Raw genomic sequence first — 141,525 nt, 5'->3', positions numbered from 1 at the left:
GCCCGTGTAACAAAAGGAGCAGAGATCTGCATGATGGCCAGGGAAGGCCAGGAATTGCCAGCCACCACCAAAACCCAGGAGGAGGCAAGGAAGACTCATCCCTAGATCCTCCAGAGGGAACATGGCCCTGCCAATACTTTCATATCAGACTTGTGAAATCAAGACTTTTGGTCTCCAGAACAGTGGCAGAGTACATTTCTGTTGTTTGAAGCTATCTAATTGTGGAGCTCATCCCAGGCAACCCTGGGAACCTAATACGCCCACTTAACCAAGTAGCCTAAATGTTTTTCCATCAGTTTCTGTATTATTGTGAAATAATTTTAAGTCACTAAACAATATTATGTTTTACGGATCTACCATCAGTTATTTAAGGAACTATTATTAAACACTACGTTGTGCCACTCTAGCTATTGGAAGCATTTTACTTAAACACCCATACATACTTTCATGTCTTCTATAGAATGTAATTTGTATATACAACTTTATATCCTTTTTAATCTAACACTACATTATAAACATTGTTGCATACCCACTAAAACCCATTCACAAACATTGCTTTAGCGGCTTCATAATACACTACATTTATGATATAAACTATAATATCATTTTGAATACATCATAAGAATACCCATGTGGTCAAGCATTATGTGGTTTACCACTTTTCAATATTGCAAATAATACTGAGATGATTTTATTTAAGCATAGAGAGCTACTTTTTTTTTCTTTTATTTTGTCTTTGATAATGTGTCATTTTTTTTTTCTTTTTTCAAATACTGCATTCTTGTTTATTCTTTAATTATTTTTGTTTTTAGACAAGGTCTCACTCTGTCACCTAGGCTAGACTGCAGTGGTGTGATCGTGACTCACTGCAGCCTTGACCTCTTAAGCTCAAGTGATCCTCCCAACTCACCCTCCCAAGAAGCTGGGACTACAGGCATAAGCCACCACACCCAGCTCAGTTTTGCATTTTTAGTAGCGATAGGGTTTCACCATGTTGCCCAAGCTGGTCTAACAATCCTGAACTCATGCAATCCACCTTCCTCAGCCTCCCAAAATGCTGGCATTACAGGTTTTAACCACTGCTCCCAGCTTGAAATTATACCTTAATTCGATTCTTTAGCTCTTTTAATTATATGTCAAAAATTGCTCACTTTAAAATTACTGATAGAGTTAAATTAGTTTCCAGAGTTATACCAATTTACAATCCCGGCTGTTGTGTCGGAGATGGCTTATTTCATCACACCTTCAACAACATTGCTTATTATCATTTTCATGAATGTGGTATATTTGGGTACAAAATTGATAAATCTGCCTATATCTAAGAATTTGCAAAATGTTCTCTGTCGATTGCAGCCCTTGATCCACAAAACCCTATGAAGGACAATGTGTCCTTAAGGTTGCAAGGGCTGTTTTCCCCTTGGGTAGGAATGTCACATTGTCACGTAATGGTCTCATGTAAGTTATCTTGGACATCAACCACATTACTAGAGGCATAATTAGCAATGTGGAATGAGGATGAGCAGCAGAAAATGTGCCCTCTATTAAAACCACCCCAGAAGTTAGTGACTTCAAATAAGAACAAACATTTATTTTGGAATCTTGGCAGGGCTCAGTGGTGATGGCTGTCCTGCTTCACACAGAATCAGCTTGAACAGATCAGCTGGGGCTATAGGATTCATTTCCAGGGTGGCTCATTCACAAGGCTGGAAAGTCAGTCCTGACCATTGACTAGGAGCTTAGTTGTGGCTGGGCTGAGGGTCTTATTCTATTTGACATGAACTGCTCTGTGGGGCTGCTTGGGCTTCCTCACAGCATGGCTGCTGGATTCCAGGAGCAACTGCCCCAAGAAACAAATAAAACATACAAGTCTTTTGCAGGCTGGACCTAGAATTGAGCACAATGTTACTGTATTAGTTTTCCATCAGCAAATAACAAACTATTACAAATTCCATGCCTTAAAAGTATACCTATTACTATCTCTCAGTTCTGTAAAAGCGTGGCAAGGTTTGACTGGGTTCTCTTCTTAGGTAGGGTCTCATAAGGTCAACATCAGGGTATTAGCCAGAAGAGTCCTTTTCTGGAGGCTCTGAGAACAATTCCACTTTCAAGGTCATTCAATTTGTGAGCTGAATTCACTTAGGGGCTGCTCTCAGCTTCTAAAACTACTTGCACTTTAGGTTGGCACATGGCCCCTCCATTTTCAAAGGCAGCAACAATGTGCCCTAATATCTTCCTGCTTCAAATCTCAGACTTCCTTGTCTGCTGCTAGCTGGAGAAAAACTCTGCTTTTAAAAAGTTCATGTGATTAGGCCCACTCAAATCATCCCCCTTTCACCCTAAATCACAAGAGTGACAGCGCTGCATTCCAGACTCTCCCAGACTCCGAGGGAAGGGGATATGGGAGGACATGCATCCTCAGGACATATACAACAGCCACACCCAAGGTGCTCTATCAGCCACGCAGTCACAGAGTTCAGATTCAGCGAGAGGGGACTTGGACCTCTTAAGAGATCTGAAAATAAGCTGCAATAAACAGACCTCTCAACAGAGGAGTTTGCAAGAATTGGGGGATCCTCTTGGATTATCTTATAACACCACCACATCTTTAAATTGCTGTAACTATAGGGGAGTGGGAGAGGATGGCCCGTGTTTCCAGGGACATCCCAGGCAAGCAATCTCCCAGGCCTCCCAGTCCAATAAATAACAGCTACACGTCTTTTACAGCCTGGACCTCCAAATGTAACCTTGGGGTGGTTTAAATAGAAAGCAAATTTTCTGCTGCTCATCCTCATTCCAAAATTGCTAATTACGCCTCTAGTAATGTGGTTGATGTCCAAGATAACTTAAATGAAACCATTACGTGACAATGTGACATTCCTACCCAAGGGGGAAAACAGCCCTTGCAACCTTAAGGACACATTGTTCTAACCTGCTTTCTTCCTAGGATTTTGGTGAATCAAGGACTGCAATGGTATCAACTGTCCAGGGGACAGGAGACCTTGTCAGGACACTGATTTGTTCATTGACAAACAGTGGTGTTTGCTGATGGGAGAGAGGGCTTTAAAACGTGCACAGTCTTTTAAAGCACTCATTTTGGGGACCTTCTGTGGGTTTCTTGGTTCTAAGCCAGGAGTTCCCGCTTAGTGACTAACCCATGCATTGCACGCTAATTGTTGGGCAAAAAGCAAACTAAAAGGGGCCTTGAGCATGAACTTGGATTTTCGAAAACAAATGAAATATGTTTTGAAAATGAATCCTGAAGCACAGAAAAGCATAAATTGCCTTCGGAACATTATACTCTAATTTACTCTATTTTATTTTTACTGGGGAATTCTCATTTTTGGCATGTCAAAATGGCTTGCCCATCACAGGTGTGCGTGGCCGACGAACGACCACGCTGGCCTTTTTTGGCCACTGTTGTTGTGCAAAGGGCTGGTCATTGCTCAGGAAACGAACTGCTTGGATATTATTGTTGGCTTTAGCAGTGGAATCTTTTTTGCTTCTGAGGATGAGAATCAAATTTTCTCTGACTTCAGCTAGAATATCCATCGAGCAAGCTGGTGTGGGTTGAGTTGTGACCCCCAAAAAGACATGCTGAACTCCTAACCCACAGTTCCTCAGCATGTGGCCTTATTTGGAGATTCTCAGGGTCTCGATAGAGTAATCAAGTTAAAACAAGGTCTTTATAGTGGGCCCTAATCCAACGTGACTGGTGTCCTTATAAAAAGGGGAAATTTGGATTCAGAGGTAGAGGCACAGAGAGAAAAGGCAATACAAAGAGACACAGGAAAAAAATACCATGTTAAGACAGAGGCAGAGGCCAGAATTATGCTGCCACTAGCCCAGGAACATCAGGGTATAGCAGAAGCAGGAAGAAGCTGAGAAGGATGCTTCCCTCCTAGGTTTCAGAGGGGTCGTGACCCTGCCACACTCAGTTTATAACCTACAGTTTCCAGAACTGCAAACGAATGTCTTTCCACTGTTCTAAGCCACCAGGTTGTGGTGCTTTGTTACAGCAGCCTAGGAAACTGATCCACAGCATTGGCCGAGCTCACGCCTCCTCCAATTACTCTGCACAAGTCCTTGAAAGGCTGGTGTCCCATTCACCTTTGCTGGTCTCCTTTCTCTCATGTCACACTGCTTTATTCAACTGGTGTATTTCCTTCAAAATTCGAAAGCAGGCTCAGTGGTCACTGGGATCTTTCTGTAGTATCCCAAGCCTTCAAAGGACTCCTTTTTAGGAGATCTGTATTTCAAGTCTTGAACAGTCTTAATATTACTTTCCCTTCCCCTCTTCACTTACTTATTTGTTTATTCTGTGTATGCTCCTGGCCAAGACCTGCTGTCCGATCACACTTGGATATCTGTGCTCTGCCTTTCGTGGTATTCTCCTCACTCTGTAGACCAAGTGGCAATCTCCACCTGCAAGGAAACTGCACCTCTGCCGTCTGCTTCTCCTGAATTCAGAGACTACAACGTGCTCCTCTTCATGTTCTGCATAATGCTGGATGCACTGTCAAAGGCAGAGGGAGCCCTATGAGCGCCAGCTGCCATGCCCCCATATCCACATTCCTCGGTTGCTATGGCAACTGAATCCCTACATTTTAGCTGGGCACAGGATGCAGACTGCATTTCCCAGCCCTTCCCCTCACCCCACCCTTTGAATCTAGGCATGGTCATGGCGGAAATTCTGATCACTGGGATGTAAGGAGATCCTGCAATGAAACAGAATTCTGTTCTTCTCTTTCACTTTTCTCACCTTTCTACTGGCTGAAGACAGGAAGTGGCGTTAAGCCACCAAAAACAACACCTGGCAGAGCAAGTAGACAGAAGGAATATGAGCCCTCGTGGCCCTGAGGAGCAGGGCTGCCCCATATGTAGCTTTCTGTAAAGAGAAAGAAACTTTCATCTTGTTTAAGTCGCTCATATTTTGGTCTTTGTCACAGCAACCAAGCCTAGATATCAACCAATAGGTGGATACATGGAGAAAACTGGAGCCTATAGAGAAAGTAATTATCGGGCAAAGACTGGGACCTGGTATTTACAAAGAATGTCGATTTGGGATCACAATAGTGCAACCTCCATCAGACTCAGTTTCTCTTCTGTAAATTAGAGATAACAGCAGCTGCCACATGGGATTATACTAGATTAGATGTGGTAGTTTGTAAAGTGCCAGGCACACAACAGGCGGTCAAAGAATGGTGAATGTGATTATGAGTAACTGTATCTCCCAGAAAAGAGTTCATTCAAAAACTGAAGTCTCATTTAGGGAGCAGTGTATCCCGCTTCGCACAGCGTAGGGGTTAATCTAGCTTGGGTTTCTAATAAAGAAAACTCTGAAAACATGGATTGTGAGCTGGCAGTTTATTGGAGAGGTGACGCCAGGGAGCATGAGAGAGGAAGCAGAAAGTGAATGTGTCATCTCCTGAGACTGCCATGACCACCACTGGGCAGGTCAAACAACAGAAACCCGTCCCCTCGCATTTCTGGAGGCTGGGAGTCCAAGATCAAGATGTGTTTCTCCCTCTGAAAACCACAGAATGGAGCCCTCCCTGGCCTCTCCCAGGCTTCAGGTATTCGCTGTCAACCTTGGCGCTCCTTGGCTTGAGGCTGCACGGCTCTGATCTCCATCTCTGTCTCTGTCTCACCATCACACAGCACTCTCCCCACGTGTCTTCACATTGTCTCTGTAGAAGGACACCAGTCACACTGCATGAAGGGCCCACCCTAGTCCAGCCTAACCTCATCTTAACTTGATTACATCGGCAGAGATCCTAATTGCAAATAAGGTTGTATTCACAGATACCCAGGGCGAGGCCTTGGACATATCTTTTCACTGACACAGTTCAACCTGTAACAGTGAGACTGGGGAGGAAAAAGCAACAATATTGCCAAGGAAACTGCTGTGAACAGTGGGTGCTCTGTTCTGCTTAGACAGCCTGAGACGTGCGCAGAAGGCTCTAGAACAGTGCCCCCAAAACACAGGAGGTATAAGCCTTTCCTCACCAGCATTTTTATCTAGGAGTACCAACTTCCAGAGTTTTGAGCTTTCCCCATTCATGGCATGAGACGTTGGTCACCGCCTGCAGAGGTCTGTCCTGTAGACAGTGACTCAACCACAGGTGAATGAATGCACTCACACCCAGTACAGTGAGTTCAACTGGGCTAGAGCTGCTCGTCGACGGCTTTCACAAGACAATTGCAGCTAACCGATCGACTCCCTGTACCTCCTCACATTTATTCAGTATAGATTTAATGACAGAGGTTCTACGTCAACATGCATGTGGATAATCAATGTGGTTAAAAGAGTGGTTTCATGAATGATCAAAGATCTTGGTTCCAGGCCCCAGAGTAAACACCATTAACAGATAATTCCCCTTTGACAAAGTTCACATGAGTAAACAGAGACAAAGGAAGGTGGGGTAGACAGACTTAACTGGGGAAGCTTTTATTGTCCCTAAATCTTCACCCTATGACTTAATACTCTAACTTAAGAACTGCCTGCCTTCAGCCTTTCTATTAAAACCTTTTGGTCTTCCAAAAGGTTTGAGACTATAATCTTCTAACTTTCCCTAACATTTCCCTAATATTTTGCCAGCCATCCCGACTGAATCTCAACAATGGCATGAGAGGAATCTAAAGTAAAACCTTGCACCCCATGCTTGAGGTAAGCTGCTATGAGCGTGCAGTGTCTTAAACACGAACAGAAACACACCCCAATTCCTGCTGAAATTAGAGGTTAGACTGAGGGCAGGAGTCAGCACCACACGGGTCTGCAGCAGTCCACCCCTCTTTCTTCTCAGATTGTTCTGTCACTAAGCCTGCAAGATCATGGCCAGCCACCATTTCCAAACGATTCCATAGAGAAGGCATGGTGGGCACGCCGCCTGCAGGTAACCAGGGATGTGTCATCTCCCTCCTCCACCGCCCGTCCTAGACTTCTCTCTGTCAGCGCTTATGCTGGTCTGGGCCACCTGCCTGAGCACTGGCTGGCCCTTCACCTCTGAGGGTCTGAGCTCTTGGTCGCCTTGTGTCTATCAGGCCCTGCTGGCATTGCCCAGTCATCATCAACCCCAGAGTTGCAAGCACCAGAGGAAGCCACCAACAATCTCCTTGGTCTCAGCTGTGTTTTGGTCCCCTGGCAGCAACCATATCCCCACTGAGAACTGGAATCACCTGCTCCCAGACAATGGAGTAACTTCTTTCTTTGCCTGTTCGTCCTTAGCAGGCACAAAGGGACCCAGCAATAGTCATATTCAGGTTCAACAGAACCTTGACTGTGGACCTCAGCAGAAGCTACCCTGCTTCGTCCCGGGAACCAGGATCTCCAGTCCTGTGGAACTTGAGTTCTCAGGGACAGGAAGCAAAATTCTACTACTGAGTCACTAGGAGTTACGAGGAGAGCAGCCAATCCTACTTCCAAGATTTGGTTTCCAGACCCGTGTGTCCTGACAATTGGTGTCAAAGCACCGTATGTGGCCGTAGGTTCGGCACCATATTGGCCATTGTTATGGCCCTGTGGCCACCCTGGAGGCCAACTCCAGGGAGGATCAGCCCTGAGCTGGCACCTTTGCTAAGCCATCAAAGCCTTTTCATTGCTCATGTAAGCTGGCAGCTTCCAAGTCATCCAGATGTGGTCGAAGCGGTGGGTCCCACAGGCATGCATTCATGGCACACCTCTCTGACGATAAAATGGGTCCTTGGTTTGGGCCGATGTTTGCAGATTTCCATTTGAGATGTCATTCCTCCTGGAGGCCCTCAGGTGGGGGTGCTAGCAGGAGAACAGGCAGAAAAGGCAAATCTGTATTAGGAGCAGGTATCAAGTCCAGTAAGGGAAAATTACCTCCAGCTGCAGTCGAAGGGGCCAGATGTAGTGAGCTTGCTACCAAGTGACTGCTGGTCCCCCAGGGCTGGCAACATAGGGTAGACACAGCATTCAGCAGAGGCAGGAGCTGCATCAGCCTCGTTGAGGGGGCCATGCCCACCCCTGCCATCTTGGCTCCTCCACCCACAGCCACCGCCTGAGCACTGGTGACTGAAGACAAAGACCGGCTAGCACTACTGGACCAGCACCCGGAGGCCCTGGTGGGCCCCAGCGTGAGACAGAGGCCTGTGTGACTTCTGTGCATTCCAAGCAGCCCGTCCACACGCCACTATCCCAGCCTTTGTAGACTCTGATCTTCCAGTCCTTCTTCTCCCGGGCCTCCACTAGAGGTCTCCATCTAATTTCTGAATTTAGCTTTTCCAAATGCTGCAATCCACAGGCAAAATGATGGAGAAATCGCTCTCAAAGTCCACACGTAGGAATCAAGGTCTGGCTTCATGGTCTCTCCTCCTACCCTAGAGAGTTCTGTCACCCTGCCCATGAGAGCTGAACACACATAGATACATACACAGTTAAAACTGACAGTAACGAGAGGAGGTTAGAAACTGGACAACGTACAATGGAGGAAAATCACAAAGCCCACCTCTTGTTATTCAGATGGGTGGAGGGACACTTCACTCACCAATCACTCCCTGGGACCCTCCATGACTTCTTCCCTCCATTGGGAGCGGCAGGTGGCTGGATCCCAGGTTCCTGAGGCCATGCTGTGTGCCACCTCACCCCAATCTCATCTTCCAGTCTAGGCTTCGAAACGTCCATCAGTCACCCACAGCCAAGATTTACTGAGGATTATTCTTTCACGTGATCTCCTGCTTAAACAGAATTAACGACTGTTAATAGCCCACAATTAACTGACTGTTAGGCCTCCTCCTAAACAGTAAAAGCTGTGTAATTATGAGCAAGATGTGCTAGTTATGTTTATTCCAGATCCATGTTAAAATGAAATCCTAATGAATAAGATCAAAATCAGGTGTTTGTGTTTCCTAGAAGTACTGGTGCACCACCCGTGGGAAAAGTCGTCATCTGCTTCGAAGTCAGGTTTCACAGATGGAACCCTGTTTTGTCTCTGAAGGAGGAAACCTGTCGTCATTCGAATTTGCCAAAGAGTTTAAAAACCTGGGGTTTGGATTCACATTTCAAGACTGTCCGTAACCCTTTTATTTTAACCAAATCCAAAAAGAAAGAGGCCCTGATGCTTTCAAATACTGAAAACCACTCTGGGGTGTCTATTATGTTGGAGAGAAAAAAATGGGCTTCACTTTACACAGAAAAAAGAAAAATATCTCAGTGCCATTTACATAAGTCTGGTGACATCTGAAGCAAAGAACACTATGTAGTGTTTATGAACTGCTACTGTTTCCTATATTAGCCATGTTTCACAACTTTCCAAAAAATATCTAAAATACGTTGAAACATCTTGGCACTCCTACAAATAGCAGAGTTTTACATTTCAGGGTTTTACATGCCAGATGGGCAAGGCAGACTTTTTAGAACAGCCATGGGGCAAGGGAATCCTGATCTCTTTATTCAGAATGGCGGGAAATCACAATAGATAAATCACTCACATTTAGCAGAGAAGAGAATAGCATCTGTCTGAGTTTTATTGAACACTGTGTGTCATTTGCCAGCCTGATGAGATGGCAAATAGGTTCTTTAGCACAGCTCTCTAGGGTGTAAATAGTTTCTATTGTATCCAGATTTATTTCAGCCACAGACAATTCAAATGCTGAATTCTATAAAAGAAACCTCAAATAACAGATTCACACGTGTAAGGCTTTACTCTCTTGCACAAAGAAGTTGGGAGATACAGTCCTAGACCACCTCACAATGTCTTCAGGCCCAGATTCCTCTCATCTTTCTCCTCAGATGCCATCCTCAGCATAAAAATTTGTTCTCAATATCCTCTCACTGCCCAGCTGGTGCCTGCAGCAAGAAGAATGAAATCTACAAAGAATGTGATGGCCAACTCATCACCCAGTGTATTAGTCCATGTTCATGCTGCTGATAAAAGACATACCCGAGACTGAGCAATCTACAAAAGAAAGAAGTTTGTTGGACTTCCAGCTCCATGTGGGTAGGGAAGCCTCACAATCAAGGCAGAAGGCAAGCAGAAGAAAGTCACATCTTACATAGATGGCGGCAGGCAAAGAGAGAGAGCTTGTGCAGGGAAACTCCCCATTTTAAAACCATCAGATCTCTCCCCATCAGGCTACCATTGACTTTCTTCACAGAACTGGAAAAAACCACCTTGAACTTCATATGAAACCAAAAGAGAGCCCGCATAGCCAAGTCAATTCTAAGCAAAAAGAACACAGCGGGGGGCATCACACTACCGGATTTCAAACTATACTATAAGGCTACAGTAATCAAAACAGCATGGTACTGGTACCAAAACAGAGATATAGATCAATGGAACAGAACAGAGGCATCAGAGGCAACACAACATAGCTACAACCATACAATCTTTGATAAACCTGACAAAAACAAGCAATGGGGAAAGGATTCCCTGTTCAACAAATGGTGCTGGGAAAACTGGCTAGCCAAGTGCAGAAAGCAGAAACTGGACCCCTTCCTGACACCTTACACCAAAATTAACTCCAGATGGATTAAAGACTTAAACATAAGACCTGGCACCATAAAAACCCTAGAAGGAAATCTAGGGAAAACCATCCAGGACATAGGAGTAGGCAAGGACTTCATGAACAAAACACCAAAAGCATTGGCAACAAAAGCCAAAATAGACAAATGGGACCTAATCAAACTCCACAGCTTCTGCACAGCAAAAGAAACAGTCTCTAGTGTGAATCGGCAACCAACAGAATGGGAAAAAATTTTTGCAGTTTACCCATCTGACAAAGGGCTGATATCCAGAATCTACAAAGAACTCAAACGGATTTACAGGAAAAAAACAAACAAGCCCATTCAAAAGTGGGCAAAGGATATGAACAGACACTTTACGAAAGAAGACATATATGAGGCCAACAATCATATGAAAAAATGCTCATCGTCACTGGTCATCAGAGAGATGCAAATCAAAACCACATTGAGATACCATCTCACGCCAGTTAGAAGGGCGATCATTAAAAAATCTGGAGACAACAGATGCTGGAGAGGATGTGGAGAAAAAGGAACACTCTTACACTGTTGGTGGAAGTATAAATTAGTCCAACCATTGTGGAAGACGGTGTGGCAATTCCTCAAGGCCTTAGAAGTAGAAATCCCATTTGACCCAGCAATCCCATTACTGGGTATATATCCAAAGGTCTATAAATCGTTCTACTACAAGGACACATGCACACGAATGTTCATTGCAGCACTGTTTACAATAGCAAAGACCTGGAATCAACCCAAATGCCCATCGATGATAGACTGGATTGGGAAAATGTGGCACATATACACCATGGAATATTATGCAGCAATCAGAAATGATGAGTTTGTGTTGTTTGTAGGGACATGGATGAATCTGGAGAACATCATTCTCAGCAAACTGACACAAGAACAGAAAATGAAACACTGCATATTCTCACTCATAGGCGGGTGATGAAAAATGAGAACACATGAACACAGAGAGGGGAGTACTAAACACTGGGGTCTATAGGGGGGAAAGGCGAGGGCCAGTGGGAGGGGGAGGTGGGGAGGGATAGCCAGGGGAGAAATACCAAATATGGGTGAAGGGGAGAAAGCAAACAAAACACACTGCAATGTGTGTACCTATGCAACTGTATTGCATGCTCTGCACATGTACCCCAAAACCTAAAATGCAATAAAAAAAAAAAAAACCATCAGATCTCATGAGACATATTCACTATCCCGAGAACTGGCTGGGAAAGACCTGCCCCCATGATTCAGTTACCTCCCACTGAGTCCCTCCTACAACACATGGAAATTCAAGATGAGATTTGCGTGGGGACACAGCCAAACCATATCAACTATAAGGAATCTTCCAAGAAGCCCACATAACAAAGTGGCTAGAATTTCGTCAAATGTCTACCCCTCCTGCAAAGGAAGATGAGAAATGTATTCTTTTTTTTTTTTTTTTTTTTTTTTTGAGATGGAGTTTTACTCTTGTTGCCCAAGCTGGAGTGCAATGGCACAATCTCAGCTCACTGCACCTCCACCTCCTAGGTTCAAGTGATTCTCCTGCCCCAGCCTCACAACTAGCTGGAATTACAGACATGCACCACCCCACCCAGCTAATTTTGTATTTTTAGTGGAGATGGGATTTCTCCATGTTGGTAAGGCTGGTCTTGAACTTCTGACCTCAAATGATCCACCCACCTTGGCCTCTCAAAGTGCTGGGATTACAGGCATGAGCCACCATGCCAGGCCCAAAGTTTTTTTTATATCCAAGCAATTTGTTTAATAATTTCATGCAATCAACAGCTAATTTCTTAAAGATTCATTTCTGATTTCATATTTTTTTTTCACAAAGAAGATGTGTGTCAGTCAGGATCCTGATTCTGGTGCTAATTGGGACAAAATTAATACTTGTGTCTTGCTTTAGGGAATACATTCTACCCCTATAGTTATGTCAGGTCTCAGTGAGATCAGGGTGACACAGTCTTCACCACTGACCCACTATGTGACCTTTCTGAATTCCAAGTTCCTTGTTGCAGGCAAACTCTCAGGGGGTCTTAGTAACCCCTGCCGCCAGTAATCATACTCTGTGTAATGTTCCTTGCTTTGAATTGCTTCTCTTCTCTTGCTTCTAACTCACAGATTATAGAAAAGTGGTAGCATGCCATTTCTGTGATTCCATGAATCTCTCTATATATAGCAGAATCTCTCTATTCCCTTCTCAGCAGGTGCACTTGGATGGTGCAGGTAGCCATGTTGGAGAAGTCCACATGGCAAGGAATCAAGACTGAAGGCAGACTCTCCTGAACAACCAGCTAGAAACTTCATCCCTCAGTCCAACAACCTGCGAGAAATAAAAGATGGATGGGTGGATGAATGGAAGGATGTATGGAAAGAAGAAAGGATGGATGGAAAAACAGAAGGAAGGGAAGGGAAGGGAAGGGAAGGGAAGAAGGGAAGGGAAGGGAAGGGAAGGGAAGGGAAGGGAAGGGAAGGGAAGGGAAGGGAGGAAAGATGGATGGAGAGACAGATGGTCAGTTTTCTGTGTCATTATGGCCAGGCTCTAGTCCCCAATTATTAAATCAAACACTAATAAGGGTGTTTCTGGGAAGGCATTCTATAGATGTGATTAACATTCATTTGAAGTAAAGGAGATTATCCAGATAGTCTGAGTGGGCTTGATTCAATCAGTTGAAAGGCTTTAAGAGCAGAAAGGAGGCTTCCCAGAAAAAGCAGGACTTACACCTAAACTTGCACTGGTGCCCAGAGTCCCAGCTGCCCTTCTTGGTTTTCTGTCTTACAGATTTCAGAATTGCCTAAGTGGAACGATTGCTTTCCTGTGCCAGGAACTTCGTAGGGGGCTGTACCTGTAGTCTCATTCAATCAGCCTCACAAAGGTGAGAAGTGGGTATTATACTCACTTTAAAGGGACTAAACAGAGGCTCTAAATATCTCATGATATTTCCAAGAGTCATGCCATTGGAAGGCCAAGAGTTTTGTCTCTAACATTGATGTCAGAATCTCCCTGTATTCTTCTCACTGTACTGTGCCGTCTTTTAATTCAGATATTTATGATAAAGTTTGTAAGATGCTTCACTAATCTAATCTCCCATTTGGAAAACTTTTCTTTCAATGGAAGATATGGTTTAAAATGTCTCTTTCTATAGGTTAAGTTATTCCACCTGCAGTTCAATCCACCAGACACAAAACATAAGGCTCTGTTCACTTCAGGTGGCTGTGGTTGGTTTTGTTTGTTTTGTTTTGAAGTATCTGATTTTCTGTTGTTGTTCAATGAAATTATTTTAAAGTAGTTTTAGATTCACAGAAAAATTAATATGATCATACAGAGAATTCCCATGTACCTCTCCCATCAGTTCCCCTGTTATTAACTCTCCAACTTACGCTGCTATAGTTGAGCATTTCTAAATCCCTGCATTCATTTTTCCTGGGTCTTGATGGAATGTGGTTTATTTTGTTGCAAGAGTGAATTTGAACTATTCTAATAAATGACTATTTTGCCCGGTGACATTAAGATCGTCATACATTTATAATAAATCAAATTTATCAAAGATTGACTCTCATTCACGTTTTGATATAAAGGGTGGGTAGAAGGCTGGCAGATTGCAGTTTCGTAGGGTTTGTTCCTGAATTCCCATTATTTTGAAACTCCTAATCCTTTTATTAATAATGTAAAAATAAGTTCCCCTGTTATTAACATCTTACCTTAGCATGTTAAACATGGCACAACTGGTGAAAACCAATAGTGACAAGTGAATGTTAACTAAAGTCCATGCCTTACTCAGATGTATTTCCTGAGTTTTTCCCCAGTGCCTCTTTCCTGTCTTGAATTCCATCCAGGACACCACATTACATTCAGTCATCATGTCTTTGTTGGCGCCACTTGACTGTAACGGCTTCTCTGGCCTTTCTGGACACTGAGACAGTTTTGAGCAGTACTGGTCAAGTATTCTGTCGAATGTTTCTCAATTGAGATTTGTCTGATGTTTTTCATGTACCATACTTATGTAAGATGTTAATTATAGGGGAAACTGGGTATGGATGACATGGAACCTTCTATTCCAGGAGTCCCCAACCCTTGGGCCATGGACTGGTTGGTTCTGGTCTGTGGCTTGTTAGAAACTGGGCTTCACAGCAGATGAGTGGCAGGTGAGTGAGCGAAGCCTCATCTCTACTTACAGCCACTCCCCTTTGTTCACCTGAGCTCAGCCTCCTCTCAGATCCGTGGTGGCATCAGATTCTCATAGAAATGTGAACCCTATTGTGAACTGTTCATATGAGAGATCTAGGTTGTATGCTTCTTCTGAGAATCTAATGCCTGATGATCTGAGGTGGAACAGTTTTATCCTGAAACCATCCCCCTCACCTCAGGTCCGTGGAAAAACTGTCTTCCATGAAAACGATCCCTGGTACCAGAAAGGTTGGGGACTGCTGATCCATACTACATTCACAATTTTTCTGTACATATAAAACTATTCTAAAGCATAAAGGTTATTTTTGAAAAGGCTAAGATTTAAAAAGTTCAATCAAAAGCTAAATCATGAAGATACTGTTTCCCCATGTTGAATTGCCAAGGATTGCTTTGTGACTATGAGAATAATGCTTGGCCTGGGGGTTTGCCAGTGGAAATGACTCCCCTGTGGGCCCCACTAGCCTCAGCGGCTGCAGCACACTACAGAGTAAACGTACAGCCTACAAAATGGGAGGAACTATCTGCAAACTATGCATCTGACAAAGGTCTGATATCCAGCATCTGTAAGGCACTTAAACAAATTTACAAGAGAAAAACAACTCCAATAAAAAGTGGGCTTCTCAATAGAAGAAATACATGCAGCTAAGAAGCATTTGAAAAAGAGCTCAATATCACTGATCATGAGAGAAATACAAATCAAAACCACAGTGAGATACCATCTCACACAAGTCAGGATGGCTATTATTAAAAAGTCAAAAATAATAGATATTGGCAAGGTTGCAAAGAAAAGGAAATCCTTATACACTGTTGGTGGGAGTGTAAATTACCTCAACCATTGCGACAAGCAGTAAGATGATTCCTCAAAGAGCTAAAAGCAGAACTACCATTCGACCCAGCAATCCCATTACTGGGTCTACACCCAGAGAAATATAAAGCATTCTACCATAAAGACACATGCACACAGATGTTCACTGCAGCACTGTTCACCATAGCAAATACATAGAATTGGCCTAAATGCCCATCGGCAACAGACTGGATAAAGACACATGCACACAAATGTTCACTGCAATAGCAAATACACAATTCGCAATAGCAAATACATAGAATTGGCCTAAATGCCCATCGGCAACAGACTGGATAAAGACACATGCACACAAATGTTCACTGCAATAGCAAATACACAATTCGCAATAGCAAATACATAGAATCAGCCTAAATGCCCACTGGCGACAGACTGGATAAAGACACATGCACACAAATGTTCACTGCAGCACTGTTCACCATAGCAAATACATAGAATCGGCCTAAATGCCCATCGGCGACAGACTGGATAAAGACACATGCACACAAATGTTCACTGCAATAGCAAATACACAATTCGCAATAGCAAATACATAGAATCAGCCTAAATGCCCACTGGCGACAGACTGGATAAAGACACATGCACACAAATGTTCACTGCAATAGCAAATACACAATTTGCAACAGCGAATACATAGAATCGGCCTAAATGCCCATCGGCGACAGACTGGATAAAGAAAACGTGGTACTTATACACCATGGAATATTACGTAACCATAAAGAAGAACAAGATCATGTCTTTTGCTGGAACATGGGTGGAGCTGGAGGCTGTCATCCTTAGCAAACTAATGCAGGAACAGGAAACCAAACACCACATTTCCTCACTTATAAGCGGAAGCTTAATGATAAGAACTTATGAACACAAAGAAGGAAACAGCAGACACTGGGGTCTATTTGAGTGGAGAGGGTAGGAGGAAGGAGAGAAGCAGAAAAGATGTTGGGTACTGGACTAAATGCCTAGGTCATATAAAAAAGGTACAACAAACCCCTTATGATGCATGCTTATCTATGTAAAAAACCTTCACATGTACCCCCAAACCTAAAATTTAAAAAAAAATTAAAGAAAAAAAGTCTCCTCACGCCTGTAATCCCAGCACTTTGGGAGGCCAAGGTAGGTGGATCACTTGAGGTCAGGAGTTCGAGACCAGCCTGGCCAACATGGTGAAACCCTGTCTCTACTAAAAATACAAAAATTAGCCGGGCATGGTGGTGCACGCCTGTAATCCCAGCTACTTGGGAGGCTGAGGCAGGAGGATCGCCTGAACCCGGGAAGCAGAGGTTGTAGTGAGCTGAGATCTCATCACTGCACTCCAGCCTGGGTGACAGAGCAGGACTTAGTTACAAAAATAAAAGATAGAAAGAAATGAAAAAATTCTCATTTTTAGAGTGGCTAGTAACAAAGTAAAGATAAAATAAAATACAAAAACTAATGAGTCTAAGCTGTGGTAAGGGGTGGGGACTCGTGGTTGGACCCCACCTGTGCGGTGTTTGTTTTAGGGGACGGTTGAGTCATGAGGCAGGGGACGTTCAGGCTGGATGGTGCCTCCCCAGGGGTTGAACTGAGCACTGAGACAGGTGCTCACTGGGGACTCTAGTGCACGACCCTCCTGATACCCTGTACACAGGAGCCCACGCAGTTCCAGGTTCCTACAATTATCAGTATGGGTTGACATGTTTTCCTTCATTCTAACCGCTAGATGGCACTGCAAGGTGATGTACTGAGTGAGAAAGACTTGAACATAAAATTTTACTTTACTTATTTTTTTTTTTTTTTTTTTTTTTTTTTTTGAGACGGAGTTTCGCTCCTGTTACCCAGGCTGGAGTGCAATGGTGCGATCTCGGCTCACCGCAACCTCCGCCTCCTGGGTTCAGGCAATTCTCCTGCCTCAGCCTCCCGAGTAGCTGGGATTACAGGCACGCGCCACCATGCCCAGGTCATTTTTTTAATATTTTTAGTAGAGATGGGGTTTCACCATGTTGACCAGGATGGTCTCGATCTTTTGACCTCGTGATCCACCCGCCTCGGCCTCCCAAAGTGCTGGGATTACAGGCGTGAGCCACAGCGCCCGACCCCAAAATTTTACTTTAACAACATGCCTGGGTTGGTTCTCCCCTCAGCCACCAGCTCCCCGACTCCCCCGCCCCCCCTCCACACACACACACACTTCATTTGATTTAGTGAGGTTGGGTGACGCAGTAATCCTGTGAATTCTCATTCTAAAGTTGGAAGAAGACTGTAAATTATACTATAAAGCCCATGAATGATCATCCTCCAGCCATATTTTCCTCTTGAATAAAATGAAGCTGTTTATACTTTCATAATCCAAGCTAAAATTAGCCATAACACTCCGTGTGCTATACAAGAGCCAGGGCCTATTTTCTTATTTGTTTACCGTGTATCCTCGGAATCTAGGACATTGCCTGTCATGGATAAGCACTCAATGGAAAATGAATGGATGGATGAATGAATGAGTGCTGATGATGACTATTAAGAAAATAAATACTTGGACATCCATAACTTGAACTAAAACTTTCCAGAAGTTGGAATGATATGGTCCAGATGAAAACAAAAGCATGTATTTACACTTAGAAAGAGGCCTTTATGCCATTAGAAACTATGAGCTGGGCGGGGCATGGTGGCTTACACCCGTAATGCCGTCACTTGGGAGCTTGAAACAGGAGGGTCACTTGAGCTCAAGAGTCCAAGACCAGCCTGGGAAATGTGGTAAAACCCTATCTCTACTAAAAATACAAAAAATTAGCCGGGCACAGTGGTATGCACCTGTAGTCCCAGCGAAATGCAAGGCTGAGGTGAGAGGATCACCTGAGCAAGGGAGGCAGAGTTTGCAGTGAGCTGAGCTCACGGCACTGCATTCCAGCCTGGCTGACAGAGGGAGACCTCATATCAAAAGAAGAAAAGAAAAGGAGAGAAAGAAAAGAAATGAAAGGGAGGGAGGAAGGAAGGAGAAAGAGAGAGAGAAAGAGAGGAAGGGAAGGAGAGAGAGAGGGGGGAAGGAGGAGGGGAGGAAGGGAGGAAAGGAGGAGGGAAGGAGAGAAGGAGGAAAGGAGGGAAGGGAAGGGAGGAAAGGAAAGGAAGGAAGACTGATTATCCCTTGATGACAGTGTGGCCCTAAATTTGGACAGGGTGGTGTTATTTTCTGTACCTTGCAAGTTCTGGGTTTTTTGTTTAAAAAAAAAAAGAAATCATTTTTCTGGTACTCTTCTTGTTCTTTTGTGACACAGCTCATCTTGAATGAGAAATGAATTTGGTATTTGAATTTTAGGATCATGTCCTCTAAAAACTATCAAAGAAACAGAGGGACAAAAGAATTTCACTAGAAGAACATGGGGAAGACTATGCTTACCCCCCTCAGCTGATTCCGAAGCTGGTAGGAATTTTCTTTCCCCTGAAAGTGTGCCCCCAACACACACACTTTTCATTTTAACAATTTGGGATAAAAGATATTTGTTGCAAGTGGCAGAAACCTAATTAAGGATCATTTATAACAGAAAATTACCTTGTCGAAAGGATACTAGTGGAGTTCAAAGATCTGGAAGAACTAGAGAACCTGGACTGCTCTGGGGACCTCAGTGCTGGGGTCCCTCCTCTGCCATCACCCAAACCTCTCGTCTCCCTGCTTGGTGTCCTTCTCTCCTCCTCCTGAGAGGCCTTCTCCAAATGCAAGGACTACGGGGGAAAGCAGCTGGCCCCCACTCTTGTAGCTCCCCAAGAGACACATGGGGGGCCTCCTGAGATTCTGCTAAGAACAGCCTAAAAGAAGAACTCTAATCTGGGCTTGCATGAAGCTGCCACCCATGAACAATTCTGAGGTGGGGAGGAATGAGACACTCTGATTGGCCAACACTAGATCACGTTGTCAAAAGAGGTGAGCATTTGTTACCTGAGAAGCAGGAAGGGAGGAGACTATGGCCAAGCCGGAGCCAGCTGCTGTACTACCAAGCGCAGGCTCCTCCGGAATACTGGAGGAAATCACAATTCTGTGCTGTTTTTGATGTTCTGATAATTAAAAGACAATGGCACCAAAATGATTTTATCCAGAAAATCTTTTCTGTGCACCCGTGGTACGTCAAGTACCGTTCAAAGCGTGGTTCTGCAGGGTGGAACAAACGCGTGAGACGAGAACCCTGTCCTCAAGCTGCTGTACTCTCCTGGCAGGAAGCACCAACATTCCCTGAGACTATTGGGGGAGACACTCTCTCTGCGGGACACATCACCCTCCTCTTCCATACAGCTGCTGCTGCCTGCACCGGGTGAGCGGTGGGGAAGCAGCCCGCCAGGTGGAAAATTGCTCCATTTATGTTTTTGTTACTTTCCTTTTTATATCTCTCTAGATAAATATTTCTCTAAGACTAAGTACAGGGCTTATTATGTTGGTGAGGTTGGCCTTGGAATGACAAGCAAACTGTAGTTTATCGTATTAGAGTCTGTCACCAAAAAAATCCACAAAGCATGTCTCTCTCCTCTCCTTGATGTGACTCATCTTAAGAAATGGCATTCTATCTACTCACTGCGGTGATATTTAAAACAATATTTTCCCCCAAGTGCTTTGGGAGGTTGAGGTGGGAGGATCATTTGAGCCCAGAAATCTGAGGGTACGGTGAGCTATGACGATGCCACTGCACCCAGCCTGGGTGACAGAGCAAGACCGTGTCTCTAAATAAATAAATAATTTTTAATAAAACAAAATTTTTCTTCTGTACTATACAAAAAATACAGCCTTACTATATGGATAGGAAATTTAAATAAACACAAAGAAAACCACGATGCTTCGCCAAGATTCTGGCAGCTGGGCTAGATGCATTGCAGACAGTTTTCTGCTCAACCAGAGTAAATTAAAGAATAAAGACATTCTCATTTCTGATAATTGCTCATGAACTAAAGCTGCACTGGCCAATATGGTGGCCACAGCCAAATGTGGCTGTGTAAATTTTAAAATCAAAACTTCAACTCATCAGGTGTGCTAGCTGCATTTTCCATGCTCAACAGCCATAGAAGGCAGCGGCTACCATATTGGAAAGCTTGAATACAGAACATTTCCATCCCTACAGAACATACTGTTGAACAACATTGGACTAAACTGTTGAGATAAATCATCTTCTGGAAATAATTTTAAATGCTAATCTTTTTTTTTTTACATTTTCTTATATGCTTTGAAAGGTTGACAACATAGTGATGAATGACCAAACCAAGACCTGGAGGAAAAAGCAAGACCCCAGCGAAGGCAACGAAATGTTTGATCCCCTTTACCTTCAGCCATTCCAGATTGCAGGTACTTTCCACAGTTTTGATAGATCCACGGGGTCGGGAGGAACAGAAATGAGCACGCAGGGCTGCCAAAGTTTGTGAGTCTATTAGGATCCTAGCACATTCCTTGCAACCATACACCGCTCCACAGTTAGGGTTGGGGTGAGCCTGCTTCTTTCCTCTCACCCACAAGCAGCTGTGATGAATGTTGCCTTTGGTGCTTAGTGCAAGATTAAAAAAAAAAAGAAGAAAGAAGAAAAAGGAGAAAATATGTCCGAAAGTGGGCAGGTGCTTGGCAGATCTGAAGCCCAGATCTACCACACTGGAGCATTCCAAGAAACCTCAAGCTGTGAAGTTTGAATTGTACCAAAAGGTAGTGCAGCTACGTGCCCAGGGAGCAAACCTCAGGGCTAAAGGCAGGCACTTTCATCCTAGGCCTCAGGGAATCCCACAGATAATTTTCAGAGCAATGATCAGCGTCCAGTGAAAGGAAGTCAACCACACAGGGACACAAGGCACTGTGGAGAAGAACAAATGGCAAAACAGCCTTGCAAGACTTCAGACACAGATTCCAAGACACCCACGCTCCCTGAGTTCAAATCATAAAAGACAGCCTTAGAAATATCAGCAATTCAAGAAGTCCAATGATTCCCACAAAGAGTAGATAAAAATAAATCCATGTCTATAGTGAAAATGCAGACTATCAGACAAGGAAAACAAATCTTAACAAAGAAATAACAATTAGACCATTGCTTCTGCTGGTTCCTCAGCAGCAACAATGGAAGCCAAAGGGTGGTTGGAATGAAATCTTCAATGTCCTAAAAGAAAACAACTGCTAAATTCTACTTCTGTTTGAATTTTCAAGGAGGTACTTTCCACAGAAGGAAAACAATCCCAGATGGAAGGTCTGAGATGGGCAAAGATAAGTAAACATTACCTATAAAATAATAATGACAATTAGTGCGATTAAAGTGAGAGAATTTTAATATACGACAACATTAACTCATGTCAGGAGGAGAATAATTATAATTGCCATGTTTAATCTCTGAGAAGAGGATGAGGATAAAGCATTGATTAACTCTAGATTTTTATCAAAAAAGTATGTGTGTGTGGTTTCAGGGTGATCACTAAAGCAACAGAACCAGAATTCACAATTTCCAAACTATTAGAGGGAAAAAATAATTAGCTAAACTCAAAATAAATCAAGATGGGAGAAAAAAAGGGAACAGAACAGGTAATATAAATACAAAGCTCAAAATAATGTGAAAACCAAATAAGTCGATAATTGTATTAAATGTAAACAAATTAAATGCTTCAGTTAAAAGGTATAAAAACTATTGGATTAGAAAACAAAATCTCACTGTATGCTATTTACAAAAGATGCATGTCCATTATAGGAATATACTAAGGTTGAACACTGGAGGATGAGAAAAATACAGCATGCAAAAAGTAAGAAAGGTAAAGCTGATACATTAAAATCAACAAGAGTGGAAGGCACAAAACACTGCTTGCATTAAAATGGGTCACTCACGGTGATACAATGCTCAGTCAGCTAGCGTGATATAACTTTTTAATTAATATATATCCAATAACTTGGCTTCAAACTATATGAAGCAAAATCCACAATACTTGTGGGAGAATTTTAACATTTTTCTATCAGTAATTGATAGAATAGGCAGATAGAAAAATAGTAAAAATAAATATCTTGAATAAACAAATGTGGTGTAATGCACATAGCTGAGAAATCCTCATTAGTTTGATAATCAACATTACCTAAATGAAAGTTTATGGAAATACTACATATCAAAACTTGTGGGCTGCAGTTAAAACTGTGCATAGGAAGAAACACATAGCCCTGAATACACAGATAGAAACGAAGAAGGGTGGCCGGGTGCAGTTGCTCACGCATGTAATCCCAGCACTTGGGAGGACAAGGAGGGTGCATCACCTGAGGTCAGGAGTTAGAGACAAGCCTGGCCAACATGGTGAAACCCCATCTCCACTAAAAACACAAAAATCAGCCAGGCATGGTGGTGGGCACCTGTAATCCCAGCCACTTGGGAGACTGAGACAGGAGGATCACTTGAACCCGGGAGGCAGAGGCTGCAGTGAGCTGAGATCTTGCCATAGCACTCCAGCCTGGGAAACAAAGAGCAAAACTCTGTCTCAAAAAAAAGAAAAGAAAAGAAAGGAAGGAAGATGGGCTGAAGATGAATGGGTTGAGTAAGAAAAGGAGCACCAAATAAAACCTACGAAATAGATGGTGAGCCAAGGGGACGTAACATGGTGCAACAAAGGCATTTGCTGCGTATTCTTAGTCTCTTTATTAATCGAGGAAACTCAAATTATAACAAGGAAACACTATTCCCCACCCGCCATACTGGTAAACGCTGCAGCACTGGAAATGCCAAGTGCTTGGAGTATTTAAAGCAATGAGACCTGTCATATACTGTTTGTGGGCCTAAGTTATTATAATCAATCTGGAACTTCATTTATGTTTTGTATTCAAGTTGAAAATATGCACACCCAGCAATGCCACACTACCAACATATGCTCTAAGGAAATTAGTGTATTTGGGCACTGGTTGTGTCACCAAGACTGAAGCATATCGTTCGTAACAGCCAATAGATGCAAACGACGAAAACGTCCATCAACAAGAGAGAGGGTCAGTCATGCTATATTCATGCAATGGAACATCCTACAGCGATGTGTAAACTACAGCTACAAAGCCAAACAATTTTTAAATACAAGCAAACAACTGGATTGTTTAGGAATACATGCATAGGCAGAACTACAAAGGCAAGAAATTGATTATCAAAAGAGTCAAAGTTATTTTTCAGGCAAGGCACAAAAGAAGCTTCTAAGTGCTGGTTGATCAGGTTATGGTTTCCTGTGCTCACCTTATCGTGATTCATTAAACTGTACGGATGTTTCAAGTTTCGTGTATATTTCATTGTTCAATGTGAAAAAGTAGATGAGAGACAAATAATGCCAAAACCACAACACGAATTAAGTCTGGAGAGCATTTAGCATGCATTCTTTTTTAAGTAGGAATTCAATCCAACAATGACTAAACACTGCTGGTGGGGATGTAAATTATCTAAGCCATTGTGGAAAGCAATGTGGTGACTTCTCAAAGAACTTAAAACAGAATTACCATTCGGCCCAGCAATGCCATTACTGGGTATCTACCCAAAGGAATATAAATCCTTCTACCATAAAGACACATGCACACATGTGATCACTGAAGCACTATTCACAACAGCAAAGACATGGAATCACTCTAGATGCCCATGAATCACAGACTGAACAAATAAAATATGGGACATATACACCATGGAATACTATATAGCCTTAAAAAGAATGGAATCATGTCCTTTGCAGTGACACAGATGGAGCTGGAGGCCATTATCCTAAGCAAACTAACACAGGAACAGAAAAACCAAATACCATGTGTTCTCACTTATAAGTATAGTACACATGGACACAAAGAAGGGAACAACAGACAATGGGCCCTACTTGAGAGTGGAGGGTAGGAGGAGGGTAAGAATCGAAAAACTACCTATGCTGTATCATTCTTATTACCTAGATGATGAAGTCATCTTTACAGCAACCCCCTATAACAAGCAACTTACCTCTATAGCAAACCTGCACATGTACCCCTGAACCTAAAATAAAAGTTAAAAAAATCTAACAAATAGTAAATAAATAGCTAATACTACCACACACTTATGAGAAAGGTCAAAATCCATAACAATGGCAACACCAAATGCTGGTGGGAAAGTGGAGCAATGAGAACGTTTATTCATTGCTGATGGGAATGCAAAATGGTGCCACTACCTTGGAAGACAGCTTGGCAGTTTTGCACAAAACTAAACGCACATTTACCGTATGATCCAGCAATCACACTCCTTGCTGTCTTTCCAAAAGAACTGAAAACAGGTCCCCAGAAAAACTGCACACAGATGTTTATAGCCAGCAGCTTTATTCATAATCGTCAAGACTTAGAAGCAATAGGTGAATGGACAAACTGTGGTACATCAAGACAACAGGATATTACTGAGCACTGAAAAGAAAAGAAATGAGATAACAAGCCACAAAAACATGGGGAGGAAATATAAATGTACATTTCTACGTGGGGAAAAAAAAGCCAATCTGAAAAGGCCACATATAGTATGATTCCAATCATATGACATTCTGGAAAAGGCAAACTATGGAAACTATTTAAAAAATCAGTTGTTACTAGGGGCCAGAAGAGAGTGAGGGATACATAGGCAGATCACAGAAGATGTTTAGGCAGTGAAACTATTCTGTATGATGTGATAAGGTGCATCCATGTCGTTATACATTTGTCCAAACGCATAGAATTTATGAAGCACCAAGAGTGAACCTAATGTTAACTATGGACTCTGGGTGATAGTGATGTGTCTATGTAGGTTCATTGATTATAACAAATGCACCACCACTTTGCTGGGGACTATCAATAGTAGAGGAGGCTATCCATGGAGGGGGAGAAGGAGTATATGGGACATCTCTGTACCTTCTCAATTTTGCTGTGAACTAAAACTCCTCCAAAAAATTAAGTCTATTAAATGGGAGAAAAACTAATGGAAAATCTGTTTTGCTGAATAAATAAGCGTATGAAGACAGGAGTGTCTATGATCCATAATAAATAAAAAATGACCTCTTTCATTTTCCATCTCTAGGGGTCGGTATCCTCCCTAGAGCAGTGCTTCTCAGGCCTGGCAGCATTAGAATCACCTGGAGGGCTTTTAACACTTCTAATGCTCAAGATGTAACCACACCAATTAAATCAAACTCTCTCAAGACAGACCCAAGCATCGGTATATTTCAAGGTCCTTGGTTGGTTACAATCTTCAGCGTGAGCTGAGAAGCACTCTCTAGATTAAGAACCACTGTCTCTCTCTAGACTATGGGAATTTACCTTTTGTCAACATTTTAAATTATTTTATGTTTGTGTCCACTGAAGGCTCCTCCTTGGCCATTTCCCCCCACAATTATTTGGAAAAGCAGGATGGATTCACAAAGATTATCTGTATAATTAAAAAGGCTCTTGGACTGACCATGGCAGGGAGTAGGATGGATGGATAGATAGATAGATAGATAGATAGATAGATAGATAGATAGATGATAGACAGACAGATAGATTAGGTAAACAGACAGACAGGATAAAATTGATAGATTGCTGGATAGATGTTTTTAAATGTTTAATGCCTAAGGACAAGCCTGAGAGCTTTTTATAATAAGAAACATATCACATTAAAAACGTGATATTATATACGATGAAATACCATGTGGCCATAAAAAAGAATTAAACTATGTCATTTATAATAACACGGAGGAAACCAAAAGTCATTATGTTAAGTGAAATAAGCCAGGCACAGAAAGACAAATACCACCTGTTCTCACTCAAACGTGGGAGCTAAAAAGGTTGATGGAGGTAGAGAGTGGAATGATGGATACCAGAGGCTAGGAAGGGTTGTACGGGTGGGAGGGGGATGGAGAGAGGTTGGTTAGTGGATAAAAACATACAGTTACATAGAAGGAAAAAGTTCTAATGTTCGACAGGAGAGTAGGAAGACTATAATTAGCAACAATGTACTGTATATTTCAAAGTAGCTAGAAGAGAGGCCTTGAAATCTTCCCAACACAGAAATGATAAATCCTCAAGGTGACAGATACCCCAAATACCCTGATTTGATAATTACACAGTCTATTCATGCAACAAAATATCCCATAAACACATAAAATACTATGTAACAACAAAAAGAGCATTTCACAGAAAATACAGGTTGAACCACATCCCTCCCATATGTTCATTTAACTCTGAGTTCTGTGTAACATGATGTAACTGTTACAGGTAGGCCCTTAGCCAAATTCAGCTTTCTTGTTTTCCATTATCCACTGAGATGCCTACCTTTCTGCAGAGTTGCTATTTAGTTGAAATAGGAAAGTCCAAGAAAGGCCACTTAAAGCAACCTGGTTTCTGTGGAAATGGTTTGGGGTGGCATTGTTAGAAAAAGCAAGGGCAATAGTAACAGTAAAGGCAGAAAGAATTTCAGAATACAGGAAGACTGCTGGAGACAAATTTACTTCCATCTTTGATGCCCAAACTTTGGTTTACATGTGCTCCTTTTCCCTAAAATTTCCAAATCTCCATTAATTTTGTGGCTCTGAGATAATATTTTTTCATGATTTCTGTTTCTAATGTCGTTTTAAGCATCATAAAGCAGAGTCTACAAATGGTTTCTGAAAGTTGAATAGTACAAAAAGTTATGTGGTGAAGTAAGTCTCACCCCATCCCTAACCTGCTTTCCTCCTCAAGGGCAACCACTCCCAGAGGTGGACTGGGAAGGAAATTATTTTCACCTCCATTTCCAAATCCAAACTATCAAACTATCCACAGCAATATGAGCAAACATTTTCACAGAAGCAAGATATCAAAAGTTTTACCTTCACGCACCTTTTCTCCAGAAACTCCAAAAGGATGTGCTCCACTCACAAAAGAGTCTAACCCAAAAAGAAGAAAGACATGGACTCCAGGACACGGGATCTGAGATGGCAGCTGGGGAGCGACCCAGCCAGACCTGACCATGGGAGGAAGAGCAAGTGCCATGAGCAATGATCCATGACCTTTGGCCATGAGGAAACTGGAATTGACAAGCACTTGAATGAGGAGGGAAGCATTGCTGATGGCCACCTACACAAACTATAAAAATTAAAGAGAAACTTTCACAGAAAAAAAATACGTAATCATAGCACACTCTTTCTCCTAGCAGTGAGCAACATTTTCGTGGTTATAAATAATTAATAGAAAATTCAGATTTGTAAAAAATTGTGATATAATGAGAAGATGGGGGAGGCGCAGTGGTGGTGAGGGGGACAAGGTGGCTGAATTCCCATCTGCAGTAGTAGAAAGCCAACGGAAAGTGTCTGAAACAATAGACCAAGAACAGCAGGATACATGTATTATTTAGAAATATAGACCTAAATGCCAGAGGAAATGGCAGAAAGGAATCAGACCCGGGAGGAAGGGCTCGGCAGAGAGCTGCTGCTGTCAGTACTCATAAGCCTGATAGCACCAGTGACATTTTACACTATGTAAATGTGTGATTTTAATAAAAAGAATTATTTTTTAAAATTCTGCCTGTGGAAAAACTCATGTAAAGTTAAAAGCACAAATGATACTGATCGTGTTCTGGAGTACTTCAGCATTTCAATTTCAGCCACCAATTTTTAAGGATTCTTAGAAACACCTCTTAATGACACACTTAGAAGGGCTGGAGAGTAAGTAATTTTATTCATCAGGATAGGGTATGTTATGGTGAAACCACAAAATAAAGCCTGAAATGTCAGTGGCTTCACACAGGAAAGGCTAATTTTTTACTGCTAAGGTCGATGGAGGTCGTGGGTTACACGGTTAACTGGAATACACAGCCTCCAAGGTCAGCTCAGTGGGGAGAAGGATGGACAGGGCACAGTGGCTCTTACTTGCCTTCTCTCTTAAGTCAATGGCCAGTAGGAGTTGGTCCCAAACTAATTGCAAGGGCAGCTGGGAAACTGACAGGAGTTTATGAGTTATGAACTGAGCTTAACACACTCTCTGTAAGTGGAGAGACAAGGAGAAGAGAACGGAGTGCCAAGTAAAGCCAGGAAGGTGAGGGTGAATCCTATGCACCCTCCCAGGAAATGGGAGTTTAACCTCTCAGCCCACTTCTCAGAGTCATCCTGAGGCACAGAAAGAAAATGTGCTTTGTAAATCATTAACAGTACACAAACGTAAGATGCTAGATTATTTACTCTGTCGGTTTATTGCACTGTTGCTGGGAGAAATTTTTCTTACCATTTATTTTGTTTTTAAAGGTCTTAACCCAAGGGTTGTAAATTGAATGGCTGACTGAGCAGAGGTTCCCCAGACTGACACAGTCAAAGCGCTGCAGGTCACCTGGCTCACCTTGTGCCCTCTGTCCCTGGCTGCGGTGGAAAGCCATCCTGCCATCCACAGTCAGAATGGGGCTACCTGCATCTCACCAATCTCGCTGCAATAAGCAGAGCATGCTTTCTTTAGGCGTAATTGCCCATGACAGGGCAAACCTCTAACACACACTCTTATCTTTCTAATCCAGTTATATTGTTATTTATTTCTAATCCAGTTATATTATCCCGTCTTTATGATTCTCACAAGCTACAAATATTGCTTAGCCTCTATTTATTTTCATCTTTGCCAAGCAATATTTTTTCTTTAATGACAATAAGAGTCCTTAATAGGAAAGTAAGATATATTGATGTCAGATTGTAGAGCAAAGAAATATGAACTTGGTACACACCCCTGCTCATTGCGAGAATCTCAAATTTTGTAGAAGAAACACACAATGTTTCATAATCGGTTAACTCTCTTTATGGTGTTAATATCTCTGATACTGGCGTTAAATAGTACTTCAGTGGTTCACTGAGACCTAAGCCACTTCCAACCTGGGGCCCTACCATGTCAACAAGTGGCCTCAAAACTTACCACTAAGGGCAGAAAAAAAAAAAAAAAAGCATGGAGAATTCACAGGTGCTCTTCTATGTTTGAATCTGAAAGCCACACCCAACACTCTGCTTATAGGCTGTTGGTTAGAACTGGTCACATGGCCTCAGCTAAATTTGGGCATCACTGGGAAATACCATCTTCTGTTGTACAAGGAAAAAGAAACTTAAATGGGATTTAGTGACACTGTTTCTATTTTAGTTGGGAAATAAGCTGCACTGGGCGTTCGCAATCAGAGTTCATAGGTTGATGCAGGAGCTGAGCAGAGAGGGCTGCAGGGAAGAAATCCCAACATCGGTGACCATTAAACAGATACCTTAAATTTTATACCTGTTGTATCTAGTGTTTACAGAAAACAATATGGATTTACACTCATCTTTTTCTTAATAAACAGAGTGTTCCAAACACATCCCAGCATTTCTCTGGTGTTTGCCAAGGCAATTTGGTGCAGGGAAATCAAAAGATCTGGGTCCCATTCCTCGTCTTGCCAGTTAACCAAGAAAAGTTAAAACAAGTCATTACTTCCAGAGTCTCAATTAAGTTCTTCAACTGCAAAATGAAAAAAGCACACATATCCTGCCCAAGAGAAAGGTGGTTGCGAGGTCGAATGAGAATCAGTAGAAATGTTTTATAACAGTAAAGTGCTATTTTCAATTGATTTTTTTCTTTTTTTTTTTTTTAGACGGAGTTTTGCTCTTGTTACCCAGGCTGGAGTGCAATGGCGCGATCTCGGCTCACTGCAACCTCCACCTCCTGGGTTCAGGCAATTCTCCTGCCTCAGCCTCCTGAGTAGCTGGGACTACAGGCACGCGCCACCATGCCCAGCTAATTTTTTGTATTTTTAGTAGAGACGGGGTTTCACCATGTTGACCGGGATGGTCTCGATCTCTTGACCTCGTGATCCACCCGCCTCGGCCTCCCAAAGTGCTGGGATTACAGGCTTGAGCCACCGTGCCCGGCCTCGGTTTCTTTTTATATAACTCACCACCGCATTACAGTTTTGCTTTGAAAACAAGATAATAAATTGGGCAAACTAAATTTTACTTGTAGCATCACCCTGTAATGGATCCTCTTCTCTATTCAATGCTTTAGATGCAATCTACATAGTGATGAGATTACAACATGTGCATTTTCCTCCTGGTGTCATATACAGGGCACAGCTCTTCACTACCACGGACCTTGTTCAACTGAAATTTTTGTTTTTGCGCTAAGCTAAATTGGTTGTGCAGCCCATTTATAAACACCGTCGAAAGAAAACAATGAAGGGTATGCTTTTCCTCAGGTAACTTGTTTATTTTCTACATTCTATTGTGACAAATGTCTAACATAAAACGTGGAAGGCAGAACAATTCCATCCTCCAGAGATATCTACATCCTAATTCCTAGACTTTGTGAGTATGCTAGATTACATGGCAAAGGGGAATTAAGGTTGCTAGTCAGCTGACCTTGAGATGGGGAGATTATCCTGGACTAACCGGTGAGTCCAATATAGCCACATAAGGTTTTTAAAGCAGAGGCTATTTCATGGCTGGTGAGAACCCAAAGAGATGGTAGCATGAACAGGACTCAACCTGCCCTTGAAGGTTTGAAGGTCAAGGAAGGGGGCCACAAGTTTAGGAATATGCAACCCCTAAAAGCTGGAAAAGGCAGGAAAACATTCTCCTCAGGGCTTCCAGAAAGGAATGCAGTGCTGCCCACTGCTATGGCTAGACTATGTCCCCCAAGAGGCATGTGTTGGAAACTTAATCCCCAACGCAACAGTGTTAAGAGGTGGGCCTTAAGTGCTTAGGTAAAGAGGACTCCACCCTCATGAACGGATTAATGTTGATTATAAAAGGGTTTGAAGCTTTGCATTTGATCTCTTGTTCTCTGTCACCCTTTCTTGCTCTTCCAACTTCTGTTATGGGATGACACAGCAGATGCCATCCCATGATGGCTCACCAGATGCCAGCCCCTTGACCTTGGACTTCACAGTCTCTAAAACTATTAGAAGTAGGCTTCTGTTCATTATACATTACCCAGCCTCAGGTATTGTTACAGCAGCACAGAACAGACTAAGACACCCACTGACATCATGATTTTAGCCCCATGAGACTCACCTTGGACTTCTAATCTACAGAACTGTAAGATAAATTTAACCTTGTTTTAAGTAATGAAGTTTCTGGTTATTTCTTACAACAGCCACAGAAAACTAGTACATATATAAATGTAGAGAAAATAGTAGGACAACCCTACACATAACTATTAGCCATCTTCAGTATTATCAACTAATCTTGCTTCATTGACACACCCACACACTTCCTTCCAATTATGCCACATTATTTGGAAGCAAATACCAGACATTTTATTGTTCATAAATATTCCAGTATGCATCTGTAAGAGATAAGAACTCTTTCAAACACAACCATAACACAACTATCACGGCTCAAATTTAACAGTAATTCCATGATATTATCAAATATCTAGAATGTGTTTCATTTCTCCACTTATAAATGTTTTATCAGAGTATTTGTGTTGTAATCAAAAGAAACAGCCAGAGATGAACTGAAGGACATAGAGACATGAAAAACCCTTCAAAAAATCAATAAATCCAAGAGCTGGTTTTTTGAAAAGATCAACAAAATAGACAAACCACTAGCCAGACTGACAAAAAAGAAAAGAGAGAACAACCAAATAGATGCAATAAAAAATGATAAAGGGGAAATCACCACAGATTCCACAGAAATTCAATCCATCATCAGAGAATATTACAAACACCTCTATGCACATAAACTAGTAAACATGGAAGAAATGGATAAATTCCTGGACTCCTGTGTCCTCCCAAGCCTAAACCAGGAGGAAGCTGAAACTATGAATAGACTAATAACAAGGTCAGAAGTCGAGGCAGCAATTAAGAGCCTACCACACAAAAAAAGCCCAGGTCCAGATGGGTTCCCAGCCGAATTCTACCAGACACACAAAGAGGAGCTGGTACCATTTCTTCTGAAACTATTCCAAATAATCCAAAAAGAGGGAATCCTTCCCAAATCATTTTATGAGACCAATATCATCCTGATACCAAAACCCGGCAGAGACCCAACGAGAAAAGAAAACTTCAGGCCAATATCCATGATGAACATAGATGCAAAAATCTTCAATAAAATATTGGCAAGCCGATTGCAACAGCAAATCAAAAATCTTATCCATCATGATCAAGTAGGATTCATCCCGGGGATGCAAGGCTGGTTCAACATACGCAAGTCTATAAACGTAATTCACCACATAAACAGAACCAAAAACAAAAACCACATGATTATCTCAATTGACGCAGAGAAGGCATTCAACAAAATTCAACAGCCCTTTATGCTAAAAACCCTCAATAAATTCGGTATCGATGGAACGTATCTCAAAGTAATAAAAGCTATTTATGACAAACCAACAGCCAATATCATACTGAATGGGCAAAAACTGGAAGGATTCCCTTTGAAAACCGGCACTAGACAAGGATGCCCTCTTTCACCACTCCTATTCAATATAGTACTGGAAGTTCTAGCTAGAGCAATCAGGCAAGAAAAAGAAATAAAGGGTATTCAAATAGGAAAGGTGGAAGCCAAATTGTCTCTATTTGCAGACGACATGATAGTATACCTAGAAGACCCCATCGCCTCAGCTCAAAAACTCCTGAAACTGATAAGCAACTTCAGCAAAGTCTCAGGATATAAAATCAATGTGCAAAAATCACAAGCATTCCTCTACACCAATAACAGACTTAAAGAAAGCCAAATCAAGAACGAACTGCCATTCACAATTGCTACAAAAAGAATAAAATACCTTGGAATACAACTCACAAGGAACATAAGGGACCTCTTCAAGGAGAACTACAAACCACTGCTCAACGAAATAAGAGAGGACACAAACACATGGAGAAACATTCCATGTTCATGGTTAGGAAGAATTAATATCGTAAAAATGGCTATACTGCCCAAAGTAATTTACAGAATCAACGCTATCCCCATCAAGATACCATTGACTTTCTTCACAGAACTGGAAAAAACCACCATGCACTTCATATGGAACCAGAAGAGAGCCCGCATACCCAAGTCAATTCTAAGCAAAAAGAACACAGCAGGGGGCATCACACTACCTGATTTCAAACTATACTACAAGGCTACAGTAATCAAAACAGCATGGTACTGGTACCAAAACAGAGATATAGACCAATGGAACAAAACAGAGGCGTCAGAGGCAACACAACATATCTACAACGACACAATCTTTGATAAACCTGACAAAAACAAGCAATGGGGAAAGGATTCCCTGTTTAATAAATGGTGTTGGGAAAACTGGCTAGCCATGTGCAGAAAGCAGAAACTGGACCCCTTCCTGACACCTTATACTAAAATTAACTCCAGATGGATTAAAGACTTAAACATAAGACCTGGCACCATAAAAACCCTAGAAGGAAATCTAGGGAAAACCATCCAGGACATAGGAGTAGGCAAGGACTTCATGAACAAAACACCAAAAGCATTGGCAACAAAGGCCAAAATAGACAAATGGGACCTACTCAAACTCCACAGCTTCTGCACGGCAAAAGAAACAGTCACTAGAGTGAATCAGCAACCAACAGAATGGGAAAACATTTTTGCAGTTTACCCATCTGACAAAGGGCTGATATCCAGAATTTATAAAGAACTCAAACAGATTTACAGGAAAAAAACAAACAAGCCCATTCAAAAATGGGCAAAGGATATGAACAGACACTTTACGAAAGAAGACATATATGAGGCCAACAATCATATGAAAAAATGCTCATCATCACTGTTCATTAGAGAGATGCAAATCAAAACCACATTGAGATACCATCTCACGCCAGTTAGAATGGCGATCATTAAAAAATCTGGAGACAACAGATGCTGGAGAGGATGTGGAGAAAAAGGAACACTTTTACACTGTTGGTGGGAGTGTAAATTAGTTCAACCATTGTGGAAGACAGTGTGGCAATTCCTCAAGGCCTTAGAAATTTGACCCAGCAATCCCATTACTGGGTATATATCCAAAGGACTATAAATCGTTCTACTATAAGGACACATGCACACGAATGTTCATTGCAGCACTGTTTACAATAGCAAAGACCTGGAACCAACCCAAATGCCCATTAATGATAGACTGGATTGGGAAAATGTGGCACATATACACCATGGAATATTGTGCAGCAATCAGAAATGATGAGTTCGTGTCATTTGTAGGGACATGGATGAACCTGGAAACCATCATTCTCAGCAAACTGACACAAGAACAGAAAATGAAATACCGCATATTCTCACTCATAGGTGGGTGATGAAAAATGAGAACACATGGACACAGGGAGGGGAGTACTAAACACTGGGTTCTATTGGGGGGAAAAGGGGAGGGCCAGCGTGGGGGGAGCTGGGGAGGGATAGCCTGGGGAGAAATACCAAATGTGGGTGAAGGGGAGAAAGGAAGCAAAACACACTGCCATGTGTGTACCTATGCAACTGTCTTGCATGTTCTGCACATGTACCCCAAAACCTAAAATGCAATAAAAAATTTAAAAAAAAAGAAACAGTCATAAATTGCATTGCTCACAATGTCACTTTCTTTCTCTCTTAATCCACAAGAGCCATCCCCACATCCCACCACTGCGTTCTCTTTCCCTTACAATATATTTGTGGAAGAAACCAAGTTGTTTGTCCTGTAGTTTCCCACCGTCTGGGACTCTGCTGATTGCCTGACCGTGTTGTTAGTCAAGAGATTCTTCTGTCCCCTATATTTCCTGTAGATTGATAGTTAGATATGGAAGTCTGACTTTTTTTTTTTTTTTGCAAGAATGCTTCATAAGTGCTGATATGCTTTGGCTGTGTCCCCACCCAAATCTCATCTTGAATTCCCATGTATTGTGGGAGGGATCTGGTGGGAGGTCATTGAATCATGGAGGCAGGTCTTTCCTGTGCTGTTATGATAGTGAATAAACCTCATGAGATCTGATGGTTATATAAGGGGGAGTTCCCCAGAACAAGCTCTCTCTTTGCCTACTGCCGTCTATGTAAGACGTGACTTGCTCCTCCTTGCCTTCTACCATGATTGTGAGGTTTCCTCAGCCACGTGGAACTGTAAGCCCAATTAAACCTCTTTCTTTTGTAAATTGCCTGGCTTCAGGTATGTCTTTATCAGCAGTATGAAAACAGACTACTACTATCATGTAATTCTATCAGAAAGCCTTTAGTATTTAGTTGTCTCTCTTTTCAATATTAGCAACCATTTATAATTATTAATTTGTTCCCCTATTTGTATTGAGTTGGAAGATGGCAATATTCTATCACTCCCTTTTTATTTATCTTTAATACAGCTATTAAAAGATAGCTCCCTTTATATCAAAATATCTCATGTGCCCCATAAATATATATACCTACTATGAACCAGCAAAAATTAAAAATAAAAATTATTTTTTGTAAAAGGAAAGCTCCCCTGGTCAAATATATAGATACCCTAGGGCAGGATTCAACCTACAATGGGGCCCAATGGTAAATATTTTTGGCTCTGTGGGCCATATGGTCTTTGTGGCAACTACTGCCATAGTGTGAGAGAGGCCACAGACAAATCCACCGTGTTCCAATAAAACTTTATTCACAAAAACAGAGCAGCAGGCCCAATATGACTCTCAAGCTCTGGTTCTCCAATCCCTGATGTATAGTATACTTTATAAAGGAAAATCAGGATAAATGTTATACCCTTTCTTTTTGTTTATACTTTAAAAAATAGTGAATTGGGGCCAGGCACAGTGGCTCATGCCTGTAATCCCAGCACTTTGGCAAGCCTAGGCGGGTGGATCACGAGGTCAAGAGATCGAGACCATCCTGGTCAACGTGGTGAAACCCTTTCTCTATTAAAAATACAAAATATTAGCTGGGCACGGTGGCATGTGCCTGTAATCCCAGCTACTCAGGAGGCTGAGGCAGGAGAATTGCCTGAACCCAGGAGGCAGAGGTTGCGGTGAGCCAAGATCGCACCATTGCACTCCAGCCTGGGTAACAAGAGTGAAACTCCATCTCAAAAAAAAAAAATAGTGAATTGGTCCCCTGATATTTTCTAAATATGTCTGGGTGTGTGTGTGTGTGTGTGTGTTAGTAACATTAAACAACTAATGGATTTCAATGCAGTGACTATTGTTTGTTTGTCTGTTTTTGAGACAGGGTCTTGCTCTGCTGCACAGCATACAGTGCAGTGGTATAATCATGCCTCACTGCAGCCTTGAACTCTCAGGCTCAAGTGAGCCTCCTGTGTCAGTCTTTCAAGTAGTGGGGACCACAGGTGCGTGCCACCATACCAGGCTAAGTATTTTTATTTTTATAGAATTGGGGTCTCATTACGTTACCCAGGCTGGTCTTGAACTCCTGGGCTCAAGTGATCCTCCTGCCTTGGCTTCCCAAAGCTTTGGGATTACAGGCATGAGCCACTGCACGTGGCATGATTATTCATATTACCACTTATTATAATAAGACTACAGGCTTATTATATAGACTGCAGGCTCCTGAGTCTTTGTGACATGATCCCATAGTATTTGCTGGCTTGCCTGCTTTCGGGTAGGATAACACATTTCAGGCTCATCTTCTTCAATTTCTACCTCAGATCTGAAATCAGCCATTTCTTCAAGGATCTCTAGGTTGTATGTTTTGTTTTTTGGGTTTTTTTGTGTTTGTTTTTGTTTTGGGGGATTTGGTTTTTTTGTTTGTTTGTTTGTTTTAGAGATCACAATATGCACAGTGAGTCTTTGTTGCTGAAGGATTATTCATTGTCTCTAGCCTGTAGCCTAGACCAAAATCAGGAAATATTTCTACGACAGAAAGAAATTCCATCATGAGTGGAGCCTGACACTGCCAAATCAGAAACTCAGAGCAACAAAGTGTTTATTTAAAATAAAAAAAAAATGTGAAGCCCATCATGTTGAACAACTTTGTAAACCAAAGCACAATAAAATGCTATGTAGGAAAAAAGTGTCTATTTAACCTCATAGATCTTACATTCGCATCTCCTCTCAGCAACGCTGAACATTCTTGTTCTCAGCCCAATTACTCACTCACTTCACTTCACATTAAAGACCAATAGTCTAGGAAAGATCACAGCAACTCTGCCACACCAGATAAGATCCCTGAAAGGAGTTGTACATATTTTTTGCCATTCTTTTTGTTTTTAGGGTTTATATTGCTAAGGAGAGGCAAGGTACCGTGTTTTAAAGTCACTTTAAATGCTGTGAAACAGTGTGGTACTATGCTACAAAGCCAATCAATACATAGTGAAGTTCATTTGTTTTATTTTTCTTTTTTCTATAAACTTTGGAAATTACTTTTTTATTTTGATGTATAATCGTAAAAATACTCATGTTGTTACAAAGTCAAATTTTCAAGACAAGATGTTCTCCGTGAGGTTTAGATTCTAACTCCTCTATCCACCTCGCTCCTTTGCGCCATCTATGCGCAGTCATTGTTGACTTACACAATTACTACTATTATCTCACAGGCAAGTGCGCTACAAATGCGTTTCTCACGGTACAGACAAAATACTTCTAAAGCACTGTCACTGTGCCGCATTTTAAATCCAGTCATGTTCATAACCACTGGGACATGCTCTAAGAAATGTGTTCTTAGGCCATTTCGTTGTGAGAACATCATAGAGTGTACTTACGCTTAGCCTATCCCAAGTTTATAAAAAACATTTTTCTTTCTTCAATAATAAACTAACCTCAGCTTGCTGTAACCTTTTTACTTCATAAGATTTTTGATTTTTTTAACTTTTTAATTCATTTGTAATAACGCTTTTCTTAAAACATAAACACATATACAAAAATGCAAAAATATATTTTCTTTATATCTTTGTTCTATAAGCTTTCCACATTTTTAATTTTACTTTTTTACTTTTTAAATTTTTTTGTTAAAAACTAAGACACGAACATACACATTAGCCTAGGCCTACACAGGGTCAGAATCATCCATATCACTGTCATTCACCTGGACATCTTGTCCCACTGGAAGATCTTCAGAGGCCATAACATGCATGGAGCTGTCATCTTCTATGACAACAATGCCTTCTTCTGGACACCCCCTGAAGGACCTGCCTGAGGCTACTTTATAGTTACCTTTCTTAATATAAGTAAAAGAGTACACTCTGAGAGATAAAAAGTATAGAATAGTCAATATATAAACCGCTAACCGTTGTTTATTATTTCAACTATTATATATTGCACATAATTGTGTGTGCTAGACTTTTACACAACCAGCAGCCCTGAAGGTTACACCAGCATCACCACAAACGCATTAAGCTACAATATTACAATGGCTATGACATCACCAGTAAGTTCGTGACAGCAGGAGCTGTGGTGCATGATAAGCATCCAGCCAAAATGTGTTGCTGAGTGCCAGGCAAGCGCCAGTCGGTACATGCCTGGAAGTCTGGACACAGCATCACAGCATGCTTCCTTTCAGATGTACTCCCTTGGGTCTAGTTTTGAATTCTAGGCTTTAATGAAGTAAAGTTGAAGTTAAAACTCTAGGGTCAATTTCTAGCTGTGTCACTTGGGCAAAAATGTAAACTTTCTGAGCTTCTGAATGGAAAGGTTTTCTCTTCTCTTACATACAGTCTTACCTATGGTCTCCTCTGACATATGGCAGGATCAGCAAATAACACAGAAAGGCCTTTTTAATTGTTTGTTTTTTTGAGATGGAGTCTTGCTCTGTGGCCCAGGCTGGAGTGCAGTGGCATGATCTCAGCTCACAGCAGCCTCCACCTCCCGGATCCAAGCATTCTCCTGCCTCAGCCTCCCGAGTAGCTGAGATCGCAGTCATGCACCACCACACCCAGCTCATTTTCGTATTTTTAGTAGAGACAGGGTTTCACCATGTTAGCCAGACTGGTCTCGAACTCCTTACTTCAGATGATCCGCCCGCCCTGGCCTCCCAAGTGCTGGGATTACAGGAGTGAGCCACCACGCCCAGTCAAGGTTTTGTGTTTCAACATAACATCTTACCTGCTATGATTTATTGTGGCATTCAATATCCAGAAACAGCTCAAATTACAGAGACATGATTAGGAAGGCCTTGTTCCCAACGCTGTCTCCTGTGGAAAAGGCAGCTGGGAGTGCCTTTTGTCCTCTGTACAATAGGGAGGTTGGGCCAGGGGTGCTCCAGAGTCTCTCCCCTGTCTGATGCTCTTGCTTCTTACCTGAGATGAGCAGGCATTACGCAAAGCATCACTGCTAAAAGCACTGATAGAAATACTCTCTTCACTGAGGTGCAGCCAGGTTCTCATCACTGAAGGGAATCTAATTTGTTGAGCTCCAGTCTCCATCTGCACTGACAAAGAACTGTGCCCCCGAAAAAGCCTGCGGGCCGCAGCACTGTTCAAACAACCAGAGAATAAACAGATGCATCTGTCATCGAGAGCTGGGAGAGGCCTGCCCGAGACAATGTTCCTGGCCAGGATGCCTGATGAAAAGAACGTTTTGTCGTGGTTCAGAGGCACTGGCCGTAAGTCTGAACATGCAAACTGCAATTACCTACAATCCTAAAGACAGTCTTCGATGTGTTGTTTGTGTGGTTTTCTGCAGAAGTAATTCCTTCCTCTACCAACCTGATGGTCCTGCTTCACAGGACAGTACAACTGAATAAGGACCACGTGGCAATGACAGGGCATTTCTTTGTCCAATCATTGCTCTGTGTGGCTAGAGGACATCAGGCCATGTAAAGGGAATGGTTAATGTCACGGTTTATTTCTCCTTTGTCTTTCTTTCTTTCTGTAATTGATTTTGAGACGGAGTCTCGCTCTGTTGCCCAGGCTGGAGTGCAGCGGTGCAATCTAGGTTCACCACAACCTCCGCCTCCTGGGTTCAAGCGAAGCTCCTGCCTCAGCCTCCTGAGTGGCTGGGATTACAGGCACGCACCACCATGCCTGGCTAATTTTTTTATTTTTAGTAGAGACAGAGTTTCGCTATGTTGATCAGGCTGGTCTTGAACTCCTGACCTCGTGATTCCCCCCCCCGCCTCGGCCTCCCAAAGTACTGGGATTACAGGCATGAGCCACCGCACCCAGCCTCTCCTTTGACTTTTTAAACAATCGAATGCAGGCCACTCGTGTCTGTTGTGAAGTGGGGGATAATTCTAGAAGCTATTCAAATAGCATGAAATATGTGCCCACATTCATTCTTCCAAGACACAGCGTGGTGGGAGGCAGGCACTGCTGCTGTCTTTCCTCACACCCTCCTGGCTGGGCCCCACTCAGCAGCCCCCCAGCCAGGCAGACGATCGGTACCGTCACAGGCCCACCCTCCAGTTCCTAAAGTCAAACATTCTCTGGCTCAAGTCCTTCAAACCACAGGCTCATCATTTGCTCAAAAAAATGGATTGCTGGGTGGGAGGGACTGCTGTGAACGCTGTGTAAATGCCATGGAGCTTGGGCAGGAAGGCACTGTTTGCACTCATGGAGCTTACCGTTTGTGGGGTAAGACAGGAGATGTGTAAGTGCCCAGTAAAACGTGGGCAGGGATGAATGCCATGAAGAAAACAGAGCACACTGAAGGAACACGGGGAGGGCGCAAGAAGCACTCACAGAGGAGGGGGGCTGTTGGGGAGAACTGCATCCCACCATATGTTGAAGTCCTGATCCCAGTACCTCAGCATGTGACTGAATTTGGACATAGGGCATTTAAAGAAGTAATTGGCCAGGTGCGGTGGCTCATGCCTGTAATCCCAGCACTTTGGGAGGCTGAGGCAGGTGGATCATGAGGTCAAGAGTTTGAGACCAGCCTGACCAACATAGTGAAACCCTGTTTCTACTAAAAATACAATTAGCTGGGCACAGTGGTGGGTGCCTGTAATCCCAGCTACTTGGGAGGCTGAGGCAGGAGAATCACTTGAACCCGGGGAGGCGGAGGTTGCAGTGAGCCAAGATCACACCACTGCACTCCAGCCTAAGCAACAGTGCAAGACTCCGCCTCAAAAAAAGAATTAATCAAGGTAAAATGAGGTCGTCAGGGTGGGCCCTGACCCTATCAGACAGGTGTCCTTGTAAGGAGAGGAGATGAGGACACAGACACAGACCATCGTTTCCCTACGGCCCCGCAAGGGCATAGGGAAAAGATGCCATCTGCAGGCCCAGGAGAGAGGCCTCAGGAGGAACCAGCCCTGCAGCGGCTTGACCATGGACTCCAGCCTCCAGAACCGTGAGAGAACAGAGGTCTGTGGCTGACATTGCCTGTCTGTGGTGCCCTGTTATGGCATGGGAGGCACCCATGGGAAGGTCCTGGGGAAGCAGGTGACAGTGCCTGGGCCAGAGGGGCTGGGGTGGCTGGAGGAAGGCACGAGGGCCATGGTGTGCTGGCTCAGGGGTGAAAGGCAGGTGTGGTGGGGAATTGCAAGAGCATTAGGGGCCAGAGGCAGTAGGGTCTTGGGAGTCACGGTAAGGACCTCATAGTCACATTGAAGGTAAATAAAAAAAACTTTTAGGACGAGCAGCAGTGGTCCATGATCCGATTCATGCATTTCAGGACCACTCTGTGCAGATCAGTCCACACACAATCCCGAGAATGCACAGGGAGACCCCCCGCAGAAGTGCAGGTGAGGGATGACGGCCGCCTGGGTGGGGGGTGGGGGCAGTGGAAGTGGCCCAATTTAGGCTCTTCTCCAAGGAGGAGGCTCGGGACCTGCTGCTGCAGGACCTGGAGGCAAGATAGGGCCACGGAGGACTCCTGAGCAGAAGGCATTGGCAGCAGAAATAATCGAGGTGGCAGAGAGACCGGTCTGACAGGGAAACATGAGAGTTCCGCTTTGTCCAATTTACATCAAAATTATGTTGCTGAACAAGAAGTGCGATATCTGGGTTTGGGCCTCAGTGAAAGGTCAGAAGTTGTGACCCATGTTTAGGAGCCATCAACACAGAGATGGAACTGAAACCCATGATGTTACAGGTTGAATTGTGACCCCTGTCAAAATAATTCATCTGCTGATGTTCCAACATCCTGAAGCCTGACACAGGGTCCCTACAAAGTTAAAATGATGTCAATCAGGTGGGCCCAGATCCAGTGTGGCTGGTGTCCTTATAAACATAAAAGGAAACGAAGACAGACACACACAAAGGCAAGGCCAGGTGCAGAGACAGGAGGAAGGTGCCGTCCACACCCCAAGGGGAGAGGCGTCAGGAGGAGCCAGTACTGCCGATACCTTGATCTTGGACATCCGGTCTCCAGGACTATGGGAGGACAAATCCCTGCTGAGTCTCTTTTCAGCTACACGGTGAAGCCCCCCAGCCTGTGATGTTGTTTCCACAGCCCTAAAACAAAAAGAATGTGAAGAGGCAGGTGCTCCAACTGGGAGGCAGTGCTGGCAGCGGGGAGGCCTGTAGTCTCAGCTGGGGCCTCCGCCATGGCAGGGCCAGAGGAGGAGGTGGAATGAGCCAAAAAGAGCAGAGGGAGCTGCTGACGGGGCGGAGGGGTGGGAAGGCCACAGGTTGAGATGTCGTGGAGCCAGGAGGGTGTGGGAGGGAACAGGGCAGGCTCCAGTGCCAGGCGCTGCCAAGGCCTAGCCAGGCAAGCGCCCAGGGTAACATGGTGCCCACCCCACACAAGTGCGGGTGCGGCCCCCAGAGCTATTCAGGGCCATGGTGGGGGAGAGGAAAAGGGAGCAGCAGAGGGGAGGCCGCTCTTGGGAGGAGCTTTAGCCTTAAGGGAAAAAAGAGAGAGAGAGGCACTACTAGAAAAGAGGGAAGTCCAGCAAGTCATCTGTGAGTGGGCAGTGAGAGCAGGCTTGTGTGCTGTGGAAGTTTCTAGAAGGGAGGAGTGGCCACTAGGGGAGAGGAGATGATGGTGGGCATGGAGTCCCAGAGGAAGGAGCAGTCAGTGAGAAGGGATCAGCCTCCCAGGGACAGGGACAGCCCCTACCTTGCCACAGTAGCTGGCAAGGCCGGCTGATGGGGAGAGAGCTGGAGGGACCCTCATTGTCCCTGAAGGCACACCACCACCACCCACCTCCAGGATCCACCACTTCCCCACACACAGCGCTGCACCCCTCCCTCCCCTGCCACCTCCAACTCCGGATTCATTTCTGAGCAGGCCCTGGATGCAGCTGCCAGGAGCCTCCGTGGGCAGAGATTTCCAGGCCCGCAGTATTGCAGGAACCGTGACACATGCATGATGAAGTCAGAAATACACACCTGCTTCAGACTTTTATTTCCATTTAAATGACACTTTGAAAGATCCAGGAGCCAGTTTGTACCACAAAGACACGTTATCCTCAAAGACTCTGGAAGTACCATCGTGTCAATTCACAAGACTTGATTTCTTAAACTTAAATGGTGGCCTGTAGTTAAAACAGACCTGAGAAGAACAGCTCCAAAGGGTGCCTGCCCTGTAAATCCACCCTGGACCTGTCATTCCCGACAGGACACCTCAGTGGACACTGCCCCACCCCACAAGACTGAAGTGTAGGGTCCCACTGCTTTGCTTCCGAAATCCAAGGGGATCACGAAGTACCCATCTCTTAAAAAAATAAGCATGTCAACATTGTTCAATATATTTTTCTACACATATAAAATCAAAATAAATTTTAAAAAAGTATTTTTCCAGATACAAAATAAATATAGAAAACATCAATGTAAAAACAAAAGGACCCTCCGGAGTAGACCACACCTTGCCAGACTTTCAGGGAGAGTGAATGATCACATCAGTCTGCAACCCAGAACTCACTCAGTTAAGTGCATTATTTTCATAATTTAATTTTTATTAAAAATAAATATGATTAACTGATAATAAGTACATATACCCATCTCCAAAATATGATGGCATAACAGTCCAGCACAGCCCCCTAAAATACAAGGAAATGACACTTCCAAATATCATCCAGTGACATGTAAATTTAATTTCATGTCTTTTAGGAAAAGCAATATTTCACCACAAAGTCTCCTCCAGTAGCATTAAGCAATTTCCAGTCATGGTAGATTTTACTGATGTCTTATTTGAGCAGGTGAAACAAGTCACCTATTTCCCATCTGATACTTTCTGGAGCAGCATTGAACTGAGAGTATCACTGTGTCTTTGGCTTACCTCTTCGGGGACTAAAGGACTGGACCCCTGAGCCAACAGGCCTAACGCCGGCTTTGCTGGCGGGAGGTTCTGAGCCTGGCTGGGTCCATGCCACACTGGCCAACTCAACTCTGCACTTCTTTGACCAGCGAATGGAGGTAGAAGAGATGACGTGAAGGGTATGACACAACACATACATTTGGCTGCGGAGTTCATTCTTCTGCTCGTATTGAAAAGTGACTGTGTCTGATAAGTAGGAAGATCATTTTGTAAATTAATTAAACACTGATGTTTTTTGTGCGTCAGTCTTCCGAGTGGCAGGTGCCAGGATGCACTCCAGCTTCCTCCTCTGGGCGTGGCTCTTTCTCCTGTGCAGAGCGTGGACAGGTTCCCTTCAGCTCCAAGCCCAATCTGAGAGCAAGAGCTCCATTCCTAGCATTGTATTTCAACAGCAGGAAAACAAACAGAAACTCATGCCTTGCCTCTGCATTCCCAGGGCCACACACTGCAAATCCTTCTCTCCACATTCCCCACAGAGAATGCAAGCACCTTTCATATCCCAGAGACACAGCTGAGAGTTTACTTCAGATACACCTCAGCCCATGATAAAGCTTCCTAGTGTTCACATAGAGATTTGGGGTCATGTAGAATGAAACAGAAATAAAAACAAGTCCCAACAATAATGAATGAAAGAGGCTTCAGGAATTGGTGTTTGAAGGAACCTTATGGGTCACTCCCAGGCCACCATTCTTTCTTGTGATGAGAGCTGCCTTGGGGGTGTCTGAATACTACCTTTGGGAGATCCTCTTAGGACCCTATAGATAATTATCAAGTATCTACTCTCCAGCAGGTACCATGCCAGAGACCCTAACAGGGGAGGAGTCAGGCTGGGGGAACTTTAAAATATGCCAGGAGAGGCACAGCCATGGAAATTGCTATAATGTCCATTCTGATGTAACAAACGCTGAAAATAAATTCTTTTTTTTTTTTTTGAGACAGAGTTTCGCTCTTGTTACCCAGGCTGGAGTGCAATGGCGCGATCTCGGCTCACCACAACCTCCGCCTCCTGGGTACAGGCAATTCTCCTGCCTCGGCCTCCTGAGTAGCTGGGATTACAGGCACACGCCACCATGCCCAGCTAATTTTTTATATTTTTAGTAGAGACGGGGTTTCACCATGTTGACCAGGATGGTCTCGATCTCTTGACCTTGTGATCCACCCGCCTCGGCCTGAAAATAAATTCTTTATAAAAATGTTACGAGAAAGCAAATACTTACTGCTACAGTTTGAATGTGTCCCCCACAGTGCATGTGTAGAAAGAAACTTAATCCCAATGCAACAGTGTTGAGAGGTGGGACCTTTTGAGAGGTGACTGGTCAGGAGGGTTCTGTTGTCATGAATGATTTAATGTTATTATCAGAGGAGCATCAGTCATTGCTAGAATGATTTCATCAAAGCAAGTCTGGCTCTTGTGCCCTCCCGCCCACCATGACACAACACACCAGAGGCCAGTGCCACGCTCTTGGACTACCTAGCCTCTAGAGCCATGAGCCAGACTAATTTATATTGTCTATAAATTGCCCAGTCTGTAGTATTCTGTTACAGCAACACAAAGCAAACTAAGACACTTCCAAATGGGGAACGTGGAGAAAATGTAAACACTGTCTCATCTATTTTTAAAATGAGGGTGTATGGCAGCTGTTATATTAAATCAGGCTTGTTAATTATTTACTCTATCACAGAGCCATAGACTCTTGGCATGCAGGGCACATGGGAGTCACCAAAGCCTGGATTTTTCTCTTTGGGAACTGTGTATCAAGGATTCTAAATAATATTGCCCCCCGTCCCTGGTTCTTGCTTGTAAAAAATGCATTCGCTACTCAATAGGCTGGTTGATCTGTTTCACTTTATTTCACTCTTTCTGAGTGCTCCACCTGAAAGTTGGAGTCACATCCTTCAGAGGTGTTCAGTCATCTCTGAAGGATGTGACTGTGGACCACGCCTGCAGCTGGCTTCCACGTTACTCAACAGGGGTTCAGGGCACATGGCTGTCATATAACAAATGTGAGACTGATGGTGCAAAGGTGAGAACAAGTGAGGCCCTCAACTCCACCCTGCCACCCCAACAGCTGAGGCAGTGAGGCTGACTGCTGTTTTGCATCCTAGGTAATTAAACTGCCCCTCGCTCTTTCACTGCCCTTCAGGGACACGTGTGGGGCAGGTGACATTGATCAGAACCCGCTTCCACTGAACATGGTATCTCTAATTAGAACCTTGGATATGTCTGTCTGTCTGTCTCTCTCACACACACACACACACTCGGATCTGTCTCTCTCTCTGTCACACACACACATACACACACACTTGGATCCTTCTGTCTCCATCTACCTCTCACTCACACACACACACACACACTTACACTTGGATCTCTCTCTCACACACACTCGGATCTGTCTCTGTCACATACACACACTTGGATCCTTCTGTCTCCATCTACCTTTCACACACACACACACACACACACACTTGGATCTCTCATACACAGTCGGATCTCACACACACACACACACTCGGATCTGTCTCTCTCTCTGTCATACACACACACACACACACTTGGATCCTTCTGTCTCCATCTACCTTTCACTCACACACACACACACACTTGGATCTCTCTCACACACACTCAGATCTGTCTCTGTCACATACACACACTTGGATCCTTCTGTCTCCATCTACCTTTCACACACACACACACACTTGGATCTCTCATACACAGTTGGATCTCACACACACACACACACTCGGATCTGTCTCTCTGTCACACACACACACACTTGGATCCTTCGTCTCCATCTACCTTTCACTCACACACACACACTTGGCTCTCTCACACACACATGCACACTCGGATCTGTCTCTCTGTCACACACACACACTTGGATCTGTCTGTCTCCATCTATCTTTCACACACACACACACGGATCTCTCACACACACACAGACACTTGGATCTCACACACATACTCTTGGATCTCTCTGTCACACACACTTGGATCTCTCTAACACACTCTTGGATCTCTCTCTGTCACACACACTTGGATCTCTCACACACACTTGGATCTCTCTCTGTCACACACACTTGGATCTCTCACACACACTTGGATCTCTCTCTGTCACACACAATTGGATCACACACACACACACTCGGATCTGTCTGTCACACACACACACACACACTTGGATCTGCCTGTCTCCATCTACCTTTCACTCACACACACACACAAACACACTTGGATCTCTCACACACACACAGACACTTGAATCTCTCACACACACACACTCTTGGATCTCTCTGTCACATACACTTGGATCTCTCACACACACACTCGGATCTGTCTCACACATACACACACACACACACTTGGATCTGTCTCCATCTACCTTTCACTCACACACACAGACACACACACACGGATCTCTCTCACACACACACAGACACTTGGCTCTCACACACACACTTGGATCTCTGTCACACACACTTGGATCTCTCTCACACACTTTCTTGGATCTCTCTCTGTCACGCACTTGGATCTCTCACACACACACTCTTGGATCTCTCTGTCACACACACTTGGATCTCTCTCACACACACTCTTGGATCTGTCACACACACTTGGATCTCACACACACACACTCGGATCTCACACACACACATACTTGGATCTGTCTCACACACACACTCAGATCTGTCTCTTTCTCTGTCACACACACACACACACTTGGATCTGTCTGTCTCCATCTACCTTTCACTCACACACACACTCTTGGATCTCTCTCACACACACACACACACTCAGATCTGTCTCCGTCTGTCACACACACACTTGGATCTGTGTCTCCATCTACCTTTTACACACACACACACACACACACACACACACACGGTATGAATGTTGAGCCCCCAGGCTTGTTTTGCAAGGGCTTTCCATAAGGAGATGGAGAAAGTGGGCTGGACTTAAGAGTTCATTTTCTGAAGCCAGATGTTTTTGGGGCTGCCACCTGGAAACTTGAATGACCTCAAGACAGGGTTGGCCAGGACAGGACAGGTGAGGGGACCCAACTAAAGGGGAGGTTCTTTCTTCTCACTCATGCTTTCACATCGTTTCTCACTCTCACATCCAGACAGGACAGCACCATGAAACCCACGCTGAGCTGGAACCTGCCTTCTACAACCAACTAGCTGGGAAGTCCTGGGCAAATTGGTAGGTCTCTCTGGGCCTCGTCTGCATCCCACATGAAACAGGTGGCAGGACCGAATGAACTCTAAGTTTCCTTCAAGTTCTCGAGTCATGAAACAATGTTTTCCTAAAAAAAAGAACTATTTATTATATAAAGAAATAAACACCTGTAACCCCAACTATACACTGGCTGAGGCAGGAGGCTCGTTTGAGGCTGCAGCAAGATCAGACCAGTATGCTCCAGCCTGGGTGACAAGGTGAGACCCTGTCTCAGAAAAGAGGAGGGGAGGGGAGGGGAGGGGAGGGGAGGGGAGGGGAGGGGAGGGGAGGGGAGGGGAGGGGAGGGGAGGGGAGGGGAGGGGGAGGAAGAAAAACAATGGGTTTCAAAGAAAATCCTTTAAGAACACACAGAAGCCGTAGGGAGGACCCACGCCTGTCCTCACTTGTCCCTGGAGCTGGGAGCCGTGGGCTTATGCGGTGAAGGCCAGACCCAGAGCCAACCACACAGAGGTGGACCAGCCTCACCCACTGAGACCAGTGGCCACACAGACACACACCTAACAAGGTAGACCACGAAACCCAGACCCAACCCTACCGCCAAACAGACTTCTTCCCCCTCAAAGCACAGTCATCTTCAGAATGAGAGGGAGCCCATCCTTTGGAACCGAGAGGCATGGCTCCTGAATCTGGGCTTTGAAAGACAAGCTCAGTCCCTGATTTTTTCCACCTGAGAAGGAGGCTTTTCTGAACATGACCCAGTGTGTTCAGAGCAGCCAGGATGAGGAAACACATCTGCAAAGAAGCAGCTTAATCCAGACACAAGAAATGGTATGCAAAATAGGACGTCAGACCTACTTTTGCAATGGAACATGGTCAAAACTACTTTGCAGCAAGTAACTTTTCCTGAGTTCAAGTAAGAGTTTAGTCCAACATTTATATGTGACACAGCCATGTGAGGCCTCTTCTCTGAGTACAAAATAATGTCTGGTAAAGTAAAAAATAAAAAAATAAAACAATCATTTCTATAATGAGCAGCAAGATTGCTTTGCATGTCACGTGACCGTGGCTGCATGGGCAAAACCTCTTGCAAAGAAGTGCCTTGGTTTCACACAACCCTGCAGGACAGGCCTGCACGAACCTCTGGGCGGGAGGCAGCGGAGTAAACTGCAGGCTAAACACCAAACCGCAAAGTTCAGTTGTTCCTTGGCCAAACGAGAAACTCAGTGAAGATGAGCTTGGGTCAGGCCTGGGAAGCGGACACAGGACCACCCTGCTTCACCAGGGCCCTCTTTGGGGCTTTGTGTCCGAAGGGTCCTTGAGAGCATCTTGACATAAATCCAACTGAATTCCCAGAAGGCTCCCAGAGTCCCTCATGAACCATGTCTGAGTCCAACTGCCCTTCAGTTTGAACTGAGAGCCCTACAGTGTTCCTGGGGGCAGCAGATGGCTCAGAAGAGACATCCTGCTCGCTAAGAAGGTCAGCAGTGTGGGCAGTCTTTACAGCAGGCCAGACTGCAGTGGTTTTGAGGCTAATTTATACATTTTCAGGAACGCTGTAATGCCCAGAACTTGGCGTTCCTCAGTGTGTGAGCTGCATCCACTATTGGGACATTTCCTGGGATGAAATTTGGGTTGCGTTGAGTACTGAGCCCATAACATGGACTTGGTGCCCAAAACATCCAGCCCCATGAATGAGGGAGCTGGGATGAGTCTCATCATCCCAGGCTTAGCTCTAAAAAGCACAAGGATTGGGAGCTGAGGTACAGGGGACTCTGGACAGGGACAGAAGGATGATGGCTCAGAGGTCTCATCGTTACTATCCCTCCTAAGGGAGGCAGCATGTAGGAATGGTCCAAGTCAGATTCCAGCAGTGCTCGATTTTCATTCTTGCTCTTATGTTTGCTGTCTGTGAGCTTTGGGACAAGTTTCTGTACCTCTCAGCAGCTGTTTCCCTACCTGTAAAATTCGGATGGTAACATCTATCATGTCCTAGGATACTGGCCCCTGAAATGCAGAAATGCAGGTGTATGTCAAACAGTATGTAGCGTGTGCACGCCCAAGAGACAGGGTCTATTATTGCCTGGGACACCAAGTGGGAACCACACAGTGGCTTCATGAACACCGACATTCTGGCGTGGATTTCAGCACTAAAAATCAGCACCCTCTGTTCCACTCCTTCTTCCAAAATCTTGCAAAAACTATCCCACAGGTTATCTGAAACTTGTCCAGAAGTGCCTCTGGGCTCACCTCAGACAGCCGGACAATCTTCCTCCCGGGAATTCTCTAGGGCCTGCCAGTGGTCCAGGAGATTCTGGGGCTTGATGAAGTGGCAGGCCACGATTCTCCGGAAGTGGCACACGGAGAAGCGCAAGCCCTCTGGGAAAAAGGTCTGCTGGGAGTGGAGCTCCTCCAGTCTGATGTTCAGCCTTTCCAGGCAGAGCCCCACAAACACGTCTTCCAGTTTAATGAACGGGACGCTCTCAGAGACATTGTACACCTGACTCGCCACATCTCCAGACAACACGTAGCCCGTGCCAGAGCAGAATGGCGGGTACCTGTCCCATGGATATTCAGATTTACTGACAAACCACTTACTGAATGGCGTCCTGATGGGAAGCTCATTGAGTTTCAAGTAGCCAGTGAAAAACCTGGTTGTTCTGTTTTTCTTCAGAAGCAGTTCGATCAGATAGTAGACATTGATGAACATGTCTGAGTCTGTTTTCATCACAAACGCCGTCTGAGGACAAAAGTGATACACCCATTCCATGCCCATCATGGTCTTCAGGGTCAAGTTGTAATAGACATCTATGAAGTCCTTCTGGATAATGTCCCCATGTCGCTGGCTCTCCTGGTCCACCTCTTTCATTTCCACCACACTGCTGGTGGTCCCCAGGAGGAAGAATGTCTTCACCTGCCTTCCTTTCACCATCCTCTCTTTCCCCCACGTCTGCCGGATGGCCATGCGCGCAGCCAACTGTCTGTGAGATGAGGTCACCAGCAGGACAAGGAAGGGGGGTGTCTGCCTGCAGTCTGTATCTGGGAGCTTCAGGAAGTTACCGTACTCTTTCTTGTAAACAAAGGGATGCTCTTTGAAAGGATTCAGATTGTACATGCTAAAATACAAACAAAGAGTCCCCAGAACCAGAAGGCAAACATACATCAATCTCATCTTCGGGTAAGCCATCTGAAAGGAACAAAATCCAATGAATAGACCTCTAAAGCATGAGGATGTGTCTAGTTTTATGCTAGGAAGCTGAGATGGGAGAGGAGACCCGTGTTTTGGAAACTCTAGAACCTTGCTGAATACGGAAGTCCAGGGCCGTGCTTAAACAGTTAAGCCCAGAGGTGTGACATCTGCTAGCACCTGTCACTTTGTGGTGTAAGATAAAAAGCTCAGAGATTCTGGGCATTGGTCCTGGCTCTGCAGCCAGCAGCTGTTGGTGTATGGGGGTCTCGGATTTCCTGTCTGTAAGGAGATGGGACCAGGCCCCTCACCGGGTCCTCCAGCTCTGCCCTTCTATGACTCCATGACGAAGTGCAAATAGACAGGCTGCGAGTCTGGAAAGCACACGTTGTGGACTAAACGCACGGGCTGCCTGCATTCTTCCCTGATCTAATGAAGCGGCATTCCCTTCCCAAAAAGAAGCAAGTCTAGTGTTCCGATTTGCACAAGTACCTTCGAATTCCGTCTCTGCCAGAATTATTATGTTTTTAACGTGACTTTTTACAGTCTCCGATCTGATTCTTTCCTCTTCTGCCCACCCGTCTCTGCTATCCTCCACGAGTTCGGGATCATCCATGGTAACGTTATAACATTAAGAAAGCGTATAACTCACTTTTTGCTGGCTAAGAGGAAGCTCTGGTTTGAAAGTTGAAGCCACAGTGTAAATGCCAAGAGGAAATTTGTTTCAAGGAACTGTCAGCATAGGATGGTCCACACTTATCAGGTTCTGGGCTTGGTTTGTTTACCAAAAATGATGATTCTGTCAGGAATCACTAGGAAAAAAAAAAAAGAAGAAAAAAAAGAGTATCATTCAAATCACTCGTGCCTTACCAGCAGGCCTTCAGAGTTTACTGCGTCTATCGTGTCACCTTCCCACCTACTTATGTGACTTGGAGCATGCATTTGAGCCCCAACCCCAGCCTTACTTTTTTCATCTGTAAAATGGGTATGATCAAGGCAAACAAAGTCCAAAACAGTAACAATATGCCAACCCCCAGAATCCTTCAAGTCTAACGAGTTAGGATAGCACCTAGTAGCTTTTTAAAGAGACACAGTAAACTCATAGATTAGAATCTAACTTCTCACCCTGATAATTTATCTTATTTACATGATGGAGTCTACAGTTAATGCTGAGAGAATTTAACACAGAGAATAAATCCAATTCTTAACTCAATAGCGACACCTTAGAAATGTTATCCTGGGTGAGAGGACAGAAAGGACAGAGTGAAAACAGGGTTGGTTTGGGTTTTTTAATTTTACTTTTATTTCAGAGACCTGATGTCATTCTGTCTTCTAGGCTGGAGCACAGTAGCACAATCATAGCTCACTACAGCCTTGAACTCCTGTGCTCAGTGATCCTCCCGCCTCAGCCTCCCAAGTAGCTGTGACCACCGAAACATGCCACCACACTCTTCTAATTTTGTATTTTTTGTAGAGATGGAGTCTCACTATGTTGCCTAGGCTGGTCTCAAACTCCTGGGCTCAAGCAGCGCCCTGCCTTGGCCTCCCAAAGCACTGGGATTACAAGGCCAAGCTGCCGTGCCCAGCCAAGACCTGGTTATTTTGATGGCCAAAAGAGCACCTCAAAATTTCATTGCCAAAATTCTGTCCTAAATACGTTCACCAAAAGCAACATGAAATGAAAATGGAGCTTTCTAGAACCAGCTCACTCTCTGCCGGGGTGGTAGAAGTAAGACACGGTGAGCTGCACATTTTTACCTTTTTTTTTTTTTTTGAAAATACATGTTTTAATCTTATTTTAAAACGATGAAAGTAGCTGACAATTTTTAAATTTTTTCTACTAAGCAAAATAAATTGTCAAGTCTATTTCCACCACTCCCCCATCTAACTGATATTTGAACCATCCCTCGGCATCCTGCGGCCGCTCGCCCAGAACCATGGGAGAGGGCCCCTGGCTCAGCTGGGACACTTGCTGGTCACCAGCAAGCCAGGCACTGGCATATGCACACAGGTGTGAACAGGGTGCCCGTGGCCTCCCCTTAGCTAGAAGGGAATTTCAAGCATCCCCACCCAGGGAGGAATAGTTTCTCTCTCAGCCTTTCCCATCTGCTCATGGCAGCTCAACCAAGAACTGTGGACAAAAGTCTCATTCATCGTCCCCTTTCAAGCTCACAGTTGCTGCTGCTGCAGCCACAGGAAGCTCCATGAGGCATTGCCCTGGCCACACAGCCTCGGGAGCAGCCTGTGTGCACCTTTTGCAGCTGACCGGTGAAGGCAGGAACCTGCCCCATTGGAAGGACTTTCATGTCACCTGCATTCTGAGATAGTGCAGGTTAGGGCTTTAACAGGAATTTCTGAGGAGGGAGCCCTGACCCACAGTAGTGGCACTTGTGACTTGGCTACCAAGAGAAATCACTTGCATTTGTTCTATTTTGTCCCTCAGTTGAGGAACAGAGCCCTGCACCTTCAGCCCAGGCCTTTCCACTGCCTCGGGAAGCCTCTTCCAACTACCTCCCCTGGGGCAGGAGGGTCCAGGTGCTAGGGGGTTCCATGAGGAAGACGACAAATCTTTGCGGGGTTCAGGGTTCACAGCATGAGCCAAGCAGTAACTGGGGCCCGACATAGCAGGGTGGTGTGTGAGGTCTGATGGAGACTCCAGGAGGGTAGCTCTGGATCCTCGTCCCAACCAGGCCTTCACCTTTGCATCTCCATGTCTGTTTCTGCACTGCCCAGTTTTAGGCAGGAATCCTGCAAAGTTGGCTTGGCCAGGATCCCCCACCGTCACTGTCCGATCGGTTCCTCATCCTCTACCCTCGGTGTCTGGCCACCCTGGTCTGCCTTCAGATCCCCACCGTCACTATCTGATCAGTTTCTCATCTTCCATCCTTGGTATCTGGCCACCCTGGTCTGGCTCCTGCAAGGTGGGTTTAGCCAGAATCCCCCCTCAGAATCCCTGGGATCTCCTCTTAGAAACTTTCCACCTGCCAAGCCTTGCGCCTGCTTCTGGGCTGCACACCCCCACTTGTCCATGCTGTATTCAGAATTCAGCCCGGCTCTATACTGAGGTCTCTTTCCCCTACTGCAATAGTTCCTGAATAGAATCTGTCTTCACCCTCTACCTCCTGTCCAGCTCTGGCTTTTCTTTAACAGGTCAGGGGAGAGAACAGAGGTCCCACCGGTGGATATTCAGGGAGACCTGCTCCAGGGAGGGTGGCAGGCAGAGGCAGGGAATCCAGAAGGGCCCTGTGGGTTCCAGAAACAGCACAGTGTGCAGAGGGAAAGCTGGGAAAGGAGGCTGGAGACAGGCAGGGCAGCTCAGAGCGGCCTAGAGGAGCATGTGAGCAGTGTGGACTCTGGCAGAGGACGTCAAGGGGTCCACGGTCCTTGTGAGGGTTTTGTGGACCCATGAGTCTGGAGTCCGACAAGGCCTCTCTGTCCCATTCATCGATACAACAGAGAAGCCTCCAATCAAACTAAGTGACGAGGAGGGAAAGCAACAGGGATTTGTACACGTGATCACTGGTCTCAGAACTAGAGTTTAGACCTGGAAGGCATTTTCAGAATTGCTTCAGTCACTACAGGCTGCCACCACAAAATACCACACACTGGGTGGCTTACATATCAGAAATGTATTTTTTCACAGCACTGGAGACTGGAGTCTGAGATCAGGGTGCTAGCAGAGCGCACAGCTGGTGCTGGCGAGTGCCTCTCCTGGCTTCCTGCAGATGTGTTCTCACAATGGCAGAGAGACAGCCCTGGTTCCTCTCCCTACAGGGACTCTCATCCCATCACAAGGGCTCCACCCTCAGGACCTCACTGGGCCCACTCACCTCCTAAAGTCCTCATCACCAATCACCATCCCTTTGGGAGTCAGGGCTTCAACGTAGGAATTTTAAGGTGACACTATTCAGTCCACAGCAAAGATCATCTCCCAGCATTTATTGAGCAGTTGCCGTGTACGGTATGGCACTGGTCATGGAGAGTGTCCATGGAGGTTTCCCTCAACTATATGGAGGGCCAGACTTGCCCCCCCCAGAACTCACCACAAGAGGGAAGTGCTGTGCTCTTCCAACCTATCCACTGCGCTTCATGCTAGGAAGATACACTTAACCTCCTAGGCTCTTTTTTTTTTTTTCTTGAGATGGAGTTTCACTCTGTCACCCACGCTGGAGTGCAGTGGCACGATCTTGGCTCACTGCAACCTTTGCCTCCTGGGTTCCAGCAATTCTCCTACCTCAGTCACCTAAGTAGCTGGGACTACAGGCACCTGCCACCATGCCCAGCTAATTTTTGTATTTTTAGTAGAGATGGAGTTTAACCATATTGGTCAGGCTGGTCTCGAACTCCTGACCTTGCGATCCACCCACTTCAGCCTCCTGAAGTGCTGGGATCACAGGCGTGAGCCACCACGCCCAGCCACCTCCTAGACGCTTACTCTCCCCTGACATGGAGAAGACTACCTCACCCAGCCTTGGGACTCAGATTCAGACAATAAGAAAGAGAAGGCAGACATGCTAGGAGGGTCTGGCCCCATTCAGGCTCTGCCCCCCACCTCACTCTACAATCTACCCCTGCTGAAGCTCTAGTTTATTTTTTTTTAACTTAAGTACATTTACTTGCAGCTCCCAATCTCTGAGCAGCCAAAAGCACAGTCAATAGTTTTAAAACCCAAGGCATTTACATCTCTGATGCATTCTTTTCTGCTTAATAACTCAAATAAGACTGAACGATTTTATTGAACCACTTGCTGACAGTGCCAAAATAGGGTGCTCATAGATTTAAGAAGGCCAGTCTACAATGGGCTTTTTTTTTTAAAGTAAGCCTTTGATTGCCCAATAAACTAAGAATCAAAACACTGAGGTCTTTCTTCTAATCCAAAACTAAACAAAACAAATGAATACCACAGCAAAAGAGGATCACCAGAACATCATTAATAGGGCTGCCGATTATTCTGTGCAAGCAGCACAGAATAAAAATTCTGTAAAACCTTTGTAACTGTCTATATCTAGTGAAATAGAAGGAAGATGGTACCTTTAACCCCACATAAAACACCTTGGAAACAAAGACGAGCACTTTCTCCCAAAGAACATCTTCTCCCAGATTATTCCAGAAGCTTGTGGCCCTACTGGTAGACCCCTAGGCTCTAGGCTGCTTCAGTAAGGTATCCATGAAGAATTTGAGAGTGACAGGAATTCAGCATGCAAACCACAGGCAAAGGGTTGGGGGAAGAAGAGGAAGATTTTAAACAAGAGGCTGGGCATGATGACTCATGCCCGTAATCCCACCACTTGGGAGGCTGAGGTCAGTGGATTACTTGAGCTCAGGAGCTCAAAATCAGCCTGGCCAACACAGCGAAACACTGTCTCTACAAAAAATACAAAAATTACCCGGGCGTGGAGGCACACACCTGTAATCCAGCCACTCGGGAGACTGAGGCCCTAGAACCAAATATTTAATTAATTAATTAAAACAAGGGAGTCTGATCATTCTAGAAACTGGCCTGCTGGATTTCTATTTAAATGAGGCATCCTAAACAAGGGGCAATGGAAGTAATATCCAGCGCTCTGATTTAACTGTGCTACGTGAAGCCATCTTAACTCTACAAGGCTAGAGATTTTCTTCTTGACAAACAAGTTTAGCAATCCTTAAGAGGACAACCAAAGACTCCTTCAGTTGGCTGTCCATGTCCTGTTGCTCCAGGTGACTTCCCTGCCTCCTCTTGGCCATCAGGACAGCCTTCTTCCCTTTCAGCTGTATGGAGCTTTGCTTTGTTTTTTGCGTTTTTGAGACAGGGTCTCACTCTGTCACTCAGGCTGGAGTGTGGTGGTGCCATCTTGGTTCACTGCAACCTCCACCTCCCAGGGTTAAACAATCCTCCTGCCTCAGCCTCCCAAGTGGCTACAGACATGCATACCATGCCCAGTGAAATGCTGTATTTTTTGTAGAGACGAGGTTTTGCTATGTTATCCAGGCTGGTCTTGAACTCCTGAATTCCAGGGATCCGCCTACCTCCATCTCCCAAAGTGCTGGGAATAGAGGCATGAGCCACTGCACATGGCCCCCTTTCAGTTCTTGAGCCTCCTGCTCTTTCCTGGCTTTGCTTTCTTCTTTCCCTCCCTGCTCAGCTAACTCTTCCTTACCTTTCATCTTCACTCCCTTATTAACTACTCAGCACCTTGCATTATACTGCATCACTTTAATTACTGGGATTGTATTTTATTAATTCTTGGTAGAAACCTGGGAATCTCACCTACCTTTCTCACTAGTCAATAACTCCAGAAGGTCAGCAGGGACCATTTTCTGTATCTTTCATCATTCTGGACAAGGTGTGGCATTTAGAAGCCCAGTGGAGAGTTTTGAATGAACAAATGAGAAATGAAGCTGCCCATGTCTCCAAAAGCCAAATTATACTTCTTTGTGACTTGGATACATTTTCTTCCTTGAACACAAATGCTGGGTTTCAATGGCCTGTCTTCCAGATGAAACTGTTGTACGAAAAATTTCAGAGTTTTAGGTAATTTTGCTTACATACACTGCATTAAGACTTCAATTATTCCTCAGAAGATAGAGAATCTGGCATATTCAGTGGAGGAAGAAGTAACGTCAAGAGTTTCACCCCTGCTGTTCATACAGAGGAGGCTGGTGGGTGATTACAGCCAGAGGGAGCTCCTCTGGAGTGCTGAGAAGCAGCTGTCCAGGGCACCAGCTCCTGAGCAAAGCTGCAAAGGCAGCCTGCCACCTTTCCACACCAGCGGGAGACCTTAGGTCATACCATGCGTTCTCTGTTCTTGATCCTGAAATGGAATTTTTAAAAGTATTGCAGAATCAATAGAAGAGATGTTTTCAGAAGTACTTTATTCCAACCGTGCAAGGGGCAAGAGTAAATGCATCCAAGGGCATCCCACCTGTGCTGGGAGGCAGAGGGTGGCTGCGGGATCGTTTGAGCCTAAGATTTCACTGAGAACCTTTTAATGTGGGGACCTTTGCTTAACAGAGTAAAAACTATTATACTAACAAAGTGATCTGCCCTGGGTCGGGACAGTTGGGCTAACAGGGATGCTGACGGTGATTTACTCTTCTCCCCTTTTGACCACTGCCTGCCCTTGGGGTGTGGTATTTCTCAGAGGTTGTCCCAACTGGAATAGGGACAATAGGCTTCTATCCAAAGTCCAGCATAACTCCCCTAATGTGCCTCTCAGCCAGCAGAGATTCTGCCAGGAGCTAGTCCAGGAGGTGCTGCTGGTCTGCAGCACCTCGGCATGTCCAGCCACCTTGCACAGATGTGAAATGCAGAGACACCATGTGGTGTCAGCCACAGAGAAGCTTCACACACAGCAAACCACTGCTGGGGCCATCCCCATTGGTTATTTTCCAGATGTGAGGAAACCAACTCCTCCATCATGAACCACTACCTCCTGCTGGGAAAATTCTGATAAGGAAGAACTTAAGAAAAGAAGCCATCTCTGGCTGAATCCACAAGGATGGGAGAATTTCCTGCCTCCCTCCAAAGGCAAAGGAAAACTTGCACACTCAGGCTGGGACCTGAGGATCAGACTCCGGGAAAAGCTTGCACACTCAGGCTGGGACCTGAGGATCAGACTCCGGGAAAAGCTTGCACACTCAGGCTGGGATCTGAGGATCAGACTCCGGGACAAGGAGAAAAGAAAACAAAAACATCAGCTGAGAAAGTTGTCTCTGTTCCTGGACCAAACCGCATGGTGGGAAGAGGGCAACTGTGCCTTTATGTGGCCGCTGCCTATAGACCAAACAAGGCTCTGGGAACAGTCAGGAAAGTGTCATTTTGAACACAATAGAGACGTCAGCAGCAGGGTGAATAGACACAGGCCAGCAGAGAAAGACGTGGAGTCTTCCAGCCATGACTTAGGGAGCACGTCGCTAACCAGGTCATGCCTGATGCCTCCATTCCCTGGGGCTCATGCTCATGATTGTGACTGCATCGTAATTTGGGCCAATCATCTGACATCATGACCACCTCCCAACCCAGGCAGTATAAGAAAAGTGAGAAGAAAGGTGGGGTGGGCCAGTCAACACACATCCTTCCCCAACCACTCAGTGCAGCATGGTGCAAAGACAGCTTGTGGCCCTGGGGAGGCCAGTGCTGGGGTCCTCCACTCACTGCTGGATGATCTTAGCAAATCATCTCTTCTCTCCCAACCCAAGCACTCATTTTTAAAAGATCACAATGCCCAGTCTGAAGGTCGATGTGAGAATGAAATGAATGCATTCACGGCACACAGCAGGAGGCTAATAAATGCTAGCTTGCTCTCCCTCCTTGTGCGTTACAGGAACACACGACATTCCTTCACTCTAGGAATATACGCCATCATGTCCAAGGTCAGACAATGGCTCCGCAAGCTGCGGAAGCTGTCTGTGTCTCCCATCACTGCGACCTTTGCACTTTTTGCAATGAAACTGTGGAAGGAAAATAAATCTTGAGACCCCAAACTCACTAAGCCAAAGAGAAGAGTCCAGCTGGCAACTGGGTCATGCAAGCCTGCCTCGATTTGGGTCCCTAAATAAGACGGCGACCAAGATGAAAAGCTACATACCTCCCTCATATTTTGCCCACGAGGAAACTCCTCGTGAGCCCCAGGTTCTTTACCCTAAAACATTTCTGTTAAAGTTCTACCTGGTAATGTCAATTAATAGTTTATCTTCACAGGTGCGGGGGACATAGGACAGAACTCAAAGTCATCTCTTTGTCCACCCGAAACAAATGCATATCTGATTGTTTCCTCTGCCCTACGGTCTACGTTATTTTATGTAGAAATGCAGATTCACTGAGCCAGACAAAGGCATGAATGACTATTTACCCACCTCTCACATGAAAATTGCGTATTTCTTCATATCCTGCCCTTTCCCCTGTAAATACTGAAGAACTCAAAATCAACTTAGGAGAAAGGCATAGACCTGTCTCCCAGGCACCCAGCCTTAACTTAAGCAAATAAAACCTCCTGAAATGATTGAGACTTGCCTTGGTCATTTTCCTTGATTGACAAAACTGTTCATGTCAATCATTTTCACAAGAACACAAGATTTTTACTACAAAGTAAGCCACAGAGAGGAGCAGGGAGAACTCATATTCCCCCTGCATACCAGCCTCAAGAGGCTGTGGGAAGGTCAGGGAAGCAGGCACCATCTTCTCTAGCCAAATGCTAAGCACCTTTCCCTCAACAAGGAGCATCTCTCCCCGTCTTCAAGCACGCATAATAAAAAGCTTTCAAAAGTTCAGCCGTCTCCTAGCAACCCGTGACACGCTTCAAAACTTGGGAAGGAAGATGCTGACAGAGCGGAGAATGTGCATACACTTCTTTTCAAACAATAACCCACAAATGAAAGAGAAAACTCAAATTCAACCAGAAGAAAAAGCTCGATTGTTCTCCTGTCCGCCTGTCACCTACATCAAACAGCTGAGAAAGCAGAGGCACACACGACAGCTGTCTCTGCCAGGAGTGCTAATGCTAAGGCTTTTCACACAGGCTTTTCTTTTCTTTGTTGTTATTCTTTTCTTTTTTTGAGATGGAGTTTCACTCTGTCACCCAGGCTGGAGTGCAGTGGTGCAATCTCGGCTCACTGCAGCCTCCGCCTCCCAGGTTCAAGAGATTCTCCTGCTTCAGCCTCCCAAGTAGCTGGGATTACAGGTATGCACCACCATGCCCAGCTAATTTTTGTATTTTTAGTAGAGACAAGGATTTTGATGTGTTGGCCAGGTTGGGCTCAAACTCCTGACCACAGGTGATCCGCCCACCTTGGCTTCCCAAAGTGGTGGGTTTACAGGCGTGAGCCACCATGCCTGGCTCAGGCTTTTATTTTCATCAACATGAAACTGTGCTGCCAGGCTTCATCCTGCGACAGTGCCCACCTCCATCAGCGTCTCCACAGGGCCCTTGCCAGTGGCCCCATCAGGTCCAGTTTAGTATTCATTCCATTTCATTCATGGAATGGACTCAAGCTACCCCTCCCACTGGGTCTGGTCCATTAGTAAAGAACATTTACAAAATCTTTTTTTCTTTTTGAGCCAAGTTCTGACTCTTCTGCCTAGGCTGGAGTACAGTGGCGCGATCTTGGCTCACTGCAGCCTTGACCTCTCGGGCTCAAGCAATCCTTTTGCCTCAGCCTCCCAAGGCACACACCACCATGCCCAGTTTTGTCTGTCTGTTTTGTGTTTTGTTTCTTTGTGTTTCTGTATGTGTATGGGTGGGTGTGGGGGGGGTGGGGGGGGTGGAGACAGGGGTCTCATTATGTTGCCTGCACGGCTCTCCAACTCTGGCTTCAAGCCACACTCCTGCCTCAGCCTCCCAATGTGCTGGGATTACAGGCATGAGCCACCATGCCCAGCCAACGAAATATTTAAAACAGGCTATTTTGACTAAGACAAAATCAAAATTATCCCACTTCCTCCATATGTTAATCCATTTTAAAAAGTGAGGAAAATGTTCTTGTCTGTATTTTCTACCGTCTCCCAAAACAGCTGATCCTGCAAGTACTTTCCGAAGAAGGAGACACAGCAAACAGAACTGTCCAAAAACAAACGAAAAAGGAAACCTGAAAATCCAAATACAAGATATGCAAGAAGAGGAACCTCAACGTGCGTAACTCCTCAGGTGGTCATACCTCAATCGCTTTGTCCGTGTAGTTCCCTGGGGCTGGAATGCCCTTCCATGCCTTCTCAGCTCAGTCATCCCTACATTCTTCAGATGAAATGCCCTCCCATCCTCTCAGTTTCCCCAACGCAGAGAAAAATAATGTATTACCATTTATTATTAACTCTATATATGCTTCTTTATAGCAGTCATGATGTTGTAATGTAAGGGACACTATTTTAGGAACCTCTCAGTCTTCGTTTGATAGTTCTCGTACCTAGCTCAGAGCCTGGGAACCTAAGTGCAATATACACTTAATGAATGGATGGATGTAATAAGAGATCATCTCCACAGAAACTACCAAAGGAGACGTTATTATTTAAACTTGAAGCATGTACCCTGGTATATGAAAAATCTTCCTACAGAAAGTAACAGTAATAGAGAAAGCTACTACAGAACACAGACAAGTCCAACTGGTATTCTGTTTTAAAGAACTGACGCCTCTTCATTTTTCAAGTATAAAAGGGGATGATCAATTCTACTTGAAGCTCTGGGATTTGCTACCAAAAGAGCAAAAGTCCTCTTAGTCTGGCTATCAAAGCATAATGTTTAAAACATGAATCAGGCCAGGCTCTGTGGCTTACGCCTGTAATCCCAGCACTTCGGGAAGCCAAGGCGGGCAGATCACGAGGTCAAGAGATCGAGACCATCCAGGCCAACATGGTGAAACCCCGCTTCTACTAAAAAATACAAAAAATTAGCTGGCGCGGTGGTGCACACCTGTAGTTCTAGCTGCTCGGGTGGCTGAGGCAGGAGAATTGCTTGAACCCAGGAGGTGGAGGTTGCAGTGAGCCGAGATCACGCCACTGCACGCCAGCCTGCTGCCTGGTAACAGAATGAGACTCTGTCTCAAAACAAACAAACAAAAAAACCACAAACCAAGAAAAACTCCTGGACAGTTAGTTTTATATGTCTCACTTTTACCAGGGATTTATAAAACCTGAATTATGTTCAGGAGAGAGAGACCAGGAGAAAGAGAGCATGGAATTATATGATACAATACATGAAGAATTACATGATCAAATATGAAGATTTTCACTGTCACTTATAATCCTTAACATTTAGAAAAGCTGTCTCAGAGAAAGAAAAGATTGAACAAGAACCTGTGGGCAAAAAAGACTGAGATCCAGTTCAGTTGAAGACTTAACCATGGTTATGCTAACAATTAGCAAGATCTGAAGGTGGAATGAGATATTCCAGAAAACAGTTAATTATTTATCATGAAGATATTTTGAAAACTTGGTGAAAGGAATTCAAGCATCAAACGGACTGTAAGACTAGCTTAAATGTAAGAACTTTTCATCATCTAAATTCCGTAATGCTAACATTCTAGTTAACAAAGTCAGAGTAAGACTTTAGGGCATCAATTTTATATTACATTTCAGGTTTTTAAACTTTTTTAATGCTTTAAAGAGACATCATTGTCACTTACTTTCATAAAATGAATTTAACTGTGGAAATTCCAGGCATACAGACATTTCTGTAGCATCGGAAGCTAAAATACAATTGCTATGGATTTTAACTTCATGTTTTTAATAATGTGAGATTTGCCATGTTTATAGTGGTGCTAATATCCCAAACTTTCTTTACAAATGCTTCTTAGCATCTTCCAGGCTTGAAATATCTGTTCTCGCCACTCCATTATACTGGAAGTCTTCACCATCCAACACAGCAAGAAAAAGCAATAAAAATGCGGCTGGGTGCAGTGGTTCACACCTGTTATCCCAACACTCTGGGAGCCTAAGGCAGGTAGATCACTTCATCTCAACAGGTCGAGGCTACAGTAAGCCATGATCACACCACTGTACTCCAACCCGAGTGACAGAGAAAGACTCTGTCTTGGAGAGAAAAAAAAGCATCCAGATTGGAAAGGTCATATTAAAACTGTCTTCATTCTCAAAAAGAAAAAATTTAAATAGAATGGATTTCATCTTTCTTAATAGAATCCACTTTGTCATCAAATAATTCATCTCTGCAAGGCTTCATAGTTTTGAAGTTCAGTATAGGCTGCGCAAATAACTGTTTAATTCCTTCAAAATGTGTTTGAGAGCTTTTGAGGACAGGTCAAAATACTGACTGCCTTACAGGTACTCTTAAGGCATTTTTCTATATTGAGACACATAGATCCTGAAAAGAGCTGGACTTCTCACCCACAGCGCAAGAGCAACTGTTGACCCAGGGAAGACGGTCTGAGCCAGGGAGCACGAGGAAGAAAGGGGTGCCAGGAGCGGGGTGGGTACAACTAGGCTCCTATGCAGCCACTATCTAGGGTGACAAGCCAGTCAAGACAGGAGGAGCAGGCTGGTGGCACCCTGCTTATCAACCACAAGCCTCTGCCCACCACCACCCTGAGTCACCGTTGCTGGTTTGGGGCACGCGCTCCACAGAGGGTTTGAATAAAACACAGGCGATCAGGTTGCAAGGCTGTTTCTGCCTGTCACTAACAGCGAGCGCTCAGGCAAGTTATTTACCTTCTCAGCCCTCCGCTCTCTTCATCTGTCAGATGGGAAGAACACCGTGAAGCCCGCCCCACCCTCTGCCACCGCAGCAACTAGAGGAGCTGCAGGAATCCTTCTCCATGCCAGAGGCTTGCTATGAGCCCTTCGGGTACATTTGACAGTTATTTATTGACATTTACAGTTAGACCACTGACACTTTAGAGTTACTTATTGACAGCTTGTTATTCAGCACTTTGCAGACGTTCTCTTCACGGTTCCCGAAGAGCGGAGACTCTAACAAGCCCTGCGTCCCATAGTTTCAGGGTCAGCCTCTAGGATTGCTGCAGGATGCAGGGGCCATTGACTCAGAAAATGCCAGATGCCTGAAGCTGTTTGCAAGGGAAAGAGAATCACACTTCTGGAACACATAACAACTTACCTTTCACGCCAGGCACACTCATAGTCCTGTAAGGACTATCGGAGGAAGACAGGTGGCACCTCACCTACAAACCCCATGGAGTATGACCTGTTTTGTTAGTTTAATGGGGAGCTTCTGTCCACCAGGCAGAAACTTACCTGGGCCTTTCATGATAACATGGGAGTGAGGCCTGGGAAAGAGGTCCAGCCAGCTCGATCTCCCATTAGCAGTTTGGTTACCTGATACTCACACTGAAAACCTGCACACGGGAAACCGGCTTCGGGCAGCCTGTAATCCCCTGTCACTCACCTCTCGCCAACACCGTCCCTCCCCTAGTCACACACACCACCTCTCAATCAACATGAAATGGAAGAGGTTCCTTTGTCCCCCTCACAGGGCAAGCGGTGGGAGCTGTGGCTGGCTTCTTCAGTGCCCCATTGCTCAAACCTCTAGGGAGCATACAGACAGGCAGGCTGGAGGACACTGTCTAGGGGTGAATGTTTGCAGCTGCAGCTCCAGTGTTCCAGGGTGCTCTTTTAGTTTAGCCACAAAAATGCCTGTCCTCACTTAGGTCCGTGGGCACAGGCCTGGGAGTGGAGCCCTAGCCAGGGACCACACCCTTCCCCCTTCAGTATCATTCAAACGGACCATGCCCTGCCCTTCCCAGCACTTCTCTTCCCCGCTTCCATATCAAACAGACATTAAAGTGAGAGATGGCCTGGCGTGGCAAGGACATCATGACAGGTGAACCCAAAAGGAACACTCTGACCCTGACTTGCTCCAGAAAACATCCAGCCACAGAAGCTTCCTGCTCCCCACCCCTAATAGTGAATAATCCTTCCTCTTTCAAAACATCCCCAAAGGGCTTACCTGCTCCCGTGCAGCCACCCTATGGTCTGCCCAATGTACCCTAAGACCAATTAAGTCTCCTTGCTTCTAAAACGGACACCTTAAGAGAAGCCTTGTCAAATATTCCCTTTTGATTCTAGAAAACCCACTGTCCTCTCTAGCACCTCTGAATCCTGCTGCAAGAAAAGCCACAGCAGGTGGGTTCCCTGGTAGCAATTTTATGAATCAATGGCCTTTGTTCCTTTTGTCTCAGATTCCCTTTGTCTTTGTAACCACAGCCAGGAGCAGTACTACCAGGTGTTCCCAGAAGATAAACCCTGGCCATCAAGGAGACTACAGAACAGGGCAGGACTGAGGAACACCCAGGCAGCTGTTTCCTGCACATGACAGGGACGCAGGAAAGATTTCTTTTTCATTGAAAACATCGTAAGCCTCAGCTGACTGACATGACAAGAGTTTACACAGTGGTTTCATGGCAGCAAGGGTTGGTCTGGGTGTCATCTTGTACCTGACGGGCTTTGACATGTCAAAATGTCCTCAGAGGACTCACCTGCTCCCTTGCAGCCAAACCATGTCCTTCCCGTCCCAGAATATCCCATCTCAATATGGCTAAGCCTTGGTTTCTCCTCTTTAGAGCAGGGATGATCATATCACATGGAATCATTGTGAAGTTAATTGAGAAAATTCATGTAAAGAACTTACTGCAACGCTTGACCCATAGAGATGTCATTCCATTATTGATATACTAACTTCCTCTAGAAATTAACAGGATGAACCAGGTTAATAACAATGAGACCGTGCTGTGGCCTGGAGAGAGGGCATGGAGCTGCAGCTGCACTGGGAGGGGCTGTGAGGAAGGAGCTGAGCGGAGAAATGTGGCTTCGGCCAGGAGAAGCCAGGGGGGGATCTGGGGAAGAGAAACCCTGACCCTGTTCCTTGTCCTCTGATCCCTTGTTGTTGCTTCCCACTGGCCAAATTCCAAAGGACACTGGCCAGCAAGGCAGCCCCAGATGATGGCATTTATAGGAGGCAGGCCCCTGGGGCTTAGATAGGGACTGGCACGTCTTCCTGACGGGCTGTGCACACGCCCTATTGTTGCCCATGGTGTCAAAGGGACCATGCCCTTCCCGTCCCAGAACATCTCATCCCCTCTTTTGTATCAAACGGACATAAAGGTGACAAATGACCAACGTGGCAAGGACACGACAGATGGACCCAAAAGGAGCGCGCGCAGATCCTCCATCTTTAGGATTCCCTGTAATGCCTGTCAGAAACTCAGTGACCCAGCTGGGAGAAAGAGGGCTTTTCGCCTCTCACGGAGCTGCAAGTGCAGGAACAGACATCTCCCACCATGACCCCAGAAAGGAAAAGGGAGGAACCAACAGTGCTCCTCGGTTTTAGGACTCGGAAAAAGTCACCACTTTCCACGTATCCTTGTGAAATTTAATTCAGAAAGTGCGTGCTGGCCCCATGTGCTCAGCCCTAATAGTAAAGGCCCCAGGGGATCAGGAGGAGCACAGTACAGGTCCCCCGTTCTCAAGGGTAGGGTCCCTCCAAAAACACAGATGCTAAGAGGGAGACACTCACAAGAAACAGTCCAATGAATGAGAAAGACAACAGGTGGCTCAGTGTAAAAACGTGGTGCCACTGTAAAGGCTAAAAAAGAATCTGTCCCTGACCTGGGTAGAGTGGCATCTGGTTGGTGGTACCCATCTCATATCAGCCAGGGACAAAGCAACCCTTGTTCATCCCAGCTTGGCTTTTGATCTGTGCCCATGCCTGGTTCATGCTTTGGACACATAGGTAAAAATAAATAAATAAATAAATAATAAAAATCCATGAAAAACAGCAGATCCCATCCACCACCACGTTCTGAGCATGCCTGTGTGCTCTGCTCCCCAGCAGAATCTGGCAACACCAATAAGAAGAATGCCATTTGACCGCCACCAAGGCCACATTGGAGATGACCTGTCTTCCCTCCATAGGAAGGGACTGCGTGAAGAGAGTGATCACAGGGTACTTTCCAGTCCCAGGATCCGGCGATCCTATAAAGAAAGAAGGACTGGTCAGGCCAAGGACTCTGATGGAAAATGGAATTCATGGGCAACAATAGGGTGTGTGCACAGCCCATCAGGAAGACGTGCCAGTCCCTATCTAAGCCCCAGGGGCCTGTCTCCCATAAATGCCATCATCTGGGGCTGCCTTGCCGGCCAGTGTCCTTTGGAATTTGGCCAGTGGGAAGCAACAACAAGGGATCAGAGGACAAGGAACCGGGTCAGGGTTTCTCTTCCCCAGATCCCTCCCTGGCTTCTCCTGGCCGAAGCCACATTTCTCCGCTCAGCTCCTTCCTCACAGCCCCTCCCAGTGCAGCTGCAGCTCCATGCCCTCTCTCCAGGCCACAGCACGGTCTCGTTGTTATTAACCTGGTTCATCCCGTTAATTTCTAGAGGAAGTTAGTATATCAATAATGGAATGACATCTCTATGTGTCAAGCATTGCAGTAAGTTCTTTACATGAATTTTCTCAATTAACTTCACAATGATTCCATGTGATATGATCATCCCTGCTCTAAAGAGGAGAAACCAAGCCTTAGCCATATTGAGCAAATTGCCCAATGGTAAACATTCTAGTATTTAACTTCCACAGTTTATGGTGGATCAAGTCCACTGATGGAAATTTCAGAAACCTCTTTGTCAGTTCCACAACATAAAATGTCCTATCCTAGTTGTTGGGACAAGAGAAAGCAAACGATGTAGTCTCAGCCCTGGCAAAGACTGTAATCTTAGAGTGTCCGAGGGAATAAAACAGTGATGCAAAGAAGACAGACAAGTAAGCTAACAGCACATGCACAGCACTGACAATTGGAGATAAATAAACACAGATCCCAGCATTTGGCCAATTGCTCCCAGGAGATAGGTACATGAGAATTAAGAGCATGGAAGAGGCTGGGTGCTTGTAATCCCAGCACTTTGGGAAGCTGAGGTGGGCAGATCACTTGAGGTCAGGAGTTCAAGACCAGCCTGACCAACATGGTGAAACCCCATCTCTACTAAAAAAATACAAAATTAGCCAGACATGGTGGTGCGTGCCTGAAATCCCACCTACTTGGGAGGCTGAGCCAGAAGAATTGCTTGAACCCAGGAGGCAGAGTTGCAGTGAGTTGAGATTGTGCCACTGCACTACAGCCTGGGCAACAAGAGTGAAATTCCATCTCAAAAAAAAAAAAAGGAAACCTCTGCCAAGATGGCTCAACAGGAACAGCTCTGGAGCACAGTTCTTAGCGACAGCAACGCAGAAGGCGAGTGATCCCCACATTACTAATTGAGGTACCAGGTTCATCTCAATGGGACTTGTTGGACAGTGGGTATAGTCCAAAGAGGGCAAACTGAGGCAGGGTGGGGTGCTGCATCACCCAGGAAGTGCAACAGGCTGGAAGACCTCCCCCTCCTACCCAGCAGAAGCCATCAGGACCTTTTCCAGCCATTCCAGCACTCCAGTTCAGATACGGCACTTCTCCCACAGTCTTTACGGCCCACAGACCAGGAGATTCCCACCAGCAGAATGGTCCGTTGGGTTTCCAGCACATATCTGGGTGGTCATTTTAACTGGTGCCTGGAACGCCTGCAAGACAGAGCTGCCCAGTCCCCTGAAAAAAAGGGGTCTGAAGCCAGGGAACCAAATGATCTGACTCAGCAGGTCTGACCCCCACAAAGACCAGCAAACTGAAAACCACTGGCTTGAGAGTTTCACAGCCAGCACAACACTTTGAGCTTGACCCAAGACAGTCAAGCTTGGTGGTGGGAAGGGCGTCCACCATTACTGAGGCAGTTTGCCATTACCGAGGTAATCCCCTGTTACCGAGGCAGTTCTAACCTTACCTGTGTAAACAAAATCGCAAGGAAGTTTACACAGCAGCTGTGAGGAGCTCATGGCAGCTCAGCAATGCTTCTGCAGGCAGCCTGTGATAGACTCCCTCCTTGCTAGGCAGAGCATCTCTGACAAAAGGCAGCAGCATATCAGGGACTTATAAATAAAGCACCACCTTCCTGGGACAGAGCATCTGGGAAAAGGGGCAGTTGTGAATTCCACTGCAGCAGACTTAAACGTCCCTGCCCAGTAGCTCTGAAGGGAGCAATGGAGCTCCCAGCACAGCACTTGAGCTCTAGAAAGGGACAGACTGCCTCCTCAAGTGGCTCCCTGACCCCTGTATATCCAAAGAGACACCTCATACAGGAGAGTTCTGGCTGACATCTGGCAAGCTCCCTTCTGGGATGAAGCTACCAGAGGAAGCAACAGGCAGCAATCTTTGCTGTTCTGCAGCCCTGGCAGGTTATCCCCAGGCAAGCAGGGTCTGGAGTGGACCTCCAGCAGTCCTGCAGCAGAGGGGACTATTAGAAGGAAAAATAAAAAACAGAAAGAAATAGCTTCAACACTGATAGAAAGGATGTCCACTCAGAGACCCCATCTGAAAGTCATCAACTACAAAGGCCAAAGGTAGATAAATCCATGAAGATGGGAGGAAACCAGCACAAAAAGGATGAAATCACCAAAAACCAGAATGCCTTTCCTCCTCCAAGGGATCACAACTCCTTACCAGCAATGGAACAAACTAGATGGAGAATGAGTTTGACAAATTGACAGAAGCAGGCTTCAGAAGGTGGGTAATAACAAACTTCTCTGAGCTAACGTAACATGTTCTAACCCAACGCAAAGAAACTAAGAACCTTGAAAAAAGGTCCAACAAAATGCTAACTACAATAACCATCAAATCTATAAAGGGCTTGACGGAGCTGAAAACCACAGCATGAGACCTTCATGAAGCATAAAGTTTCAACAGCCAAATTGATCATGCAGAAGAAAAAATATCAGAGGATGAAGATCAACTCAATGAAATAAAATGAGAACGCAAGATTAGCAAAAAAAGAGTGAAAAGAAATGAACAAAGCCTCCGAGAAATATAGAATTATGTTAAAAGACCTAATCTATGTTTGATTGGTGTACCTGCATGTGATGGGGAGAATGAATCCAAGCTGGAAAACACTCTTCAGGATATTACCCAGGAGAACTTCCCCAACATAGTAAGGAAGGCCAACATCCAAATCCAGGAAATACAGAGAATACCACAAAGATGTTCCTCAAGAAGAGCAACCTCAAGGCACATAATCGTCAGATTCACCAGGGTTGAAATGAATGAAAAAATGCTAAGGGCAGCCAGAGAGAAAGGTTGGAAAGCCCATCAGACTCACCATGAATCTCTTGGCAGAAACCCTACAAGCCAAAAGAGAGTGGGGGGCAATATTCAACATCCTTAAAGAAAATAACTTTCAAACCAGAATCTCATATCCAGCCAAACTAAGCTTCACAGGCAAAGGAGAAATAAAATCCTTTACAGAAAAGCAATTGCTGAGAGATTTCATCATCACCAGGCCTGCCTTACAAGAGCTCCTGAAGGAAGCACTAAACATGGAAAAGAACAATCAGTACCAGCCACTGCAAAACCATACCAAATGGTAAAGATCATCAACACAATGAAGAAACTGTATCAACTAATGGGCAAAACAACCAGCTAATATTGAAATGGCAGGATCAAATTCACACATAACAATATTAACCTTAAATGTAAATGGGCTAAATGTCCCTATCAAAATACACAGACTGGAAAATTGGATAAAAAGTCAAAACCCATCAGTGTGCTATATTCAGGAAACCCATCTCACACGCAAGGACACACATAGGTTCAAGATAAAGGGATGGAGGAAGATTTACCAAGCAAATGGAGAGCAAATAAAAGTAGGAGTTGCAATCCTAGTCTCTGATAAAATAGACTTTAAACCAACAAAGATCAAAAGAGACAAAGAAGGGCATTACATAATGGTAAAAGGATCAATGCAACAAGAAGAGCTAACAATCCTAAATATATACACACCCAATACAGGAGCACCCAGATACATAAAGCAAGTTCTTAATGACCTACAAAGAGACTTAGACTCCCACACAATAATAGTGGGAGACTTTAACACTCCACTGTCAATATTAGACATATCAATGAAACAGAAAATTAACAAGGATATCCAGGACTTGAACTCAGATCTGGACCAAACAAACCTAATAGACATCTACAGAACTCTCCACCCCAAATCCACAGAATATACATTCCTCTCAGTGCCACATCACACCTACTCTAAAACTGACCACCTAATTGAAAGTAAATCAATCCTCAGCAAATGCAAACGAATGGAAATCATAACAACCAGTCTCTCAAACCACAGTGCAATCAAACTACAATTTAGGATTAAGAAACTCACTCAAAACAACATAACTACATGAAAACTGAACTAACTGCTCCTGAATTACTACTGGATAAATAATGAAATGATGGCAGAAATAAAGATGTTCTTCAAAACCAATGAGAATGAAGACACAATGTACCAGAATCTCTGAGATGCATTTAAAGCTGTGTCTAGAGGCAAATTTATAGCACTAAATGCCCACATGAGAAGCGAGGAAAGATCTAAAATCAACGCCCTACTGTCATAATTAAAAGAGCTAAAGGAGCAAGATCAAACAAATTCAAAAGCTAGCAGAAGACGAGAACTAAGATCAGAGTAGAACTGAAGGAGACAGAGACACAAAAAAAAACCTTCAAAAACATCAATAAATCTAGTAGCTGGTTTTTTTTTAAAGATTAACAAAATAGATAGACTGCTAGCCAGACTAATTAAAAAAAGAGAGAGAACTGAATAGATGCAATTAAAAAATGATAAAGAGGATATCACCACTGACTCCACAGAAATACAAATTACCGTCAGAGATTACTACAAACAACTTTATGCACATAAACCAGTAAATCTAGAAGAAATGGATAAACTCCTGGACACTTACACCCTCCCAAGACTAAACCAGAAAGAAGCTGAGTCCCTGAATGGACTAAGAGGTCTGAAGTTGAGGCCGCAATTAATAGCCCGCCAACCAAAAAACTGTCCAGGACCAGATGGGTTCACAGCCAATTTTTACCAGATGTACAAGGAGGAGCTGGTACCATTCCTTCTGAAACTATCCCAAACAATACAAAAAGAGGGAATCCTCCCTAAATCATTTTTGAGACTAACATAATCCTGATAGCAAAACCTGGCAGAGACACAACTAAAAAAGAAAATTTCAGGCCAATATCCATGAAGAACATCAATGCAAAAATCTTCAATAAAATACTGGCAAACTGAATGCAGCAGCACATCAAAAAGCTTATCCATCACAATCAAGCAGGCTTCATCCCAGGATGCAAGGCTGGTTCAACATACACAAATCTATAAACATAATCCATCACATAAACGGAACCAAAGACAAAAACCACATGATTATCCCAATAGATGTAGAGAAGGCTTTCAACAAAATTCAACAGCCCTTTATGCTAAAAACTCTTAAAATAGGTATCAGCAGACCATATCTCAAAATAATAAAAGCAATTTATGACAAACCCACAACCAATATCATACTGAATGGGAAAAACTGGAAGCATTCCCTTTGAAAACTGGCACTAGACAAGGGTGCCTTCTCTCACTATTCCTATTCAACATAGTAATGGAAGTTCTAGCCAGAGCAATCAGGAAAGAAGAAGAAAGAGTATTCAGTTAGGAAAAGAGGAAGTAAAATTGTCTCTATCTGTAGACATGATTGTATATTTACAAGACCCCATCATCTCAGCCCAAAATCTTCCTAAGTTGATAAGCAACTTCAGCAAAGTCTCAGGATACAAAATCAATGTGCAAAAATCACAAGCATTTCTATACACCAATAACAGACAAACAGAGAGCCAAATCAAGAGTGAACTCCCATTCACAATTGCTGCAAAAAGAATAAAATATCTAGGAATACAATTAACAAGAGACATGAAGGACCTCTTCAAGGAGAACCACAAACCACTGCTCAAGGAAATAAGAGAGGGCACAAACAGATAGAAAAACATTCCATGCTCATGGTTAGGAAGAATCAATATGGTGAAAATGGCCATACTGCCCACAGTAATTTATAGATTCAATGCTATCCCCATCAAGCTACCATTGACCTTTTTCACAGAAATGGGGAAAACCACCTTAAACTTCATATGGAACTAAGAAAGAGCCCACATACCAAAGACAATCCTCCGCAAAAAGAACAAAGCTGGAGGCATCACACTACCTGACTTCAAACTATACTACAAGGCTACAGTAATCAAAACAGCATGGTACTGGTACCAAAACAAAGATATAAACCAGTGGAACAAAACAGAGGCCTTGGAAGTAAAGCCACACACCTACAACCATATGATCTTTGACAAACCTGAAAAAAACAAGCATTGGGGAAAGGATTCCCTGTTTAATAAATGGTATTGGGAAAACTGGCTAGCCATGTGCAGAAAGCTGAAACTGGACCCCTTCCTGACACCTTACACTAAAATTAACTCCAGATGGATTAGAGATTTAAACATAAAACCTAACACCATAAAAACCCTAGAAGAAAACCTAGGCAATACCATTCAGGACATTGGGATAGGCAAGGACTTCATGACTAAAACACCAAAAGCAATGGCAACAAAAGCCAAAATAGACAAATGGGATCTAATTAAACTTAAGAGCACAGCAAAAGAAACAATCATTAGAGTAAACTGGTAACCAACAGAATGGGAAAAACATTTTGCAAGCTACCCATTTGACAAAGGGCTAATATCCAGAATCTACAAAGAACTAAAACAAACATACAAGAAAAAAACAAACAACCCCATCAAAAAGTGGGCAAGAGATATGAACAGACACTTTCTAAAAGAAGACATTTATGCAGCCAACAAACATATGAAAATATGCTCATCAGCCGGGTGCGGTGGCTCACACCTGTAATCACAGCACTTTGGGAGGCCAAGGCAGGAGGATCACGAGGTCAAGAGACTGAGACCATCCTGGCCAACATGGTGAAACCCTGTCTCTACTAAAAGTACAAAAATTAGCTGGGAGTGGAGGTGCATGCCTGTAGTCCCAGCTACTTGGGAGGCTGAGGCAGGAGAACTGCTTGAACCCAAGAGGCAGAGGTTGCAGTGAGCCGAGATCGTGCCACTGCACTCCAGCCTGGCACCTGGTGATCGAGCAAGACTCTGTCTAAATAAATAAATAAATCAAAAGTAAAAATATGCTCATCATCACTGGTCATTAGAGAAATACAAATCAAAACCACATTGAGATACCACCTCATGCCAGTTAGAAGAATGATCATTAAAAAATCTGGAGATAAAAGATGCTAGAGAGGATGTGAAGAAATAGGAACACTTTTATACTGTTGGGGGGAGTGTAAATTAGTTCAACCATGGGGAAGACAGTGTGGTGATTCCTCAAGGATCTAGACCCAGAAATACCACGTGACCCAGCAATCCCATTACTGGGTATATACCCAAAGGAGTATAAATCATTCTACTATAAAGACACATACACATGTATGTTCATTGCAGCACTGTTTACAATAGGAAAGACTTGGAACCAACCCAAATGCCCATCAATGAAAGACTGGATAAAGAAAAATGTGGCACATGTACACCACAGAATACTATGCAACCATAAAAAAGGATGAGTTCATGTCCTTTGCAGGGACATGGATGAATCTGGAAACCATCATTCTCAGAAAACTGACAAAAGAACAGGAAACAAAACACCGCATGTTCTCACTCATGTGGGTGTTGAACAAGAACACATGGACACAGGGAAGGGAACATCAGACACTGGGGTCTGTTGGGGAGTGGAGGGCTAGAGGAGGGATAGCAGGAGGTGTGGAGACTGGGGAGGGATAACATTAGGAGAAATGCATAATGTAGGTGACGGAAGTAAGGTGCAGCAAACCGCCATGGCATATGTATACCTACATAACAATCCTGCAAGACCTGCACAGGTACCCCAGAACTTAAAGTAAAATAAAATAAAAATAATGAACATTTAAACTTTGTTTTAAAAAAAAAAAAAGCATAGAAGATAATGCCTATTCCGAAAGTAGAACAGCCACAATAAGAAACCCTGAATGTCCAGGCACGCAACTTAAAAGCATCCGTGATTTGTCAATATGGCAGAAGAGACTCTTGGAAGCAGCCACCCCTCCACATATTCATCCCTTGACTCACACACCTTTCCTATCCATGGCACATTTTGCCCTCAACCTGCTATTTCCTCTCCTTGTGGGGAAAATCCACGGATTTTACCACACCGAGCTACCTCTCAACTCTAACAAAAGACGACCCCCAAAACCTAAAAATAAGCAAAAAGCCAAATCCAAATATCAACACAGGTCACACAGGCAGACCCACGCTTGAGAGGCTGCCATTGTTAACTGCAATCATTGCCTTTTATCTTACGCTACCTGTCTTTTGGATTGTGGACTTTTGGGGGCCCTCAAATTTCATTGCAGATGGCGTGGTAGAACATTCTGATTTCACAGTGGTATCCTCTTGTAAAAAGTGGGTGATGTCCACCTGGAGGTGATACATACTTTCTTACCCTGGCTGTTTTCTTCTGTAGGGTGATCGCAGAGCTTCCTCTGGCCTGCAATAACGCGTTGTCTCTGGAAAAATGGGAAGATTCTACTGCCCCAACATGAATAGGAAATGTGCTTTGAGTTGTTTTTCTCATGGAAATAGAGCAAACGTCATGACTTCTGCTCCTCAGGTTCAAGATCACTCGGTCTGGCCAGATTCTCGCGTCCAGACTCCAAGCAACACTTTGAGGCCAAGACATTTGGCCAGGACCAGAGAACCAGACACTGACCGGGGAGGGTTCAGGCCCCCTGCAGCCCCTGCAGGGATGCAAACATTGGCCTGCACAGGTCTCAAAAGACCACTCAAACCTCCGAGACTATACAACCTAAACCATCATTTATAGAGGTGAGCGATCCACAGCAAAACAGTAGACATATGAAGACAGTTAGCAACTAGAAGGAAGAAGTGGGCAGAGTGAGCCAACCAGCACCACAAATCATGGGCACAAAAGTGGGTTGAATGCAAGAAATGAGAGGTGTGGCAGGCAGTGGTGTTCCCCGCCCCCCTCATCAGCTGCCAACTTTTTCCCACCTCCGAAGTTGGATTGGAGCATGGGAGCAGTTCTGACACGTGAGCTGTGAGAGGCCATTTCCCTCCCACTCCACCCTAGGAAAACACACACCCTATTCCTTCCCCACCATCCTGTTTCTGAGGATGGAACTGAGAAATAGTTCCTCTACTTCTTAGGGAAGTAACTGAGTATAATTTTTTCAAATTCTGCATCATGGGCCGAGGCGGGTGGATCACGAGGTCAAGAGATGAGACCAACCTGGTCATCATGGTGAAACCCTGTCTCCACTAAAAATACAAAAAATTAGCTGGGCACGGTGGCGCGTGCCTGTAATCCCAGCTACTCAGGAGGCTGAGGCAGGAGAATTGCCTGAACCCAGGAGGCGGAGGTTGCGGTGAGCTGAGATCGTGCCATTGCACTCCAGCCTGGGTAACAAGAGCAAAACTCCGTCTCAAAATAAATTTAAAAAAAAAAATTCTGCATCATGACCCACTACTGCATCACGAAGTCAATTTAGTAAGACCCAATGTTGAAAAGAAAACAGAATTGGGTAGAATAAAATATTAGAAGGCACAGGGAATAGTCAAGGAAAGTACTGTTTGGTGGGTCATACGTGCGTACTGAGTCATCAGGTAAACAGAACTTACTGTGGTTCCAAGGAGTTTAGAAGCCACTGACTCAGAAGGAGAGCTGTGTAGTCAGTCATCCACAAATACAGAGACCAACGCCAGTGCTTAGAGCTCAGTCACTTACCCATCCTTGCCATTTGACTTTAATCAGCTTCTTAAACCCCTCTGAAGCCTTTGTTTCTTCAAACAGAAAATAAGTTACACAATAATGAAGCCCAGACTGTCAGGAGGACAAAATAAACTAAATATATGTGAAAGCAATTTGCACAATAGAAAGAACCTTGCCGGTGTTAACAGCTGTCACCTTAAATCCGTGTCTTTGCACAACCTGAACATTGGCTCTGGAATTAAAAGCTTCATTCTCTGTGGAAGGAATTTCAAGCATTGTCAGAAGGAGAAACCTGAGCCACAGAAAAGCGCTGGCTTCATCCAGAGGACTGCAAGGGTTTCCGGTAAGTTTACAAAGAAAGAGTTTAGGAGATGTCTTTGTAGTCAGTGCACCTAAGAAAGCAAATTGTCACATCACCCCTTCAAAGCCCATTTCACAGTGGCCATTCATGCATAAGTATTGTGCCAGTTACAAATATTCTCACCCAGATGGTAGTTCAGGACTTGTCAATGTGCATCCATAGCAATATTCTGTTAACCGTCTTGTACATCCAAGTGTCACGTAAGTACAGAACCAAGGAAAATGAACATCACACATATGACCATTTCACTGACTTAAACTGACTCTTCCCCTGGAACTGAGGAAGACCTATCACAGTGGTGATGAGTACTGTTGTGATACCCCTAGTTTTTGGATTTCCTTGTTACCAAGGGATTATAGTATAAGACTAGAGGTCAAAGCAGACCTTCGTGGTCCTCATGCATTGGATGAAACTACCTGTCTATATCCTCTTCCCCCTCTAGATGAACCACAGCCACCATTTCCCTGCTCCCGGATCTAAATTGCTTAGCCTTCTATTAGAAGAGTCATTTTCCAATGGAAATCATTCAGGTCAGGAAAAAATCCGCCTGAGAATGATGGGATATTTCAACTGCCTGGCTACAGCCCCAGGACTCACAGGAACCCCAGGACCTAGCTCAGTGGGCAGGAAGCAGGAAGAGACACACAATGGCTTGTTGAATAAATCATCTGAAATGTGTAATTTGGATAAAGTGCATAACCATAAACAAAGGCCACTTTCTCAGCGCATCACCAGGCTCCGTCACTCTTGGCTCATTCCTTCCTCTCAAGGGCACCCACATTGACACCCCCATACCTGCCGCCAGAGTGATCCAAAAGGATTTTCAAGCCACTCTAGTAGGAAATGTCCACATTCCAACATCCAGACTTCCAACCTGGTGAGACTGTAGCTACCTTCTTCACGAGGTCCAATGGATGAAACTCCAATGCATATTAATAATGAGGGATGCAAATTGTATTGATTTTTCTGTTAAAATGAGGGCCATTTCCTTTATAAATTTCTATCCTGTTATCACAAAATAAAATTTCCCCCCCAAAAAACATTAACAGACCCTACCTCAATTACCTGGCATCTCCTAATCAGCCTCTTATTTTCTTTCCCTTCCAAATCAAGCTGCTGCAGCAGAGAACCTGTACTCAGTGCTTGCACTGCCTCACCCACCAAGTAACTAATCCTCAATCCACCATACTTGGGCCTCCACTCCCACTGCTTATCTGAACATACCAAAGGTCACCTGTAGCCTACTTGGGGCCAGAAAATGGTTAACATAGGAATACTCACATTCCTTTCCCCCGTCTCCCAAAAGCACTTTTACCAGCTTGTACCTTTTTCAGAATTACGATAAAGGATAAGGGAAGAATTAGGAAATGCTGGAAAAGACAGACAGTTACTAGTGGAATAGAACCAGATGGATGTGGAAATAAGAGGTATTGGAACAAAGAAAAAGGCCAGTGAGGTCTGGATTGAAGGGACTTTTGGAGAATTTGAAGAAAAGAGGAAGGAAAATGTGAAAGGCAGCAGACAGAGACAGAGAGTATCTGAAATAGGGAAGACGTAAAATTTCATTGGGCATTTAGAACAGAATCCATCTTCAGTGTTCTTTGAAAAATTTCAGTAAAGATGCAAGTTGCTTTTTGGATATCAGACCGGTGATATACATCAGGTAAGTCTTTGACAGACAGGATGTCAAGACTGAGCCACAGGCCCCTCAGCTTTATAAGGGCTTCATCATCCATGACCTACTTGTGATGTTGGTTGTTTCTGCGCACGCTTTTCTTCTTGACTTCTACAGTGCACTCATTTCTGGTTCTCCTGCTCTCCCTGGCTTTTCACCAAGAGTCTCCTTCGTGAGCCCGTCTTCCTCTTCCTGCCTCTACAATGCAGGTGTGTTTCACCCTCTCTTCTTGCTCGGCATGGTCTCCTTCATGTACTTGCATGGTTACACACAAAATAATCCCCACATCCATCTGTCCTTCCACACTTTCAACATAAGCTACACATTTACAGATCCAAATGCTAACTGGGCCTCCCACAGACATCTCAAATTCTATTCCTCCTTTTGGGCTGAAGGGCCATAGCGGTCACTCAGTGATACAAGCAACAGACTCAATCCTACTCCATCATCTTATCTCATGGTCTGCCTAGCTCCATGCCAGCCACCAGGCCATCAGGCAGAACTCCTCAAAACCACAAGTCCAATTGCTTCGTGCCAACACTTGAAACCTCACAGTGGCAGTCCACCACCTCCCAGTGGACACTACATTCCCTTGTGAGATGGCTTCAAGTCCTGTAAACACATCCTTTCTTGTCAGATCTCCACGCTGTGCTTTCTGTCCAGACTGCCCTGGAACTCCTATTAATGCTTTCATATGCAGCCCAAACGTAGCCCCTCGGTGACACTTCCCTGGCATCTCCCCTAAAAAGTAGGCTTGGCTGGGCGTGGCAGCTCACACCTATAATCCCAGCACTGTGGGAGGCCAAGGTGGGTGGATCACCTGCAGTCAGGAGTTCAAGACCATCCTAACCAGCATGGAGAAACCCCGTCTCTATTAAAAATGCAAAATATTAGCCAGGCATGGTGGTGTACACCTGTAATCCCAGCTACTCGGGAGGCTGAGGTAGGAGAATCGCTTGAACCCAGAAGGCAGAGGTTGCAGTGAGCCGAGATCATGCCATTGCACTCCAGCCTGGGCAACAAGAGTGAAACTCCGTCTCAAAAAAAAAAAAAAAAAGTAGGCTTCACCAGCATCCCCTTTCTTGGTACCAACACTATTCCTCATACATGCTTTCACATAGCTCTGCCATATTTGAGTTATTAATTTATGTCTCTCTACTTCTTTACTGAAAATGACTTGGATACAGAAATTATTTCAGCATATCTGTTTAAATCTCAATACCTCATGCATGTCACATCATAGATCCTCAATAAACATTTACTTCCTAAATAAACATCAGCTTCCTAAAGTGAGTTAATAAATCTTTACTATTATGGGTTGATTTGTGTTACCCTAACATTTATGGAGTCCTAACCCCAATACCTCAGAATGTGGCCTTATTTGGAAATAGGATCTTTGCAGATATAATTCATTAAGAGGAGGTCATACTGAAGGAAGGTGGCTCCCTAATACAATATGCCTGCTGTCCTTATAACAGGGGGAAATTTGGACACAGACAGGCACACACAGAGAACATCAAGTAAAGATGAAGGCGGAGATCCTCACAAGCCACAGAACATCAAATATTGCCATTAACCAGCAGAAGCCAGAAGAGACGCATCTAACAGGTTCTCCTCCAATGCCCTCAGAAGAGCCCACCCCGCTAACACCTTCCTTTCAGACTTCTGGCCTCCAGAACTGTGAGACTATACATTCGTGTTACTGAAGACTTTCAGTTTTTGCTGCTTTGCTCTGCCAGCCCTGGCACACTAATACATTTACTAAATGAAAACAATTACTCAATGCAGCTAATACCTGAATATTTGCAATGTGCCTTCTCTGTCCTCTGCTAAGCAGCAAATGCAATAATAGCAACATCAGATGGCATCGTGCCCCAAGACCATCTCGTTCATTCCATCAGTGCATGATTCCGCTCTTCTCTAGCAATATTTTTAAAGGAAAATGGTTTTTTTTTTCCAAATACTTATTTTCCCAATCGATTTTTATGTCTGCCTGGCAAAACTCTTCAAGCAGAGACAGTTATCAGAGGAGACAAATGGTGGACTGAAAGGCATGAAGGCTGCTGGGGAAATTGCCACTGAGCTGAGCCCCACCCCACCCTTTGGTATTCCTGCCTCACCTTAGCTCCCCAAGGCCTTCTCTCCTCTCTGGTCACCACTTGGAAATCCGGAAATCCAGCTTTTCAGCGAATGCACAGAAACTACCTTCACTGAAACCAAATGAGTTTAGCCCCACTCAGTTTAACGTGAAGGAAAACAGTGACATGTAAACGACGTCGCGGAGTCAAGTGCAAGCCATCTCCTGGTGTCTTTCACTGTTTCGCACTTGAAAGCGTAAGCCCAGCACAGATGCCATGGGTTCAGGGAGGAAGCCAGCAGTGTGTGAGAGAATGCACTCACCCGAGTCATGGATTCCCAGCAGTCCTCAGTGAGTCGCTGTAATGGGCGTGGCGGAGGAGTGTGGCCAGGAGCGTCAAAGGGGGTATTGAGAGACCCAAGACTCTGACGCCCGGAAAACCCCCTCCAACATTTGGGTTTCTTACAGAATCTGCTTCCAGCCTCACTCACATTCGCTTCGCTCCAAATCTGGCTGCCAATATATAACGTTTACTAAAGATAACTTTGGCAGGAAGACCACAGATTTTAACGTGAAGTGATTCACAGTTAAAATATGACACTTTTTTAAAGCTCATTAAGATTGTTAAACATTGATGGGTTTTAGAGAGGCCTCCTGTTCCATTTGAAACACTTCCGTTTTTTCATAGGTATCCAGCTTTGAGTGTTGAGTCCGAGAATACGCTGGGACCATTTTCCCACAAAACCAAAACTAGTCATTTGTTCTAAAAATTTTATTGAGAATATATATATTCTATTTAAATTTTCAAAATCAGTTGGAAAAAATTCAAGCTTATACTAAAATGAGTGACTTCCAAGCACCGCTTTCAAATACTAAACGTTTTCATTCTAAACCAGCATTACTGGTATTACAACTATATGTGCTTCCGCAGCTCAGCGTAACTGCACAGAGACTTAAGGGAAACAATGAGCCATTTATACTAGTCATAAAACAATAAATCCAGGAATTAACACTAAGTTTAATAAAGATCATTTAAAAATTCCAACCACTTAGAGATAAAGAAAATTAACTATGAGGAGAAATTACATGTGCAATAACAGATTACTTGTAAAACAAAACTGATGAGAACACCGCATATGATTCCTTCAATGCATTCGAAATTGCTTTAGCCTTAAGCATGTTCATTATGAAAGAAAGAAAAAGACGAAGCTCTCAAAGAATTTAGAAAACAAATTCTAAAAAGTTATAAAAAGTTTTATAGAAAATAGCAGGAATAATAAAAGAAGGACTGAATTAATTCAAATATTAAAACCTAAAATTACTGATAAATATGTACACCCACTCTAAAATGGATTAAGCTCCTGTGTCTCTAATCAGCGTAGAAAAGAGAAAAGAACAGGAAAAATGAGAAATGGACAACGTGAAATGGTACATGCGAAATGTAATCAAGATGTTAAGGCTGGGCACGGTGGCTCACACTTGTAATCCTAACACTTTGGGAGGCCAAGACCAGCAAATCACTTGAGGTCGAGGTTCAAGACCAGCCTGGCCAGCATGGTAAAACCCCATCTCTACCAAAAACATAAAAATAGTCAGGTGGGGTGGCATGGGCCTGTAGACCCAGCTACTCAGGAGGCTGAGGCAGGGAACACTGCTTGAACCTGGGAGGTGGAAGTTGCAGTGAGCCAAGATCATGCCACTGCACTCCAACCTGGGCAACACAGTAAGATTCCGTCTAAAAAAAAAAAAAAAAAAAAATATATATATATATATATATATATGTGTGTGTGTGTGTGTGTGTGTGTGTGTGTGTGTGTGTATGTGTGTATATATGTGTGTGTATATATATGTATATATATGTGTGTGTATATATCTATATATACGTATATACATGTGTGTATATATATGTGTATATATATGTGTGCGTGTGTATATATATATATGTTAAGAGTTCTGCATATGGAATCCAAGGTAACTGGATGGAATCTCAAGTCAGCCCCTTTTTAGTTACAAGACTCTGGGCACAGTTAACCTCTTAAGATTTGATTTTCTCTACAAATGAGACTGGAAAAGTAAAATGAGAAAATACTACTAACTGCTTCCTAAAGAGTTTGTGCAAATCAAACAAGTACTTCCAAGTACCCAGGGACTAGTAAGCCCTCAGGTCATCATCTAGACCATTCTACAGACTTACATCTGCTCAAGATATAATCCGTTTGATATGATTCCATTGGATCCCCCGTACAGGGTGACATTTGTGATTTCATCTTCAAAACAATGTAATTCACAGAAACTGGTGAAAGGTCAAGTTCTTACATCTCTGCAGCAGCCCCGACACGGTTGTGTATGAGCCAGAGGCAGCTGATGTCAAGTGATGTGACCAGGGTCAAAACGTCCTCCAGGGAATACGTCCTTAGGCACTGTTTTGTGCTACGACAAGTGTGCCACTAAAATGTTGAGAGAGCATCCCTAAGTGGGTCCTAAAACATGTGCATATGGACGCAGAGAGTGGAATGAGAGACAGCAGAGAACTCAGAAGGGTGGGGTGGATGAGAAATGACTTAACAGGTCCCAAATGCGTTATTCGGGTGACAGATACCCTGCTCCAAATGCCCTGACTAGACCACTACACAATCTATGCAGGTATCGAAATTGCACTTGTGCCCCATATGTTTATACAACTTACTGGTTTTTTTTAAATTTTAAAAAGGGATTACAGTTTTATGTTGATTTCTCCATCTTTTCACCCATTTGGTCCATCATTTCCCTAATTAACGTATTTATAATAATGATTTTGAAGTCTTTGTCTGCTAATTCCAAAAGACTACGTGGCAAGTAGCTGGGAAGATATATCATCTTCTAGCATTTAGATATCCTAGCACCTCTGCACCCTATGCTTTCTTGTATCTTAAATAAACAAACACACATAAGTAAGAAATGGATAAATAGAAGGCAGAGACAGGACTTGGTTGGAATCTCCTGTGTAAAGAGGAACACTGAAATGGCACAAACGGGAAAACGTCTAGGAACAGTACAAGAAACAGCGAAGAACAGAATTCAGAAAACGAAAGGCCGGGGGGTGGAGGTGAAAAGGGATCAACTGAATACGTGAGAAAAGCATCTTAATGCCCCCAGCAGTGGCTAACCTTATTCGCACTTCCCCTCCGGCAGCACTGCTCTAAGTACTTTTCATGTGATTTCCCACTGAATCCTCACCACCAGCTGCAAGGTGGGTGCTAATGTCCTCTTTCGCCAAGCAGAAACCCCACAGGGCGACATTACCACCTTGTGTCCAAGAGTGAGTTCATGGGGAATGACAGCATAGGAAGCCAGATAACCACACCCCAAAGTCTGCACCCCAAACCCTCCTGCTCATTCCCCTTCATGGCATCACAGGGACGTGTCGCAGAGACCAAAGGAGCCTCAAGAAGAAAGGGCAGTCACCAGTGTCAATTCTACAGGATATCTGGGAGCCAGAAGCCTCAAACTTCCAAAATGCAACTTCAGCCAAGCTACCGTGGGCAAATCAGAGAGCAGACGGCAATCCTTGAAAAGGAAGGTGTCACAGCAGTTGGCTTCAATAAAATCTGCCCCTCCACAGTAGCAACAGCTGAAAAGAAGAAAGCCCATGATATGGGATGTGGGAAGAGGTGGGAAGGAATGAGCTGTCAGGTCCAGCCTGAGAACAGGACAAGCTACGAACGTAAGAAATGATGATTGCTGGAGAAGTATTATGGGCCTAGGAAAGTAGAAGAGAAATGAATGCCAGCCAGTATCTTCCCAGAAGTCAAGTTCATGACAGTAAGAGCATCATATCTGTTAAGAATTAGGAGTTTGTCAATAACAACAACAACAAAAAAAAAAGCCAATTTAAAAAGGGGCAAAGGACTTGAATAGACATCTCGCCAAAGAAGATACACAGATGGCCACACGCTCATGAAAAGATGCTCAACATCACCAACCACAGCGAAACGCAAATCTCAATCACAGTGAGACACCACTTCACACCTACTAGGATAGCAATTATTTACAAAAAGAAAAAAAAACAGAAAATAGGCCTGGTGCGGCGGCTCACGCCTATAATCCCAGCACTTTGGGAGGTCGAGGCGGGTGGATCACAAGGTCAAGAGATCGAGACCATCCTGGTCAACAAGGTGAAACCCTGTCTCTACTAAAAATACAAAAATTAGCTGGGCATGGTGACATGTGCCTGTAGTCCCAGCTACTCGGGAGACTGAGGCAGAATTGCTTGAACCCAGAAGGTGGAGGTTGCGGTGAGCCAAGATCGCGCCATTGCACTCCAGCCTGGGTAACAAAAGGGAAACTCTGTCTTAAAAAAAAAAACGGAAAATAACAAGTGTTGGTGAGAATGTAGAAAAACCGGAACCCCTGTGCACTGCTGGCAGGAATATAAAATGGTGTAGCCACATGGAAAATGGTATCACCATTCCTCAAAAAACTTAAAACAAAATTACTATATAACCCAGCAATTCCACTTCCGTGCATATGCCCAAAAGAAATGAAAGCAGAGACTCAGACAAATACTCGTACAGCCACGTTCATAGTGGCATTATTCACAACAGTCAAAAGGTAAAAGCAACCCAGGTGTTGATGAATAAACAAAAGGCTGTATATACACACAGTGAAATATGATTCTGCCCTAAACAGGAAGGAAATTCTGTCCCATGCTCCAACATGGACGAATCTTGAAGGCATGCTACATGAAATAAACTAGACACAACTGGACGAACACTGTATGGTTTCACCTGTATGAGGTACCTAGAGCAGCAAAATCCACAGAAATAGGAAATAGAATGGGGGTTGCCAGGGGCTGGGGGTAGGGAGAAGAAATGACTGATAATAGGTACAAGGTTTCCTCGGGGATAATGAAAATGTCCTGAGGATAGACAGTGGTGAAGATCACACAATACTGTGTATAGACAAAATGCCCAAAACTGTCATTAAAATGGTACATTTAAATTATGTCTATTTTACCACAATTTTTAAAGAGTTAGGGCTTTGCTCGGCCAGGCACAGTGGCTCACGCCTGTAATCCCAGCACTTTAGGAGGCCAAGGTAGGCAGATCATGAGGTCAGGAGTTCGAGACCAGCCTGGCCAATATGATGGCACTGTGTCTCTACTAAAAATACAAAAATTATCCAGGCTTGGTGGCACGCACCTGTAGTCCCAGCCACTCGGTAGGCTGAGGCAGAAGAATCGCTTGAACCCAGGAGGCAGAGGTTGCAGTGAGCCGAGATCATGCCACTGTACTCCAGCCTGGGCAACACAGCAAGACTCTGTCTCAAAAAAAAAAAAAAAAAAGCTAAGAGTTCACTGAATTGTAAACTTTACAGATGAAATATATGATATTGATTATACCCCAAAAAAACTATGAATAGAAGAAAGTAAAAATCAAGAGCTGAAGAAAAGCCAAGACTAGGCTAGAGGGAATGTGGGGTTCTCTTTGTAGGTGGAGGCAGAGTTTCCCTAACTGTGCCCCTTCAAACATCAAGAGTCCCTGTGTGTGTCCCTGCCGGGGTGAGAGGAAGGTAGGATTGCAAGCTGGGAAACCACCAGATTAAACAAAATGCAAACAGGTTTCATTGCTGAGGACTTTTTGGAAACCTTCCAAAATTAATGTGCAGAATGAATCTCAAAAAGGATATTCGCAGGCAAGATCACCCAAATTTATTTGAAACTAATAAATTTCTGCAAATGCCTGCAAACAGTTGGAGGAAGGAAAGGGAAAAAAAGCAAGCAACCCCTAATGCAGCTAGGTTAGGCAAAAAGCATTCACGCTTGTGAGGAACACACCCCGTGGACTAATGAGGAAATCATATAAATAAAAGATGAACTGAGTGGGGTTGCAGCCAGGTCAACCGAGGTGGTCAGCAGGCCAGGTAGAGCCATCAGGCTCTGTGAATCAGAACAACGGATCGCACATGAAAACTGCTTTCTAACTCCATCACTCTTCCCTAACCATTTGGCATCACCATGTTTCATCAGCCTGGAAAACCTCCCCCACTTTTACCTGATGGAATAACACACAAAAACCACTTGGCTTTTTGTGCCATATGTTGCTGCAGACATCAATGAAAGAGCTTCTTTCAGACATGTGTTAAGTAGCATGTATTAAAAGTCACTAAAACAGGAAACTGAAAAAGTACATGTGTGATATTGGACATACGTGTTACGCCACAGTCTACAACGTGGAGTTCAGAGCCGTCAAAGAAGAACCCGGAGGAAAATCCTCATTTTCCATGTAGTTTAGTTATCCTTCATGCAAATGATTTTCTCCCTGGGAAGGAGTCAGATTGTAAACTGAGTCTCAGAGTAGAAGCACAAACAGGATTTTCAAGTGAGATGGAGAGAAAAAAAAACTATTGCCTTGGAAGGGTAATTTTATTTAGGTAAACTGAGCTCCTAACAACTAGCAAAGAAGTCATTTGGGCATTTTTAGCCTTGAATAAGCCAAATTCTGAAAAATCCAAATTCAGTTATTTATGGATTCTCCAGAAAACCTTTGAGAGTTCACTACACAGCATTCGCAACAGGCTGTATGTATGGACTGTCTACCACCATCCTTCTATCAGCACCTCCACCTAAATAAAACCAGCTCTCTACCATGTGCCTTTTTCAAATTTCTCAATTCCTTCATTTATGCTCAATTATAATATGCACCTGTTTCTCTTCAAAGCTTCCAGACACCTGGGCATTGTGCCAGGCTGCCTACAAAACCGAGACATTGAACACCCACTCCAAGCAACTGTGGATGAGTTGAATAATATTCACAACTATCATTGCTCAAATGTGTAACAGCACGTAGAAGCATTTGTTTCTCTACTTTGTCCACACTGAAATAAAAAAAGTAAGTTCAGATTGGCCAAAGATAAAAGCAGCACCCAAACAAAGACACACAACTTTTGGCATACTCCTTGAAAGTCGTGGCCAGGAAAAAAACACCAGAATTTAATGTATCTTTCATGCGGGGAGCAAACACAAGAAAGGGGTGAGGAACTGAAATTCATCAGTCTCATTAACAGTTTCCCTTCCAACTTGGAGAAAGGTAAACAGAAGTGGTGAAGAGAGACTTAAGAAAAATGATCCTCTAGAGATAAACCAGAAAAAAACCTCCAGAGTTCCCATTCCACTTTTCACAGAAAGAAGGATGGTGTGACTGAAAGGAGAATCATTCTCCCTCCCGAGAGATGACTGTCTAAAGTAAAAACCAGGACTTATCAGACAGACAAAGGAGATATAGCAGATAGATGAAGAGGGTCAGCTTATGCTGATAAGGGTTCCTGAAGAAAGGAATGAAGGAAAAGCAGAGGAAAAAATATGTGAAGACATTTCAGCTGAGGATTTTCCAGAACCGACAATATGAGACCTCAAATCAAAACTGTACTCTAAGTACTCAAAATGACAAATAAAGATAAATCTCTATCTTCCACATCATAGTGAGTCTACAGAATGTCAAAAGTGAGAAAGTCCTAAAAGCTAACATGGAGAAAGGCAAATTATCAACAAAACAGTCACAATTAAGCTTATAGCCATTTCCCATGACCAATGATACACATAAGCTAGAAGACACCAAAATGTTGGAGGGAAGTAACTGCCCAGCTAAAATTTTATACCCAGTTAAACTAATACACAAAGTAAAGCCATAAGTAAAACATTTTCAAACAAGAAATAGAAAGTTTATCACCCATGTAATCTCAATAATAGGATTATTTGTGAATGCACCCCAGCAAGAAGTTACATAAACTCAGGTGTATGTCAAGGGATGCAGGACACAAAAATGAGCATGGAAATCGATCAAATATGTCATTAAATTTAACTAATTTATGCCCCAAAAAACTACGTTTTCATGTTTAAAACATCCAAAATACAGGAAATTACCTTTGAAGAGAGAAAGAGAGGAAGGAATGAAGGAATGAAGGAACGAAGGAAGAAAGGAAGGAAGGAAGGAAGGAAGGAAGGGAGGGAGGGAGGGAGGGAGGGAAGGAGGGAGGGGAAAAAGAATGGCTGAAAAGAACAAAGTGGTAACTTACCTTCCTAGAGCAAGACATATTGTAAAGTCAGAACAATTAAAACAGAAATACACCCTGACAAAACAGAACAGAGATCTCAAAAATAAACCTACCAATTTTTGGACTGAACTTGACAACTGAACCTGAGATTCATACATAGACTAAAAGGCCAAAAATAGCTAAATACATTATAAAGAAAAACAAGATGGGAAAACTTGACCTAACTCGATTAGTATATACAAAAACTTATTACATTAACAAGATACTTGTGATGTATAAACCAATGCTACAGACTGAACTGTGTCCACGCAAAGTTCATGGGTTGAAGCTTTAACCCCAACATAACTGTATTTGGGGACAAAGCTTTTAGGAAGTAATTAAGGTTAAATGAGGTCATAGGGTGGGATCCTAATTCAATAGGGTTAGTGGCCTCATAAGAAGAAAGGAATCTCACTCTGCCTGTAAGGACACAAACAGAATCTTTAGGATGTACTTGCATCCCTGAGGATGGCCCTCATCAGAACTTGATCAGGCTGGCACCTTGACCTTAGATTTCCAGCCTCCAGAACTGTGAGAAAACAATTTTATGTTGTTGGCCATCCAGTTTATGGTATTTCATTATGGCAACCAAGCAGACCATAAAAGAGAATAAATAGCCTCAAAACAGATCTACACAAGTATGACAGATATGGTATTACAAATCAGCAGAAAAAGGAGTGACTATTGAATTTACAACCTAGGACTACTGACTATTCATTTGACAAAATCAAACTTGAATCCCTAATTCACAATGCATCAAAAATAAATCGAAGGAGGATTAAAAACCTAAATGTGAAAAGCAAAACTTGAAGACTTTTAAGTAAAAATACAGTATTTGAGACAATCTTTAAAACCTTAGAGTGGGGAAAAAATTTCATAAGACAAAAAGCTTCTTTAAAAAAGAAAAAAAAACCATTAAAAAACTTAGTAAATTTCACCAAATTAAAAATGAAAATTATTGTTCAATCAAATGTAAAAATGCAAGCCACGGACTAGGAATAGATACTTGCAATGTATATTTCTAAAATGAAGGATCTAGAATTTCTAAATGAACTTCTATAGACCTATAAGAAAAAACATCCCAAATGAAAAATTATCAAAAGACATGAACAGGCCATTCACAGAAGAGGAAATTCAAATGGTTGAGTTACATAATATATGAAAAGATTATTCATTTTACTAGAATCAGAAACTGCACCTTAAAACACTGAGATTCTATTTCATACTCAGGACAATAACAATAATTTCAAAGTCCAGTAATTCTAAGGGTTGGGGAAGTTGTGGAAAACCAGGAACTGAGTTAAGAGTTATAGTATGTAGGATTATAAACTAGTACAAATCCCTTGCCAAACATTCTTTAGTATCCAGGAAATACGCTTTTTCACCCAATGTGTCTTTTCTAGGTATGTACTCTAAAGTACAGTCTTCCGTGTATGCAAAGGAGATATGTACAAGAATGTTGATTATAGCATTTTTATATGAAAAATGAAAATCATCGAAACATCCCATTAACAAAACAATAGCTGAGCCAATTTTAGTACAATTCTTCAATATAACTTTTTTAAGAGACAAAGTCTTGCTCTGTTGCCCACTCTGGAGTGCAAAATGACTCACTGCAGCCCCAAACTCCTGGGCTTAAGCAATCATCCCACCTCAGCCTCCCAAGTAGCTAGGACTATAGACACATGCCACCATGCTCAGCTAATTTTTTTTTAATTTATTTTTATAGAGATGAGGACTTACTATGTTGCCCAGGCTAGTATCAAACTCTTGGGCTCAAGAGATCCTCCCACCTCAGCTGACCATTTTATATAGCAATGAAAATGAATGAACTACACCCACAGAGGTATCCAATCCTATGGCTTCCCTGGGCCACATTCGAAGAAGAATTGTCTTGGGCCACACATATACCACACTAACACTAACGATAGTTGATGAGCTTTTTTAAAAATCTCAATAATGTTTTTAAAGAGTTTATGAATTTGTGTTAAGCCGCAATCAAAGCCTCCTGGGCTGCACATTGGAAAAGCTTGAACTACAGCTATGGTATGGATTAGCTCTGTGTCCCCACCCAAATCTCATCTCCAGTTGCAATCCCCAAGTGTCCAGGGAGGAAAGTGATTGGATTAAGGGGGCAGTTCCTCCATGCTGTCCCAGTGACAGTGACTGAATTCTCATGAGATCTGATGGTTTTATAAATGGTAGTTTTTCCTGTGCTCTCACATGTGCATGCTCTCTCTCTCTCTCTTTCTCTCTCTCTCTGTTTGCCACTGTGTAAGACATGCCTGTTTCCCCTTCCACCATGATTGTAAGTTTCCTGAGGTCTCCCAAGCCATGCAAAACTGTGAACCAATTAAACCTCTTTCCAAGACATTCATGTGGCCAACAAACATATGAAAAAAAGCTCATCATCACTAGTCATTAGAGAAATACATATCAAAACCACAATGAGATACCATCTCACGCCAGTTAGAATGGTAGTCATTAAAAAGTCAGGAAACAACAGATGCTGGAGAATGTGCAGATACAGGAATGCTTTTACCCTAATGCAATGGTAAATTAGTTCAACCATTTTGGAAGACAGTGTGGCGATTCCTCAAGGATCTAGAACCAGAAATACCATTTGACCCAGCAATCCCATTACTGGGTATATATCCAAAATCATTCTACTATAAAGACACATGCACATGCATGGTTACTGCAGCACTGTTCACAATAGCAAAGACTTTGAACCAACCCAAATGTGCGTCAATGATAGACTGGATAAAGAAAATGTGGCACATATACACCATGGAATACTATGCAGCCACAAAAAAGAATGAGTTCATGTCCTTTGCAGGGACATGGATGAAGCTACAAACCATCATTCTCAGCAAACTGACACAGGAACAGAAAACCAACCACCACATGCTCTCACTCATAAGTGGGAGTTGAACAATGAGAACACATGGACACAGGGAGGGGAACATCAGACACTGGGACCTGTCAGGGGGTTGGGGGGCAAGCAGAGGAATAGCATTAGGAGAAATACCTAATGTAGATGATGGGTTGATGGGTGCAGCAAATCTTCACAGCACATGTATTCCAGAACTTAAAGTATAATTTAAAAAAAAAAAAAAACCTCTCTCCTTTATAAAGTAGCCAGTCTCAGGAATTTCTTTATATCAGCATGAAAATGGACTAATACAAGCTATGTTTCAACATGGATAAATGTTAAAAACAATGAATCAAAAAGAGCCGTGGTATGACCGTATGAAACCATTTTAAAGAGCTTGAAATATTGAACTCAATAGCATGATGAATCACAGATTCATATATGGAAGTGATGTGGAAACACGTGCGGGAAAGACAGTAATAATTAGGACAGTGTGAAAGGATGAAAGGGGGTGGGGAGAACTGGGGAGGGGACAGAAGAAGCTTCAACGAGGCTTTCATATTGTCTTCTCTTTTAAATCTTGCTTAAAGTATGGCCAAGCACTAGGACCCAACAGAGCTGGGATGTGGGCTCACATGTGCTTTTTCTATTATTATTTCACTTCTGCATGTTCGAAGTACTTCATAATTTGAAAAATAAAAAATTTAATGCCTCTAAGTTACAGGCTGAATTTGGGGGCAATCCAAAACCTGAGTGTATCCTGAGAGCAACTTTTAATAAAATTATAAATATTAACAAACTTAATCAAAATGAATAGAGACTAAATCCACCAATCATGATTATCCACCATTCCCGCTGCTCCTACTACTCCTTATCCTCAGGCCACAGAAAAGCTGATAAACCACATCTCCAAAGGAAGTTCTGGGAAGGAAATGAAGTTCACATAAGAGAGAAGCAATAAAGGACAATTCAAAAAAACTGTTATCTAAAGACTCAGGTGAACCTGCCCCTGTTAAATATGCTTGACAAATAAAGAAATGGCAGAGCAAATATGCGCAAATACTGCAGAAAGGAAGGAGGAAAGGGATGAAAAGGAAACATGCGGAAGACAAGTGAAGAAGCCACGGCGTGGAAGAAAATACTCTCCCAGCAGCGGATTAAAAGTTTTCACAGTAAATGATTTGTTGCTACAAGAAACTAAGAACAGGAAGTCAACAAAACAGGGTCACAGCGATGACAAGGAGACAGAATGAGATTAAAAAGGGAAATTGTAGAGCTGAGGAAGCACACCAATCACCAAAACACCTCTATGAAAAATAAATAATTTAGAAACGGTAAGAAAAAAAGAGAGAGCATTGCAAATAGTAACACTGAGGAATGGTTTCCGATAATTATAAAAAATCAGATCTCTTTTTTTTTTTTTAAGACACCGGGTCTTGCTATGTTGTCCAGGCTGGTCTTGAACTCCTGGGCTCAAGCAATCTTCCCGCCTGTGTCTACAGCTTAAACAAAAAACACAGACCAAAATTTAAATAACAAACTAAATATTGTTCCCCTGATGTTAGTCATCTGATTAAAAAAAATACTGCTGCTCACAGTATTTTTCTCACAACTTTTTGGCAATTACTTTTCAGACTGTATTATGCTTTTAAATTAAGTAAGAGAAACTAGTTTTGCTTCCTTCTTTCCATATCTCATTCTTGATCCAAAACAATTATTACTCAGCATGGTAAAGTGCTTGGCATACAATAAGTCATAATACCAACAATAGCTATAACTCATACAGCATGTATATACCTGACACTGTTCTACTGTTCCTTGTTATATACGGAACCATGTAATCCTCACAACCACCCCTATGAAATAAGTACTATTATTCTCTTCAATTTCAGTTAAGGAAACTAAGCCATAGGGAAATTAACTAACTTGCCCAAGGTCATACAACAAGAACCTGTCAACGCTGGGATTTGAACCCAGGTATCGGGCTGCAGAGCCTGAGCTATTTATCTCTGCAAGAATATCTATTTAATGCATGAATGGATGATGGGCGCCTTTATTTACCCAGCCTGGTCCCAAATGACTTCTGGCTCGGATGTATTCTCCTGAGGATACGGGATGATGTTCAAAATTAAATATAAAAATTCCAGCTGATTTGTTTTTCAAATCCATCTCCCTGCACCTGCATGATACTCAGAGCTCCTAATTCTGGTTTTCAACTGAAGACCATGTTAGTTCTAAAAATCTCTATAAATCATCTTACCCGCCCTGCCCTTCACCTTTCATTAGCTTCAGATACACGGTCAGTTCACTTCCTCCTTCCACAGGCAAAAAAGCATTGTCGAAACTCAGAAGAGCCAGAAAACTTGACGGAACCCTATCCCCAGACCAGGGCAAAAGAGAAGAGCCTGATATTAACAAGGAAGAGGGGAGCCCTCACCAAGTCCAAAGACTTACCTGGGAGCAGGAAGGGGCAGCAGAGGAAAGTTAAGGCATAGAAGAGGAAAGGTGAACAGAAGAACAATGAACACAGGCTGTAAACCTGGGTTCACCCAGGGCCACCAAGCTTGGGTGGGGCCCAGGAACAAGGCTGTTAGAGTCAGGGAGGTAGGCTTCTGTCAGGTCCAAGGAGGGATCCCATCCTCACAGGCATCCCGCTCACCCGGGGAGAGAGGCTGATAAAGCCCAGGCAGCTTTTCAAAGTCACTGGAACCAGGATTCAGGATTAGGCTCTAGGCCTGGCAGAAAACCAAGCAGAAATCTGATCAAGATGCCCAGCTAGACGGACAAGCATGCATGGGGGCAGAGGGAGTTCCCTGGGATGCCACTACTGGGCTCAGAGCCCAATGCCAGTTCCATGCCCAGAAAGGAGAAGACGGAGACCCTGAAACCCTTCTGGGACCCGTCTGAACTGGCCTGAATCTGCAGCTGTCCAGGGGCAGAGGAGGGAAGGCTACACCCTGGTGTCCCCTGCTGAATGGATGAAGGTTACCCTCCGTGTGGAGAAGTTTGGCCATGGTGAAGTATGCAGAATCTTGTAAAATCAACTATTAAAGGTGGCCGTTGTTTATTCAAAGTACCCACTTAAAAATCCTACAAAAGAATGGATGCATGCCCCTGTCTGGAAGAACCTTTGCAAAGGAGCCTTGTCCTTGTCAATATTCTAAGGTAAGAGCGTAGTGAAACATCTCTTTCCGAGATTTTGCATTTCCAGGAGGTAACCTCCATAGGCCTCACACGGAGCTCCTTCCTGAACACACCAGATTTTTATTATTTTAAAATTTACCTAACAAAGAAACTATTTAAGACAGGCTGATTTTAAAAAAGAAGAAAAAAAATGAAAGGAGATAGGAAACAAGACTTCATACATATGCAATCATTCCTTAAAAGAAAGATATAAAATGCTTTGAAACCAAATTTGCATATTATATGCACCTGTTTTAAAGAGGAAACCCCACAAAAGATACGTGTAGAGATGAGCAGAATCAGCATGCATTTACTCACAAATGCCACTCTGTAAAATACTCTCAACAGCAGCCACTGCCTACCCCAGGCACCAAACGAAATATGACACTTCTGCAGATCTGTGTCTTCATTAAATTCTACTCCTCCTCCATCTCCCATCTCTTTGAAAAAGACAAAAATAGTAAATGGGGGAGATATGGAGATGAGAGGTACTGTTAATATTTACAACAGGTGGCCACATATAACAAAGACAGGTTTGTTATGCTAACATAAAGGATGAGTGCAAAATACTTTTCCAACATCTGATTACTGCAGATTCAGTTGCTGTTATTTGGAAGCTGTATTTATCCCTCAAAATCAGAAACCTAAACAAAAAAATGAAACCAAACCACGAAGGAAAGCTAGACTGGGTGGTGTTTGCGCACACATGCAGACGCACACACACATACACACCTGGTACAGATATTGTTTTTAAAATAATGTTGATTACTGAGCCTTAAGGTACCTCGCTGTATTTAGCAATGACCTACAGGCTCCCTTCTGGTCCTCCCAAAGTCAAAACCCCTGGTGTCACGCTTAATGAAAAGCTGCCTTTCTCACCATCCTGCCTATCAGCCCCCTCCACAACCCCCACCCTCCCCCCCACCACGCCGCTGGAGCGGCCTGCCGCCTTGTGCTTCGGAGTTTGTTTTGCTGTTGTTAAGATGGGGCTATTCTTCTTAATTGTGTTTCCATCCAGTGCTGGTTCCCTCAGTCTTGTGTCCGCACCGTGCCCACCCGGGGACACAACTTCCTCGGTGCGTGGCGTGAGCAGCGGTAAGACTTTATAAATGAATACGTTTTCACATCAAGTTTGATGACATTTGGTCTGCCACAATTTCCTTTCCCTTCATTTAAAAAGGAGCGAAGGAAAACAGAAGAGCACGCCTGCAGTGCGCGGCCGCGCCGCGGTCCCCTGCGCCCGGCACCCACGCCCCCGCGCGCCGCAGCACCCGGCCCCGCGCTCCCGGCCCGCGAGCCCCGCGCCCTGCGCCCCCGCCCCGGGCCTTACCGTGCGTGGGGCAGCCCCGGGCAGCCACGGGCGGGCTGGAAGCCGCCGCGGGCTCAGAGCCGCATCCCGGCCCGCCGACGCAGGGGGCGGGCAGCAGGTCCCCGGAGGCGCTGGGTCCAGGCCGAGGATGGCTTTCCGCCCCGCTCCGCTCCGCGTTTAAGAGGTGGGAGGAGCGCGCGGCGGTGCGCACAGGAAATCTGATAGGTGAGGAGGACCGCGGGCCGCACGGGGCGGCGCGGGCTGCGGGGCGCGGGGTGGGGGCGGCTCCTGGAGGTGGCGGGACCCTCGCGCCGGCAGCCGGGTAAAGAGGCAGGAACTGTCGACAAATGCTCCGGCTCCGAAGCCCCGAGGGGAAGAGCATCTTTCACGGAGCACCAGGACTTGACGACGGTGGAATTTGCTCGGATCCCCTAAGGCCGGTTCTTTGAGTTTCCGTGCGGCCCTCGCGGGAACGGTCCCAAAGTTAACTTTGAAAACACTCTCAGGAGAGGGAGGGCCGCCGGGCCCTGCGCGTCTCAAACCCCAGACGCCCCCGGAAAGGACACCCCCCAACCCCCAGCCACCACCACCAGATCGTTGTAAAAAGAGATGCTACCTTCACAGCCAAACGCTTGGTTAGAGGAATGCGCCAAGGTCATGCACGGCGTGGGGCGCTGCGGGGCTGCGCAGTGACGAGCGAATGAAGCCGGTGCCTTGACGAGTCCCATTTCACGGATAAGACGACCCGGGACAGAGAAGTCAGGGGGCCTGTCCCGGGTCACACAGTGACAGGCAGCCCCCAGGTGACTGAATACTGATGTGTCACAGCCATAATGAGGGGGAGGGGCCGCAGGAGATGAAGCCAATGGGACCCCACCTTTCTCTGGCTGGAAAAATATTCATATATTTACGTAGACAAATACACATTTTTTTAGAATTGAGGACATATCATCCAATTCAGTGATCTTCAACCCTGGCTGCACAGTAAAATCTCCTGGGAAGCTCTTAAAATTCCCAATGCTCAGGTGCCTACCCCAAGCCCAATGAAGCCGACTTATTTTCCTTAATGTCATAACTTCATTAGCTTCAGAGCAGTGCCAGCCCTTTCTTCCCCACAGCCGACATGTGATCCTTCTTGCATAAAGATGACGTGAGCTAATGGGGAGTGGGGAGAGACCCCTCCCCCAAAAAAATTAGGAACATGGAGTCCAGAGCCTAAAAGGTGTAGAATCCCTTCAGAGAACGGACAGCCCTCAGAAGCTGGAGCGTCGGGTTGAAGGGAAGGCCTGTGAGGGTTCTGATGGGGAGGAACGCAGCAGCGGGTGGGACAGCAGTCACCAGCCGGGATTATTAAACTCCCACGCGATTCTGCACGCGGCTTCGTGCAGCTCCCGTTTCCTGGGGTAACCACGCGGGCCTGGCAGACTCACAGCCTAGCAGGGACAGACAGGATGCCAACTCAGGCAGCATCAGGTGGGGCAGGTACCAACCCAGAAAGGGCAGGAGGTGAGCCTGCCCGCCCTCCAGAGTGCTCCCTGCCCTCTCCCTCCCAGGCCCCAGTTGCTGTTCCCCCTATTCCCTTCCCACCCTTTCCTCCTTTCCCACCCAGCACCTTCTGCACCAAGAAGCACATCAGACCTCTGTCCAGCCATGGACACCTCAATTGAGCTGGCACCTGAGGGGCCTATGACACGGGGCAGGTATTTTTTTTTTTTAATAAAGATGGGGAGAAGGAAGGCACAGGGAAGATGGGAAAAAGGGCCTGGGAGACTGGGACTTAGGATCCTGCTCTGAGGGGCAGGAGGCCAGTTGCAGCAGTAGGGGCAGCAGCCAGGCTTGCGTATATGTCAATACCACCAGAGCAGTTAAATATATTTATTGTACCCCAAGTATAAAAATCAGGGAATCGTTTAAGTAGAATTTCAGCTTTGGGTGCTGGTGGTTTAACCGGAAGCTTCTTCCCCAAAATTGTCCTGGGGAGGAGGGTCCTCCATTTTTTGTTTCCAAGACCAAAGTAATTTAATTATACTACAAGCACTTCTTCATTTGAGTAGCTTGTTTTCAATTAAGCTGGTAAATGGTATAAAAACAAGGATGAGGGAACCATCCTGGAGGGGTAGCAGCCTCTGCATGGGGACAGTGTTCCAGCTGAGGCCCGGATGGTGGAAGGGCAGGAGAAGTGAGGAGGGAGCATTCCAGGCAGATCACAGCAAAGGTGACCACCCTGCAGCAGGAATGCACCTGCTTACTGCTCAGCGCTGCCATGTCGAAAATAGGCTGTAGCAGAGGGCAGATCACGGGTCAATGTGCGCAAATGGCTTAGCCCAGTGAACACTGCTGTGTGATGGGCGAGCCTTGGGTCTTGGGTCTTGAAAGAGAAAGAGAAAGCATCTGACCATCCATCCCAGGCCAGAGCTCATGATCTCAGGCTCTGACATTGGTCTTTGTTAAACTCTATGAGAGGCCAAAGCAGTGGCCCAGGCAGTGGTCTGCTCTGTCCCTGTCACTGTGGGGGTGGGTCCCACCTTTGAGCCATGCAAGCTTCTCTCCCACGGGAGAAGGATTTGCAGAGGCCAAGGCACCTTTTCCCCACATGCCTTCCACCACCCCACAAGGCCCTCCAGAGCCTGGTCCCAGTGACTGTCAGTCAAAACGTACAACCTTCCCCGTGCTTGCTGACACTCCTGTTTGGACTCAGGGTTCTTAACCTCAGCTCACCTGGCATTTTGGGTTAGCTAATTCCTTGCTGTGAGACTGTCCTGTGCACCTTGAGATGCTTAGCAGGACCCCTGGCCTCTACCCACTGGATGCCAGGAGCACCCCTGGAAGTTTTTTGAGGCCTGGAAAATGGTTTTCCCAGCAAAGCCACACACACACAAGTTGTGCAGTGTCTCCAGATTTGCCAAATGTCCTGTGGGAAGCAAAGTCACACCCAGTTGGGAATGGCTGCTCTCGTAGAAAGGAACAGGACCCAGTGCTCCACCAATAACTGTAGAAAGCATTTATCCATGACAGCTCCATGGATAAGAGCTACTTATCAGAGATTAAAGATTGTGCCCCATGACAGAGGACTGCAGCCAGTCCCTACCCCCATGCCAGCCTTCAGGTGCTCCTTCCAAAGGCCAGGCCCATGTCATTTCAAGACCTGCTCCTTCCCTTCCCTCTGCCTGGAAGGAACCTCTCCCAGATATTCATGGGACTTCCCTTGACTACACCCAACTCTCTGCTCAGAGACCACCTCCCCTTCCCTGACGCCCTGTTTAGTGCACACGACCTCCCACACCTCAGCCCCCCGATTTTGATCCTGCTGGGGCAGCATTGCCACCTGACATTTCGGGGTCCCTTTGCTCATTTGTCCATGCTCTGTCTCCCCTGACAGAACCAGACGTCAGGGTGCACCACTGCTCCCAAGCCAAGGCCCCCGCCTAGCACACGGGGGATGCTGGAACAATACTGAATAAACAAGGGGAAGGACGAACTGATGACATCCATGGGCAGTGGCTGGGGGTGCAGCAAGCGAGGGCTCTTTTTTTTTTTTTTGAGACAGAGTCTCGCTCTATCGCCAGGCTGGAGTGCAGTGGCCTGATCCCGACCCACTGCAACTTCCGTTTTCCGGTTTCAAGCAATTCTCCTGCCTCAGCCTCCCGAGTAGCTGGGATTACAGGCACACACCACAACGTCCGGCTAATTTTTTGTACTTTTAGTAGAGACGGGGTTTCGCCATGTTGGCCAGGATGGTCTCAATCTCTTGACCTCGTGATCCACCCACCTCAGCCTCTCAAAGTGCTGGAATTACAGGCGTGAGCCACCGTGCCCGGCCCTTCTTTTCTTTTTTTCATCTATCTCAAGACCCACTATCAAGGGCCCTTTTCTACCATGGGGTCTGGTTGTAAAATGTGCAAGTGTGTTCCTTCTCCCCTTCTGATCCAGGCTGGTGATGGTGGGAGGTGGGAGAGTTCACCTGCTGCTCACTCATCTCAAGGCAGCTCCAGCCACTACCAGCGGAAAATTCCTGCATTTCTGATTCAAAAACCTAAGTGAAACCAGCTTCCTGGCTGAGATGGCCCAGGGACCCTTATAAAAAATTAGAGAATCATCAGAAGTTTTTCAAGGCCTGGAAAATGGTTTTCCCAGCAAAGCCACAATACTAATTAGAATGTCTCTGCCTGGAAGGCTTTCCAGGCCCACAGCAGTTTGCTGAAGCATTAAACAAAGCTTTCTTCTGGAGCGAGGTGAAGCGTGGGAGAACAGAGTGGGCTATGGAACTGGGAATTGAATCCTGGAGGTAGCGGCTGCTGCCTAGAGTCTGAGGTGTGTGCCAGCAGTGTGGCTACTGCCCTGGGGTCCCTGGGAGGCACACCACTGCTTCATTGCCAGGATACCCTGCCCATGTGCGCTGACCTTGCCCCAAAAAACATGTTGACTTTTCCCCACATGGTTGGGGTACTTCACTGGGACTGCAGAACATGGTTATAACCACCACCCCTCCTAGGGAGCCAAGGAAACATGGCCCAAGCCAGGGCAGCCCACGTGGCTGTAGCATGACAATTGTGAGTTACACGGATAGGCAAGGCCGTGGCCAGTTGTACCCTATGGGTTAGGATGAAGGTGGCCCCTCATTGCTGTAAGTAGGTGGAACCACACCTGCCCAGATAATGAAGGAATTCACTCTCTGAATGAAACCAGAAGCATTATGCTGGTTAAGAGAACGTCACATTAACAGAAGGAAGCTGTGTTTGGATGGTCCCTGGTCACCTCTGAAAAAACACAGCCTTCCAGCCCTGAGGCCACAGGGAAGGTATGGCAGCCATTTGTAAGCATGCATCAGTAAGCTTTTTATTTCAGACTTTCAAAGATGTTTTAATTTGATTCGGGGTTATTCCTGAATAATGCAACTTTATGACACATGAAAAACCAAGAACACTTGAAAAATGATCACCACCTTTCACTGTTGAGCTGGCTTCTCATACGAAATTCTTGGCACAACGCACCCCCCTTCACCCAGGGCTGTGCCCTTCCTGACATTTCTGGTGCATTCTGGAGCATATAAACCTAAACCGATTCTAAGGTCTCAAAAATAAAGGTCCATCTGGAATCTTAAGCACGGAAGTTCCAAGCCAGGGAGGAGATGGGGTGGTAAGAACACGTAAAGTTTGGGCAACTCAGTTTTGTAACCTACCTCTTGCCCCATAAATAGGCTCTATTTATGGAGCTTTCCATAAGCTTTACAGCAATGCTCTTATCGTGCCCACTGCACAGGTGGGGAAACTGGGAGGCTATAAAACTCGGTTTTGTAACCTCTTGCCCCATACATAGTTATATGTTTATAACTGAGATGGGCTAGCCGTGCCCATAGGGCTTGAAAGAAAAAGAGAGAGCATCCATCCCTCCATAAATGTATAACTATTTAAATATATAACTACTTAAATAGTTATATATTTATGGAGCAAGAGGTTACAAAACCAAGTTTTATAACCCCCCAGTTTCCCCACCTGTGCAGTGGGCACGATAAGAGCATTGTTGGAAAGCTATGGAAAGCTGGTGCAGCCAAATGCCCAGGGACTCCTATGGCGCTCTGTGATTTCTTTTTGGTAACACAACAATTCTCAGGCATGTGTTTTCTTTTGAGACTGAGACTCGCTCTGTCGCCCAGGCTGGAGTGCAGTGGCCTGATCTTGGTTCACTGCAACCTCCACCTCCCAGGTTCAAGCAATCCTCCTGCCTCAGACTCCCGAATAGCTGAGATTACAGGTGCCCACCACTATGCCCAGGTAATTTTTGTATTTTTAGCAGAGTCAAAGTTTTACCATATTGGCCAGGCTGGTCTCGAACTCCTAACCTCCAATGATCCACCCACCACCTCAGCCTCTCAAAGTGCTGGGATTGCAAGTGTGAGCCACTGTGCCCGGCCAGTTCTCAGGCATTTTTGTGTCTGTTTGTCTTCATTTCTATCTTTACTACTAGCCTCCTCCATGGCTCTTCCTGACTTCTGCTTCCCCAGTGACTATCACGGTTCCTGAGATATAACAGGCACTCCAGCCAGGTGTTAAGTGAATAAACCAAGTAAAACCAACACACTGCCTAAACATGGCGAACACCCACATAATAATAACAGCACCATTTATCTTTAACACATGATTTGACCTTTGGCTTTTAGACCACAAGGGCCTTTAGATAGCGCAGTAAGCTTGGTAGGAAAGTTGGTCACTTTAAAATTAGTTTAATTTATAGCAATATTGGAAAAGAGGAGCTAAAGGCAGTCTCACTTCCAACATGCAAACAAGTGAAAACCACTTTGTTTTAGTCCTTTCTGTATTTCTCCCAGAGAAGGGAATAAAAATTTCGATTTAAAAATGTGGGATAAACTAGGTTAGGTAGTATGCACCTGTAATCCTACCTACCTGGAAAGTGAGGCAGGAAAATCACTTGAGATCAAGAATTCAAGACCAGCCTGGCCAACATGGTGAAACTCCGTCTCTACTAAAAATACAAAAATTAGCCAGGAGTGGTGGTGCACTCCTGTAATCCCAACTACTTAGGAGGCTGAGGCAGGAGACTCACTTAAACCTGGGAGGTTGCAGTGAGCCGAGATCATGCCACTGCATTCCAGCCTGGGTGACAGAGTGAGACTCTGTCTCAGAAAAAAAAAAAAGAGGGATCTCTTTCATAGAAACAGGGTCTCTCTGTTGCCAGGGTGGTCTTTTTTTAACTTAATTTTTTGTATAGACAGAGGTCTTTCTATATTGTCCAGACTATATTTCTATATTGTCTCAAACTCCTGGACTCGAGCCATCCCTCCCAAACTCCCAGGATGACAGGCCGTACCCAGGGTGTCTTTCTATCTGTCACTAGTGAACCTGACTTCTTCAGAGTACAGCATCCGTGGATGTGCCGTGTTGCATGCAGCTAACCAGTGCTTGGAGAGACTGAACTTAAGCTGTTTTCAACTCAGACCCAAGGACTGCCTGTTCCTTCGCAGAACCACCTAGTACACAGAATTAGACATAGTAAAATTGTTTTGTAATTGCTGTATTTTGTGATCAAATGCAATAATTGATGTGGTGGGGGCGCAGTTGCACACACCTGTAATCCCAGCCACAGTGAGGCTGAGTGAGCTATGATTGGAAAGGAAGCAGAAAGTAGAATTCTGAAATAATAGAATTGATTTTTTTTCAACCTGCATAGCACCACTGTCATGTTAAGAAGTCTTCAGAATCATTTCCTACCCTCTCAAGGAACCCATTCTCTCAAGGCACACACTGTTCCTGTCGGAGAGGCTGTCTCCCTACACCATTCCTGTCAGAGGCTCCCTATACCATTCCTGTCAGAGAGGCTGTCTCCCTACACCATTCCTGTTGGAGGCTGTCTCCCTACACCATTCCTGTCGGAAGCTGTCTTCCTACACTGTTCCTGTCGGAGGCTCCCTACACCATTCCTGTCAGAGAGGCTGTCTCCGTACACCATTCCTGTCGGAGGCTGTCTCCCTACACCATTCCTGTCGGAGGCTGTCTCCCTACACCGTTCCTGTCAGAGGCTGTCTCCCTACACCATTCCTGTCGGAGGCTGTCTCCCTACACCGTTCCTGTCGGAGGCTGTCTCCCTACACCGTTCCTGTCGGAGGCTGTCTCCCTACACCGTTCCTGTCGGAGAGGCTGTCTCCCTACACCGTTCCTGTCGGAGAGGCTGTCTCCATACACCGTTCCTGTCAGAGGCTGTCTCCCTACACCGTTCCTGTCGGAGAGGCTGTCTCCCTACACCGTTCCTGTCGGAGAGGCTGTCTCCATACACCGTTCCTGTCGGAGGCTGTCTCCCTACACCGTTCCTGTCGGAGAGGCTGTCTCCCTACACCGTTCCTGTCGGAGAGGCTGTCTCCCTACACCGTTCCTGTCGGAGAGGCTGTCTCCCTACACCGTTCCTGTCGGAGAGGCTGTCTCCCTACACCGTTCCTGTCGGAGAGGCTGTCTCCCTACACCGTTCCTGTCGGAGAGGCTGTCTCCATACACCGTTCCTGTCGGAGGCTGTCTCCATACACCGTTCCTGTCGGAGAGGCTGTCTCCCTACACCGTTCCTGTCGGAGAGGCTGTCTCCCTACACCGTTCCTGTCGGTGGCTGTCTCCCTACACCGTTCCTGTCGGAGGCTGTCTCCCTACACCGTTCCTGTCGGAGGCTGTCTCCCTACACCGTTCCTGTCGGAGGCTGTCTCCCTACACCGTTCCTGTCGGAGGCTCCCTACACCGTTCCTGTCAGAGAGGCTGTCTCCCTACACCATTCCTGTCAGAGGCTCCCTACACCATTCCTGTCAGAGAGGCTGTCTCCCTACACCATTCCTGTCAGAGGCTCCCTACACCATTCCTGTCGGAGAGGCTGTCTCCCTACACCGTTCCTGTCGGAGGCTGTCTCCCTACACCGTTCCTGTAGGAGGCTGTCTCCCTACACCGTTCCTGTCGGAGAGGCTGTCTCCCTACACCGTTCCTGTCGGAGGCTGTCTCCCTACACCGTTCCTGTCGGAGGCTGTCTCCCTACACCGTTCCTGTAGGAGGCTGTCTCCCTACACCGTTCCTGTCGGAGACTGTCTCCCTACACCGTTCCTGTCGGAGGCTGTCTCCCTACACCGTTCCTGTAGGAGGCTGTCTCCCTACACCGTTCCTGTAGGAGGCTGTCTCCCTACACCGTTCCTGTCGGAGACTGTCTCCCTACACCGTTCCTGTCGGAGGCTGTCTCCCTACACCGTTCCTGTCGGAGGCTGTCTCCCTACACCGTTCCTGTCGGAGGCTGTCTCCCTACACCGTTCCTGTCTGAGGCTGTCTCCCTACACCGTTCCTGTTGGAGGCTGTCTCCCTACACCGTTCCTGTCAGAGAGGCTGTCTCCCTACACCGTTTCTGTCAGAGGCTGTCTCCCTAGTGCTAAATGATTTTTTGATGCATTGAAAATTAAATTCACACTCAAAGACTTTTCTGCATTTGAGGAGATTTTCATGTACCCTGAGCTCTGTCAAAAGAGGTACATTGAGCCAGGCACAGTGGCACATGCCTGTAATCCCAGCACTTTGGGGACATCCAGGTGGGCCAATCATGAGGTCAGGAGTTCGAGACCAGCCTGGCCAACATGGTGAAACACTGTCTCTACTAAAAATACAAAAAATTAGCCAGACGTGGTAGCAGGCGCCTATAATCCCAGCTACTCAGGAGGGTGAGGCAGGAGAATCACTTGAACCCGGCAGGCGGAGGTTGCAGTGAGCCAAGACTGCACCACAGCATTCCAACCTGGGCAACAGAGCAAGACTTCATCTCAAAAAAAAAAGGTACATTGAAGAGAGGGTAGTTGTGGGACCATTTGTAAGAGAGGGCATTGACTGGAAGCCTATAAATTCTGGAGTGGAAACTTAAAAAGTTGATCATCCTTTGAGGGTGGACACAAGGAAAAAATAAAATATTTCTCCTTCAGGAACACAGTGGCATAAGAGAAACCCACCTGCTGATAACTGACCATGCCAGCAGTTAGACCAAGACGCAGAAGCAAACAGAACCTGAATAAGATGTAACGGTGCCTACAATCCCAGCACTTACAGAGGCCAAGGCGGGAAGATTCCTTGAGCTCAGGAGTTCAAGACTAGCCTGGACAACACAGCAAGATCTCGTATCTATTTAAAAAATAAAAAGAATGAAATTAGCTGCACTTGTAATTGGTGGCACACGCCTGTGTTCCCATGAAATGTGTTTGTGGGCCTCCAAGGTCTTAAACCAGGTCAGAGATGTTTTGTTGGGGAAGGGGGCTTTCAGCCCACCGAACACCCCTGTCCCACCATAGCCCCAGAGGTACCACCCTGGGCTCTGCCGAGTGCTGCTTCAACACCTCCAGATGGGAGGAGAGGGACCTTTCCTTACAGTTCTAAGCCCCACGTCAGTCATGGGACCCCCCTACAAAATATCAAGGAAGCTAAAAGAAGTCAGAGGGCAGGTGGCTTCCCATGACTTACCTCGGACACTCCTTGTGTCTCCCCTCCTCCTGCCTATTAGGCTTCTTCTCGCTGGCTGGGCCCACACGTGGGTGTGCGGGTGTGGAGGATGGGATCCCAGTATCACTCAGCAGCATGCTTCTTGTCAGCGTTCTGCAAAGGGGAGAAATCATGTGTCAACCAGAAGCTTTTAAGTGATAATATGAGGGCCTCCTACTTGCATCCAACAGAACACTGCAGCTTTCAAAGCACTTTCTAGACACTCAGTGTCACTCAAGCTTCCAATAATCCCACCGGCCGGGATGGGAGGGAGGTGTTGAAATTGAGATTCGCTGGTGACTGAGCCCCTCTTGTCACCTCACTGTCCCAGGTCCACAGTGGAGATGCAGGAAAGGTGCTTTGAACCTCACCGGGCACCTGGTAAACCCTCAGTCCACGTTAGCGCTGGTCATTTGGTAGTGACTCAGGAGCTCGCCACTAGGAAGTGGGGGGCTAGGAACTGGGACCCAGACCTCTAAGTTCCCCCCGGGACCTCTTGCTCACTCTGCTGTTTGAGGGTCTAGCCCAGAAGCATTTTTGGATCTCCAAAACAAAGTAAAAAGTGCTAGCAATGCTTGGTGAATTGATAACACTGATGTGAGGGCTCTATTTTCCATGATTTACCATGATTGGTTTTATTGAGTAAAGCCTGGGAAAAAGAATTCGATGTCAATTTAGAACACCCCGGAAGTGAGAGAAAGCACGTACTAGCTTCAGTCTAGGCAGCGGGGGCAGCCGCGACCCCAGGAAGCCGAGGAGATGAAGACACAAAGGGCTGCCTGCCTCAGCAGCAGCGCTCACAGCAGCCTCCGCCACAGCCGTCTCCTGCTACAACCAGGAGTGGCCTGTGGGACTCTCATTCCTCTGAAGACAATAAACCATCTTCCCAAAGTGATTTAAGCCAAACGATCTCAAAGAACACTGTCAGGGGCACACAAGAGGCTCCAGCGGTGAGTGAAGATCTTGTCATCCGCTTATGTCAGCCCCGGCTTATGAAGCCCAAGAATCTGATTCAACATACAAAACAAATGGAAATACGAAAATGAGTGAATTAGCAGCTACCAGCGTCCAAGAGAAGGTCAGTTTCTCTGAAGAAGAAACTGAAGAAGATGATCAAGACGGCTCTTACAGCAGGGCTACTGCTGCTAGGGCCAGATCCAGGGATTCTGCTGAATCCTGATATCAAACCAGCAGATCATCTGGTCAATATACAGAATCCTTCTGACAGTCATCACAAAGTCAAAACTTCACAGCTCATGATAAGCAACCTTCAGTGCTGAGCTCAGGATATCCTAAAACTCCCCGGAAACGGACCCAACAACCTGCAAGAATAAGGACGGGGATGCAAAATGACAGCATTCAGAAATCAGAGCTTGGAAACCAGTCACCATCATCCTCCAGCCAACAAGTGACTGGACAACCTCAAAATGCATCTTTTACCAAGAGGAACTGGTGGTGGCTACTTCCTGTGACAGCTGCTCTCGCCTCTGGGAGTTTTTGTTCTTTAGTACTGCTGAGGCACAAACCACTGCTGTTCAAGAGGTCCAGAACCAGCTAAATCAACTTAAGAATAAATACCAAGGTCAAGATGAGAAGCTAAACATTCCTGGAAAAACATCTTTTTTTTTTTTTTTTTTTGAGACAGAGTCTTGCTCTGTCTCCCAGAGGCTGGGAGTGCAGTGGCGCAATCTCAGCTCACTGCAACCTCCGCCTCCCAGGTTCAAGTATTTCTCTGCCTCAGCCTCCCAAGCAGCTGGGATTACAGGCACACACCACCACGCCTGGCTAATTTTTTGTATTTTTTAGTAGAGACGGGGTTTCACCATGTTGTCCAGGCTGGTCTCAAACCCCTGACCTCAGGTGATCCACCTGCCTCAGCCTCCCAAAATGCTGTGATAACAGGCAGGAGCCACGGCATCTGATCAATATTATGTATTATTATTATTATTGTTGTTCTTGTTATTGTTAAGCTCTGAGCCAGTCATTATTCTAAATGTTTGACATTTCTTTCTCACTATAATTTTGTGAGGTGGATGCTATTTTTCTCCCATTTTACAGATGAGAAAACTGAGCCACAGCGGAACCAAATAATTGGCCCAGGTGAAGCAATCTCCTGACACACAGAAATAGCCTAAAGTTATAACATGCCTATGACTTTGTCAGTCCACCTCATTCCTCTCCCGCTCTTTAGACTGACTTCGGACTTCATTGGTTTTGGTTTTTGTTTTGAGACAGAGGCTCACTCCATCACCCAGGCTGGAGTGCAGTGGCACAATCTCAGCCCCCACCTCCTGGGCTCCAGCAGTCCTCTCACCTCAGCCTCCCGAGTGGCTGGGATTACAGGTGTGCACCACCACACCTGGCTAATTTGTGTATATTTTCTGTAGAGATGGGGTTTTGCCACATTGACCAGGCTGGTCTTGAACTCCTGGCCTCGAGTTATCTGCCCACCTGGGCCTCCCAAAGTGCTGAGATTACAGGCATGAGCCACCACACCCGGCCGCTTCTCCCCCTTTTTATGGTAAATAGTATGACTCGCCTACAGAGAAGGGGAAGAATTCGGCCTACAGAGCTTCCCACTTTACCCTGAGGTGAGTGAGAGGCCGGCAGTATTCAGCGTGGATGCATTTCAAAGAAGGAATCCGTAAAGCCGTCATTAGCCCCTAGCTGGAGGCCGGACAAAATTCCTTTAAAAGGGAGATAAGGAACTAATTACCCTACTTTCATCTGAGGCAAAACACCAAGAAATGGGGCGAAGAGCAGTAAGAAAAATTAATTAGAGGCAAAGTAAAAATGGAAAAGGGAGATCACTGGAAAAAAGAGTGAGATCTTCCCTTTAGGGCTAGGAAAAGCCTGCAGCCCATTTCCCAAATTTCTTCCTCTTCTACAGACTCAAAAACATGACTCAGAAACGCCTGCATCGTTTGTGCATTTTAGGGCAGCCTTCACGGAAGTCGGTACACTGGCTGTTCAAATGCATTTAGAATGAAAACAAAACCACTAAACAGAGTCTCGGATCTCATGCGTGACAACTTGGGGAGACCCTGTCTGCACAATGTTATAATGCAGGCCTTCTCAGAGCCTTTATTTTGGGTTGAGAATTGATGTGCAAGAGGAGCATGGGGAACTCAATATTTTCCAAGCATCTGGAAATGAAACCCATTTTTCAAAGATCATGTTGTAGGACTAGAGTTTCAAGAGCTCTGCTTTGGGTAATGGTGTTCTAAAGTAAATAAATCCAAGGGAAATAAATCAATAAATGTGTGATACGTGTTATTTCTGCCATTACCTGATACTCATTTGACACCATGAAATTGAAGTCCATGAACACAGATGGCGGGAAGCTTGTTGAGGCCTTTGGAACCTGAGAAGTGAAAATCTTTGCAGAAACTTGAGTTTCTGACATCTGTGGAGCCAGACCACACTCTCACCAAAGCCCAGACGGCAGAAAATAACTGCTATGCGAGGAAAGAAGTGTGAGTGTTTTAAGAAAAGCCAACTCTTCGTGACATGCTTTTCAGGCACAGATCCCTCTCTCCCTGAACCAGGCTATCACGGCACTTTGTACTTTGCCACGACCCCCCCAAAAGCAGCTGGGGAAGGACTGAGTTTGCCATATGCCTTGTCTAAAGAAAAGCAAGAGGAAAGCAGGATGCTCCAAATTTCCTTGCTCAGATGAGACCCAGCCGCTGTACCATGGACTGGCACAGGCTGACAGAACGCACAAGCGTGGGAACACCAGCCCAAGCCACCGCTTCACCCACAGAAGGAGGCGCGGGCAGGCTTCTCCAGGCCACACCCCTCCTGGGCACGCCTCCGAGCTGGGCAACGCTTGGGCCTGGGCTCTGCCTCTCCTGACCAAGTTCCCGCATGCTCACCAAGGCTTACAAGGCTGATTGAGGGCAGGGAAAGGGGTGAAAAGCAGAGAAGGCAGGCAGATGCCTCGGGGGCCTTTCCACTGGCTTCCCCACCAACCCACTGGACCTTCTGTGACTGCTTTTCTGGGGGCAGTGTCACCATCCACCCGACACTCCGATCAGAAGCTGCAGGTCTCCCCTCTCACTCCCTCCCAAATTGCAGTCACTTCTCCCTAAGCATGTCTTTTGGGTCCAGCTTCTCCGTCCACCCCACCCCAGGCCTCACCATTTCTGGCAGGTGCTTTGCAGCCACCCCATACCTGGTCTCCCTCCTGAGCTCCATGTTAGAAGAATCTGATCTATTTCAATCAAGTCCTTGCTTGAAAACCATGATTATGCCTGGCCAGAGCCATGCACACGAGAAAGCCCATTCATGGTCTGCCCCCGAGCTGCCCACCCAGTCTTACTGCTGACTGGGTGCTGCACAGCCCCTCCCACCAGCCATGCTGACCGTCCACCATTTGTGACACAGAACTCTAGCATTATTTGTTTCTGTCCCACCTACACTTCCCTTCCCCAGGCCCCTAGGAAACTCCTGTTCAGCCATCAAAACCCACCTCCCATGAGCCCTTCTCTCTCTCTCCTGCCCCAGGCATGTCTGTCCTCCTCCTGTAGCAGCACACAGCTCACTGCACTGTGGGGGTGACGGTCCCTTGCCCTGCATGCTGCTCATCTCATCTGGGGGAGAGGACCCAATGTGATTTGCTTTTATGTTCACGAACTTGGCATGGTGTTACCATGTAAGTGTTAAGTCCGCCACGAGTGGATGCTGAAGCCCTCCCAGCCTGCTCACGCCTCCTCTAGGAGCCGACCCTCTGCATCAGGCTGGCTGAGGAGGGAGAAAAGAGCAAGAAGCAGCAGCTCTTCTTTTCATTCTCTAGTTTCTCTCCCCCGTCGCTGAATACAACCAACATCAGTCATTCAGGTGAAATTATGGAAGAGCCATATTGAAACCAGAGTGATATTTGCAGAAGAAGTCGCACATTAGGGTAAGGCTGCAGCACTGCCCGGGACAGCAGCCTCCGGCCACAATGAAGCTCCAGGAGTAGGGGTGGGTAGTTTGGAGTGGGGGCGGGTGTAGTTTGGAATGGGGAGGGGTAGTTTGGAGTGGGGGAGGGTAGTTTGGAGGGAGGAGGCTTGATCCATATTTGGAGGTTGGCATTTTTGTTGACTTTGCCACTCACTTTAATCCTGGGTCACAAGAAGAGGACTTTGGGGAATGATCCTCTGAACTATTATTTCTTGCTTATCCACTGAATTACACTTAAAATTTCAACAATACGTCCTCATTGGGAGCCTCATGCAAACGAGTCAGGATCCCTCATATTATCCAAGTTCTGCCTACGGAACTATAAGCAGGACATGTATGTATTCCTATTGATGACTGACAGTGACTCCACTGTCAGCCATGAAAGAACTCCCTTGTGTAAGAAAGTGCAGTGCCATGCAGTTAGTGAATAAAGTTCTGGAAAAATGGAACCATTAGAGTTAAACCAATATATTTAGAAAATCTAGGAAACCCAGTAAATGGGTAGGTAGAACTCTGCAGTGGACTCAGGGTTCGTCACAGACAGAGGCGGTAAAGTAATTCACCCAGGCCTCGGAATAGGAGCAGCAACGAACATTTTCCACATCAAAGGTTTTAATCTTAGAAAAGGGATCACAAAAAAGACACATCATTCATCTTATTTTATAGAATTAGAAAATGGTTTAAGTGATTAATGCCTAGATCTTCCAATCTCTAAACGGAGCACTATAAATTTTAGACATCTATTTTTTTAGTGATAATAATAGCTGTTCTGAAATGTTCAGCTTCTCACTGGGAAAAAAAAAAAAAAGAAGAAAAGAAAAAGTCGCGATTCAATAATTTACTCGACCCAATTCTTTCTTGTAGAGTTCTACAGGATGAGCCATCATTGTCACAGTTTTCATGCCTGACCTGTCTCCAGAGCTCTTCAAACCTTCGGAAGCAAGAATGTTTTTATCTGCTATCCTCCAGAATCACCCTCAGGTTACCTGACCCCACTAAATCGAAAATGGGGGTAAAAATCTCTGCTGCAAATTCCTCCTGGCTCTGCCACCTTGGCCAGTCATTCCACCAAACCGATCGTGCCTTGCAGATGAAAGTCGTCAAACTGAAAGGGAAGTGGTCGTTGCAAACTGATTTCCTAATTGATCTCTTTGTTCAACCTGCATCTACAGGGGAGTTTCTGTGTCCCAAGCAGTGCTGGATGCTGAGGTACAAAGAGTGCATCCTGGAGGTCCTTAAGGAAGAAGCAGTCCCAGCCTGTAAAAGGCTCCCAGCAGAAAGAGGAAATGTGTGAGTGAATCAGACTCAAAAGAGCATGGGGAAAGATGTCACCGCAGCTGGGGGTGGGATGGGGGGTAGGGTGGGGGAGAGGGTGGTGGTCTCCTCCCAGCTTTCCCAGACAGGCTGCCTCACCTCTAGCTAGCAAGGTCAACTGCACACAGAGGTAACCGTTGGGGCAAGCAGCTGGAAACTTTAGCCTCTTTCCCGGCAGGCTCCAGGAGCCTCCATTTCACGGCTGAGGCTTCTATCCGTCCCTCCTTCCCTGCTGCACAGGAAACCCTTCCTGCCTCTTCTCTGGCATTGAGCCCCTGACTCTTCCATCCAGCTTCCAGCTCAGCCCAACTTAATTTACTCTCTGTGTCTCTGTTCATCACTGGTGACTCTTCAGCCTTGGGGCTACCCAATGCCAGCTCAAGGCCCCGCTGAGCCAGCCTGGACCCCACCTGCACCATGGAGATGGGGACTTGGTCACAGCGATTAAAGTAGACAGTGGGGGTCAGAGAGGCCAGGAATGGAAGGAACTTAAATAAAGCCACAGGCAAGTAGGTTCATTTGCTTGAGCTGCTGTAAGACCCACAGACTGGGCAGTTTCACTAACAGGCATTTATCTGCCCACAGTTCTGGAGGCTAGAAGTCTGCGATCAAGGGCTCAGCAGGGTGGATTTCTTCTGAGGCCTCTGTTAAATGGTAAACTGAGGCACCATTAAAGTTTAGAGTTTATTTGTAAAAACATCAATTCAAACAGCTCCAAGCCAGAAGTGGTTGGATACTCTACTGAGCATAAAGCCAGTAAGGCCTCCTAAGAGTTTTAGATCTTGCTTGATTTGCAAACATAAGCAAAACTTAGGTTGAGCTATTTTTTGTAAATGCCTATATTTAAAAAAAAAAAAAAAGGGTAGCCAGTTAGGAGCCCCGGATTAACTTATATAACTCAAGACTTTCCAGCAGGAAAGACTGAATAAAACAGCTATACAGTTATAATCACTCAAATATTTTCTTTGCTTTACTTCCGTGTCCACCCTAGGTTTGTCATCAAGATTAAGCGTCAGGACGAATATGAGAAAAGCCTTTTGGAAACAATGTGTGTAAATATTATCTCAGTCACTTTATAGAAAGGAAGTTCGAGGAGAAAAAGGAAAGCAGCACTCTATTATGCCGCAGGCGAATCATGGCTGAACCAAACACGCCCCCGCGATGAGCATTCCTGGTGCCCCACATCCTCCCACAGACGGCAGATGGTCCACGGTGCGGGAGAAGACTCGTGTGTGCATACACATGAGGCTGCCCTGACAGAGAGACCAGGCTAATCCTGCTTCCTGGTGATTGTGGCTTCCTTGTCCCCAGGAGGTCTTAGTTTAATTAACTTAGCAGATGTTTATGAGGCAGTGAATATGCATAGCCTAGGAGGTCCATGACAGAACGAAGGGCCCTGGGTCTGATTTAGGCATCCCCGTATACCTAGCACCTTCGACACATCTGTGTGGCACAACATAGTCTCCCAATAAATACCTGATTGACAGACTGTCAGGCACTGGGCTAGGGACAAGGGTCAGAGCGCAGCACTCAGCACATGCACTATGTTGTGTTAGAAGCAAAGTTCTCCAAGCACAGAGAAGAATGTAATTCATTCTGCTCTGTCATCAGGGGCAGGGCAGTGTTGCTCAGGGATGGCCGTGGAAGCTGGGCCTTCCAGGACAGGTGAGATTTTAACTTAGTGGCAAGCTAGAGAACAGGTGCTCCCCACAGCAGCATCAGCACGCAAGAAAGCATGCAAATGAGGACATGTGCGGGGGCAATGTTTCCCATGGCTGCCGGAATAAACTGCTACTAGCATAGTTTAAAACAAGACCAGTGTATTATCTTACACTTTCTGGGGGAGGTCAGAAATCTCACAGGCTCTGCTGGCTTCTGTGCTTTGTCTCTCAAGGCCAAAATCAAGGTGTCATCGGGGCTGAGCTCTGGGGGAGAATCCACATCCAGACTCATTGGGGTTGCTGGCAGAATCCAGCTGTGTGGATTTGTGGGAAAGAAGTCCTTGTTTCCTTGCTGGCTGTTGGCCAGGGGTTGCCCTCAGCATCTGGAGGCCACCTGCCCTCCCTGGCTCATGGCCCATCTCATCCTGACAGCCAGCATCCGTGGAAAGAGCCCCTCTTGCACTGTGACTCTCTCCCGCCTCTTCCACTTTCTATGGCTTGTCTGCCCCTCTCTGTCATCTTTAAGAGTGCATGTGAGTATATCAGACCCACCTGAATCAGCCAGGATATTCTCCCCATTTTAAGATCTGCAGCCTTAATTCTACCTGCAAAGTCCCTTTTGCCATGTAATGTGCCATATTCACAGGTGTCAGGGATCAGAGGGCCGGTATCTTGGGGGACCATTATTCTGCCAGCCACACAGGGCCTGATATGGTCTGGCTCTTTGTCCCCACCCAAATCTCATCTTTAATTGTAATCCAAATTGTAACCCCCGCATGTTGGGGGAGGGACCTCATGGTAGGTAATTGAATCATGGGGTGGTTACCCTCACGTTGTTCTTGTGATAAGTGAGTTCTCACAAGATCTGAAGGTTTTATAAGGAGCTTTCCCCTCTTTTACTCAGGACTCTCCTTCCTGCAGCCATGTGAAGAAGGACAAGTTTGCTTCCACTTCCGCAATGATTCTCTAGCCCTGTGGAACTGTGAGTCAGTTAAACCTCTTTCCTTTATTAATTACCTAGTCTCAAGCATTTCTTCATAGTAGCATGAAAACGGACTAATATAGGGCCCATGTACTAGAAGACAGAGGACATAGAGTGGAAAGTGATATGGGAAGAGAAGGAGCTCAGGGCTATAATGTGAAGGCCGTTTTTATTATTATTGAGACAGAGTCTTGTTCTGCCACCAAGGCTGGAGTGCAGTGGTGAGACCTAGGCTCACTGCAATCTCCATGTCCTGGGTTCAAGCGATTCTCCTGCCTCAGCCTCCCAGATAGTTAGGACTACAGGCATGCACCACCTCGCTGGCTAGTTTTTGTATTTTTAGTAGAGACAGGGTTTTGTCATGTTGGCCAGGCTAGTCTCGAACCCCCAGCCTCAAGAGATTCTCCCAACTCAGCCTCCCAAAGTGCTGGGATTACAGGTGTGAGCCACTGCGCCTGGCCACACAAGGTGAAGATTTTTGAATGACTTGCTGAAGAATTAGAATGTGATCATGCAGCCACTGAGAAAAACCCCAAAAGACTTAAAGTCAGGACATGGTAGTCTCTACATTTTACAAGAAAACACAAGTGAAGGATGGAGTCAAGATGTCTTTGGCCTGGTGTTAGCTTACACTGAGAAAAATTATTAGGTCAGAGAAGCCAGGCTGGCTCCCCTCAATAGATGGTCCAAAGGAGATTGTCTCAGCATCTTAGTCTGCGTGAGCTGCCGTAACAAAACTCCACATGCTGGGCGACTTAAACAACAGGCATTTATTTGAAGACTAAAGTCTAAGATGAAAGTGCTAGCAAATTTGGTTCCCAGCAGGGGCTCCCTTCCTGGCTTTCAGACAGCTTCCTTCTTGCTGTGTCTTGCTATGGCCTTTTACATAGCAGAAAGAGATAGAGGTCTCTGGTGCCTTTCCTCTTCTTACAAAGACACCAATCCTATTAGATTAGAGTCTCAGCTTTCTGATCTCATTTATCTTTTATTACCCCCTTATAAGCCCTACCTCTAAATACAGTCACATTGGGGATTAGGGCTTCAACATAAGAATTTAAGCTTTCAACCTAACACTCAGGTTTCTGGATGGATGATTCAGGAAATATGAACAGGACCCAAATCCTAAGCCTTCATGCTTCAATTGTCTCTGGTCATGATTGACATTAAAATACATCAGCTCACTGATGGAAAAAAGAGAAAAATCTTATTTCATTTCTCTTTTTTTTTTTTTTTTTTTTGAGACTGAGTTTCGCTCTTGTTACCCAGGCTGGAGTGCAATGGCACAATCTCGGCTCACTGCAACCTCCACCTCCTGGGTTCAGGCAATTCTCCTGCCTCAGCCTCCTGAGTAGCTGGGATTACAGGCACGCGCCACCGTGCCCAGCTAATTTTTTGTATTTTTAGTAGAGACGGGGTTTCGCCATGTTGACCAGGATGGTCTCGATCTCTTGACCTCGTGATGCACCCACCTCGGCCTCCCAAAGTGCTGGGATTACAGGCGTGAGCCACCGCTCCCGGCCAGTTATTTCATTTCTTTAATGATTACTTCTTGCCTTCCTTTTGCTCTCACCTTATTTCCCTGGTGTGGCAATTTATGGCTATTGAATCTTAAAGGAAACAGAAAACACAATTTTTATTGAGAACGCAGGTATGCTGGGTATACATTAGTTAGAAAATCTTAGAGGAAAATGAGAGGAAATAAAATCTTCGCACTTAAAGCAGCACCTGCCAAGTCATTGTCAGAATGGATGTTGGGCTTTATCCCAGCTGGCTCCAACCAGCTGCAGTACGAGCATCTGGCACCTGGGATGTCAGAACCCACTGGACTTCATGGAAGACAATTTCCTGAGCAATGAGCAATGGGAATTATTTTGACAGACTGCATATAGTCCCATGGAATCATTTCATCCTGTCTATAAGACAAAAGTCAATGCTTAATTAGCATAATCACTGTGAAATTCCCCACACTAGCAGTTAAAACCCCCAGAACTTTCTATTCAGCAAACTAGTTTTATTATCCAGAGTCCTCCAGGGAAACGGAAAAAATAGGATGTGAAGGGAATGAGAGAGATGAATTTTAAGGATTGACTCACACAATTTTGGGGGCTGGCAAGTCCAAAATCTGCAGGGCCATCAAGTGTAGAGACCCAGGGAAAGTCTGCATTAGAAGGCAGTCTGGGCCAGGTTTGGTGGCTCATGTCTGTAGGCACTTTGGAAGGCTAAGGTGGGAAGATCACTTGAGCTCAGGGGTTTGACACCAGCCTGGGTAACATAGCAAGACCCTATCTCTACAAAAATAAAAATAAAAACTAGCTGGGCATGGAGGCAAATGCCCACAATCCCAGCTACTCAGGAGGCTGACATGGGAGGATTGCTTGAGTCGGAGAAGTGGAGGCTCCAGTGAGCCATGATCACACCACTGCACTCCAGCCTAGGTGACAGAGCAAGACCCCGTCTCAAGAAAAAATAAAAAATAAAAGCAATCTGGCAGCAGAATTTCTTCTTGCACAGGGGAGGTCAGTATTTTGGCCTTGATTGGAGGAGGCCCACCCACATTATGGAGTTTGCTTAACTCAAAATCTGTTGACCTAAATGTTAACGATGTCTCAAAGCTGTCTTTATATTGTTAGAGCAAAGAATGGCCTAGCCAAGTACATACATAAAGTTAATCATTACACCACTCAATAAATTTCTTCACTGGCATATATTCCTTTCTCTGTCAAAACGATAAAGACAACTTTGTATTATTTAGCACTGGTGGTCTTTGCTTTATTCTTGAACGGTCTGGTGAGTCCACTGAGATTGCCCAGCCGGGACATGTAAAGCAGAAAAGCACAGCTCCTGGAGCCCTCAAGAGCTGAGCTCGTTCTTCCAACTTTCCTGCAGCTTGGGTGCCTTGCAGAGGCACCTGAGCTCAGAGTGCTCATGGATTTCTCACTGAAACTACAATTTGCTGTGTTGAAGCTAAGCTGTCCAAACACCATATATAGCTCGTGCCTTGTTGTGTGACTCTGATCAGCAGTCTCCTGTGAGACTCTGTTTTATTATTTTTTAATTTTGTATTCCCATTGATTATTGAGGAACAGGTGATGTTTGGTTACATGAGTAAGCTCTTCAGTGGTGATTTGTGAGATTTTGGTGTGCCCATCACCTGAGCAGTGTACACTGCACCCACTCTAGAGTTTTGCCTTTTGAGGTTCTAGTCTTGGTTTGTCTGTGATATGTCAGAAGACGGACAATGGCCACCTTTCCGAGGACTTAATCTGCAGAGGGAAATTCTTCCATGTACCTGATGTGCTCAGCCTAGGATGGCTGAGCTTGAAATTGTTAATACCACCCGCACCGCTCCTTAAGAAACTATGTCAATTCTGCACTGGTCATTATCTATAAACTCTAGATTTATCTAGTTCCAATAGGTAGAGTTAACACTAAATGGAAGAAAAATAATACATCAGATTACAAAGTCTCTTGTAATAAAAGCTTTATACAGACTGGTAAGTACTTATATAAATTTTAAACGGAAAAAAAGGAAAAAAGTGAACTCCTAATGCTTCAAATGTTTTGATTCTTTTAAGTAAGACATTCTTATTGAGACTCATGTTCTGAAAGCATAAAGGAAGATTTAGCTAGAGTTGGTTTATAGCCTTGGCTAATCGTATTTGGGTCACAAGAAGGGACACGGCTGAATCACCACTGCTAGCAATTTAAACAGAGAGACCTATACACACATATCCATATAGACAGAAATTTCTCAAACAATTAGACAATGTTTAATCAAGATGAATCTGTCTGGGCGTGGTGGCTCATGCCTGTAATCTCAGCACTTTGGGAGGCCAAGGCAGGTGGATCACCTGAAGATCAGGAGTTAGCGACCAGCCTGGCAAAATGGTGAAATCCCATCTCTACTTAAAATATAAAAACTTAGCCAGGTGTAGTGGCAAGCACCTGTAATCCTAGCTACTTGGGAGGCTGAGGCAGGAGAATCACTTGAACCCAGGAGGCGGAGGTTGCAGTAAGCCAAGATCACGCCATTGCACTCCAACCTGGGCAACAAGAGTGAAACTTCATCTCAAAAAACAAAGATGAATCATTCTAAATTAGACCATTTTGAGGCCAGATATGCTGGCTTACACCTGTGATCCCAGCATTTTGGAAGGCCAAGGAGGAAGGATCACTTGAGGCCAGGAGTTCAATACCAGATTAGGCAACATAGTGAGAACTTGTCTCTACAAAAAATTAGCCAGGCAAGGTGGCACGTGCCTGTAGTTGCAGCTACTCAGATGCTGGGATAGGAGGATCTGTGAAGCACAGGAGTGCAAGGCTGCAGTGAGTAGTGATCACACCACTGTACTCCAGCCTGGACAATACAGCAAGACTCTATCTCAAAAAAAAATTCGCCATTTAGATAATCTGCGTGTTCTTTGATGTAATAATAGTAAAAAATGATAGTAGTGTAATAGTCTAATTTATGTACATTTGATTTACTACCTCACAGAATGCTTTTCATTTCCTATATTAATTTTCCCTGGTCTTAAAGTAACATGGCTGTTATACATTTTAAGATTACAAAAATGTGTTCAACTAAATTGAATTTGGACCAGGCGTGCCAGCTCATGCCTGTTATCCCAACACTTTGGGAGGCCAAAGCAGGAGGATCACCTGAACCCAGGAGTTTGAGACCAGCCTGGGCAATGTAGTAAGACGTCATCTCTACAGGGGAAAATAATCAAACAAATTAACTGTGTAGTGCTCATGCCCATGGTCCCATCTACTTAGGGAGCTGAGGTGGGAGGATCGCTTGAGCCCAGGAGGTCAAGGCTACGGTGGGCCGTGATTGCACCTATGCACTCTAGCCTGAGCAACAGCACAAGACTCCTGTCTCAAAAAAACAAATCATAAACTGAATTTGAATAAATGATATTTCTATACGAGGGATTAATTCTTACAACTGTTTTCCAGAGTGTCTGCATCATTTTATACATTCCGACAGTAACACATGAGTGACCCCTTGTCCCCATGTCATTGTAGGCATTTGGTGGTAGTATTTCATTCTGGCCATGTGTTGTGATAGCCCGCTGTGAATTTCCAGAAAGGTAATGAGCACCTTTCCATGTGTTTCTTTACCATCTGTGTGTCCGCTTCATGAAATGTCTCTTTATGTCATTGGTCCAGTTCTAATTCAGTTGCTTATATTGTTACTGTTGTGTTTTGAAAGTTCTTTATATAAACATGTGTATGTATGTACACATAAATAACATACCAGGATTTTAACTTTATGTACACCAGTTATTTGTCAGATACGTGGCTTTAAAATACTCTCTCCCCATGTGTAGCTTCTCTTTTCATCCTCTTAATAGGTTCTTTCACCAAGGGAAAGTTTTTAGCTTGGACAAAGTCCAGTTTATCAATATTTCCACTTATGGACTCTGCCTTTGCTGTCAAGTCCAAGAATACTCTGCCTAGCCCTGGATTTCAAAGATTTTCTCCTGTGTTTCTTTCTAAATGTTTTATAGTTTTAAATTTTACATTTAAAGCCACAATCCATTTTGAGTTAATTTGTAAATAAAGTGTGAGTCTTAAACCAGGCCTTACTTTTATGCCTATGGATGTCCAATTACTTAACTAAGCTGTTTACCTGAATGACAATCTTTCATTCGTTGAATTACTTGTGCACCTTTGTCAAAAATCAATAAGCCACGGTGCATATGTGCCACATTTTCTTGTACATATACACCATGGGATACTCTGCAGCCATAAAAAGGAATGACATTGTGTTTGCAGGAACATGGATGGAGCTGGAGGCCATTATCCTTAGCAAACTAACACAGGGACAGAAAACCAGATGCTGAATGTTCTCACTTAAAAGTGGGAGCTAAATGATGAGAACACATGGACATATAGAGGGGCCTTTCAGAGAGTGGAGGTTGGGAGAAGGAGATCAGAAAAAATGACTAATCAGTACTAGGCTTAATACCTGGGTGCCAAAATAATCCACACAACAAAACTCCATAACACGAGTGTACTTATATAACAAAGCTGCACTTGTACCCCTGAACTTAAAAGTTAAAAAATATCAACAGGCCATACTTGTGTGGGTCTATTTCTGGGTTATCTATTCTATTCCCATTGATCTATGTGTCTGCTCCTCTCCTAATAACATACTGTCTTGATTGCTATAGCTATAAAATAAATCTTGAAATTGGATAGAGTGGCTCTTCCTACTTTATTCTTTTTTTTTTTTTTTTTTTTCTGACACGGGGTCTCACTTTGTCACCCAGACTGGAGTACAGGGGCATGATCTCAGCTCACTACAGCCTCGACCTCCCAGGCTCAGCTGGGACCATAGGCACACGTCACTGTGCCCAGCTAAGTTTCGTATTTTTCGTAGAGACAAGGTTTCACCATATTTGTCAGGCTGGTCTCAAACTCCTGGATTCATGCAATGCACCCTCCTCTGCCTCCCAAAGTGCTGGGATTACAGGTGTAAGCCAATCGTTTTGGCTACTATAGTTCCTTAGCCCTTCCGAATAAACTTGAGAATACTCTATATTTTCTTTCTATTTGTTTTTGGCTAAATTTATTTGTTTAGTTTCTTAAGTTGGAAGCTTAGATTATTGATTTGTGCTACTATAAGGAAGTACCGTAGACTGGGTGGCTTGTGAAAACAGAAAGTTATTCCTCACAGTTCTGGAGGCTGGAAGTCTGAGATCAAGGTGCCAGCATGGTCAGGTTCTGCCAAAATCAAGACAGCGGCAGGCTACCTTCCCTTCTGGATGCTCTCCGGGAGAATTCGTTTTGTTGCCATTTCCAGCTACTGGAGACCACCTCATGGCTTGGCTTTGACCCCCTCCACCATCTTCAAGGCCAGCATAGCCAGCTGAGTCCTCCCTACACTGTCATCCTCTCTCTTCTGCCTCCCTCTTCCACCTTTAAGGACCATCACGATTCTAATTGGCCTATCTGGATAATCCAAGATTGCCTCCTTAATTTAATGTTAATTGATTACCAAACCGATTGTCATCTGCAGTTTCAATCTCCCTTTCCATGTGACCTAACATAGTCACAGGTTGCAGGGATGAAGACGGGGACTTTTGCAGGGCCATTATTCTGTGAGTACACCCATGTGACAGACCATCTCTTTTCAGAACACTTTGACCTGCCCTGTGATTCGCTACAAAGTTACCTACAGATGGAGAATTTACCATTTAAGTTTGGCTTTACTAAGTGACCATATCAAATGTTACCACCTGCATTGCCAACGCCATATGATAAATGACAAAACCAGCATAGCCAGAACATCCTGACTGCTGTCTACAGGCCCCCTGGCAGGACTGCCCCACGTCTACCCACACACATTTCCAATAGACGTCACTCACACACTTTTCCAGGGACTCCCACCTGCTGGTAGTGTAGGCATCTGTTCACAGCTCTCAGCCTAGACCTTGTCCCCCTGGCCGAGATACTAAGTGTCCAGCAGGGGCAGCAGCATCAAATATGTCTCCCACCTCCTCCTGAGAGGTAGGTGACTGTCCCGAGGCCCACCTGCCCACCTTGCATTTATGTCATCATTTAAAAAGCATCAGTAAAAAAAGGAACAGCTTATTGCTAAGTCAGCTTTCAAAATCAACTCCATGTTAAAGAAAGCACAGACACTCAGTAATGCAGGACACAGAGGCAGCAGGCAGCGCCTCAGACCGCACTGGCAAAACTAGGCCATGTAGAGCCCATTTCTGCTCAGATCGCCTCCCTTCCTGGACAGCCTTCAGGCTACATGGCTCTGTTCTGATTCAAATCCATTCATCCAACCTGCTAGGACATAGGCTTTCAGGCTGCCCTCTGCTGAGCCTGCTGTCCTTCCAGATCCCCCAAGAGCCAGTTCCAGAGCCTGTACTCTCACTAGTGTCCCCACAGTAATGGTCCTGCCAGGCCAAGAAACCAGCTTGAGCTGTCCTTCCCCTTGGCAATGTCTGGGAATTCCACCTGCTTGGTCCCAGGACTGACATCCATGGCAGTGCTTGGTCAGACACACAGCAGGTCAAATGTTTCCAGGGAAAAAAAAAAAAAGTTACAGAAAAGCAAACTGCACTCCTTCCTTGACAAAGTGCAGGAAGTATTGCGCCATATCTATTGAGACAACATGTACATTTGTCAAGGACAGAGAGGAGATAATAAAATTAATACCCGTAAAGTGGGAGGAGCCCTATAAAATTAATCTAAAGACAATTCTCTTCTGTTTACAAGCTCATATCCTTGGGCAAGCCCCTCTGACAGCCTTGGACCTAAGGGTTATGTGCAGGTTCACTGAGAAACAGGCCTGGCACACAGTGGCCCTTAGAAAGTGCTGGATGAATGAATGAATGAATGAGTGCAGGATAGGCTGCAATCCAGAGCAGAAGATGTGAAGCCATAGGTAGAGATGTATTTTGATCCCTCGTTGCTAACTCAAATCTTAAGATCAGTCATGGCATACAGGGTTAAAAGGGAAAAGGGCAGTTTTTTAGTCCATTCTCACGTTGCTATAAATAAATACCAAGATTGGGTAATTTATAAAGAAAAGAGGCTTAATTGGCTCACAGCTCCCTGCCTGTACAGGAAGCTTGACAGCTTCTGGGGAGGCCTCAGGAAACTTTCAGTCACAGCAGAAGGAGAGCAAGAAGCAGGCACACATTTTACATGACCAGAGCAGGTGGAAGAGAGAGAAAGGGGAGCTACCACACGCTTTTGAATAACCAGATCTTACAAGAACTCACCACTGTCACAACCAAGGGCGATGGCACTAAACCATTCATGAGAAAATTGTAACTGCCCAATGGGCTCACCTCGCCGGCTGCCTAGACAGAGCCAATTTATCAAGACAGGGGAAGAGTAATTCACTCAGAGCCGGCTGTGTAGGAGACCAGAGTTTTATTATTACTTAAATCAGCCTCCCTGAGCATTCAGGAATCAGAGTTTTTAAAGATAATTCGTCAGGTAGGGGCTCGGGAAGCGAGGAGTGCCGATTTGATTGGTCAGGCTGGAGGTGGAATCACAGCGGATCAAAGTCAGGTTTGCTTAATGTCTTCTTTTCCTGGGTGCGGCGATGGCACATCTGGTCGGGCCGGATTACGGGTCTGGGTGGTGTCAGCTGATCCATCAAGTGCAGGGTCTGCAAAATATCTCAAGCACTGATCTTATGTTTTACAATAGTGATGTGATCCCAGGAGTAGTTTGGGGAGGTTCAAACTCTTGCAGCCAGAGGCTGCATAACCCTTAAATTGTAATTTCTAATCTTGTAGCTAATATGTTAGTCCTGCAAAGGCAGAGTGGTAGACAAAAAGAGGGTCTTTTCGGAAAAGGGACATTACCAATTTTGTTTCAGAATCAAACCATGAACTGAATTCCACCCCAAAGTTAGTTCGGCTGATGCCTGGGAATGCACAAGCACAGCTTAAGGCTTAGAAGCAAGATAGAGTAATTAGGTCTGATCTCTTTCACTGTCATAATCTCCTCAGTTATAATTTTCCAAAGATAGTTTCAAACCCGTGATGATCCAGTCACCTCCCACCAGGACCCACCTCCAACACTGGAGATTACAACTGCACATGAGATTTGGTTGGGGACACAAATCCAAGCCATATCAGATAGAGTATCTGGCATCTCTCAGGAAGGCAGCAGAGTTGAGACATGCCCTTCTGACAGCAGAGTCAGAGCCATGTGGAAAGCACCCCTTACGGTACAAGTGCACTGGGGTTTTTGTGGGTCTTGGGTGAAAAGCCAAGGTCAGGGATTCTTACGTATTTAGTAAGAAGACTGCCTGCTTTTTTTCTCTTTACATAAAAAAAAGAGGTCCTGGATCTCTTCACATAGTAACATCTGCTGCCTGAGAAGATAAACACTGATTTTAAAAGAACTTGCACCTTCTATTTCACACGGACCTTTCCACATTTACACAAGAATAAAGCACAGAGATTCTTTATCCCAGATACTCCCTCAGCTGAGGGTACACTGAGAGTCGAGAGCTGCTTTTCAGAGCTCTCTGCTCCTCAGTGGTTTGGAAATTCCAGTAAAGTTGAGAAATATCCTAGACTTTGAGTCAGACAGTTGACTTTGAAGTAATTTCTAGGTCACAAAAGTTGTATGATTGTGAGCAAATTATATAAACTCTCTGAGTAGTTTAATCTATCTGTAAACAGGGAATAACGCTAATTCCCTTACAGGCTTACTGTGAAGATTGACTCCAATAACATATGCAAAACACCAGGCATAGACTGGGCACTCAATGAAGGCTGGCGTCCTTCCTCTCAACATGAAGGTCACGTGTAAATTCACACCCAAAAAGAAAATCCCAGGAAAAGAAAATCAGTACAACTCTGAATACTTACATCAAAATAATTATCAGATAAATCAACTTTCCTCCATTCCCATTTTTCCCTAGATTAGTTTGGAAATTGTTTTCTCTTTCTATCCTTTTGCTAGTTTTCTTTAAAAATTAGACTAGGCATATGTGACTTACAGAGTCCAAAGTTAGTCCAATCTCTCTCACCCTCCTGTGCAATGCAAAAACATCACAATATGGACTCCAGCCACCCTTCCCCAGGTCACATGGCATTCTGTCCTGCATTGCATTTGACCTCATTTATCGCCCAAAACTGGTCTTCATTGTTATTTTATTTTATTTTATATAGTCTGTGTTTTATTTTACTTTATTTTATTTGTAGTAATCTTTTTCATTGAGGGTCTACTACTTTCCATTTATTTTGCACTCACTCTTCAGTGATTGCTAGCTGGCTCTAGAATTCTAGATTGATAGCAATTTCTCTCAGATATTTGAAAATGGTCTTGTTTGGCATAACAGTTATAAACACAGGCTCCATGCTCAGAATCCATGGGATCCTATCCTGACTTTGCCAATCAGGAGCTACCCAAGCTTAGCAAATAACTCCAAGTCTCTGTGCCTCAGTTTTCTTGTTGAAAACGTAAGAATAATATTAGCTCACATCTTCTAGGTTACTGTAAAAATTAAATGAGATAATAAATGCAAAGCATTTAGACCACAACGATTCCTTAAATGCGGTTGGCTATTATTTTTATTGTTACTTTATTGTCTCCTGACTTTTATTGCTTTTGTTGGGAAGTCTGACAGGGTCCAAACGTCCTGCGTTCTCTTGCATTTAACGTGACTTTGCTCCCAGTTACTTTTAGGTAGGAAGTTTGTTTTGGTGTTTGTGGTTTCATTGCTATGTGTCTAGATGCTAATTTCTTTTTTTAAGTTTGTGCTGCTTAGGTCTCATTAGGAGATCAAACCTAAGGTTTCATTTCCTTCATGGAAATTAGAAAATACTCAGCCATTATTTCTTTGAGTATTGCCTCTGTTTCTTCTATTATCTCTCTCTGGAAATTCTGTTACACAACTGTTGGGATCTCTCATTCTATCTTCCATTCTATTGACCTTGCCTTTAGTTCTCTATTTCTCTCTCTCTCTCTCTCTCTCTCTCTCTCTCTCTCTCTCTCTCTTTCACACACACACACACACATACACACACACACCCCTTCTAGGTAATTTCTTCACATCTAATTTTTATTTCATTTATTTGGCTCTTTGCTCCATTTAGGTTTTAATTTCAATAGCTTTCTTCACTTATAGAAGTTCTATTTGATTCTTTTGCAATTCTTCTGATCTGGTCTTTTTTTGCATCTTTTTTTTCTTTTTTCATTCTTTCTAATGTCCTTAATTATTTTAAAATAAGTATTTCATAGTGTATAACAACTATTCTTTCACCTGAGTTCTTGAAGATCCTGTTCTGTGCTGACATGCCTGCATGGTTAATTGATTCTGTCATTTCTAATTGTGAGCTCATCTCAGTGGAGCTCTCTCTGTAATTATGCTGTGTGGTCTGAATTAAGAGTGTGTCCCCACAAAGCAGTTTGTTTCTGCTAGACACCCAGGGAAATGATCAGCCTAGACCATGTTGGCTCATTGCTCAGCTAGACGGGTTGGTGACTGTTAGACTCTGCAGGTAAAGCAAATGCCCCACCCCTACCTTAGTTAGGGCAGGTGAACAGATTCCTTTCTTCCCACCCAAAGCCTGAGTCACAGCACAGCAAATGTGCCTCTGTGCCACCTGCCCTAATGGGCAGATCATTCTTCGAATCTGTCCTTTTGTAGAAGATGCAGCACTCTGTGGGTTCTGCCCTGGGTTTTCAGCTCCAGGTTTTTACCATGAGAAGGCCCAACATGATGCTCCCTTCCCAGCATGGATATTAAAATCTAAACCCCTTCGTTAGAAAGATGAGCAAGTCTCCCAAGGCAATTAACAACACCATTCGTCTCTGACTGCTCTGCTTCTTAGGTCCTGTCTGTTTTGGTCTGAAGGTGTCCCTCACTTTCTTGCAAGTGAAACCTCACATTTTTATCCAGTATTTCAAGTTTTTGTTGTTTTCTATAGAAAAACAATAGTTTTGTCATTTAAAAAAAGAAACAGTTTCAGGGTATGTGGATTACATCATTGATAAAAATAGAAGTCCTAATCTGTGTATTTTTTAAGTTCTTTTTTTTTTTGTCAAAAAATGAGAGCATGTAACGTTGCTCAGGTTGGCCTTGAACTCATGGCCTCGTCTCCTCAAGCGCCAGGACAACTGGCTGGAGCCACTGTGGCCCCCGATTTTTTAAGTTCTTAAAATTTGATATTAAATTCAAAAAGAATACCAAAGCGCTCTCTGGAGCCCTGAGCTGCGTATTTGAACCACAGAGTGTGAATACATTGAACGACTTACTCTTATAAGGACTTCTAAGCTAATCATGGAAGCGAGGGAATGTTCAAATTTAAATTTCCTCTTGCTGAAGCTCAAGGAACGCTCAGAAACCTTCCTGAGTCAGCATCCTTTTCTCAAAAGCTTAACTGCCTGCACAACACCTTTCCAAGGCCAGTGAGTAGGAGAGGAAATACGCCCATGTGTTTCCCTTCTAGGACTGCCAACCTGCCAAACTGTTATTCTCTTCCGCTTGTGGGCTAATTAAGCACCATGATTTCATTCTATTAAATATAACAATGCTAAATTTGTATGTATGTATGTGTGTGTGTGTGTGTGTGTGTGTGTCTGTGTGTATTCAGAATACTTGATAACACTTCATATACTGCCTATTTTCCAATGCCTAAATTCACACTTAAAATAAATTTTTCCTGTTTCTCTTCTTTGCAGTTAACTTTTTGCTGGGAACATAGGAATACATTTATTTCTAAGTCAAATGTTTCCCGAAGTAACTACATCCCTTAAGATCGTCCTTCCACCGCTTTAGGTGTGGACTTTGTTGAAATCATTCTATCAGAATGTGAGCTCCTAGAGGGCAGGGACTTTGTCTTCTTCAGCCCTATAACTTTCGCCATATAGTCTGTGCTCAGCAAATATATGTTGACTGAATGAAAGAACCTTTGAGCTTTTCCAAATTAACTTCTCTCCCAAAGCTGGAATTCTCTTTAATGGAATCTCCGAAACCCAGACTTTGCCTAAATACTTCTAATGACACAGAGTTTTCAGCAGCAGGAGGAAACCTGTTTCGCTTATGGCTAGACCTGGTTATTTGCTTGGTTTGGGTTTTTTCGCTTGAATCACTCTACACCTACACCTGTTCCACGTGGGTCCCAGGTTATTCTTCTGCGGTAGTGTTCCGCTGTGTTGTGACTGTTTATGTCCCTCTTCCTAAGTTCATGTGTTGAAAAATCCTAACTACCAGTGTGATGTTATTAGGAGGTGTGACCATTGGGAGGTCATTGGTATCATGCGGAGGGAGATCTCACGAATGAGACTAGTGTCCTCTTTAAAGAGGCCCCAGGAAGCTGCCTTGCTCCTTTCATCATGTGAGAACACAGAGGAGAAGGTGCCCTTTATGCACAGGAAGCAGGCACCTTTGCCGGCACCTTGATCTTGAACTTCTCAGCTTCTAGAACCCTGAGAAGTAAATATCTGTTGTATACAAGCCGCCCCAGTCATGCTGTTCTGTTCTTGTTACAGCAGCCCAAATGGACTGTGACATGCTCCCCGGGATTGCACTCAATTCTGCATGGTCGCCTGTGAAAACACAGCTCCTTATCTTGTAATACATTCTTAGACATGGGCACCATCTTAGGTTTTGTCCTGGAAATCAGCATTTTTTAGAATTTTCTCCACAGGTATGGATGCAGTTGGTTCATGGGCCAGCACGAATGCATCGCTATATTCTGGCAACAAGTTCACCCCAAATTTCTCTCCTCCACAGCTGAATGTTTCTCATTCTTGTAACCGGTCCTGTGAGGCGGTAGTTTTCATCTCTCAGCTTGGTCTAATCCAGACATCCCTTCTGAAGATACGTGACCCATATAAATGGACACACAGTAAGTGCTGTCGGCACACCACAGGAAATGACAGAAACGGCGTGACGCCGTTTTTCCATCAATGTGGCCCAAGCGTTTCCATTGCCTTAGGTTTTGTCCCATTTTTAACTTGCCATCAGTTCAGTCACTAGTTCTTTCTCATAAGCATAGCACAAACAGCCAGGAAAAGAAAACTAACTGTGGAAATCTCCATTTCCTCTTTTTAAATTTTAAAATGATTTTTGGTAAATGTTTCAATATTTAGATCAACTGAAAATAATAGTACATTTCAAGCAAATGACAGAGATGAATGACCCAAAATAAGCCTAGACCTAGACTCAACACCAAATGTCTTAGCTGCTCGATTATCCTGGAAAAGAGAATTTGAAAGAAGCAAGTGAATGGACATGGGGAGATCTTTCAACCGCATGTCAATACCCTAGGGAGAGAATCCACCATGGAAAATGCACTAGTCAACCAAGTGGGCAGAATGACCTGGCCAGTTACTATAGCCAGCCTCTGTCACCAGCCACACTAGCAGGCTCCTGAACAAAGGATCCATAATGGCAAGGGTGGAGGTTACACATGAGTCCAACAGCATGGGCTCCTATTCACCAGCTGATTTAACTACTGCTACTATCCAATGTCCAATTTGCAAGCAAAGGAGACTAACCCCTGAGCCTCCAAGACACCATCGTCCCTGCAGAAGACGAGCAAGACATGTCTTTGTGAGTTAATTACATCAGACCCCTTTCTGATGCAGCAATGCATCTTAATGGGAACCAACACATTTTTGGGGTATGGTTTTGCTTTTCATGCCTAGAAACCTCAGCTGGCATCACAATCTGGTAAAATGTATAAAACTACACACATCCCTTTTTTATCCACCAACTAAGCAGCCTACATAACATTGCACTGAGTCAAGAGACGCACTTTACAATAAAAGAAGTGTAGCAGTGGATACCTGAGCATGCAATCCCTTAGTCCTATTATATAATGAAACACATGAAGCTGCTAATTTAATGAAGGCTTGGAATCACCTTTTGAAGATGCAACTGAGGCATCAGCTTCGAGGTGATAACCTGCAAAGACGAACCACCATCCTCCAGGAGGCCACCTAAACCCTTCAAGAAGGACCATCATATGGTGGTTTGTCTCCAATAAATGGTCACAAGAACAAAAGGGGAAGGACGGAGTGGCCCTGCTCATCATTACTCTCAGCCATCTGCTTAGGAAATTTGTGCTTCTCATGCCCACACTCTAGGTACTGTAGGTATAAGGTCCTAGTTGACAGAGAAGGAATGCTTCTTTCAGGGCACACAGTAAGAGTCCCATTATGGTTTTGGCCCACTCTCTTTAAGCTTCTTGTGCCAAGAGACCAACCAGACAGGAAAGTATTCCCCCTTCAACAGGGGCCATTGACCCTGCTCCTTGGGGTGGGTAGGGCTGTAGTCATGAGTGGTAGGAGGGAAAATCACCTTGGCACCAGATGATCTCCCTGCATGTATTTTGTTACACCCCTGCCCAATCTTGGCAACAAATGTCCAAGTGTAGTTCGATGTTAACACGGTAGCCAGGTGTTCAGACTCCTTAGGGATGAGGGTCCAGGTCACCCCCATGAGGTCAACCACTTAGACAGGAAGTGCTACTCAGCCAAGGGCAGGGGAGTACAGAATGTTAAGAGTGGAGGGAGAAGACCAGCTATGGCTTTGAGACAAGCTTTAGCAATAAAGACTATAGGACTATAGGGCTCTTCTGAGTTCCCCCAGGAGAGGAGATCAGCTAGAATGCTGGTGCAGTTGTTTAATTAAGCATGATTGTGTGCTGCCATATCATCTGTTAGAGAAAAAGGGGAAAAGATACAAACTTGGAGCATTTGCCAATTACTGTGGTGTAAAAATTTCCTCCATATCCTATTTCAAGCTACCAATGACTTAACAACCATCTTGCAAAATTCCTGAAAGTCTAACAACTGCTGTCGCAGTCTGTTACAAGCTGGTTACAGCACACCTTTGACAGAACATTGCTCTGTGAAGGGAGGAGATCTGAGTCGATCTGGAGTAGACATTCCAGGAATGTCAGATAGGAGATGCTGTTGCACGCTTCCCGGGTCCCCTGCTCTACCCTTTTCAGGAATGAGCCATCCAGGAATTGCCCTTGGCAAAGGAAGCTGCCTTTCCTAAGGTTTTTCTGGGAATGCATGCATCTGATGAGGGGCACTTGGGGGGTACAAATGCTCAGCCCCCTTGCTTCAGTGGGACAGCTCTCAAGGGCCATCCTGGCTCCAGGGCCCCTGGCAGGACCCACTGAAGGCCTGTGTTCAGCCAAGAGCAACTCAATCACAGTCACCTCCGCCTCCACCCAATCATATTCTTCTCACCCCTCAAAAGAAAATATTCCTCAGTATGTCCCAGCATGCAAATCTCAGAGGCTCAGACTCTGTTTCCCAGACCTACAAAAGAAGACACATTTTGGCAAGAACTGGCAAAAGAGTGGAGAAGAGAAAGACTGAGAGAGCGAGAGAGAAAATATATAAATAAATCTAATACAGACCAAAAAGGGGACATAACTACAGGGAAAATGAGATTTGAAATAGTGTAAGAACACCATACACTAATGAATGTGGGGACCCAGATTAGAAAGGGTCTATTGCTAGAAAACTTGGCTGTTTACTCTGCTGATAGTTTGTCTTGCTTTACAGAAGCTCCCTACTATAATCAAGTCCTACATGTCTATTTTCAATTTGTTACAACTGCTTTTGAAGAGACACTTGGGGTGCAGTAGGGGAGCTGTGCCTGCCCAGGATGGGGAAGGTTCACTTGGGGTGCAGTAGAGGAGAAAGATATACAAATACCAAAACAAATACCAAAATACCAGGGAAAAAAGACAAATAGAGACTAAACTTTAAAGAAACGGAAGTAGTGGCCAAAGATCTCTGCTACTAAAAGACCTCCAGTCTCTGACAATTTCCCTTGTTAGCTCTCCCAATCATTCAAGAAACCATTAATTCCTAAATTATCTTACCTTAACCTAAAATGCTCACAAAACATTAAAAGAGCAAAATAAATCTGACACACTCACTTTAAGAGGTGAATGTAATCTTAATTCTAAAACCAGAAAATGACAACACAAATAACACACACACACGCACATCTGTATTTGCAAACTCATTTTACTTGTTCTTCATTTACTAAATCATTTATTTAGCAAAAATTCTAAGTAAAATATTAGCCAACTAAATCTAACTGTACGTATTTTTAATACAATGTGAAGAAAAGAAAAATCTGTGGATGTAATTCACAACATTCATAGACTAACAGTACCTACAATCACCTGACTAGTTCAATCAACAATAAAAAATTATTTGACAAGTTTCAGTGTACATTTTATAATTTAAAAGGTCTCTGGAATAGAAATCAGTTTCTTAAACTTCATAGAGCTTATATACTAAAATCTTACAGCAAACGTCAAGGGAGAGACGCTAGAAACACTTTAAAATCAGGATAAGACAAGGATGTCCATGATCACCACTTCTGTTCATTCTAATAAGGAAGGGAAAAGCAGCCAGAGATGTAGGAACTGGGAAGGAAGTGACAAACCTGTCATTTTCTGTACCTTCTAAGAAATACAAACAGAATCCAGGGACAAAACTCTTTTTTTTTTTTTTTTTTTGAGACGAAGTTTCCCTCTTGTTACCCAGGCTAGAGTGCAATGGCGCGATCTCGGCTCACCGCAACCTCCACCTCCTGGGTTCAGGCAATTCTCCTGTCTCAGCCTCCCCAGTAGCTGGGATTACAGGCGCGCGCCACCGTGCCCAGCTAATTTTTTGTATTTTTAGTAGAGACGGGGTTTCACCATGTTGACCAGGACGGTCTCGATCTCTTGACCTCGTGATCCACCCGCCTCGGCTTCCCAAAGTGCTGGGATTACAGGCTTGAGCCACTGCGCCCAGCCGGGACAAAGCTCTTAAACCAGTGAGTGGGTTCAGAAAAAGCACCAAAATCGAGCTCATCCAGGCTGGACTCCGTGGGTCATGTCTGTAATCCCAGAACTGGAGAAGCCGAGGCTGGAGAATTACTTGAGCCCAGCATCTGTGGTCCTAGCTACACAGGAGACTGAGGTAGGAGGATCACCTGAGCCTGGGAGGTCGAGGCTGCACTGAGCCATGATCACACCATTGCACTCCAGCCTGGGCATCAGAGTGAGCCCCTGTCTCAACAACAACAACAACAAAAATGAAATGGGTTTACTCTGCAAACATGCAATAGCATCACAACTAGGACACGCTGTCGAAAATAAGATGCCGCTAAAAAAGAGCTAAAACACTAAGTATCAAGATATTAATATAGTCAAGAATTGATTTATGGGATGTCGGTGGAGAAAAACATTAAAACACTGTACAGGACACGTTCACTCATGCAACAAAAATGATGGCACACCTGCTCGGTGCCATGCACTACACTGGAGTCTAAAGACAGAGCCAAATATCAAAACAGTCTCTGCTCTCTGAAGTTTAAATGCTAGTGGGAGAGAGAAAATAAAAACGCAAATATAATATATTCTACAGGGTAATATGAGAATGTAAGTTTCATGGGTGCAATAAATGGGCGTAGGGATGCTGGAAGGGGGGTCCCAGATTGAAGGGGGTTGCCAAAGTAGGCCTCATAGAGAGGGTGATAATTGAGCAAAGACTTGAATGAAGAAACAGAGTGAGGCATGGGGATATGTCGGGGAAGAGTGTTCTAGGCAGAGGAAGCAGCCAGTGCAAAGGTCTGGGGTGGAAATGTGCCTGGCATATTCAAGAACCAATGAAAAGGCCAGCGTGGGTGTAGCAGGGCGAATTATCAGGAGATACAGGAGACGATGTGCAGAGAAATGAGGAGCTGCTGGGCAAAGGAATGATGCATTCCGACTGACGTTCTCAAAAATCATTCCCGGCCGGGCACGGCGGCTCACACCGGTAATCCCAGCACTAAATGAGGAGCTGCTGGGCAGAGGAATGATGCATTCCGACTGACATTCTCAAAAATCGTTCCCGGCCGGGCGCGGCGGCTCACAGCTGTAATGCCAGCACTAAATGAGGAGCTGCTGGGCAGAGGAATGATGTATTCTGACTGACGTTCTCAAAAATCATTCCCGGCCGGGCGCGGCGGCTCACACCTGTAATCCCAGCACTAAATGAGGAGCTGCTGGGCAGAGGAATGATGCATTCCAACTGACATTCTCAAAAATCATTCCCGGCCGGGTGAGGTGCCTCATACCTGTAATCCCAGCACCTTGGGAGGCCAAGGCAGGTGGATCACTTGAGGTCAGGAGTTTGAGACCAGTCTGGCCAACATAGTGAACCCCTATCTCTACTAAAACTACAAAAATGGGCGAGGCATGGTAGCGTGACCCTGTAATCCCACATACTCGGGAGGCTGAGACACAAGAATCACTTGAATCCGGAAGACAGAGGTGGCAGTGAGCCAAATGTATGCCACTGTGCTCTAGCCTGGGAAACTTAACATTCCGGATAGATGGAAGATTGGAAAGCAATGAGTAGACACTGAAAATATCTAGGACGAGAAAAGAGGCTTGGACCACAGAAGCAGCAGGGAAGACGGGAAGATTCTGGAAGTATTGTGGAGGGCGACTCAACAGCATTTCCTGATTGATTTGCTATAAGGCATGAGAAAAAGAGAGGCGTCCAGGAGGACTCTCAGTTTTTTGGGGCTGAGCAGCTAGAATGGTAGAGCTGCCACTGAAGTGGAGACCGCAGGTTCCCTCCTGGACATGGCAGCCATCCCAGCAAAGAGGATGGGCCGCCAGCTGGACCAAGGCATCTGGAGTCCAGGTGGTAAGTGAAGGGAGATACAAATGTGTGAGTCGTGAGCTCACTGCAACCTCCACCTCCCGACTCCACAGCCATGAGCTTGGAAGAGGGAACAGGTGCAGACAGAAGAAAAGAGGTCCCAGGACCCAGGCAGGAGAGGAGAAATCAGCAAAAAAAAAAGATAGAAAGCAGCTGGAGAGGCAGGAGGGAAACCTGGAGGGGAGAACACAAAAGCCAGGAACAAGCAGAGGAAGGAGAGTGAGTTGCGACATGCACTGCCGTTGGCTTCAGGAAGCTGAAGGCTGAGGTTTCATCACTGCAGCTCAGTAAAGGGGAACTTATCAATGACAATGCCAAGAGCAGTTTGGGGACGGGGTGAGAAAAGTCATTTCAAATTAGAATATCACCTTTGCAACATCTCCATAAATCTAAGATTATTCTAAAACAAAAAAATTTCTTTCCTGAAATAGAACAAGAGGAGAGGAACTAGGGACCGGAAGTATGGACAGTTCTATCAGAGGTTTGCTGTAAATGGGACAGAGAAATGGGCAATAGCTAATAACAGAATAATTGTTTTTAAGGTGGAAGAAATAAAAGCATGTTTCTACACATAGGAGCCAGGAAAGAGATAGAAATGATGATGTAGGTGAGGGAGGGGAGGCTCACACAGCAGCACACCTTTCAATACATTCTAGACCCTTGTTAATTGGTGCAAAGATGTCAGGAATCCAAGAAAGATGCCACTTAGATGGATAAACAACAGAATAAAGATGTCATTCTCCCTACATTAAGCTATAAATGCAATCCAGTTGCCATGAAATTACAGGTGGGTGTTTTGAGAAACTCAGCAGACTTATTTTAATTTTAACATGGAAGAAGAAAGGTCTATGAAGAGCTAGGTTGGGCCAGGCATGGTGGCTCATGCCTGTAATCCCAGCACTTTGGGAGGCCAAGCCTGGTGGATGACTTAAGCTCAGGAGTTTGAGACCAGGCTGGCCAACATGGTGAAACCCCACCTCAACTAAAAATACAAAAATTAGCCTGATGGGGTGGTGTGTGCCTGTAATCCCAGCTCCTCAGGAGGCTGAGACAGAGAATCACTTGAACCCAGGAGGCAGAGGTTGCAGTGAGCCGAGATCATGCCACTGCACTCCAGCCTGGGCAACAGAGCCAGATCCTATCTCCAAAAAAAAAAAAAAGAGCTAGGTCAACTTTGAAAAAGCCAAGTGAGATTGGGTGCAGTGACTCACACCTATAATCCCAGCACTTTGGGAGGCTAAGCCCAGGAGTTCAAGACCAGCCTGGACAAAATGGTGACACCCCAACTCCAATATATACAAAAATTAGCCAGGCGGTAAGAAACACAGGGTCGTAGCTCCTTTGGACTTGACCCTGGACAACCAGGGTCATGGCCAGGATGCTGGCCCGGACCATCCACACAGGCACCCAGCCGCTGCAAGATGCTGCAGGAGAGCAGGAAGCTGAAGAGAAGGCAGCAGCTCCCAGATACACCAATAAACATCATGCATCGCAGTGCTGTCCGCCTCCACTCGCCACGTGGTTCAAGCTTTCCGTGGTTCAGTTTGCTTTCATTCCATCAGGAGTGCTTTAAGTCCCAGTACAAAAGCACCCACCCTCCTGTTCCTCCCTCTGCCATCACATTTTGCCCTTTGAAAGCCACCCAAGCCCCCAAACAATGGCACCGCTCCCCAGGTACATGCAGGAAGAGATGTGAATCATGAACAGTTGGAAAAATATCTGGTCTCTAATATGGAAAAAATAGGATGTTTCACAGTATCAACAGTGCTTGCTGGTTCTAAAAAGGAGTCCCAGCATCTACCCTCCCATTCCAGGAGAGGAGAGCTCTCTGAGGTGGGCAGGAAAGAAGCGTGAGGAGATCCCAGTCGCACACATTAAAGCATCCTACAACAACACACAGATCCAGGTAGTCTCTGCCCGTTACCAGCCCCTTGCCCGCGCTTCCTGTGGCACAGAGGGATTTCGGAATGCCAAGAAGGGCACCAGCATTGCAGCACAGACAGCAGGCATAGCTGCAGCGGCGACAGCTCGACGAAAGGGTATGACCCACATCCAAGTTGTGGTGAAAGGCCTGGGGCCAGGACACTTGTCTGCCATCAGCGGACTGACCAAGTGGGGGGCCTGGAAGTGATCTCAGTCACCGACAACACACCCATCCTGCACAACGGCTGCCGTCCCAGGAAGGCTCGGAGGCTGTGGCGGGAGGGAAGCCTGCACTTGGACCTGGCCTCAAGCCTCAGCTCCAGTGGGACCTTGTAGAAAGCTCCCTGTCAGAGTTCTCTCTAGAATATGCTTGTTGGAGATCCTTCAGACAGTAAGGGTGAGCTTTGCCTCCTTACACAGCAGCCTTTGCTTGTACCTCCACCTGGATAGGTATGCCCCAGAAGTGAGCTTTGCATCTCTTGGCAAGAGGGGAGCTATGGGGGCAGCCATGGCCTAGGCCCAACCTCTGCTCTGAGAAAATAAAATATCTGTACCATCAAAAAATAAATAAAATAAAATTAGCCAGACATGGTAGCATAGGCCTGGGGTCCCAGTTACTTGGGAGGCTGAGGTGAGAAAGATCCCTTGAGCTTCAGAGATCAAGGCTGCAGTGAGCTGTGATTGCACCACTGTGCTCCAGCCTTGGGGACAGAGCAAGGCCCTGTCTCAAAAGAAAAACAACAAGAAAAAAAAGCAAAGTAAAATATGTTTGTTCTGCTAGGCATAAAGGCACACCTCAGAATTACGGTAATGAAAAGACAGCACACGAACTGCACAAAGTGGAAACCACATCAAGGAGATAAAATCGAGAGGACAGAGTGAAACCTGTGTCTGAGAGGGATTTAACACAGGGTAAACGGGAACAAAACTCAATCAGGAGAAAAGGACATGGGTTAGTACATAGTACTGGAGAGACCAGTAGTGTATCAATCAAAATATGGCTGAATCCACCTAACGCGCAAATCGTCATGCGCTCCAGATGAATGCAATGCCTACCTGAGGAAGGTGAAGCGGCGAGGATAACAGAAAGGGAGGTAAGAGAATATCTTTATGATTGACAGATAGGGTAGGACTTCTTCAAACTCAATTTACAGAAATATTAGTAAATTCGATGGTATGAAAATGAAGGAGTTTAGTTATAAAAGGTCACCCCATGGACAAAAATAAATCCATGACCCACAAATCTACAAGATAAAAAACAAAAGTGTAGAACCAAAAACCCCTGCAAAGCAACAAGGAAATTCCAGCAACCCCATAGTAAAATGAATAGAAGTGGTTTACTGAAATGCGGCCAGATGAAAGGCGGCCTACACGGGGGGAAATACTGGCCATCATTAATAGTCAGAGAAATGCAAATTAATATGGAAAATCACTTTACACCTATTAGCCTGGCACAAATTCAGCAGCTGATGCCAAGCGCTGGCAGGAATGGAGGGACACTGGAACTGTGCCCACTGGTGGGAGGGGAGGCCAGGCACAGTGGGGCCCGGCTCACCAATTAGGCCTCAGTGCCCCAGGGCCTGGCATTTCTGATTCCAGGCCTAGAAATGTCCACACGGCCCCTTGTGGAGACACATTTGAGAATATTTGTCACAACTTCATTTGTAGGACAGAGAGCTGGAAGCAACCTGCGTCCACCGCTGGAAGAAAGGATGGGTGAAATGATTTCCTCTGGGGGAACCGAGAAGTGGCTGGCCATGAATAGAAGCACTGGCTTAAAGGAAATAAGAGACAGAGAGACTTAGAACAATAATTTCATGCCTGTTTTTTAAATTACTACAAAGCAATGATATCTTATGTGTAGGAACACATAACAAAATGGTATCTATTAAACCCAAGGGGAGGAGAAGGGAGGAGAAGCCCGCCTGGGCTTGGCCCTGACACCACACTCCACTCATCAAGCTCCTCCAGCTGCAGGCCATGGTGGAATCCATCTCAACAGGGCTAAGCGGGGAGCAGACATCGAGTGTACCTAAACCCTCAGAATAGAATCTGGTCTGACAGCCACCCTGGAAGCGTTGGGTAATTGTTGCTGCTGTTATATAAGGAAATTAAAGGACAGAACAAGTGAGAGTCCTTGCATGAAGCCACACTGAAAATGTGCCAAGAAGAGAGGAGTGTGAATAGCTTGGCCCTCTGAACCTGATGTCCAAGTGGGAATGAGAGAGAGATGGAGAGGGAGGGAGGAAGGAGGGAAAAAAGAGAAGAAAGGAGGGAGGAGAGAGAGGGAAGGAGAAAGGGAGGCAGAGAAAGAGGGAGAGAGAAGAAGGGAAGAGAAAAAGGAGGGAGGGAAAGGGGAAGGGAAAGAGGGAGAGGGAAGTGAAGAGGGAGGAGGAGGTCTCATAGGTAAATGGGGGTGAAGAGGATTTACTGGAAGAGGATTACAGGCTGAAATGAACCAGTGCTGCTGGATGCCAACTGGTGAGGACAGATGCCACTCTGAAGGGCTCCTGCAGCTCCAGGAACTAATACTTCAGTCTTGATTGCTGCTCTCCAGGAAGAGTCACATGGGTCACATCCCCTGGCAACAGGCAATTGTGATTATTCACCAGACAGTAGCCCGGCAGTTGTCTCTTATTAGAATTGCTCAGGCCGATCTGTCTCGGGGTGTGGCAGTGTCTACAGCCATACCTAAAACAGCCACAAAGTACGCTATTTTCCACAACATCCTCTTATCCTTTGCCAAAGCCGGCAAATGCCGGAAGTTCTTCAGTGGAAGCTTGGTGGGTATTGCTAGAAGCTGTGCCCATGTGCAGTCATGGCAGGTGGTGCTGAGCCACAGGCTGCTTGTCTTGCAAGAGTGGCACCACCTACAGAAGAGAATGTTCCACAATCTGACAACCAAATGATGAAGAGCCAGAGGTGGTATCTTTCCAGGTTCCTCCCCAAGGTTCTCCCAGCATCTGTACCTTGTTT

At 44.8% G+C, this 141,525-nt stretch overlaps 2 protein-coding genes, 1 non-coding gene and 2 pseudogenes across 5 annotated transcripts; 4 read left to right on the top strand and 1 right to left on the bottom strand.

Moving 5' to 3' along the window:
- Nucleotides 1-44,091: 44,091 nt before the first annotated feature.
- Nucleotides 44,092-97,696, bottom strand: B3GALT5 (beta-1,3-galactosyltransferase 5). Of its 3 annotated transcripts, XM_078358608.1 has the most exons (5): nucleotides 97,568-97,696; nucleotides 96,556-96,677; nucleotides 58,090-58,320; nucleotides 52,488-52,647; nucleotides 44,092-51,835 (listed from the first exon to the last, which is right to left on the bottom strand). In XM_078358608.1, exon 5 carries the CDS (start codon nucleotides 51,833-51,835, stop codon nucleotides 50,900-50,902), a length of 936 nt encoding a protein of 311 aa, XP_078214734.1. In that variant the 5' UTR covers nucleotides 52,488-52,647; nucleotides 58,090-58,320; nucleotides 96,556-96,677; nucleotides 97,568-97,696; the 3' UTR covers nucleotides 44,092-50,899. The 3 variants fall into 3 exon arrangements, with proteins under 3 accessions (XP_078214734.1, XP_035138840.1, XP_017822712.1); XM_035282949.3 differs by lacking the exon at nucleotides 96,556-96,677; XM_017967223.5 differs by lacking the exons at nucleotides 58,090-58,320; nucleotides 96,556-96,677.
- LOC118150005 (small nucleolar RNA SNORA48) lies at nucleotides 67,874-68,007 on the top strand. The gene has a single exon (XR_004737774.1). It is a non-coding gene; the product is annotated as a small nucleolar RNA SNORA48 (small nucleolar RNA).
- A 2,384-nt stretch (nucleotides 97,697-100,080) lies between the features above and the next one.
- Nucleotides 100,081-116,160, top strand: LOC128930360 (putative uncharacterized protein B3GALT5-AS1). Its single transcript, XM_078358599.1, has 3 exons — nucleotides 100,081-100,188; nucleotides 100,926-101,000; nucleotides 115,636-116,160. Exons 1-3 carry the CDS (start codon nucleotides 100,081-100,083, stop codon nucleotides 116,017-116,019), a joined length of 567 nt encoding a protein of 188 aa, XP_078214725.1. The 3' UTR covers nucleotides 116,020-116,160.
- Nucleotides 106,195-111,918, top strand: LOC144580661 (torsin-1A-interacting protein 1 pseudogene; annotated as a pseudogene).
- Nucleotides 116,161-116,239: 79 nt separating the features above from the next.
- On the top strand, nucleotides 116,240-138,885 carry LOC100404255 (small ribosomal subunit protein uS11m-like; annotated as a pseudogene).
- The last annotated feature ends 2,640 nt before the right edge of the window (nucleotides 138,886-141,525 follow it).

The sequence above is a fragment of the Callithrix jacchus genome, chromosome 21 (genome assembly GCF_049354715.1).
Source record: "Callithrix jacchus isolate 240 chromosome 21, calJac240_pri, whole genome shotgun sequence".
Taxonomy (NCBI): domain Eukaryota; kingdom Metazoa; phylum Chordata; class Mammalia; order Primates; family Cebidae; genus Callithrix; species Callithrix jacchus.
The sequence above is the reverse complement of the archived record's forward strand: the minus strand, read 5'-3'. Positions and strand labels throughout refer to the sequence as shown.

Coding starts and splice junctions, on each gene's coding strand:
- LOC128930360 (XM_078358599.1), top strand. CDS start 100,081: ATGCAAGCTTCTCTCCCACGGGAGAAGGATTTGCAGAGGCCAAGGCAC. Junction 100,189..100,925: donor AGAGCCTGGTCCCAGTGACT/GTCAGTCAAAAC, acceptor CTCCCCTGACAG/AACCAGACGTCAGGGTGCAC. Junction 101,001..115,635: donor GGGGGATGCTGGAACAATAC/TGAATAAACAAG, acceptor TATTATCTTACA/CTTTCTGGGGGAGGTCAGAA.
- B3GALT5 (XM_078358608.1), bottom strand. CDS start 51,835: ATGGCTTACCCGAAGATGAGATTGATGTATGTTTGCCTTCTGGTTCTG.